This window comes from Periplaneta americana, chromosome 4 (genome assembly GCF_040183065.1).
Source record: "Periplaneta americana isolate PAMFEO1 chromosome 4, P.americana_PAMFEO1_priV1, whole genome shotgun sequence".
NCBI lineage: Eukaryota > Metazoa > Arthropoda > Insecta > Blattodea > Blattidae > Periplaneta > Periplaneta americana.
Genome location: NC_091120.1, coordinates 198,475,113 through 198,604,771, shown reverse-complemented (window position 1 = coordinate 198,604,771; position 129,659 = coordinate 198,475,113). Strand labels below are relative to the sequence as shown.

Genomic DNA, 129,659 nt, shown 5'->3' with positions numbered 1-129,659 from the left:
TAATAATAATAACAGGCCTAATAGCAATAATAATACTAATAGTAGTAATACAATAGAGCAGTACAAAGCATACAATGAATACAATATTTTTAAGTATACACAGTAAGGAAAATTATGTTTATATATAGCTCAACTTATCACATTAGAGATATACCATTATCGGAAAATATGAGAACAAAAATATAAAATAAGTTAAATATCACTAGAACATAAAAAAAAAATGTGAATACGTGGAAACATGCAATACAACACTTGTCATAATAGTAAGTTAGTTTGGCAACTCGTCATAAGATAATTTTCTAACTTGGATTTGTAAGATTTCAATGTTCGGCAGCTCTTGACTTCAGGCGGCAGAGAGTTCCAGTGACGAGAGGTAGCAACAGTGAAAGATGAGGAATACAGAGATGATGTGTGAAGTGGAATTTCTAGCGTGTTATCGCGTTGTGATCGAGTATTAATATTATGATAGCGAGAGAGAGTATGAAAACGAGCGAATAAATAATAGGGGGATGAAGTGTGCATAATTCGATATAGGAGAGAAAGTGAGTGCAGATTTCTCCTCTCATGTAACCTAAGCCATGATAACTTCTCGAAAGAAGGTGAGATATGATCATAGTATCGAACATTACAAATGAAGCGGACGCACGCGTTATGAACACGCTGTAGTTTCTGGGCGGAATCAATCCTGAGATCACTGAACAAAACGTCGCAATAATCGAAGTGAGGTAGAATGAGTGTCTGTACCAGCGTCTGTTTTAATTTAGATGGATAATTATTATTATTGCTATTATTATAAATATTATTATGATCATTATTATTATGATCATTATTATTATGATCATTATTATTATTATTATTATTATTATTATTATTAGTATTAGTATTAATTGTAGCATCAAGCATCCTCTAAAGTTTGCTATTTCTATTTCTGCACACACACACACACACACACACACACACACACACACACACATTCAAACGCACTGTATGAGGTTGTCTAAGAAAATATGATATATTGCCTGTTAATTCCATTTGTGTCAGTGATGGCCAACTTCTTAACCTTCGGGGGCCACAGCTAAATATTATGAGATTTTGAGGGCCTCATATATTGCGCATGAAACATCTACACTCTTATAGTTTACTACATACATTAATTATTACAGTATGTATGAGTACACAATAATTAATCAACATCAACATCATCATCATCAACATCATCATCATCATCATCATCCGTCACGAATTAGGGCTGTGTAGACTTGTTTGGGCCCCGTCTAGCAGTCTTCTAAAGGGTCTTCCTAACCGTCAATGTCCTCTGGGTTGATATTGCATCATCATTTTGGGGATTCTTGAATTGTCCATTCGTTTTACATGGTGTAGCCAATTTAGTTTGTATCTGTTTATTTTTTCTTCTATTGGCTCTACTTCTAATTGTTCCAATATTTCTTCATTCCTTTTCCGATCTAAAAGAGTATATCCTGCTGTCCGTCTGAGAAATTTCATTTCCGTTGCTTTGATTCTGCTCATATCTCTTTTCCTTAATGTCCAAACTTCACTTCCGTATAAATGGGAGGGTAATGCTAGAGTATTATATATTTTTATTCTTGTGGATTTTTGTATTAATTTAGCTTTAATTAATAATGAAATAAAATAGTACCAGCAGTGAACTAATATTTTTAAATACTGTGTCAAGTTACACTGTCGTAGTATTACACACATAGTCTTTAATGATAAAAAAGTTTTTGAGTTGAAAAGTCAAATATGTTATTGTTGACACAATAGTCGTCATTTTACACACATGAAACTAGTGGGAACAATGTGGTCGTTCATAAAAATTCACAAGTTCACATTAAAATCAGCTTCTAGTGATGTTGATGATATCCGCAGGAAATCTAGAAGATGGCCGTCAGTAAGTCTATTTCGTTGTGCAGATTTTATTGCTTTCGTTAATGAAAATGAGCATTCACATATGTCTATAAATGTGCTCCCAAACATAGAAGCAATTCTTCGTGAAAAGTCAATCAGTTCCGTGTATTTTTCACTTGGCACCAGATTCCAGAACTCCATTCCCATTTCACTTTTTGTCTGGAGGAAGGGGTCATCTTGAAGACCGCACAGTTCTAGCTGGACCTTCTCTTCTTATTCTGCAATGTCGCACTTCATTGGGTTGTTGAACAGAGTAAGTTGCAGCCCCATGTTGTCAAAATCAATAAATCTACTGAAAAATTACTCTAGAAGGATGTCAAACATTGAAATACAGAACGTGAAGTCCGCTGTTGCATTTTCGTCCAAGAAGGGAAGTGAACCAACTTCTGCTGCCATCTTTTGGCGGGCCACACAAACTGGAGTGGCAAGCCACATGCGGCCCGCGGGCCGCCAGTTGGCTTTCACTGGTTTAAATTGTTGAGATGCAATTTCGTTTCATTTGTCAAATGTTTGCATCAGTCTGCTGATAAAACAGCAAACAATGCAATCCACTTCAAAATGTTATCGATGTCTTATCTTTTTTTTTTAAGTATGTGACATAGACAAGATAATTAGCTTGTTTTTTGTCAAAAAGAAAAGACCAAGTTACTATTCCTATCAGATTTCATTAATTGATTAATTCCATTCATTCATTCATTCATTCATTCACTCACTTATATATATATATATATATATATATATATATATATAATTACTTATTTATTCATTTGCTCATTTATTTACTTATTTATTCATTCGTTTTACTTATTCATTTACTTAATTATTCATTAATATATTCCATCACGTATTCATTAATTTATGTATAACTAGCCGTACCCGTGCGCTCCGCTGCACCCGTTAGAAATAAATATAAAGTAATTACATAATTAAAATAGGACGTTTGATCCAGGGAACATTCGTGTTTGATAGAAGGATAAATCATTTAATACTTACTTAATTTAAATTGTATTTAAATAATTAAAATGCGTACATTTTGGTCCAGAGAGCAATCATTTGGTGCAATGACAATTCCTTTAACATGTTTCTTAATTGTTATTACATGCAATCATAGTTTAATGAAGATTGACATATCATTTAGTTTTAATGTGTATACTTTATATTACTTGCTATATGTTTCAGAAGTTACTGTAATAACATTGTAGAATTATGTCCATCTAGAGAAACTACAATTTCCAATGATGAAATAATAATTAAACAAATTAATTAGCTTCCGATATTACTTCATACAAACACAGAAACATTCTCTGTAGGCTGTGTTTAATAGCTTTCGATTGTTGTTGTCCAAGGCCCCTTATAGATGAAGTCATTTCTTTTTATTTCAGTACAGCGCCTTAGATGGTGTTGTTATTGTAATTTTAAAACTCATTTATCTCATTAAATATCAGTCCTATCAAAATTTTGTATAGAATAAAACTTATCGGAAATTATTTTTAAAGAAACGTTTGTTATGTAACATTTTTCACGAAAATTAATAATAAGGGAGATATTTCGATTTATTTAATTCAAGCTCCCTTATAAATAAAGTATTTTGAATGCCATATAGCCTAAAATCTAAGTTACAACGAACTTAATTTATATTCCAATTTTCATATAAATCGGTTCAGCCATTATTGCGTGAAAAGGTAACAAACATCCAGACAGATAGATAGACATACTAACAAAAATTTCAAAAAAGCGATTTTCGGTTTCAGGATGGTTAATTATACATGTTAACACCAATTATTTTTGGAAAATGGAAAATTACCCGAAAAATTTTGGCTACAGATTTATTATTAGTATAAATGATTTATTTATTCATTTGTTCATTTTTATTTACTTATTTATTTATTAATTTTACTTATTAATCTATCTATTTACCTATCTATTTGCGGATGTCATTTGTCTATTAAGCAGAAGCAACAAAGCTATCCAAGAAGTATACACAGAACTTAAAGTAGCAACAGAAGATAATAGGCCTTCAAATTAATAATCAGAAAACACAAGTTATGATACAGGCAGGTGTTAAACCAATGACAGAACAGCAACGTAACAGTATTAAAGATTTAGGTTTTAACATTGTGAAAAGTTTTAAGTATCTTGGATCATGTATCACAGTTAACAATGATCAACATATATAAGTACAAAGGAGATTGAAACTAGTCAGTAAAACCTACTCCTCACTACACAAAATTATGAAGAGCAATAATATACACCCGGCAACTAAAATAAGGTTGTATAAGGTTTTAATAAGAACCATTTTAACCTGTGATAGTGAGACGTGGAGCCTCACTAAAAGATCAGAAACAGCCTTAAGTAACTTTGAAAAGAAAGTACTTAGGAAAATATACGGACCGATAAAGGTTAATGGCCAGTGGAGGATATGGTATAATAAGGAATTGTACGACAAATATAATGAATCTGGCCTTGTTACTTTTATTAAATTATAGAAACTAGAATGGGCTGGTCATATACAAAGGCTCTCAATAGATTGAGTACCAAAAAAGTGCTTACAGCAAGTTTTATGGGGAATAGGCGAATTGGAAGGCTAAAGAAAAGATGGGAGGATGGTATTAAGGAAGATGCTGCAAACCTCCTTAGGTGTTGCAACTGGAGGCTTGCCGCACAAAATAGAAATGACTGAAGGCAGAAAATCAGGGAGGCCAAAGCTCGAATTTGAACCAATTAGCCATTGGATGGATGGATTTATCTATTTATTTATTTACTCGTTAATTAATTTATGAACATGTGAGGCAAGGCACAACTAAAATGTTCATGGCTTAAAATGTACATAATTTAAATTACATAAAGAAGAAAAACGAAACATACTTACTTACAAATGGCTTTTAAGGAACCCGAAGGTTCACTGCGACCCTCACATAAGCCCGCCATCGCTCCCTAACCTGTGCAAGATTAATCCAGTCTCTATCATCATACCCCACCTCCCTCAAATCCATTTTAATATTATCCTCCCATCTACGTCTCGGCCTCCCTAAAGGTATTTTTCCCTCCGGTCTCCCAACTAACACTCTATATGCATTTCTGGATTCGCCCATACGTGCTACATGCCCTGCCCATCTCAAACGTCTGGATTTAATGTTCCTAATTATGTCAGGTGAAGAATACAATGCGTGCAGTTCTACGTTGTATAACTTTCTCCTGTAACTTCATCCCGCTTAGCCCCAAATATTTTCCTAAGCACCTTATTCTCAAACACCCTTAACCTATGTTCCTCTCTCAGAGTGAGCATCCAAGTTTCACAACCATACAGAACAACCGGTAATATAATTGTTTTATAAATTCTAACTTTCAGATTTTTGGACAGCAGACTGGATGACAAAAGCTTCTCAACCGAATAATAATAAGCATTTCCCATATTTATTCTGCGTTTAATTTCCTCCCGAGTGTCATTTATATTTGTTACTGTTGCTCCAAGATATTTGAATTTTTCCACTTCTTCGAAGGATAAATCTCCAATTTTTATATTTCCATTTCGTACAATATTCTGGTCACGAGACATAGTTAATTAAAAACAGAAACAACATACAAAAGAGAGAAAGGAAGAAAGAAAATGAAAATATGGTATTGAAAGTAGCTTGAAATTAATTAACAATAATATTTTGCCAAATCTTGATAACATATCATTCATTCTAGAGTATATTTAGAAAATGTCATATTGAAAATATCAATATTCGAATGAGGATGTAATTTATTGTATAATTGCAATTTTTGAAAAAATGCAGAATTTTTGTGTGATTCAGTATCTGCGGTCAGTATAAAAGTAAACTTAGAAATTTTGTATTTAGCTTGAATGCAAATATTGTTACTTAATAAAACAAATTAATAGGTACAGTCTCAAATAACCGCTACATTCTCTAATTTAGATCGAACAAGCGAATTATACAAAATTATTATAGATTTGACATTAAATTTACATGAATTTCTCATAACAAAACCTAAACTTTTGTAGGCCAAATAATAATTAATATGACTATGAAATGTAAAATTGTTAGTAAATAATGTATCTAAATCTTTATATTCATGTACTGCTCGTAAAATACAGGGTGTCCACCATAAACATCTAATATTTTGAACAGATATAGTTAAAATAAAAATAATATACAAATAATACCATGCATAGAAATTACTGTAAAACTCACAAAGTTTTTAGTTCAGTAACGAAAAATGCCTCTATGATGTAATTTAAAGCGATATAAACAACAAGGGTCAAAGAAAACAATTCACTTGTTCTCTTCATGCTAACAAATGAACAGATATAAACAAGTACTCTAGAAAATAGAACATATTTTCTTCATGCTAACAAATAAAGTAATATAACCAACACGTATGTACTTTAAAAAACAATTATTCACATATTTTTATGCTAGTCTGATGTAAACACCAAGGACCCTAGAAAACAATTCCCAGTCCACACCTGTAGAGTAACGGTTAGCGCGTCTGACCACGAAACCAGGTGGACCGGGTTTGAATCTCGGTCGGGGCAAGTTAAGTGGTTGAGGTTTTTCCGAGGTTTTCCCTCAACCCAATATGAGCAATAACTTTCGGTGCTCGATCCCGGACTCATTTCACCGGCATTATCACTTTCATTTCATTCAGACGCTAAATATCCTGAGATGTTGATACAGCGTCGTAAAATAATTAAATAAAAAACAATTCCCATGTTATGCTTATGCTAACAAATAAAGTAATATAAACAATAAGTATGCATTTTAGGAAACAATTATTCTGATATAAACATCAAGGACCCTAGAAACAATTCACATGTTCTGATCATGCTAAGGAATAAACTGAAGTAAATAACAAACATTCTAGAAAACAATTGACATATTTTGTTTATGCTAACAAATAAACTTATTTAAAGAACAGAAAACCATAAAAGCAATTCGCATGTTCTGCTTATGCTAACAAATAAACTAATATAAACAACATGTATGTACTCTAAAAAACAATTCACATATTTTGTTTATGTTAATAAATAGACTGACATAAACATCAAGGATCCTAGAACACAATTCAGATGGTCTGGGAATGCTAACAAAATAACTGATATAAACAACAAGGACTGTAGAAAACAATTCACATGTTCTATTCATGCTAACAAATAAACTGGTATGAACAATAAGAATCGTAGAAAACAGCCTATTCATGTCCTCTGTTTATGCTGACAATTCCATCAATATCAATTCCACTCCATCAAACATCTCTCTACTCTGCTTCCTTCACAATACACACAGCCCGTTCCTGGAATTCCTTGTCACAGGAAATCAGGAGCAGTCGGAGTTTAAAATCTTTTAAGTACACTCTACTTAGAAATGTTTTTAATGAACAGAACTAGATTCTTGCGGAAGTTTCTAAATATTCTTAAATGACCAAGTTGTTATTTTTTCTCCTCTCTCTCTTCTTTTTTTTTCTCTTTTTTATTATCTTGATATATTAGCCTACTTAATCATTTGTATTTGCATGCCATTTAGTACGACTTTGCTAATCAACATTTTATGTCTTATAACCCACATGTATTCCCTATTAGTATATTAACTGTATAGTATATCTGAATTGAATTAATCATCGAATTTATCTCGAGCATTTTAGGTCTTATAAATTGTGTATGTGTGTGTGTGTGTGTATTCCCCTTATGTTATGGAACTGATTTTGATTATGTGTAATTTTCTACTTTATTTTATATATTATGTAACCGATATTGACTATTTGTAATTTTATATTATGTAACTGATCTTGTCTATTGTAATTTTCTACTATATTTTATGTAATTTCTAAGGTATTTTCTTTTGTGTTGTTTTATAATCTAATTTTGTATTTCATGTATTTTATTGAATCCTGGTTGAGTGGAAGAGAAGGCCTCATGGCTTTAACTCTGCCAGGCAAAATAAACCTACTACTACAACCTACTACTACAAATAAAATTACAATTTAAATTATAGTAATTTACAAAATACGTAATATTGCAAATGTTTTTCTTTTTTTAATTTATTTTCTGTATTTGTTAATTTTTTCCTTTGCAGTGACACTTATTATTATTGCGACTTCATTTCTTTAGTCTTTTCGATGAAGCCATAACCAAGTTCAACTCCACTTGCAACACCGCCATTTTGGAACCAACGAAAGATGTTTAACACATTGTGTTTCATTGTCTGCTGGATTCCGGACCGAATTTATGTAGAAAGGATGTTTTTAAACTTGTACGGGGTTATAAAAAATGCGTCGATCATGAAGGTGGGGAAGTACAGAAGGTAAGACCTTTGTTACTTTGCTTATAAGATACTGTATAATCCTTTACATGTTCTTGAAAATATGATCCTTGAACGATGATGGCATGCATGAAGTTGACTAATGTGTACTAAGTATTGATAAGATAATATGCAGGTAAGAGGACAGATGAAGCAATAATTCAATTTATAATCTGTAACGATATATGAAAATGCGATAATGTGTTCAGAAAGAATAAGAACGGACCAGGTGATTGTTAATTTCTTAGAGAAGGCGGTGGAATGTAAATAACATTACAAATAAGAATTCTGTTGTTGATTATGTGAGTTGAAATTTGTGCTTTTTTCTGTGCTTGTTTGTACTTTTTGACATTCTCTTCAATATAAGAACCAGGTGAGTGTAACATTGTACTATGTTATTAATTTAAGCGTGTTATATCTCGCAGTAATTCATTCAGTATTGAAGAAATACTGCGAACATTAAGAAAATTATATTAACTTATATTTGCCTTCAACAATTAACTTTCCTTTTTTCTTTAATGTATCACATCACATTATTATACATGTTTATTGTATTCAGGACCCTTGTGGTCACTCAAAATTCTTTGAGCTGATGTCTATAATTTAGAAATTTATTATTTTCATTTTCATATAAAATAAGGAATAGTTTCTAAACTAAAAAAACAGTATAATTTTATTATAGAATAACTGACGCAAAATCACTCTCGACTCCGTACAAATTGTAATCAGCTGCTTGTAAAGTTTCTGTATGGACAGCAAAAGCATCATTAGCCACGTTCGTCATATAGTGACTTAATTTCGCGCAAAACGAACAAATGTCGAGTGCGAAAATTTGCTATTCGTTGTCTGTTCGGAGCAAATACGAATCACCAGCGGATGAACAAAGAATATTCTCGATCACAGATTATCCGCAAAAATATCGAAGATTTAGTTATTTTAAGTGCCGCTAGTTGCTATTTTAGGCACTTAAAAAGAATGTTAAATAAAAGAAATTTGGGCGGACGTCATTATTCGGGAAAGCGAGTTACTTAATGATTGACGCCGAATTGAATCGGCATAGTTCGGAAACTTCTGTCAAATATCAGCAAGAGGCTTCGAAATATTACTATGAAACTTTATTTCTTGTTTTTGGTGCCAAAGGACAGATTCCTCTAAATAGACTAAAATACCGCCAAATTAAGTTTCAAGACCCTAACTAATACTACCTAGGTTAAAAATAATTTATGTAAAACAGGGGGGGGAAGTGCAAGAAATACACAGAATTTCGAGAAGCAATACCTATTCATGAAATATAGTATTTTTCTTACTACCAATGACGCTTCGATATCTGGCAACAAAGGATTCATACACAAGTTTGATGTAGTCCTACTTAAAGTGTCGAAGCAGCTGATTTCAAAGATTGTATCAATTGTTTTTCTTGAAATAAATAATTTTAATTGTTCCGCATAAATACCAAATGTTTGTATGCAGGCCATTCTTTATGTTATACCCTACTTAATAAATTCGCATTCCTCTTTTCTTCGTCGATTTCTGTCTTTCCCTCAGAAAAATGACTGTCAATAATGAATAAATTTTCTGTTTCATTTCATTGCCTTGCAATAAACAACAAATTTGTATTCATTGAAAAACAATAAATAAATAAAAATAACTTGCTACATTTATTATATTATATTGCTACATACTAGAATACAAAATTAATACACAAAATGATCATAGCATGCACACATCTAAAGAAAATCGTGTTCCGGTGCAGTTCTATGAATAACTACAGTATTTTGAAGTAAAATACAATACAATAAAAAATTCCACATAAGCACAAAGAAAACTTAGAAACCGTCACGAAAACATGCACTCGACTGAATAGCCATGGCTTGTGTGTATACAAGACGACCTTGTCCTTGTGTCATGCTGTCAGTGCCATTGATGTGTGCAGGTCTAATTCCGACTGGATCAATCGGTATACAGGGTGTTTAAAAAATACGGGGCATAATTTCAGGTATGTATTTCCCACATGTAGACAATCAAATAGTTCATTACAACATGTGTCCGGAAATGCTTCATTTCCGAGTTATGGCCTTCACAACATTAAAATTCACCGGAACGTTTTTCTTTCCGCAGGTTCCGAGTTAGGTTCTGTCAGTGGTTCTTGCAGCAGTGTGGTGAAAATCCGAAATTTCCTGCCTTAGTATTATTTACAGATGAAGCACAGTTCTCACGAGATGGCATAACAAATTTCCACAATCAGCATGTATGGGCGTATGAAAACCCACGTGCAACTGTTCCATCTCATCACCAGGTGCGGTTCTCCCTCAACATGTGGGCCGGCATCATTGGTGATCGATTAGTTGGACCCCATGTACTTGTAAACAGACTTACGGGGCAGGCGTACACAAACTTCCTGGAAAACACCATACCTCATGTTTTAGAAGACACTCCACTGATCAATCGTCAACACATTCACTTCTTGCATGATGGCGCTCCTGCACACTTCAGTCGTACGGCTCGCCGGTACTTGGATCGAAGGTTTCCTGATCGATGGATAGGTAGAGGTGGCCCAATTGCTTGGCCTCCACGCTCACCTGATCTGAACCCTCTCGATTTGTACTTGTGGGGCTATTTAAAATCATTGGTTTATTCGTCTGCGGTGCCTGATTTGGAATCCCTTCGGAATCGAATTGTGGCATGTTCTGAGGACATAGGCAATACTCCTGGAGTTTGGGATCGTGTTCGCAGGTCAATGAGACATCGATGTGAGGTCTGTATTCAAGCGGGAGGTGGACATTTTGAACATCTTCTGTAATGACAACGACCTGCTGAAAGAAAAACGTTCCGGTGAATTTCAATGTTGTGAAGGCCATAACTCGGAAATGAAGCATTTCCGGACACATGTTGTAATGAACTATTTTGATTGTCTACATGTGGGAAATACATGCCTGAAATTATACCCCGTATTTTTTAAACACCCCGTATTCAGCAGAATAATAATCTTTATTATTTTTATTTATTGATATTTATGTGCTGGACAATAGCAATAATAATATAATAAAAATAATGATAATATAATGTAACGATAATAATAATAATAATAATAATAATAATCAGGGAAAGGATTTATATGTAAATACATATTTACTTATAAAGCTAATATAATTTATATTTTGCATTATCTCTATGTTTCACAATGTGTAGGGTTGAAAAATCCTACTTTTATTTTCCATATTTTTCCATATTTTAGAGTTTAGTACATATTTTCGTTAATTTCCATATATTTTCCATATTTCATATAAAACAGTCCATATTATATTAGGTTTAACAATAAAACAAAACAAAATTCCATTAACTTTTAAAAATACATTTCAACAATAGAGATTTAAACACATGTTCAGTAATCCCTTTAACATCAGAGTTATTTGAAAATTAGCAGTCCTATCAACAATGGGAAAGTAAGTTACAAAACTGTATTAATTTAATTTAAAATTTTTAACAGACTTCAGTTGTGCAGCTCAACAGTTAAATGCCAGTCAGAGTACACATAGGTTCAGTTTTGTAAATCATACTATAAAGACGGTAAATATGCCAAAAGTACGTCATTCAGTCAATTTAAAATCAAAACTAACAAGTTACATTTCAGAATTTAAAGAAGATGGTTTATCAACTGACAATAAAATATTATTTTGTAATTTGTGTCAGTGTGCAGTATCATCTACACAAAAGTTCCTGGTGCAACAACACATTACAACTAGTAAACATCAGGCCAACAAACAACTAAATTCCAAGCAGAGACAATTGTTTTTAACACAACCAACAACATCGAATGTAAGATCTGAGTTTAACATCGACCTGTGCCGTTCTCTCATCTCTGCTGATATTCCTCTCTACAAACTAAAGAATAAGGTCTTCAGGGAATTCCTTGAAAAATATACTCAACATACAATCCCGGATGAGTCAACACTTAGGAAGACGTATGCTCCATCCATCTACGATGAGACAATACAGAAGATAAGAGATGAAATTAAAGATAGTTCAATTTGGGTTTCCATTGATGAGACTCCCGACAAAGAAGGTAGACTTGTTGGTAATGTAGTTATCGGTTTGTTAAGTGAACAATATTCTGAACGAATTCTTTTACATTGTGCTGTTCTAGAAAAGTGCAATAACAAAACTATAGTTAAACTGTTCAACGAAGCTATGGGTATCCTGTGGCCAAAGGGTATTATGTACGATAATGTGTTATTCTTTATTAGCGATGCTGCCCCTTATATGGTCAAAGCTGGACAAGCATTATCTGTTGTATATCCTAAATTGACTCATTTTACTTGTGTGGCGCATGCATTTCATCGTGTGGCAGAAGTGGTCAGAGACAATTTCCCTAAAGTAGATTTGTTGATTTCATCAGTGAAAAAAGTATTTCTCAAAGCTCCCAGTAGAGTTAACGTGTTGAAAGAAATGTACCCTGAAATTCCATTGCCACCAAAGCCAATTTTAACTAGATGGGGTACATGGCTAGAAGCAGTTGAATATTATGCCGAACATATAGACTCTATTAACAATGTTCTCCTTGCATTGGACTCTGAAGATGCAGTCTCAATTGATACTGCGAAAACAGTTACCTGTGACATAAGTGTGAAGAATGACTTAGCTCACATTCAGCATACATTTTCATGCATCATAAAAACGCTCAAAAGTCTCCAAAATAGGCACCTTTCACTATCTGAAAGTTTTGAAATTATAAATAGTACTGTGGAACAACTGAATCGTGGTAGAGGTAAAGTTGCAGATGCAGTAAGAGCTAAGGTGGACACTGTACTTTCAAAAAACCCTGGATATGAAGAACTACAAAAGGTTGTTGCTGTGATGAGTGGTGAATCAACAGTGAAGATTAACTTGGACTTATCCCCAGCAGACATTGTGAAATTGAATTATGTACCAGTTACTTCTTGTGACGTCGAACGCTCTTTTAGTCAGTATAAATCTATCCTCAGAGACAATAGAAGAAGATTCACTTTTCAGCACTTGAAAGAAATGTTTGTAACCTATTGTTATGGTAACAGACAATAAAAATTGTGTTTTGTTGAAACTACATTGGAAGATAAGGTACGTCCATTATATTTTTTGTTTAGTTTGATTAAAATGTACCAATATTTAACGTACATAGTCATTTTTTTATAATTTTAAGTCCATATTTAATTCCATATTTTGGTAAAAATCCATATTTAATTCCATATTTTGGTAAAAATAACTACATATATATTTACATATTTCATATATTTTTAGTCCATATAAATCCGTTCCCTGATAATAATTATCATTATTATTACTACTATATAAAATGAAAATGATAATATACTGGAAATGATAATAATAACATTAATAATAATAATAATAATAATAATAATAATAATAATGTACTTCTGTACACTCATTCAACTCAATGTGTTAACAACAATGGTCAGAGTTGCCAACTTGCTGAGTTACTATCTATAGAAAGATAAATTTTAAAGTCTGCTGATACTGATTGAGTACTTCACTGACATATTCAGCCGTGCCAAGAAATGTCAAGGAGAGAGCTTGCAGAAGGATAACGCCACAACAACAAAGAATAAGAAGGTCTAAGATACTGATAACTATTACGAGATAATATTTTTTTACAATACTCCTAAATAATTCTGCTATACATTTTTTATATTACTCATATTTTGTAATAATTGTATCAAGTAACTTACGCATTATAAATTGTCATGCAGATTAGAATACTGCTTTAACGTATCCTGCTGTACTTTTTTATTATTGCATAAAATTTGTTTCATTACTGCATTCAGGACTACTGGTTTTATTACTGCACAGATTGTGTATAGCTGCATACTGAAAAAAACCTAGTGCATTTATTTCTTTCCTGCGCGCGAAATAAGCGTCTTTAATTATTATTGTCAGTTGCACTTAAAACTTCAAAAGCTGACAATGAGCGTAACGACGTTGATTTTATTAAACCTCCTATACTGATTCTTGATGATGTCACCATATTCACCAACTTTTTCTACCGAATTACTTCATATTCTTATGTAAGTCCATTGATTATTAATTAATTTTCTCTTGATCCTCAAAAATTATGTTGTGTACGGTCACATAGGAGGTTTCCTAAAATCAACGACTACTATGTAGTAGTAAGTTATGTTAACGGTACGAAGTTCAAGCGGAATATAGCAATATGACAACACTGTAGTGACAGCGCATAAAGTTATTATTATTATTACTACTACTACGACTATTACTACTACTATTACTACTACTACGACTATTACTACTACGACTATTACTACTACGACTATTACTACGACTATTACTACTACTACGACTATTACTACTACGACTATTACTACTACTACGACTATTACTACGACTATTACTACTACTACGACTATTACTACTACGACTATTACTACTACGACTATTACTACTACTACGACTATTACTACTACGACTATTACTACTACGACTATTACTACTACTACGACTATTACTACTACTACTATTACTACGACTATTACTACGACTATTACTACGACTATTACTACTACTACGACTATTACTACTACGACTATTACTACTACTACTATTACTACTACTACGACTATTACTACTACGACTATTACTACTACGACTATTACTACTACGACTATTACTACTACTAAGACTATTACTACTACTATTACTACTACTACGACTATTACTACTACTACGACTATTACTACTACGACTATTACTACTACTACTACTACGACTATTACTACTACTACGACTATTACTACTACGACTATTACTACTACTATTACTACTACTACGACTATTAATACTACGACTATTACTACTACGGCTATTACTACTACGACTATTACTACTACTACGACTATTACTACTACGACTATTACTACTACGACTATTACTACTACTATTACTACTACTACGACTATTACTACTACGACTATTACTACTACGACTATTACTACTACTACGACTATTACTACTACTACGACTATTACTACTACTACGACTATTACTACTACGACTATTACTACTACTACGACTATTACTACTACGACTATTACTACTACTATTACTACTACTACGACTATTACTACTACGACTATTACTACTACGACTATTACTACTACTACGACTATTACTACTACGACTATTACTACTACGACTATTACTACTACGACTATTACTACTACGACTATTACTACTACTACGACTATTACTACTACTACGACTATTACTACTACTACGACTATTACTACTACTACGACTATTACTACTACTACGACTATTACTACTACGACTATTACTACTACTATTACTACTACTACGACTATTACTACTACTATTACTACTACTACGACTATTACTACTACTACGACTATTACTACTACTACGACTATTACTACTACGACTATTACTACTACGACTATTACTACTACTATTACTACTACTACGACTATTACTACGACTATTACTACTACTACGACTATTACTACGACTATTACTACTACTACGACTATTACTACTACTACGACTATTACTACTACGACTATTACTACTACTATTACTACTACTACTACGACTATTACTACTACGACTATTACTACGACTATTACTATTACGACTACTACTACGACTATTACTACTTCGACTATTACTACTACTACGACTATTACTACGACTATTACTACTACTACGACTATTACTACTACTACGACTATTACTACTACTACTACTACTACTACTACTACTAATACTACTACTACTATATGAGTGAGCTTTTCAAGAACATCCGGAAACAAAAATAAACAAAATAGCAATCCAGCTCATCATTTATTAAATTATTTCTTTAATTTTCTTTACTTTTTAGAAAATACATCTTTTTTAGCTCCCTCCTCCATATTGAAGTCCTAGCTGCTCCCTTGATTCTGGCAATATTGTAATTACTTTTTGCAGTCTGTACATGACGGGATTGTGAATCCAGAACTGTTATTCTTGCACTTGAAGAGTGGCTACATTTATTTGGAGACAATAAACGCTCAAAACAATCGCCATTGCAGTTCGGAAGCACCTCACCAGTTATTGTAAAAGATCACCAGTTACGTAACATTAGTACAGCTGTTCACAATGTTACTCAAGAGAATTGGGCCTAGTGTTACACACTTTGTTAAACTTTTATGAAATTTAAGGTAAGATTAAACACTGTGATAACATTTAATTACACTCTAAATTCTGTAGTTTAATCATGAGGTAGAAGAGAATGGACCATAACTCTTGGACAAACTCCCCTCAAATCTTGAAAACACGTCTCATATTTATAGCATCGATTTTTTATGTTATGAGCTATACTTTCTCTTTTCTAGGCAACTTCATTCGGAAAGATGAGCCACGAAAGAAGAAATGTAGCAGCTTTTATGAGTGGAGAGTTATTCGAAGTGAAGATGGCAGCCCTGTTGTTCCTTCGAACAATCAACAGGCGAGAAAACTTTTCTCTCGGTTCTAATTTGATGGCAGCAGGTTGCTTCGATGACATAGTTTTGAAGCTTGAAAACAAGACAATTTTCTTACAGATGAAACATAAAAAGAATACTTCTATCTGTGTCTCACAACTCACTCTACTGAATGGACATTTTAGTTTGTTGAAATACTACAAATGCTTCTGTGATATGAAAAACAATTGGGCTAAAAATAAAGACTTGCAATATTGCGGTAACTTTAAAAATTTTATTTTTGTAATGTATACAAATGCAGAATTCAATTCAAAAAGGGATGGTTTTCTCAACAACAATGATGACTGGCAAGGGCTTATAGATACTGAAGGAAGCGTACACTGTTTCAGTGAACAACAACACCCAGATATCTATGACTATTTTTCAAGTTTACCACAATACAAAAAACATCTAAATGATGTAGTTAATGGAAGTACCACAGGTACCAGAGAGACTACTCTTCCCATTGTACAAACACTATGGAACAAAGATGCAAAAAATGTGCCCAAAAATGAGGATCTCAAGAAGATACTGTCAAAACTTGAGACACTTGATTTATCTGATTACAAGGACTTCTTATCACGACTATGGATCTTCACGGGGCAAAAGAGGGAGAGTGAACTTGATCCCCTAATAAAAGATGAACTTAAAATCGCGTGTGGTACAGATTCTTCATATATCCGATGTATTGCAGACGTGCAGATGTGGTGGAAAAATTCCAACCATTATCTCACAAGCGAAACCAGATTCTGGCAAAAAATAGTAAAGAAATGTGTTGATGACATTTCGCGTCAAAAGGTGAAGGAGTTTTCAGAGTTGAACGTCAAATTTAGTGAAGAAAAAGTAAATTATCTGAAAAAGAGTTTGCCACCTAACTGTAAAATAATACACATTGATAATGAAAAGTGTAACATTTTCAGTTCTCTCAAGGCAAGTCAAAGTTTTGAAACAAAATTGTTGGTTAATGGAAATACATTACATTCATGTATATCACAAGTTTTAGCTCTTTGGGAACAGTCTACAGATTGCGTGCTCATTATCGATGGTGGAACAGACAGTGACACAGTTGTCAAAGATCTTGTTGGCTTCCTCAAAGAGCGACCAGAGAAGTCGGTAATTCTTATCACTAACTCTGAAGATACTATGGTGAGAAAACTCAAAGATCTCACTACATTGGAAACATATATTGACACATTCTCCTTGAGTCAGTTAGATCAAGAATCATTTGACAGAATACTGGACTGCAATGTTACCTTCCAAGGTCATTCGGTGATTTTGAAGGATTTGGCTGACAAGGGTGCTATGGAACGTTTGGTGAATGCTGATATTTTGCGAAAATTGCTTTCAGGCTTAGAAATAGGAGAGAAACTCCCTGAAGAGGATGAACATTATGTTTCGCGCAGATTATCACGAAAAGAGTACGTTAACACAGAAGGAAATCACAGTGGAGAAGGGAAAATCTACAGCGACATAAAGCAAATAATGGAGCTTTCTGATAAAGTCATCGTAATTTCTGGAGGTCCTGGATTGGGCAAGTCAACTGAACTCACTCATTTGGCGTCGAAATTGAAAGTTGCCGATCCAACTTCATGGATTGTGAGAATCAATCTCAATGATCAAAGTAAAGCACTGTCTACTAATAAATCTAATTTGGCTTTAGAGCTGCTGGAGACAGGAGGCAAAATCAACACTGAATTCGAAAAAAGTCTGTTTGAACACAGAGTGAAAAATGAAGGCAAAGTGTTGGTCATGCTGGACGGCTATAATGAAATATGTCCAAATTATGGAGACAAAGTGATAGCAATCGTAAACGAACTCAGTGATACAAAAGTAGAGAAGATTTTTGTAACATCCCGTCAAAACAAGCAACGAAAATTGGAAAAAGATTTGTCTACTATTGCATTTGAATTGTTGCCATTTTCAGAAGAAGATCAAAAGGAATTCCTGTGGAAATACTGGACAGACGAAAGTGGTGGCAGATACAAGCTGCATGTCTTCGTTGATAAATTGTTGCAAGTTACGTGTAACTCTCTGAGTAATTATTACAAGGAATTCACTGCAATTCCTTTACAGATAAAGATTTTGGCAGAAGTTTTCAATGCTGAAGTGGAAAAATTCTGTCATACGGGTCATATTAATCTTCCTGACAAATTGGATCTGTTACAGCTGTACGAAATGTTTAGTGAAAAGATGTGGGAGGTGTATTGCGTCAAGAACAGAAAACTTATTGTAGATAGAGATTTGTCAAAAGATATATTTGAACAAAATCATATGTACTGCGCTGTATACAAGTTGCTAGATAAATACCAAATTATGTCACTAGAGAACTCAAAGTTCGTTATTGAAGCAGCTGAAAGACTTTTAGAGAAACTAAAATCAGGTGCGGAAGGGACAGACATTGTATTGGACGTTATAAATGGCAACCCTATATTCTCGCATATAACCTTTGCGAGCTATTATGCCGCACTGTGGTTTTCAAAGAATTTGCAAACGGAAAAAAAATTCATATGCGGACATATATTAACACCAAGTTTCAAGATGATGAGGCAATTTTTCAACGCAATTTTAGCTCGAAGTTTTCCATTGCATCGTGCAGTGCTGAATGGAAATAAGACTTCATTAGAGTCTCTGTTGGCTGGGTCATGCGATGTTAACGCAAAGGACGATGGTGGCCGGACTGCTTTGCATCTGTCAGTCATGACACATCTTGATATTTGCAATGACACTGGTTATGAATATTGTCGTTGTGATCCATGGAATCTCAGTGGCAATTATATTTATATTACTGATACTGTGGAGCATCAGATAACTTCAATTCTAGCAGAGCATACTTCGGATTTGAACAGTGAGGATGAAATACTTTTGTTGAGTCCCATCCGCTTAGCTGATCAAATTAAAGCTTGGTCGTGCGTTGACTTGCTCCTAGGCAAAGGCGTCGCATGCACTGATCTTGTATCTGCAGAAGAGAGCAACATGTGGCATATCTTGAATTGCTGTTCTCGAGGGAACTTGTTGCATCTGGTCAAGTTTATATATTCGTCAAGAAATAATGTACAGCGTGCAGTTCTCGCATTTCCATCACCATACAATGAAATGAATATCTTAATTACCGCGTTGCACCAAGCTGCAGAACATGGACATTTAGAATTGGTTAAATTTTTCTTGGATAATGGTGCAGATATTAATGTACAGACTGAAGTATTCCAACCTTTGAGATTTACAGCTTATAAGAGAAGATTAGTGTTAACAGGAGGTAATATCGAAGAAACTTGTGTAATTCATAACATATTACAGGAATCGAGTGACAAGGTCCATAAGATGCAATTAATGTGTTTAATGTATTTAGCAGTACCATTTCTTTTTAACAGTGACATTTTGCACATGGTAACTCCACTCATGTATGCTGCAAGAAGAGGGCATTTGGACGTCGTTAAATATTTAGTGGACCAAGGTGCAGACACCAGTCTGTGTGACTCCGACAATCAAAATGCTTTTATGTACGCAGTCAGAGGGGGACACTTGGAAGTCGTTAGATTTTTGTGGAACAATACCGGTATTAATAAATCCAACATAAATGAACACTCCTTTCCTTTACATATGTCTGTATCACTAGGCAATCTTGATGTGGTGAAATTCCTCTTGGAAACGAGGGCGTTTGATGTTGATGAATGGGCCTGGTGTAATAAACTACAAATGAGTGAATTCAGCACTCCACTGTTATTTGCTATTAAAGCAGGGCATACAAAGATGGTGGAATTGTTGTGCAAGCACGGTGCAAACAGAAATATTAAGGATTCGACTGAAAAGAAAACTGCATTGGAAATTGAAATATCCGGAAAAGATGTACATACTGAAGAAATCCTCAGATTCACAAACTCTGAATAAATTTTACTATTTAATACTTTACGTATTTCCAGCAGTCTTCCTTCTATCACGGATCCAGGAATAGAACGGGTACCATACTCCGTAACGATGTGTATAGCTGGAAGCTATTTTAGACGGGGTGGAGAAGCTCATTCTTCCAAGTGTCGCATCTTGTCGTGAATAATGTTCGTCTAATGGAAGATTATGTGTTTGTGTGTGTTGACTATCAAATTACCACAAGACAACACTGTAAAAACATAGTAATTAATATTGAAAGTGGTCATGAGTTAGATGTTGAAAAAACGAACGGTAACATGAATTAAATAAACTTCTTGTGTCATAAGTAGAGACCGGAATCTTGGTCCCTACTCTTTGAATTCACGTGAGTACTGAGTTTGTGCAATAAGCCAATTACTTAAAGAAGAATAGTGGCGGGTGGTGCAGTACGATGAAAATAGACGACGCCACATCAAGGAAAACAATCATATACATAAACACTACTGTAACACAGGTACTGCTCTTAATTAAATTTAACCCTGTTTTACAATAATCTTTATGGTAAAATTTAAGTTAAAATACCGGTACTACTGTAACACAGGAACTGCTCTTAATTAAATTTAACCTTGTTTTACAATAATCTTTGTTGTAAAATTTAAGTTAAAATACTGGTACTACTGTAACACAGGTACTGCTCTTATTAAATTTAACCCTGTTTTACAATAATCTTTGTTGTAAAATTTAAGTTAAAATACCGGTACTACTGTAACACAGGTACTGCTCTTAATTAAATTTAACCCTGTTTTACAATAATCTTTGTTGTAAAATTTAAGTTAAAATACTGGTTTTACTATAACACAGGTACTGCTCTTAATTAAATTTAAGCCTGTATTACAATAATCTTTGTTGTAAAATTTAAGTTAAAATACCGGTACTACTGTAACACAGGTACTGCTCTTAATTAAATTTAACCCTGTTTTACAATAATCTTTGTTGTAAAATTTAAGTTAAAATGCCGGTACTACTGTAACACAGGTACTGCTCTTAATTAAATTTAACCCTGTTTTACACTAATCTTTGTTGTAAAATTTAAGTTAAAATACCGGTACTACTGTAACACAGGTACTGCTCTTAATTAAATTTAACCCTGTTTTACAATAATCTTTGTTGTAAAATTTAAGTTAAAATGCCGGTACTACTGTAACACAGGTACTGCTCTTAATTAAATTTAACCCTGTTTTACACTAATCTTTGTTGTAAAATTTAAGTTAAAATACCGGTACTACTGTAACACAGGTACTGCTCTTAATTAAATTTAACCCTGTTTTACAATAATCTTTGTTGTAAAATTTAAGTTAAAATACCGGTACTACTGCAACACAGGTACTGCTCTAAATTAAATTTTAAAGTCTATATTACAATAATATTTGTTGTAAATTTTAAATTATAATACTGGTACTACTGCAGCAAAGGTACCGTTTTAAATTAAATTTTAAGCCAATATTAGAATAATCTTTGTTGTAAAATTTAAGTTAATACATCGTTACTGCTGTAACACAGGTAACTTACTGCTCTTAATGAAATGTTTAAGCTTATATTAGAATAATCTTTGTTGTAAAATTTAAGTTAATATATCGTTACTACTGTAACACAGGTGCTGCTCTTAAATAAATTTTTAAGCCAATATTAGAATAATCTTTGTTGTAAAATTTAAGTTAAAATACCGTTACTACTGTAACACAGGTACTGCTCTTAATTATACTTAAGCCTATATTAGAATAATATTTGCTCTATAATGTAATTTATAATACCGGTACTACTATAACACAAGTACTGCCCTTGTGTATACACGTGTGTAATTTTTTACAATACATTTTTTTTAAGTGTTTGTCTTCGATGTTGTTGAAAGGAATGTTGGCCTGCACCGCATTTCATAGAGATCTCTGCAAAATTCTTCCACTGGCAGTGAATTACTACTTGAAGGTAGATTGTCAGACTAGCTTCTTTCTATAAATTTTTAATGATTCGTATAGTTTTTTTTTAATTATAGTGATGTTGTAAACACAGTCTTTTAGAACAGATTATGTCAGTCTTACATAAGTTACAATCAATAATGTCGCCACTTAAACACATACACTGTTTTCCGAATTTATCTACCCTCTTGTGTACTTCCGTACTTGTTTGAATCAGCTTTAAACTAGTAGTGCACTATGTAATAAACATTGCTAAACTGAAGCATTCTGTAATTGTTTAAGAGTAAGAAACCTAGTGTAGAGTGACCTTGTATTACGCATTATTTGTTGTGTTTTTTTTATTTTAGTTGGTTATTTAACGACGCTGTATCAACTACTAGGTTATTTAGCGTCGATGAGATTGGTGATAGCGAGATGGTATTTGGCTAGATGAGGCCGAGGATTCGCCATAGATTACCTGGCATTCACCTTATGGTTAGGGAAAACCTTGGAAAAAACCCAACCAGGTAATCAGCCCAAGCGGGGATCGAACCCGCGCCCGAGCGCAACTTGAGGCCGGCAGGCAAGCGCCTTAACCGACTGAGCCACGCCGGTGGCTTTTATTTTGGTTGTGAGCAGAGTCTGTACTGAAGGAACGTGACGTATTGTATGCCCCGTGCACACTTATACTCATTTCAATGTTGTGGGAATAAGAAAACGGGCTTTAGTCATAAGGCAGACAAGAGTCGGCAAAAATCCTTACAAGATTACAATTGAGGTAGATATGTTGACTTTAATTAATATTCTTACACAATGTAGTCTATATTACACTTTTTGTTAAGAATATAATTGAATCGGTCATTGCATAAGGTGCATGAATCAACATTTTGTGCTAAAACGTGTTTTCATTGAAATAGCTGAAAGTTAGATCTACCATTCTCAAGAACAAGGGCATGAGTCAAGAGCTTGTATACAGAGTTTCACGGCTTGTAAATTTGCAGTTCTTGCAGAAAAGGCATGAGTGACTCATGCCCTATCTGCAGTGAACGGATGTTCAAGGAAACTTTAATATTGTAATTTTTGTACAACAGTGTGACTTTTATTTCTACCTTTAACCACACACTCGTCAACAATGTGTTTTCCATTCAACACAGCAACACAGTAGTCGTTATTGCACTCCACACAGCGACAATGACAGTACACGTGTATTATTGAGAAGAACAACAATGTACTCCTAATTTCAACTAATGTTCACAAAGCACTCACTCAAGTCCAGATACAGTTCACTACACTTCGAACCCAAGCCTCCGGATACAGTTCACTACACTTCGAACCCAAGCCTCCGGATACAGTTCACTACACTTCGAACCCAAGCCTCCGGATACAGTTCACTACACTTCGAACCCAAGCCTCCGGATACAGTTCACTACACTTCGAACCCAAGCCTCCGGATACAGTTCACTACACTTCGAACCCAAGCCTCCGGATACGTCGCACTCGCCTGGATACTGCCACAGTTACAGGCTCACTCAAGTTCACTGCACATCGAACTCAGATCCACCTCGCTGCTGTCCAAGACTTGAAGGCTGACTGAAGACTAACTAACTCTCTCGCAACTGACTGACTTTCGTTGGCAATTCACGGTGTTATTTATTTACCACGAACGTCTAGAATGTTCTGCGTCGCGAAGCTTCTGGGCCTCCACAACAATCTGTTTCCAGATGCTTTCCCTGCTCTCTCCGCTTCGCGCCATCCCGTAGTCTTCTTTCCCCTCGCCCCTTACCGCGCTATAGCGCCTACCGGAGCTCGAGTTTCATTTTCCCGCGCCTTCCCTCTCGCTGGATGCGCGCGCACACTCCCGAGGCGACTAGAATGTTCCCGACGGGTGCCACAATATTGATCAGAATAGCTGTTGTTCCCGCCTTCATTTTGTGCCGGACAAAATAAAAATTAATATAATCTTTAGATTTTGCTTTGCCCTAAGTGCTACAAAGATATTTATGAATATAATTATATCATTACTTTCCTATTCGTGGTCATATTGTTTTACCTAATGACGGCGATTTTGGTGTTATTAAGAAAGTAATCAGACGCCATAACAGAGTCTATACACCAGAGGAGTACATAAGAGCAAGTAAAAGTGTCTCTGTTGAAACTGTTAATGAATCATCTATACTAAATTTCAAAAGATGGTGGCCTCAGTTTTTCAGAAAACATGTATCAGAAAGCAGCATGGGGAAAATCCCTAAAGAATAGGAGATTAATTTCGCACTCTCTAGATTTATGGCTTTCAAAATGACTGGAATAATGCTGGTATGGTGGTGACGGAAGTGTTCATTTATGGTATTAGTAAAAAAAAAAGTTCCAGCTGCTACATCCTTACAGGAAGTAGCCAACTTTGTCAACAGAGCTTTGTTACCTGGAGAAGAAGTACCAATCATCGTCAAGAAGCGAGAGGATTTAGCTAAAGTTAAACAATATATTGTTGCAGAATATCTTGTGTTTTATGAACAACTTAACTGTAACTGTAACTGATGCGATGTAGATAATGATCAGGAGAATTAGAACATTGTAAACATTACTGACGAATAATGCAAGGTTCATTTCCTTCTAAACACCTGTTGACTATTTTGATATTGTTTTGAGTGTAATGTGAAAGAAGTAATCTAAAATAACAGTGTTACAAGTTTATCTAACACAATGAAACATTATTAAATAAATTATTTCATATAGATCACCCTAATACTCTAAATAAATAAATAAAAAAGTATTTATTGCAGAAAAGTCATGAGTCACCCACATTAATATGGTTTTTTCTCAGCAAGTAGGAAGAATTAATTAAAATCGAACTATGCAAATTATTCCGAACTGAATACATCTGTTGAAATTATTTTCTGCTAGTATGAATTTTACATAGTCTTAAAAATAGTTGTTTTACTCTCCCTGAAAAGTTTTCTTTTTATGACTCATGTCCTTTCTACATTGGCCGATTCATTTACATACGATGTTTCGAATTTCTATTACATTTTGTGTCAAAGGTACACATGAAACAAACATAATAACGAGCATATTGGACAATGTTGTAATATGTTTTAGTATCAAGTATTCTTAGAAGCAGTATGTGTTCGATATAGTCTAAGTGATATGAAAATCAAGATCAGAGTGATAAAAGTGTCAATTCTGAATGAACTAGAGAAGTGTAATAGGAAGTTAAGTAAAACGATAGAGATAATTGAAAATAGGTGAGGAGTCTGGCGGAGGAGGCTAGCTAGGATAGCGAAGTATAATATGTAGAACATTAGTGAGATCTGAAAAATGAAATGCACACAACAAACAACTTATTGGACAATGGGGTAGTACGTTTTAGTAACAAGTATTATCAGAAACAGTATGTGTTCGATATAAGTGTACTGAAAATCAAGAACAGAGTCGTAAAAGTGGTAATTTAGGATGATCTAAATCAAGTTGTTAAGTTTTTTAAAGATGGAAATAATTGATCATAATTAATTGATGAACTAGTGGACTTACTCATGTTAAATATGTAATATTCGTCCGGCTTACAGCTGTTTCAGTGCTTCACGCACCATCATCAGAGCCTACTAGATCGCGGCGTCATCTCGAACTTCTCTGCCTGTTAGGAGGGTGTGTTTTATTGTTGGAATGTGTTGCATTATGGAGTCGAATAGTGTGTGTGTACTGAAATTGATCTGTGTGTTGAGGATTTGATCTGGGTGTGTTTTAGTGTGTTTGTATATTTCGTATTGTTCTAGTGTGTTGAGTTTTTGGTTCTTGGGTTGTGTGTGTAGGATTTCCATGTCCGTATTTATGTTATTGTATGTATGGTTGGCATTGGTTATGTGATCGGCGTATGTAGATGTGTTGTGTCCTCTGGTTATTGCTTTAATGTGTTCTTTGTAGCGAGTTTGGAATGATCTGCCTGTCTGTCCCATGTAGAACTTGTCGCAACTAGTTCATCAATTAATTATATTCAAGTGTTAAAAGTGGTGTACGCAAGATTAAAAAATGGATAATTGATCCATTTAAAGAGCGTCTATATAAGGTATATCTGTAATGAACGTAATTGTGGCACCGGATACAAAAATTGTGAGATCCACATTACATGGATGTAAATGTTGGCGATCAAATACAATACAATACAATATTAAATTTAGTCAACAAAAATGTATTAGTGCGAATTTTGAATGTGTGGCTTGTTCCCGAGGGTACTGCAAACATGTCCTTGCGATTGTACAATGCAATAGGCTAATTATTCAGTAATAGAAATAGGCCAAAAGAATGGGAGAAGCCAAAATGAAGAGGTGGATTCCAAACTGGCCTAAGTCAAAATGACAAGTTTTGAGAAAAATGTCAAAAACCGGTAAAACAAATTTGAGGCTCCTAGCACCTGCTTATATTATTTCAAACGGATCTAAGGGTCGAATTCATAGTCGTCACTTATAAAATGAGGAAACACTTAAGTAATGAGCATTTCCTTAGCACTTATTTCAGATTGTATTGCAGAGACGCTACTCATTCATATACCCTGAGCATGCCCTTGACATCGAAAGAAATATGGCTACATGGCTAGACGTGAGCGCTTTCCTACATTCAATTGTTTTCCAGCGCCTTCAGATTGTTAAATCGGCATTATTGTCATACACAAATACAGAAGTAAACATTATAGAGCTAAAAATTATACAAGATGTCCAGAAAGCATTTTACAGAAAAGAAAGAAGTGAGCTAAGATAACTAGTTATGAAATATGGAGATATCGTCGAAAGTAAAAAAATTTGATAATTGTTCTCTCCAAAAGAAGAAACTGACATGGAACAAAATTGCAGTTGAGTTTAATGCAAACTCCGGAAATATTCCTGTAAGTAAATCATTTAAATTTATTTTTCAGTTATTTTTATGCTAAACAAATTGGAAATGATATAATTACGCAAATTTTAACAGCTTATTCCTTGGGTAGAATACAAACAAAAATGCAAATAACACTTTGTTGAGACGTGAATACTTTTCGAAAAAAAAAAATGCCACTTAAATCTACCTGAAATGCTGCTGTATCATAAAACCTGAAAGCAACCAGTACTTTCAGCAGTGGCAAAATCGGTAAGCCTCATGGTTGTATTGTGAATTGAAATGAGAGACACCAGAATATTGACAACGGTGTTCTTGTCGAAACGGTATCTCCTCTTAAATTGTTGATCATTATACATCTCTAAAGGGTTTTCCATATCTCTGATATATCTTTTGCTTGCCAAAACTCATTTTCATTTTAATTACAGAACTCAATAAATTCAATTAAATCATAATCATCATCTATTGTATACCGAATCAGCTGATTACAATGCATATGAGGAAACACTTGAGTAAGCTGACAAGCTACCTTATTTGAATCAGTGTCACTTCAGTGGGATTTATGAATTGGAAATTATTACAAGCAACTGCTTAAGTGTTCCCTTACGATAAGTGTTGACTATGAATTCGGCCCTAAGTCAAAGGAGAGTCTGTTAAATAAACTTACACAGCAGGGCGTATCGAAAAGAAAATTTCCGAAATTCAAAACGTAAGGGTGCACAAAAGTTGTATTATATTCTCTGCTATAAGCAGTAAAAACACTAGGTCTCTTACATTTTTCACCGAGCAGCAGATCTAAAGGAGCTATCATCAACTGGCCTGCATACTAGTTCGGAGCGCCGCGCCGAGACGCTGGCTGAGGAGGTAGTAGTGTGCAGTGTGTCGAGCCAAGCCAACGCATCCATCACAGAAGCCAACTTCCTGACCATAATTTACAATGTCTTCTTCGATTGTTCTACACGAGCATTGACCAGTTAGTGAGGGAAAAACGAATTCAAAAATCCAGGAAAACCAATGCTAATGATCAGCGAAAATAATTTTTATCATTTGTTATTTACATTGTAATAAAATAATTTAGGTCTACTTTAGCCTTGTAACAGAAACGATAATATATTTCATATGTTATACATAATAACAAATAATTGGGTTTGTGATATATAGTGTCAGATAAAAAATGGATAATTAATTTTATTTTATTGACGACACTTAAACAAAGGAATAGGATGACAGGATTAAATATTACTAATGGATTCGATTTGTTTAATATTTTGTAACAGTGATAATGCATTATACGTCTGTAAGTTCTCAATTACTTTAATATGAAAAAAAAAAATATTTACTTTCAAAACCGTTACAATACATAACGGAAAAATACAACTTGTTTCTTGTCTTAAACTGAAAAGTGATTTACTTATTACACAGTTCCTCTTAAAATAAATTAAGTACATGCTTCTTCCGTCTTTATTTTCATTATAATTATTAGAGACTGATTAAAAGGGTTGAACAAGTGAACGGACGCCACTGCCATCACCCGATTCCTCCCCCCCCCCTCCTGCTGCACAGTTGATGTCCAAGGGATAGAACTGAGCAGCGAGCCAACTGTGCCTGCACCATAGTGCACTGAGATGACGACTCCTGGTCTGAAGATTAACATATAAAGTAAATTTTTATTAATTTTTTATTTTCATAATTCTTCGGTGTATGGTCAATGTGGCTTAAGTCACTTCTTTATTACAATTTTTAGTTTCTGATAAGCAGGGTGCGAATTAACGGGGAGATTGGGGGATTTTCTCCCTGTTGGAAAGTTATCTCCCTCCCATAAATTCATATTAACATCCCTACCAGGGATAAATTCTATCCCCCTCACAAAATATAATTGTTTTAATACGAGTATACTTTATAAAGTATAAAGTAAGCGACGAAAATAATATTGATGTACTATTGTCACCGACAAGCTGACAACAATCAATAACTTAGGAATTACAGATCTTATCTTAAGCCTGCTCATGGATATAATTAACTCATTCAAGTCAACTATTTTTCAAAGTGTGATCCAGTCGTGATACAGAGGTGAGTTTATTCATTACTTTATTATTCTTACTTCCAACGTTTACATTTCATCACAGTAATGTCAACAACAGTAATAATAATAATAATAATAATAATAATAATAATAACAATAACAATAATAATAACAATAACAATAATAATAACAATAATAATAATAACAATAAAAATAACAATAATAACAATAATAATAATAATAATTGCAATAATAATAATAAGAATAATAATAACAATAATAATAACAATAAGTTTGAGATGGGCAGGGCATGTAGCACGTATGGGCGAATCCAGAAATGCATATAGAGTGTTAGTTGGGAGACTGGAGGGAAAAAGACCTTTAGGGAGGCCGAGACGTAGATGGGAGGATAATATTAAAATGGATTTGAGGGAGGTGGTGTATGATGATAGAGACTGGATTAATCTTGCGCAGGATAGGGACCGCTGGCGGGCTTATGTGAGGGCGGCAATGAACCTTCGGGTTTCTTAAAAGCCATTTGTAAGTAAGTAAAAGTAATAATAACAATAATAATAATAGCAATAATAATAATAATAATAATAATAATAATAATAGTAACAATAATAATAATAACAATAATAATAATAATAATAACAATAACAATAACAATAATAATAATAACAATAATAATAATAACAATAACAATAATAACAATAATAATAACAATAATAATAATAATAACAATAATAATAATAGTAACAATAATAGTAACAATAATAATAACAATAACAATAATAACAATAATAATAATAATAATAATAATAACAATAATAATAATAGTAACAATAATAATAATAGTAACAATAATAATAATAACAATAATAATAACAATAATAATAACAATAATAATAATAGTAACAATAATAATAACAATAATAATAACAATAACAATAATAATAACAATAACAACAATAATAATAATAATAATAACAATAATAATAATAGTAACAATAATAATAATAGTAACAATAATAATAATAATAACAATAATAATAACAATAATAATAATAGTAACAATAATAATAACAATAATAATAACAATAATAATAACAATAACAATAACAATAATAATAACAATAATAATAACAATAATAACAACAATAATAATAATAGTAACAATAATAATAACAATAATAATAATAACAATAATAATAATAGTAACAATAATAATAATAACAATAATAATAACAATAACAATAATAACAATAATAATAACAATAATAATAATAATTTTATGTATGATATTCTCTATCCCCCCCTCATCCATCAGAAATCTTAATTCGCATCCTGCTGATAAGCTATTAAAAGGAAAAACTTCAGTTTTCATTTGGTATCATGGACTTGTGTCTGGGTGGAATACAAGTCACACAATACAGTAAAATGACCAATTTGCTATAGTCTTAGGTTCTAACATTTTGTCAGTATTGAGAGTTTATGTAGACATATGCCTTTAGTATCGTCATCATCATACACAGGGTGGATCAATAGATCCGTTCCGATCACACAGTTTCACGTCCGTCATCTTGCCATCTCCTCCTTGGACGACCCACATCTGCCTTCGTCATGCTTTCATCTTCCATCCGAAGTATGTGGTCATGCCAATTTCCTTTTTTCTCTTGTATCTTTTCATTCAAGTTAAAAATCCATAATTCATCTCTAATGAAAGTATTCCTTACTTCATCCCGTCGTCGCCCTCGCTAGCGTAGTCGGTATAGCTCTGGCCTTCTATGCTCGAAGTTGCGAATTCGATCCCGGCCGAGGTCGATGTCATTTAAGTGTGTTTAAATGCGACAGTCTCATGTCAGTAGATTTACTGGCATGTAAAAGAACTCCTGCGGGACAAAAATTTCCGGCACACCGGCGACGCTGATATAATCTCTGCAGTTGCGAGCGTCGTTAAACCATAATTTTTTTTCATCCCGTCGGGTGTAACCAGCTACAGTCCTCAGAAATCTCATTTCTGCAGACTCTATATATCTCTTATGAGATCTTCTCAGTATCCAGTTTTCTGAACCATACATCAATACAGGCACTGCCATAACTTTATAAAATTTCAACATGTTATCATTTCTGGCTTTTCCTGACAAAGTGCGTTTGATTGTTCCACACATATATTGAAATTTTCCCAGTTTATTTCTTGCGTCCTCGTCTTCTTCGTATGTAATATCACACCCCAAATAATTGAAGTTTTAAACATCAACAACGTTAGAGGACGTAGAACAACATTGAGTTAGTTGCAATTATTGTTCCAAGGTCTTGTTTCAGTGTTTTAAAGATAGACATTATCGAATGGTGCAATGTTGCGAAGAGGAATTTTACAATGACGAAGACAAACAAGGGCATTAGGATTTAAATTTAAACATATTTATAGTTAAACGTGGAAATGTTTCATTGAACAAGCGCACAAAGAATGTAAGGCATTTCATTATACAAAGGAAGACGTTTTTCAAACTATTATTCACTTTAGTTGACCGAAGCTCAATTTCAGGTTCATATTTGAAGACCTGAATTGACAAATATCATAAGTCTAAAATTTACCGAATTTTACTTTTTAATTTACATACTGTATCATATTGTATTTTGCTTAGGCTACCATCCTGTAAAAAAGATTATCCCAAGTCTGAATTTAAGCCTGTGTTTTTAATCAAATAAATATTTATTTCAATACTTTCATAATGGAAATCTATATAGTTTTTTGCTCTCTTGAAAAATGTACTTCAATGGACTTCTGATGTTTGTCAGTTCAAGTCTTCATTTATAGAAATATGTGCAACGTAAAGCTAATGAATAATTTTTTGAACATCCTAGTGACATTTTGAGACAGGAGTTGAAGTCATTAGAAAATATTTCGCATAATGATTATGTAAATACTCTGAAATTCATATGCAGATAATGCCGAAAACTCGTTCCCATTATTTCCCAAAACTTAGCTGTAAACCAGCTGAAAAATTTTAGTATTTTAACAAGCAAACATTATCTTAGGAGACGGTACTTTTTGGGTGTCTCGTAAGTTTTTTCAGCAGCTGTACACCATTCACGTACTTCATATGGAACAGTACATGAAATTAGTATTTTGCTTATTGCCATCTAAAACCGAAAATTGTTATGAAATGAAGCCGATCACGATCAAGACAATGTGTTCATTCTTGGGATTTGACTGTGCACACAAATTAGTGAAACTGGACTTTGAAATAACTGTGCATATAATAATAATAATAATAATAATAATAATAATAATAATAATAATAATAATGATTTATTTTAGCTGGCAGAGTTAAGGCCGTAAGGCCTTCTCTTCCACTCAACCAGCAAAAAGTGTATATACATATGCATGAACTTACAAAGAATCCAACAATTTGATTTAGATGAGAGTTACATGTATACAAAAGTTATTTACAAATTAAACAACAAAATACTATGAACTATTAATTAAACACTGAAATAAACTGTGTAGCAGAATTAAACTAAAATACCGGTACATAAAATGTTAATATATTTCAAATAATATTAGATAATAGAAAGAGATTATTACGAGACAATTAAAATACAGCACAATCAGGATGATGTCTAAAGAAAAAAGTAACAATGTAGTCAGTGATAGTTTAAATCAGTATGATTGGAGTGAAATGCTAATAAGTGAAATGCGCATATCTCAGTTAAAAAGTATTTTGTAATGCAGTGACAAAAGGTTGTCGATTTTATGTTATTTTTCCCACGGCCCCATGAAAGTCGATGTTGAATATATCGGAAATAAAAACAATTGACTGTAGAATAGGCCATTTTAATATTATACATGCATGTTGATCGTATGTATTTTTAATTTTTCTTGTTTTCAATAATTTAACATCCATTTGTCCAATTTTAATGTATCCTATGTTTTTCTCTACATACATACACACACACACACACGCGCGCGCACGCACGCACGCTACACACACACACACACACACACACACACGTCCCTGAAACATCACAAAACACATGGCTCTTCTGGACTCTCAAAGTTTGGATTAGTATGAAACTACTGTCTCCATAATATTCTCAGGGTGCCAAAATTCCGTTTTCCTCTTGGCTTTTAAATTATACCAGATGATCCTCTCCAACTTTCTGGTTTCAACCATCTCTCAGAAGAAAAAAGGAAAATGCGAGGGCATTTTAGTCTCCTTTAGAATTTCACGAACACAGTAGTAGATTTCGGTAGCACGAACAACATCCAAGTGCAACCGGCGTAGCTCAGGAACTTGTCTGCCGATCCGGAGTTGCGCTCGGGCGAGAGTTCGATTCCCGTTTGGGCTGATTATCTGATTGGGTTTCTTACGAGGTTTTCGCCAACCGTAATGAGAATGTCAGGTAATCTATGGCGAATCCTCTGCCTCATGTTGCCAAATACTATCTTGCTATCACCAATCCCATCCACCCTAAATAACCTAGTAGTTTATACAGCGTCGTTAAATAACCAACTGAAAACAATATTCAAACGATACTTAATTTCAGCCCAGGTTCTCTGTAGTATATCTTATCTGATGGGATAGTCGCTACTGCTTCCACAATACATTCACGTCAGACGCCTTAGTGGAATACAGTGTCCTTAATATAGCCCCAAATAAAAAAATATGTACAGTATGTAGATAACGGTGTAATGTCAGCAAAACGAGGAGACCATGCTATTGCACCGCCGCGTTCAACCCAACTGTTCGGGAAAGTGATGTCCAGTGTTGTACGCACAATGATGCTTCAGTGAGGCGGTGCTCCATCTTGTTAGGAGGTTATGCTGGGTTGTTTTTGTGCAATTTGTGGAAATGCGTATTCTTCTAGCATGTTGGATACCTTGATGCTGTGACAGTAGACTCAATGAAAAAGGATCAATTTGTCATATCCTGCATAAGACCACACCATACGTTTAGTTTAGAGTTGTCTCGAATATGCTCCATGACTGTAAGGAGGTTTTGAGAGTCCCATATTCGGAATTGTGCCTGTTAACTTTCCCAGATAAATGAAAAGCTACCTCGTCAGAAGACATAAAATTATTAAAACAATCTTGATATTCTTTAATATGCTCTAGGATCTGAATAAATAGCAAATTCTTGTCACTAAGGTTTATCGGTTGGCTTCATTTCTTGAACAGTTTGTGTCTTATAAAGGGTAATTCTTATGTTGCATATTTTTCGCATCGGCAGAGAAAAATGCCATCCGCATCAGTGAAAAAAATTGAGTTGAACTTCCCAATAAAAATTACAGAAATATTCCTGCGCAGGAACATTTCGTTCATTGTATATAGAAGAAACAAAGGATAATTGCGAAATGAGTTCGATATTACAAGAGCCATAGACAGAAATAAATAAAACAGATTAAAATGCGTCAACATGAACGAAATAATTGCTGCCTTTACTTGTTGTTAAGCTTAAAAGGAATTATATTTTTCCTTTTCGTTAATATTATTTATACACGCTTTAACATCTGTGATCATATCGCATGTGTAGGATTTTTTGGTTTGCCAGTAGGTCATTTTTATTATTGTTGAATTCCTGTTTCTATTGTTGTGTGTTATATATGGCTAACAAATATTGTTGTTAATGCAGTTTAAAAAAATGATAGGAGGTTCATCGAATCCCTAAAGCCTAATTACAGTACTGCAACTTTTATGCTGTTTTTTTATACTGTAAGTGATTTTAATTGTGGACATGGATGGGGTTATAAGGATATTATTTAGGTTTTGAAGTAAAAGTTTGATTACTTACTTACTTACTTACTTACTTACTTACTTACTTACTTACTGGCTTTTAAGGTACCCGGAGGTTCATTGCCGCCCTCACATAAGCCCGCCATTGGTCCCTATCCTGAGCAAGATTCATCCAGTCTCTACCATCATATCCAACCTCCCTCAAATCCATTTTAATATTATCTTCCCATCTACGTCTCGGTCTCCCCAAAGGACTTTTTCCCTCCGGCCTCCCAACTAACACTCTATATGCATTTCTGGATTCGCCCATACGTGCTACATGCCCTGCCCATCTCAAACGTCTGGATTTTATGTTCCTAATTATGTCAGGTGAAGTATACAATGCGTGCAGCTCTGCGTTGTGTAACTTTCTCCATTCTCCTGTAATTTCATCCCTCTTAGCCCCAAATATTTTCCTAAGAATCTTATTCTCAAACAACCTTAATCTCTGTTCCTGTCTCAAAGTGAGAGTCCAAGTTTCACAACCATACAGAACAACCGGTAATATAACTGTTTTATAAATTATAACTTTCATTTTTTTTTTAAGTTTGATATTTCTTTAAATTCTTCTATCTCACTATATCACATAATACATAGAAAGCAGCTGAAATTCCAAACCCGCTTAATTGTTGTCCCTTCCCCTGGGATAGATCTCAAAGAAGCACCTCTTTTACAACAAAATTAAATCTGACCGGGAACGAAACTCGATCGTTTATTGTTGAGGAAAACTTAACTAATTCTCTTCACTTCGTCAGATACTGTCTTGAAAAGATAAGACATCGATAACATTGTAAAGGTGTATGATAGGACATAATGGATAGCATTGTTTGCTGTTTATCAACAGGCTGATGCAAACAATTTATGTGCTTTTGATGAATGAAAGGAAATTGCCTCTCAACCAGTTAATCTGTAGGACATAGCATACAGTATAATTTATATTGTCTTAGAAAACATCATATAGTACGTGTGAGTGAATGCTGAAATAGACGTGATAAACTTTAGGGAATGTGATGCTACAAGAAAATTGACCAAAAATGAATTAATTTCCAACGTGAACTTCATTATCACGCAAGATTTTTACAATAATCCAAGATACATTTTTATTTTGTCATTATGGGAATATTTAAATAAAAAGCATAACAAAAATATTAATGATAGAATTATTCATTAAAAATTATTTAATAAGGATAAAGAGATAAAAATTGAATCTGTAGTTACTTTAAAGCCAACACGAATTAAAAATAATTAAAATTAGGAATTACTGTGATGCCACAAAAATGTACAGTGAAATCCCGCCAATTCGGACTTCACTAATTCGGAATTCGCTATAGTTCGGACCGCTTTTAGTTTCACACTTACATATTAATATCCCAGACAATGAAGGTAGAAGTGGATGCAGACATTAAAAAATGTGGTAATAACTTCAAATTATCCAACATGAGATTCGTTTAGATATACATTGATTCAATTTGTGGATTGTAATCGAACTATTATAAATTTTTCTGCAGTAATGCGTAAAGTTGCATTTTACCCAAGTTATCAGTGCCTAAAGTGTGCCTTTGAAACACTGGTGCATAGGACTCTAAAAACAATTCACATAGTCTGTTCATGCTAACAAATAAACTGATGTAAAGATCAAGGACTCTAAAAAACAATTCACATAGTCTGTTCATGCTAACAAATAAACTGATGTAAAGAACAAGGACTCTAAAAAACAATTCACATAGTCTGTTCATGCTAACAAATAAACTGATGTAAAGATCAAGGACTCTAAAAAACAATTCACATAGTCTGTTCATGCTAACAAATAAACTGATGTAAAGATCAAGGACTCTAAAAAACAATTCACATAGTCTGTTCATGCTAACAAATAAACTGATGTAAAGATCAAGGACCCTAGAAACAATTCACATGTTCTGTTCATGCTAACAAATAAACTGATGTAAAGATGAAGGACTCTAGAAACAATTCACATGTTCTGTTCATGCTAACAAATAAACTGATGTAAAGATCAAGGACCCTAGAAACAATTCACATGTTCTGTTCATGCTAACAAATAAACTGTTGTAAAGATCAAGGACCCTAGAAACAATTCACATGTTCTGTTCATGCTAGTAAATAAACTGTTGTAAACATCAAGGACCCTAGAAATAATTCACATGTTCTGTTCATGCTAACAAATAAACTGATGTAAAGATCAAGGACTCTAGAAACAATTCACATGTTCTGTTCATGCTAACAAATAAACTGTTGTGAACATCAAGGACCCTAGAAACAATTCACATGTTCTGTTCATGCTAACAAATAAACTGTTGTAAACATCAAGGACCCTAGAAACAATTCACATGTTCTGTTCATGCTAACAAATAAACTGATGTAAAGATCAAGGACTCTAGAAACAATTCACATGTTTTGTTCATGCTAGTAAATAAACTGTTGTAAACATCAAGGACCCTAGAAACAATTCACATGTTCTGTTCATACTAACAAATAAACTGATGTAAAGATCAAGGACTCTAGAAACAATTCACATGTTCTGTTCATGCTAACAAATAAACTGTTGTAAACATCAAGGACCCTAGAAACAATTCACATGTTCTGTTCATGCTAACAAATAAACTGTTGTAAACATCAAGGACCCTAGAAACAATTCACATGTTCTGTTCATGCTAACAAATAAACTGATGTAAAGATCAAGGACCCTAGAAACAATTCACATGTTCTGTTCATGCTAGTAAATAAACTGTTGTAAACATCAAGGACCCTAGAAACAATTCACATGTTCTGTTCATGCTAACAAATAAACTGATGTAAAGATCAAGGACTCTAGAAACAATTCACATGTTCTGTTCATGCTAACAAATAAACTGTTGTAAACATCAAGGACCCTAGAAACAATTCACATGTTCTGTTCATGCTAACAAATAAACTGTTGTAAAAATCAGGACCCTAGAAACAATTCACATGTTCTGTTCATGCTAACAAATAAACTGATGTAAAGATCAAGGACTCTGGAAACAATTCACATGTTCTGTTCATGCTAGTAAATAAACTGTTGTAAACATCAAGGACCCTAGAAACAATTCACATGTTCTGTTCATGCTAACAAATAAACTGACATAAACAACAAGTACTGTAGAAAACAAATATATTTTGTTTATAATTACAAATAAACCGATATAAACAACAAGAATCCAAATACTATGTTCGTGAACAAATAAGCACTCTAGAAAACAATCCACATATTTCGTTCGTGAACAAAATAAGCACTCTAGAAAGCAATCACATGTTCTCTTCATGCTAACAAATAAACTGATATGAACAATAAGGATCCTAGAAAACAATTAGCCTATTCATGTCCTCACTTTATGCTGACAAATAGCCTATAAGTACAATTTAAATTATAGTACCGTAAATTAAAAAATACTTAATATTGTCAATGTTTTTTTTTAATTTTATTTACTATATTTGTTTATTTCTTCTGTTGGCAACACTCATTTATTGCGACTTCATTTCTTTAGCCCCTTCGATGACGCCATAACCAAGTTCAACTCCAGTTGCAACACCGCCATTTTGGAACCAACGAAAGATTCATTGTCTGCTGGATTTCGGACAATTTCTGTAGAAAGGACGTTTTTTAACTTGTACTTGAATTTGATTATGGCTTCAGCGAAGGGGCTAAAGAAATGAAGTCGCAATAAATGAGTTTTGCCAACAGATAAATGCATCGATCATGAAGATGGGGAAGTACAGAAGTTAAGACCTTTGTTCCTTTGCTTATAAATTACTGCATATTCCTTTACAAGATCTTGAAAATAATATGATCCTTGTACGATGATGCCATGCATGTTAGTCGACCAAAGTTGTGTACTAAGTATTGATAAGATAATATGCAGGTAAGAGGACAGATAAAGCAATAATTCAATTTATAATCTGTAATGATATATGAAAATGCGATAGTGTGTTCAGAAAGAATTAGAGCGGATCAGGCGATTGTTAATTTCTTAGAGAATGTGGTGGAATGTAAATAATATTTCAAACAAAAATTCTGTTGTTGATTTTTTTTAGTTGAAATTTGAGCTTTTTTCTGTGTTTGTTTGTACTATTTGATATTTTCTTCAATATACAGGAAGGTGAGTGTAACACTGTACTATCTTATTAATTTAAGAGTGATATATCTTTCGGGAATTCATCCAGTATTGAAGAAATGCAGCGAATATTAAGAAAAGTATTAATATTTTCATATACAATAAAAAGAAATGTAGAATCTAAAAAACCAGTACCTATAAATATAGTATAGAATAATTTTCACAAAATTACTCTCGACTCCATACAAATTGTAATCAGCTGCTTGTAAAGTTGAACAGGAAAATCGTGTGAACGTGAAGGATTCGCCATGTTCGCCATATTGTGAGGTAATTTCACGCATAACAAACGAATGTAGAGTGCAAAAATTTGCTATTCGTTGTCTGATCGGAGCAAATGCGAATCACCAGCGGATGAACAAAGAACATTAGCGATCGCAGATTATCCGTAGTAATATCGGACGAAGATTTAATTGTTGCAAGTGCCACATTCTAGGGAATTAAAAAGGAAGTTAAATAAAAGGAAATGGGACAGACGCCATTATTCGAGACAGCGACTTGCTTACCTAATGATTGACGCCAAATTGAATCGGCACAGTTTGGAAACTTCTGTCAAATATCAGCAACAGATTTCGAAATGTTATTGTGAAAAATATGGAAGAAATTGCAAGAAATACACAATTTCGAGAAGAAATACCTAATTGTGAAATACAGTATTTTTCTTACTAGCAATCACGTTTCGATTTCTGTCAACAAAGGATTCGTACACAAGTTTGATGTAGGCTAGCTGGCTAGCTCTACGTACTCGAAGTGTCGAAACAGCTGATTTCAAAGATGGTATCAATTGTTTTTTTCTTGGAGTGAATAATTTCACTTATTGCGCAGAAATACCTGATGTTTGTATGCAGACCATTGCCTATTTGTATAACCTACTTGATAAATTCGCATTCCCGCTTTCTTCGTCGATTTCTGTCTTTCCCTCGGAAAAGATAGGAATCAGTTATCTTTCTCGTTTCATTACCTTACAATTAACAACAAAGTTATATTCATTGGAAAACAATAAATAAGTAACTAAGTAAATAAATAGGTAAATAAATAAGTAAATGAATAACAAAGTAAATAAATAACAAAGTAAATAAATAACTAAGTGAATAAATAACTAAGTGAAAAAATAACTAAGTGAAAAAATAACTAAGTGAATAACTAAGTGAATAAATAACTAAGTAAATAAATAACTAAGTGAATAAATAAGTGAATAAATAACTAAGTAAATAAATAAGTGAATGAATAACTAAGTGCATAAATAACTAAGTAAATAAATAAGTGAATAAATAACTAAGTAAATAAATAACTAAGTGAATAAATAACTAAGTAAATAAATAAATAAATTAATTAATGTGTATACTTCCACTCGGTAATGAGTTTTGGAATAATATTCTGGGGAAATTCTACAGAGTGTAACAGTATATTCCTATTACAAAAAAGAGTAATTAGAATAATAGTAGGTGCCAAATCTGGGAATCGTGTAGGACTATTTTTAAAAAAATTACAAATAATGCCCATAGTTTGTCAGTATATTTTTCATTAATAATTTTACTCGTGTGTAATCGTGAAAATTTTGTAACTAATTCAACAGTTCATAGCATAAATAGGCGTCAAAAATGACTTTCATACTCCATCGGCAAGTCTATTGTGCTATCAAAAAGAAGTGCGTTATATGACAGTAAAAATTTTTAATAGCCTCCCTATCTATATAAAAAATGAAACTCAAAACATAAGATTATTTAGGGCCAAATTAAAGAAATACCCAATTTCTCACGCCTTCTATTCTGTAGGTGAATTCATGACATTCAACAACACTTCATGAAATTGATAGTAAAACTTTGTGTTGTACTAGTAGACTATACTGTAAACCTCTTCTGTATATATTTCAATTGGACTGTGATTATAAATTAAGACTTTATAGTAATATTAAGTTTTTTGACTTGTTCCATATTCTAGCTGTAAGTAATGTATGAATATCATGGAATGTTAATAAATACAATACAGTATAATATAATTAATAACAACTGAAGAACATGGGTTGCAATGATTAATTTACAACAAACAATACTAATAAATTTAAATATTACAGAAAATAATAATAAAATAATAATAATAATAATAATAATAATAATAATAATAATAATAATAATAATAATGCACTCCTGTACACTCATTCAGCTGTGAACGTGTTAACAACAATGGTCAGATTTGCCAATTTGGTGAGTTACTATCTATAGAGAGATTAATTTTTAAAGTCTGCTGATACTGATTGAGTACTTCACTGGCATATTCAACCGTGCCGAGAAATGTCGAGAAGTTAGCCCGCAGTAAGATAATACCGCAGAAACAAAGAATAAGAAGTTCTAAGATACTGATGACCAGGGAACGGATTTATATGGACTAAAAATATATGAAATATGTAAATATATATGTAGTTATTTTTACCAAAATATGGAATTAAATATGGATTTTTACCAAAATATGGAATTAAATATGGACTTAAAATTATAAAAAAATGACTATGTACGTTAAATATTGGTACATTTTAATCAAACTAAACAAAAAATATAATGGACGTACCTTATCTTCCAATGTAGTTTCAACAAAACACAATTTTTATTGTCTGTTACCATAACAATAGGTTACAAACATTTCTTTCAAGTGCTGAAAAGTGAATCTTCTTCTATTGTCTCTGAGGATAGATTTATACTGACTAAAAGAGCGTTCGACGTCACAAGAAGTAACTGGTACATAATTCAATTTCACAATGTCTGCTGGGGATAAGTCCAAGTTAATCTTCACTGTTGATTCACCACTCATCACAGCAACAACCTTTTGTAGTTCTTCATATCCAGGGTTTTTTGAAAGTACAGTGTCCACCTTAGCTCTTACTGCATCTGCAACTTTACCTCTACCACGATTCAGTTGTTCCACAGTACTATTTATAATTTCAAAACTTTCAGATAGTGAAAGGTGCCTATTTTGGAGACTTTTGAGCGTTTTTATGATGCATGAAAATGTATGCTGAATGTGAGCTAAGTCATTCTTCACACTTATGTCACAGGTAACTGTTTTCGCAGTATCAATTGAGACTGCATCTTCAGAGTCCAATGCAAGGAGAACATTGTTAATAGAGTCTATATGTTCGGCATAATATTCAACTGCTTCTAGCCATGTACCCCATCTAGTTAAAATTAGCTTTGGTGGCAATGGAATTTCAGGGTACATTTCTTTCAACACGTTAACTCTACTGGGAGCTTTGAGAAATACTTTTTTCACTGATGAAATCAACAAATCTACTTTAGGGAAATTGTCTCTGACCACTTCTGCCACACGATGAAATGCATGCGCCACACAAGTAAAATGAGTCAATTTAGGATATACAACAGATAATGCTTGTCCAGCTTTGACCATATAAGGGGCAGCATCGCTAATAAAGAATAACACATTATCGTACATAATACCCTTTGGCCACAGGATACCCATAGCTTCGTTGAACAGTTTAACTATAGTTTTGTTATTGCACTTTTCTAGAACATCACAATGTAAAAGAATTCGTTCAGAATATTGTTCACTTAACAAACCGATAACTACATTACCAACAAGTCTACCTTCTTTGTCGGGAGTCTCATCAATGGAAACCCAAATTGAACTATCTTTAATTTCATCTCTTATCTTCTGTATTGTCTCATCGTAGATGGATGGAGCATACGTCTTCCTAAGTGTTGACTCATCCGGGATTGTATGTTGAGTATATTTTTCAAGGAATTCCCTGAAGACCTTATTCTTTAGTTTGTAGAGAGGAATATCAGCAGAGATGAGAGAACGGCACAGGTCGATGTTAAACTCAGATCTTACATTCGATGTTGTTGGTTGTGTTAAAAACAATTGTCTCTGCTTGGAATTTAGTTGTTTGTTGGCCTGATGTTTACTAGTTGTAATGTGTTGTTGCACCAGGAACTTTTGTGTAGATGATACTGCACACTGACACAAATTACAAAATAATATTTTATTGTCAGTTGATAAACCATCTTCTTTAAATTCTGAAATGTAACTTGTTAGTTTTGATTTTAAATTGACTGAATGACGTACTTTTGGCATATTTACCGTCTTTATAGTATGATTTACAAAACTGAACCTATGTGTACTCTGACTGGCATTTAACTGTTGAGCTGCACAACTGAAGTCTGTTAAAAATTTTAAATTAAATTAATACAGTTTTGTAACTTACTTTCCCATTGTTGATAGGACTGCTAATTTTCAAATAACTCTGATGTTAAAGGGATTACTGAACATGTGTTTAAATCTCTATTGTTGAAATGTATTTTTAAAAGTTAATGGAATTTTGTTTTGTTTTATTGTTAAACCTAATATAATATGGACTGTTTTATATGAAATATGGAAAATATATGGAAATTAACGAAAATATGTACTAAACTCTAAAATATGGAAAAATATGGAAAATAAAAGTAGGATTTTTCAACCCTACACATTGTGAAACATAAAGATAATGCAAAATATAAATTATATTAGCTTTATAAGTAAATATGTATTTACATATAAATCCTTTCCCTGCTGATGACTCTTACAAGATAACATTTTTTACATTACTCCTACATAATTCTGCTGTAATTTTTTTTTGTATTAGGCCTACTTATACTTTGTAACTGTATCAAGTACGTAACTTATACAATGTAAATTGTCATGCGCCATATTGGAATACTGCTCTGACGTATTCTGCTGTACTTATTTATTACTGCACAAGTTGTGTCTGACTGCACACCACAGTCACACACATCCTTGATTCTGATTGCAACGCTAAAATTCAGTTTTGTGATTATTGGTTTTTTCAGTCTGTACAAGACGAGATTGTGGACCCAGAACTGATATTTCTTACTAATGAAGAGTGACTACATCTATCCGAAGATGTACAATAAATGCCCGAAACAGTCGTCATTGCAGTTCGGAAGCACCTCACCAGTTACTGTACAAGATCACCAGTTACGTAACATTAGTACAGCTGTTCACAATGTTACTGAAGAAAAACTGGGCTCAGTGTTACACACTTTATTAAAGCTTTTATGAAATTTAAGGTGAGATTGAACACTGTGATAACATTTAATTACACTCTACATTCTGTAGTTTAATCATGAGGTAGAAGAGAAGTCTCTGTGTACAAGGTAAACCGTAAGTAATGCCGTTAATTTCAGGTGGTTATTCTTTGAGATATTTCGAACAAAAAAGTTTAATACAATTTTGCTCGTTTTTGCTTCCTTCTCGAGATAATTGTTTAATATAAAATATTTCATAGCGTGTTTTGGGGAAGCCATTGATTTAATTCCCAGTATGCTTAGTCAATTTAAAAGAACAGTGTATTATAATAGATTTTATTAAACGAATTTTAGTTTTGTTCTTTAAATGTGCAGAAATTTGATCCGAACAAATGTAACATTTTTAAATTTATTTTCAGGACGGAAAGTTTCATTTATTCGAATCAAATGTCTGCAAATTTAAAGGACAAGATTTTTTTTTCAATCATTTAACAACAGTAATCTCACTAGAGGTTTTGATTTATCTAGAGAAAATCAAAACTCGAGTGGGATTTAATTGACTATCACACGATTAGAAGAAAGTATATAAAGATTATAAGTAACAAAATACTCCAATACAATAAAATATTAATTGACTTACGAAAATAAACCTGTCTTCAAATGTATTATTGCACCATTACGTTAGATGGCAGTTGGGCCAACTATGGAATCTTCATTGAACTCTGTAGACGGTTACTAGTCAAGAAGGGTTTGTTGATTCAGTTTCGTTTTTATTAAGACATTTGCATTCCACTTTAATCATCCGGATCCCAGTAATCAACGTCACTTGACAGATGATTTTCAATAAATCTCAGTATTAAACAATCTCTGACACGTGACTATCCATAATATCATATAGCAGAAGCTATAACATAACCTAAATAATATACACAAGTGTTAGAAAAGTTTTAATTAACGACGATGACATAAAAAATAAACATGAATAATTTTAAAAGGAATAATTATTGAATGTACAATTTTCAAATTTGAATGTGGTTGGTGGTTCAATTGATGTTATATTGGACGTGTGCGTAATAGAAGTGGAACTCGTTGATTTAGGCCTACATGGTGTATTCAACGTATTCAGGATTTCCGAATGGTGCTCTTCATTTATTTGTAAATAGGATTTCAGAAGATGCATAGGTATGATCAGTGATTTTTATTATTTCTTGTTCTTGAATGCCAATGCGAGTCATATTTGAAACTGCTGTGCATCGACTGGAGTGGTTTGTAATTTTATATATACATTTTTGAGTCCAGACCAGCGCAGTTTCAAATGTTGGCAAACAAAGAAACAAATGCTAGGGACGCGATAAAATTAAACAGATGCTAGGGACGCGATAAAATTAAACAAATGCTAGGGACGCGATAAAATTGTGCGATAAGCAGCCATGATTGGTTGAAATACATCCTTTCGTACCGTTTTATTGGTCAAAAGTAGTATGACGTAGTAAGAGTGTAATAGTCATCACAATGCACTGCTCTCTTAAACTAACTGAGCATATTGGGAATTAAATCAATGGCTTTCTCAAAACATGCTATGGAATGTTTAATATAAAGCATTATTTATCTCGAGAAGGAAGAAAAAACGAGCAATATGGTATTAAACTTTTTTGTTCGAAATGTCTCAAAGAATAGCAACCTAAAATTAATGGCATTACTAACTGTTCATCCTGTATATATATGCTACCTACTTGGAAATAGAAGTGATTCGTCTTACAGAGGCCTTATTTAGGAGAGCAAGAAGGCAATTCCCTTCCCCCCGTCCCGGGAGTATAAGATTAAACAATTAATAATTGAGTAGTGCTAAAGAAAAAATGGGCACTATACTTTAAATTATTTAAATATTCCACTTTTGTTTTATAAACTTACTTATGATACTTACTCCACGGCGCTTCAACTCTTGGCCTCCACGACAATTTTGGACAATGCCATCCTGTTATCAACTTGTATAAACGCCTAAGGAACATTTTCTCCAAATTAAATTAAACTTGGTATAAATTAATCATGATCGGGACGAAATTGAAAAACAAACTGCTGAGCCATTTATACCCGAACCCACGCTTTCAGAAGTCGAAATTGCGATAGAAAATCTGAAAAAGTACAAGTCTCCAGGTATCAATCAAATTCCAGCAGAATTAATACAAGAGGGTGGAAGTGCATTATATAGCGAAATTTATAAGCTTGTACTTGCTATTTGGGAAAAGGAAATTGTACCAGAACAATGGAAGGAGTCCATAATTGTACCTATTTCTAAGAAGGGGGACAAAACCAACTGTGGTAACTTTCGAGGAATATCACTTTTGTTGACGTCGTACAAAATTTTGTCCAATATTCTTTTGAGAAGATTAACTCCGTACGTAGATAAAATTATTGGGGATCATCAGTGCGGTTTTAGGCGTAATAGATCAACTATTGATCAGATTTTTTGTATGCGACAGATAATGGAGAAAAAATGGGAGTATAAGGATACAGTACATCAGTTATTCATAGATTTCAAAAAGGCATATGACTCGGTTAAGAGGGAAGTATTATATGATATTCTTATTGAATATGGTATTCCCAAGAAACTAGTTCGATTAATTAAAATGTGTCTCAGTGAAACATACAGCAGAGTCCGTATAGGTCAGTTTCTATCTGATGCTTTTCCAATTCACTGCGGGCTAAAGCAGGGAGATGCACTATCACCTTTACTTTTTAACTTCGCTTTAGAATATGCCATTAGGAAAGTTCAGGATAACAGGCAGGGTTTGGAATTGAACGGGTTACATCAGCTTCTTGTCTATGCGGATGACGTGAATATGTTAGGAGAAAATACACAAACGATTAGGGAAAACACGGAAATTTTACTTGAAGCAAGTAAAGCGATCGGTTTGGAAGTAAATCCCGAAAAGACAAAGTATATGATTATGTCTCGTGACCAGAATATTGTACGAAATGGAAATATAAAAATTGGAGATTTATCCTTCGAAGGGGTGGAAAAATTCAAATATCTGGGAGCAACAGTAACAAATATAAATGACACTCGGGAGGAAATTAAATGCAGAATAAATATGGGAAATGCGTGTTATTATTCGGTTGAGAAGCTTTTATCATCTAGTCCGCTGTCAAAAAATCTGAAAGTTAGAATTTATAAAACAGTTACATTACCGGTTGTTCTTTATGGTTGTGAAACTTGGACTCTCACTCTCAGAGAGGAACATAGGTTAAGGGTGTTTGAGAATAAGGTGCTTAGGAAAATATTTGGGGCTAAGCAGGATGAAGTTACATGAGAATGGAGAAAGTTACACAACGCAGAACTGCACGCATTGTATTCCGCCCATCATAATTAGGAACATTAAATTCAGACGTTTGAGATGGGCAGGGCATGTAGCACGTATGGGCGAATCCAGAAATGCATATAGAGTGTTAGTTGGGAGACCGGAGGGAAAAAGACCTTTAGGGAGGCCGAGACGTAGATGGGAGGATCATATTAAAATGGATTTGAGGGAGGTGGGATATGATGATAGAGACTGGATTAATCTTGCACAGGATAGGGACCGATGGCGGGCTTATGTGAGGGCGGCAATGAACCTTCGGGTTCCTTAAAAGCCATTTGTAAGTAAGTTAGTATAAATTAATCCCGTTCAACTTTAGTTTTCAGTTTAAACGTGCACCCCTTTTCTCTACAAATTTCTGGCATTCGTTTAGTTAAAATGACAACTGACCCGTTTATACTAATGTTGGCTCTCTCTGCTGAAGGCTCCACTTGTGTTGGCTACACTGAAGGAATACCTCAACAATAAGCTCGATCGGAAGTATCGGAACTGGCCAATCAAACCCGAGTAATCCTATGGCACGTCATTTAGTTTCAACATGCCAGATTTAATTTAATAAAGTGAATAAAGAAGAAATGTGACGGTGTATTACTTTAATAGATAAATTAATGAATAAATGATTTGTACCCATGTGAATTGTTGTGTAGCATCATTCAATCCGCTATTTCCTTAAATTCCTTGGAAAGCATCCTCGATTCCATTTTTCTCTGATAGGCTAGATCGTATAATAATAACACACTCTAGTATATACAGTCACGAAGCTTGAGTTGTTGAGGGTACTAGGAACAATAGACTGTGCCGGTACTATTTCGCATTGTCTGTGATGAGGCGATAGTAGTGATCCTAGTGGTTAGCAACTATATATGGATGCATATTCCCTACGTATTGAGCTTCGTGACTGTATATACTAGACTGTGATAATAGAGTGACCAGACGTCCTGTTTTGTTCGAACATGTCTTCTTTTTTAGGCCTTTGTCTGGGGTCCGGGCGGATTTAAAAAAAATCAAGAAATGTCCTCCTTTTCGTAACTTGTATGTCTAATATTTTGAAATTATCTAATTTGACGCCTTTTTCAAGTAATTTTCCTGTAGGTGGCAGCAGCATTGACAGAATATACTCTTTGCAAACGATCATAACTCTCTTTGCATACAAAGTATTACTAAATTCTCATTTTGTGCGGTATTTTTATGTATTTTGAAAATAATTATAGTTCCTTTGGCTTTCATATGTAGCTAACTGTAAAATCATTTTATACGCCTATTATTAAGGGGAGAAGATGGTATTTTTTGGCGAAAAATAAGTAAATTAAAAAAAAAAAAAAGAAAGAAGAAAAATTCTTTAAAATACTCTGTGATATGTGTGGAATGCATAGCATAACATTTTGTGGGTATTTGTGCCCTTATCGGTTGTTGAGTCGCCATTTTTGAACTTCCTGCGTTATGGATTTTTAAATCACTCGCCCACTTTTATTGTTGTTTCCGGTAAATTAAATTTTTAAAAACATTTTTTTTCTTTAAAATACCCTTTGATATGTGTGGAATCCATCGCATAACATTTTGTGGGTATTTGTGCCCTTATCGGATGTTGAGACGTCATTTTTAAACTTCCTGCGCTATAGATTTTTAAATCACACGCCCGCTTTTATCGGTTTCCAGTAACTTAATTTTTTTGTGCTACATTACCAGACAAAAATGGATATAACTTCTGAACTATTAAAGATACATGCATGAAATTTCGAACACACATTCTTTAGCCTATTAGGAAACTTTTCTCTGTAACAGAATTTTGTTAATTGATTTCATTTTAAAAATACGTCCATTTGTTTGCAAGAAAGGAAATCAGAAAATTGTTATTAAATTTTAATTGTTTATTTTACAAACATAGGTATTAATATCAAAATTGTGTTACAAACAGTTTGTAGAACATACTTTTGCAAATACTTTGCAAAAAACTGTTTGAATCTATCTTTAAAAACGGGTTAGATATATCGGTTTTAGTACAATCCTGCATTGGGTATATTTTTTTCAAATTTGGGCCCCCAAATAATTTTTTTTTTTTTTTTCAAAATATTTTTATTTGGTTAAGTTTCCACAGGTATGAGCTCTCTACATACAAAAAATTAATATTTTACACCAAATAGGAAAAACGATTTAAAAAATACCATCCTCTGCCCTTAAGTTTCATCATAAGTATACTGTAATAAAATATATACATGAGAAAACAGGAAGGCAGTACGCCACGCAATATATTCTATTAGGATTGCCCTAAAAAATCTTTCTCCCTTGCCAAGCAGAAACTGAAATGACATCACTGAACGTACCGGTAGGCAATATTCTGTAGACAATTGAAGGGTACAGGGGAAAAACAATGAATGTCACATGTCTGTTAGGAGTGAGATAATGATTTAATTCAATATGTTACTGCAGAATGTATTGTTGTTCCTATTGAAAATGGAGGAAAGTATGCAGTGGCGGCTCCTGCATATTTCTTAAGAGGAGGAAAGAAGTTAACAGCACGAAATGACACCTTCTTGAATGAAACATGCTACAAATTAACCTACATGCATACATATAAGACCAGGTAGTGTTGAGGTTGGCCTTCCCTTCTGTATAGCAATAATCTGTTCTTATAAACTGAGTTTCCTAAATTGTCCAAAATATATTATGTTTTCACTTCCATTCATTGTTGAATAATTGCGCAAATTAACAATTACAAGGAAATTCACAAACTCGTAGCATTTTTCGAGCACACTACAGCGTCACACGTGTTGAAAGAGACTAGCTATTAACTCGTAACCGGAACCGTTTTACGGAAATGTGAATGGTAAATAATCTGAGGAAAGCGAGAACACTACACCCACCCACGTGGTCTGTGTTGCCACATGTACATTTTACAAGTTCAGTATCACATACTTTTGAAGAATGTCAGTTCTTGTATCATACTATCATTATTGTTCAAAGCTGCCGGTGGCCGATTAATTTTTTATGTTAAAAATGATGTAGTTTGGAGTATCTACTTTCAGTTTCAAATATATTTGTACAAAACTGACAATTTGGCTGTTGCCCTGTCTAGTAAACAATGAATAGAATTGAATTTCAGGGGCCAACTACGTAGAACTACTTCCTCTTTGTTTTACATAAACCCGACTTTAACTTTCAAATATCCACGAAAGTTTCAAACCATGAATAGTAGCCTATATAAAGTGCAATGAATAATATTTTTTATTTATAATTAAAAAAACGTTTACATGGTGTCTTTCATAGCGTTGCGTTAAAACTGTTTTTGTTGTGTCTCCTGCAAGATGTGTTAAGGTTGACGCTCACTGGCACGAACCGACCGGAACGGAAATCTACAGCAGTCCGTCTTCCGCGGAAGCTCTGACGCTCACTGCTCGGAATATTCCGGTACAGTCGACAGGTAGTCTGTTTTAAACATGGAGTGGGATAGTAGTTCCGAAGATTATTTTATTTTACTGAGTCTTTAGCTGATGAGGAAGGAAAAAAGAAAATATGGGTCCATAACTAGAGCCCGGATTTTATGTAATGTGAAAATGAGAACTATGTAGACTACATAAATATGAAGCTAAAAAAGTATGTAGATAAATATGTAATAAATAAAAAAGTTGGTAATTTAAAATCTAAGCTTTATTAGATGTATTTGTGCACACTAATAAAAAATTACAGGTGCACATGTGATTGAACCTCATTGTTTGGAGGCGCAATTAATAATTGAACATTTTTACATATTTTCTACGGTTATTGATCGTCTCGTCAACGGCAACCCATACGTAGGAATCATCAAGTCCATCTCTAATCGTTTCCATTGTGTCAGTGTAGCAGGAGTTCAAATATTTTTTCCGGAGTGTTGATTCATGAGAAATATTGAAGTTGCAGTATTTGCGTAGGAATGCTTGGAACTTTGGAACTCCAAGTTTATACCACTGTATATGTTTGCAGCAACCATTGCCATGTACAAATTTTTATTAAATTCACTTGTAGAAGACGAATGTTTCAGCACCACTTGTGTAAGAAGAACTTTTTCTTTTCGACGGAGCACGTTTTTTATTTCTCACATGAAGTTCAATTTTTAAATGCTATTCTAATTGTGACTTCATGGAGCACCCAATGCGTTTGTCACACACTTTGGACTGCACGATTTTACCATTTTAGTAAAGGAATCTTCAACTGAAATCCAGTCTTTTAACTTGGATGCGAATGGCAGTAGGCTTGCTATTATATTACCTGATGTCAAAATAAGTTTCTTAAAAAAAAAAACAGAAAAAACTATTGTTTTCTTTTAGAGCAACTGATTCATTCTTTCCTTCACTACTACCATTCGCATTGGTATTTGTACCTACTTTACCGTTACTTCTCAAGGGATACAAACTATTAGCATTGCAAAGAGATGTCCATTTTTTGACAGAATACGTTATTATTTTCAATTATCAAATTATATTTATGCACTAGAGACGAAGGGATAAGCTTTATAAACAATTTTAAAAATAACTTAATCATTACGTAGAGAGAAAATTAGTGAAAAAATGTATATATTCTTTCAAAATATGCAATAGCCTTCAAAATATTTTAAAATATATAATATATGCCAAAATATTTATTATGCACCAAAATATGTAAAAACATTTAAAACTTCGAAATAATGATCCCTTTCGTTAATCTTCGATGCTACTTACCCATTAGAATTCTACGAAATGTTTATTTGGCCATTATTCAGTCTACCATTCAATATGGTATAATTGTTTGGGGTGGAAGTACAAACATTAATCTTAGTTCGTTAAATTTACTACAAAAACGAATAATTAAAATTTGTTTGAAGAAACGTTTCGATTATCCAACTAAATTAATTTATTCTGAATTTAATGTATTTAATATTGAACAAATTTATAAGCATACGCTGTTAAAATTTTATCATAAAAATCGTAATAAGTTTGTATTACAGACACATAATTATGACACAAGACGAAATATTAATTCAACATTAATAGAACCTAAATGTCTCACATCTGCTGGTCTAAAGCACAGCATTAATTTTGGCCCTCGGTTGTACAATGCTTTAACTAAATTACACCCAGAACTTCTAACATGTAACCCACTAACATATAACAAGAAAATTAGAAACGTGTTAATATCTTCAATTTGATTAAATAAATTTATAGCCTATGTGTATGAATTAATCAACCTATATTATATTTGTATTCTATAATTTTGAAATATATATATATATATATATATATATATATATATATATATACATACACACATATTGTCCTACTTTTCACGTGCGATATTATTCTTCTCTAGTGTTAATATTATATTATATAATTCCATTGCCGCTATAATTTAAATTTTAGTTCCTATTTTATTTTACTTATTTATTTTTATTATTTTTTCTGTATTTCTCTTATATTAATATTGTATTATATAATTTCTGTAACTGTAATTTTAATTTTATTTCCTATTTTATTTTATATTCTCTTACAGGCCTATTAATATTATATCTTAACTGCGATCGAACACGAGCGCTGCTCATTCGGTCTCAAATTTTGTTAATACTACTGTATCTCCTTTTTATATTGATGGTATTATTTTATTTCTATTTGTCTTGTTTGTTTGTAATTATATTCTTTATTATGTATATTTAAATTTAAATTTAATACGATTCGCGAACTTTTAGCTTTCCTTATAGCTACATATGTAGGAACGGAATAGGTAATTACATACAATCCGGGCTCTAGTCATAACAATATAAAAAAGTGTTTTGATTAATTTAACCATCTTTGCCCACATTTGTGTAAAGATCGAGTAATGGTTTTTTTAGTACTTTCGTATGAGCGAAGAAAAATGTTTAAAATTTCATCTGTTATTAGCATCTCAAATAACGAAGGGAAACATCACATTTCGAAGGCCAATCAGCACAGAAGCGCGATTAGCACTGTTAAAATTAACTTTTCATCACCCATTTTAAGAATAATCTGTCTGGACAACGCACCAGCACATGTTGAGTGGGAAAGTACTGAGAACAGCCAACACACTTTTCTCCGAAGACCAGCGAAGACATACGAATGCAGCCGATCGTCATCGGAAATTCCGCTAGGGTCGTGTCGCGAGAACCCTGTCCGTCAGGACCGGCAGCCGGTTGCTTCCGTTCGGACAAGTGAGCGTTTACCGTTTAAAATACATGCATACGTCTCTCGCAGAATATTTCCGGTTCGTTCCGTTCCGGTCGGTTCGTGCCAGTGAGCGTCAACCTTTAGTCTGGTTGAATGCAGAATCGTTAGACAGCAGCGGTAGCGAGCTTGCTGCACGACCAGTCGGTTTCTATTTCCCGCCCATAACTGATTCAGAGGAGGATCTCCTCCCTCTCCGTTCATTTACTTGCTTTAAAACTCTGCTTTTTTCTTTGGCCGCTAGTGCGCTGTTGTCTATGTGTGTTAACTGCAGTAGAGTAGGAATGGAGTGCCTTTCCTCTACACAGACAATCTCGCATTTTTCTCTCAGTTTTCTACAGCACATGAGCGCGCGTCGTTTAAAACTCGATCAACCGAGTTTTTCTTATAGCTGTGAACTTAAAAATTATCGAATCTTTCTCGAATTTCAAGGCATATATTTTATTTGGTATTTACTTTCAAAAGACGAAAATGTGAGGAGGATGTTCCTCCCTTCCCTCCCCCGAGGAACCGCCCCTGAAAGTATGACTGAATCCGTAGTCAGTGCTTTTTTTTTCTGACGGAACACACCAAAACGTTAGACGTCAGAGACCCAACATTGAGTGCACACTTTCTGTGTGACTAAATTTGTAGTTTTCTATTAACGAACAGTAACGTGTATTACATAGATCTGGCTTTGAGGTATAGCTCTCTGTAAAGCTGACTTGAAGTATTTCAAGAGAAAAATTGTTCCCGGACTAGACATTGAACCCGGGACTTTTGGCTGAGTGCGCCAATGCTCTACCGGACTGAGCTACCTAGGAACTCTACCAGACCTATGATTAATTATATTTTAACATAATTTTTATTTAACACGATTTATGCCTTGAATTCCCAGTGCATTGGGCAGTAATCATAGCCCTGTTCTGCTCCAATAAATTTTACACAGAGTTTCACCACCTTTTCCTCTAGAAAAAAATTACTGTTCATAGCGATAATTGTCCTTTTACAAGTTTTGATAAGAACAACACTAAAGTTTGTAATAATCTATTGAATTAGAAAATGACATCACCTTAACAGGATTGTGACATTCATCATTTTTCTCGTGTACCGTGCATACATTTCTCTGATACAGACAATATTTGGAGACATGAAGTCTGCATTGTTTCATTACCAGTTTATCGTTACTATCATGAGTAAACCTCGTAACTCCACTCTTTTTTCTTTCGATTTTTAGAATGTCAACTATATTGAAACACACTAACTGATCGACATGAAGTCTGCATTGTTTCATTATCAGTTTGTTATGTATAAAAAATAATCATGACACATCTCGTTATTGAAGAAAATGTCTGTAAATGCTTTTACAATGAACTGTGTTTGCAGATAGTTTGGTTTAGTCTCCCTTTTTGAAAGGTGGATGAAAATATCAGAAGAAATGGAGCCCTCCAATGGAGAGAAAGCAGAGGATAGCAAACATACATCAGCTATGGTAAGTGTACACGCAACAATTCTCTTTCGGATATATTGTTAAAATTTTTTTTTCTGGAAATACATATGCGATGAATAGATTTGGAATTGTGATTATCCACACCAAATGATATTCATAAATCTTGCTTCACATCAATAATAAATAACAACAACAAACAGTCTTGACACATTGTTCACTACATGAATCACAGTTTACTTACGAACTACCCAAAATGATTAATCTGAAACAGTCATTGAAAAAATTAGCTTAAAATTTTGTATAATTAATTAACTAGCGGACTTACTTGTGTTAATTATGTAAGATTTGTGCGGCTTACAGCTGTTTCAGTGCTTCACGCACCATCCTCAGAGCCTACTAGATCATGGCGTCATCTCGAACTTCTCTGCCTGTTATGTGGGTGTGTTTGATTGTTGAAAGGTGTTGAAGAGTGGAGTCAAATAGTGTGTGTGTACTGAAATTGATCTGTGTGTTGAGGATTTGATCAGGGTGTGTTTTAGTGTGTTTGTATATTTCGTATTGTTCTAGTGTGTTGAGTTTTTGGTTCTTGGGTTGTGTGTGTAGGATTTCCATGTCCGCATTTATGTTATTGTATGTATGGTCAGCATTGGTTATGTGACCGGCATATGTAGATGTATTGTGTCCTCTGGTTATTGCTTTAATGTGTTCTTTGTAGCGTGTTTGGAATGATCTGCCTGTCTGTCCTATCTACATACGCCTACAATACATCTACATATGCCGATCACATAACCAATGCTAACCATACATACAATAACATAACATGGAAATCCTACACATACAACCCAAGAACCAAAAACTCAACACACTAGAACAATACGAAATATACAAACACACTAAAACACACCCCGATCAAATTCTCAACACACAGATCAATTTCAAGTATATATATACACACACACACACACACACACACACACAAAACACACACACACACACACTCTCTCTCTCTCTCTCCACCTCCCCCTCCCCCATCAACCCTCCCCCCTCTCCCTCTCCCTCTCTCTCTCAACAATCAAACACACCCACATAACAGGCAGAGAATTTCGAGATGACGCCGTGATCTAGTAGGCTCTGAGGATGGTGCGTGAAGCACTGAAACAGCTGTAGCCGCACAAATCTTACATAATTAACACGAGTAAGTCCGCTAGTTAATCAATTAATTATATTCAAGTGTTAAAAGTAGTGTACGCAAGATTCAAAATGGATTAAAATTTTGAACTTGTGCAGTCATTTTACGTTCTCATTAAAAGTATTATAGTTTCGGGTATTCCATATGTCTCGGTGCAGCGATTTCTCCTAGAGTAGTGGACGGATTTTGATTTTTTCATAATCAGCATTTATAAGCCAGCTTATCCGGGAATGATTCACACAAAATGCACTTGTTTCAAGTGTAATCTTCATCTTACGATGTTTGGTGACGTATACACGTCCGTTGATGTGACATATTAATGAATTTAAATGCTATTATAGTCACAATCATGCCATGGTATGAAAGAAACACACTATGGACAGTACTCTATAACAGAGTCGCCAGTATGAAAGGATAATTCCAAGCCTTTGGCGTGAGACGAACTCGATAGCTCAGTGGTAGAGCGCCTGACCGGAGAACAGGAAGTCGCAGGTTCGATTACCGCTCGAGGTTGTGAAATTTTTCTTTCATACCATGGCATGATTGTGACTATAATAGTATTTAAATTCACTTGTTTCAAGATTGAGTTAACACTTTGATATGATTATTATTACGTGTTAATGAGAAATTAAGATGGTAGGCCTACACATCATTTCGCCGCCTGAATGCAAGAACTAGGTAACTTGATTTTTCATATTTTGTGATATTGCCTATTTATTTATTTATTTATTTATTTATTTATTTATTTATTTATTTGTTTGTTTGTTTCTTTGTTTGTTTCTTTGTTTGTTTGTTTGTTTGTTTCTTTGTTTGTTTCTTTGTTTGTTTGTTTCTTTGTTTGTTTGTTTCTTTGTTTGTTTGTTTCTTTGTTTGTTTGTTTCTTTGTTTGTTTGTTTCTTTGTTTTTGTTTATTTGTTTGTTTGTTTGTTTGTTTATTTGTTTGTTTGTTTATTTGTTTGTTTGTTTATTTGTTTGTTTGTTTGTTTTTTGTTTGTTTGTTTATTTGTTTGTTTGTTTGTTTATTTATTTGTTTGTTTATTTGTTTGTTTGTTTATTTGTTTGTTTATTTATTTGTTTGTTTGTTTGTTTATTTGTTTATTTATTTGTTTATTTATTTATTTACTTATTTATTTATTTACTTATTTATTTATTTATTTACTTATTTACTTATTTATTTACTTATTTACTTATTTATTTACTTATTTACTTATTTATTTATTTACTTATTTATTTACTTATTTACTTACTTATTTACTTATTTATTTACTTATTTATTTATTTAGTTACTTATTTATTTATCTATCTATCTATCTATCTATCTATCTATCTATCTATCTATCTATCTATCTATCTATCTATCTATCTATCTATCTATCTATCTATCTATCTATCTATCTATGTATTTATCTATTTATTTATTTATCTATCTATTTATTTATCTATCTATCTGTCTATCTATCTATTTATCTATCTATCTATTTATCTATCTATCCATTTATCTATCTATCTATTTATCTATCTATCTATTTATCTATTTATTTATTTATTTCACTGAGGAATATGTCTCGTTTTCTTTTACGTATTTGTTATATTGGGAAATAGATATCGCTGGTATTGTTCCATCAGTTACCTAGTTCTTGCATTACATTATGTGCGATTTTTGCTATGCTATAAGAGAGATAACTAAAAAACGCAAATTTCGAGTTACCTAGTTCTTGCATTCACGTGACGATTTGATATATTAAACTCTAAAAGTTTCAAGTTGTAAGTTTCGGAAAACGTATTATTTCTGTTGCCATAATGGACATTGTTAAAAAGTGGCAATTCCACAGTATAAATAGTTTGGTTTCTGCAGCTTGCGAAAACAAATTCAGTAACAGTGGCACAGAGGTCGTTTCAAAGAATTTCCGAATTGACAAAAATTTACCTACTTATTTTATAGAAAATATCGTCAATAACCGTACAACACCTTATTCGCTGACTCTTCTATTTCGAGTTTGCCACAATTCTACTCCAAATTACCTACGTTCTCGATTTAACTACTTACCCTCTAATCACAATCTAAACACCAGGTCACAGGAGAGTCAAATCATAGCAATTCCTCCCCATAGAACATCCCACTATTCATCCTCTTTTACTGTCTCAGCCCTCCATGAATAGAATTCTCTACCTCAGAAGATTAGGGGTTGCCAGACAACTACTTTCAAGAACAGGCTAAACGATTTCTTACGGACACAGTTAAATTGAAGTTATAATTAGAATCATGATCGAATTTATAATTTAATTATATTTAGGTACTAGCTGTACCCGTGCGCTCCGCTGTTCTTGTTAGAAATAAATATAAAGCAATTACATAATTAAAGTAGGACATTTGGACCAGGGAACATTCGTGTTTGATAGAAGGATAAATCGTTTAATATGTCACTTAATTTAAATTGTATTTAAATAATTAAAATGCGATCATTTTGGTCCAGAGACCACTCATTTAGTGCAATGATAATTCCTTTAACATATTTCTTAATTGTTATTACATGCAAATGATTAAAATATGATCATTTGGTTCAGAGAACATCCGCTTTTGGTGCAATTTGGTCCCATTAAAATTTTGCTTGGAATGAAACGTATTGGAAATCATTTTTAAAGAAACTTTTGTCATGCAACATTTTTCACAAAAATTAATAATAAGGAAGATATTTCGATTTATTTAATTCAAGCCCCCTTATAACAAGTATTTTGAATGCCATATAGCCTAAAATCTAAGTTACAACGAACTTAATTTATATTTCAATTGTCATATAAATCGGTTCAGCCATTATCGCGTGAAAAGGTAACAAACATCTAGACAGACAGACAGATATACAAAAATTTCAAAAAAGCGATTTTCGGTTTCAGGATGGTTAATTATACATGTTAACACCAATTATTTTTGGAAAATCGAAAATTACCAGAAAAATTTGGTTACAGATTTATTATTAGTATACATGACTGTTATTATTATTATTATTATTATTATTATTATTATTATTATTATTTTATTGGTGTGTGTGTTGAAGATAAAAGGAACTGTTATTGTATTGATATTGATATTTGATAAATATAAGATTGGACCAAAAATCTTGGACAAAGTGCACTTAAATCAAGAGAACACGTCTCATATGTATCGATTTTTTTCATGCTACGTACTATGTTCTCTTTTCTAGGCTACTTCATCCAAAGAGGTGAACTACGAAAGAAGAAATGAAGGAGCTGATATGAGTGGACAGTTATTTGAAGTGAAAATGATAGCCCTGTTGTTCCTTCGAACAATCAACAGCAGACAAAACTTTTCTGTCGGTTCTAATTTGAAAGCAGCAGGTTGTTTCGATGACATAATTTTGAGACTTAAAAACAAGACAATTTTCTTACAGCTGAAACATAAAAAGAATGCTGCTATCTATGATTCACAACTCACCCTTCTGAACGGAGATTTCGGGTTGCTGAAATACTACAAATGCTTCTGTGATATGAAAAAGAATTGGGCTGAAAAAAATAAAGACTTGAAATATTGTGGCGACTTTAAAAATTATCTTTTTGTAATATATACAAATGCTGTATTTAAGTCGAAAAAGAGTGATTATCTCAACAACAATGATGACTGGCAAGGGCTTATAGATACTGGAGGAAGTGTACACTGTTTCAGTGAACAACAATTCCCAGATATCCATGAATATTTTTCAAGTTTATCACGCTACAAGAAACTTCTAAAGGATGTAGTTAATGGAAGTACCACATGTACCGAAGAGACTATTCTTTCCATTGTAAAAAAAATATGGAACAAAGATGCAAAAAATGTGCCCAAAAATGAGGATCTCAATAAGATACTGTCAGAACTTGAGAAACTTGATTTATCTGATTACAAGGACTTCTTATCACGCCTATGGATCTTCACGGGGCAAAAGAGGGAGAGTGAACTTGATCCCCTAATAAAAGAGGAAATTAAAACCGCGTGTGGTACAGATTCTTCATATATCCGATGCATTGCAGACGTGCAGGCTTGGTGGAAAAGTGCCAAACGTTATCTCAGAAAGGAAAGCAAATTCTGGCAGGAAATAGTAAAGGATTGTGTTGCTGACGTTTCGAATCAAAAGGCAAAGGAATTTTCAGAGTTGAACGTCAGATTTAGTGGAGAAGAAATAAATTCTCTGAAAAAGAGTTTGCCATCCAACTGCAGAATAATACACATTGATAATGAAAAGTGTAACATTTTCAGTTGCGTGAAGGCAAGTCAGAGTTTTGAAAAGAATTTCTTGGTTAGTGGAGATACATTACATTCATGTATATCACAAGTTTTAACTCTTTGGGAACAATCCACAGATTACGTGCTCATTATCGATGGTGGAACAGACAGTGACACAGTTGTCAAAGATCTTGTTGGTTTCCTCAACGAGCAATCACAGAAGTCAGTAATTCTTATCACTAACTCTGAAGATACTATGGTAGGAAAACTCAAAGAGCTCACTACATTGGAAACATATATTGACACATTCTCCTTGAGTCAGTTAGATCAAGAATCATTTGACAGAATACTGGACTGCAATGTTACCTTCCAAGGTCATTCGGTGTATTTGAAGGATTTGGCTGACAAGAGTGCTATCGAAAAATTCGTGACTGCTGATATTTTGCGAAAATTGCTTTTAGGCTTAGAAATAGGAGAGAAACTCCCTGAAGAGGATGAATATTTCATTTCACGCAAATTATCACGAAAACATCCCGTTAACACAGCAGGAAATCACAGTGCAGAAGGAAAAATCTACAGCGACATAAAGCAAATAATGGCCCTTTCTGATAAAGTGATCCTAATTTCTGGGGATCCTGGAATGGGTAAATCAACTCAACTCACTCATTTTGCATCGAAATGGAAATTTGCCACTCCAACTACATGGATTGCGAGAATCAATCTCAATGATGAAAGTAATGTACTGTCTACTAATAAGTCTAGTTTGGCTTTAGATCTGCTGGAGACAGGAAGCAAAATCGACACTGAATTCGAAAGGCGTTTGTTTGAACACAGAGTGAAAAATGAAGGGAAAGTGGTGGTCATGCTGGACGGCTATGATGAAGTATGCCCAAATTATGGAGACAAAGTGATAGCAATCGTAAACGAACTCAATGATACAAAAGTAGAGAAGATTTTTGTAACATCCCGTCCAGTAATGCAAAACAAGTTGGAAAAAGATTTGCCTACTGTTGCATTTGAATTGATGCCATTTACAGAAAAAGATCAAAAGAACTTTATGTTGAAATTCTGGAAAGATAAGAGTGGTGGAAAACACAAACTGGATACTTTCATCGAGCAACTGTTGCAAGTTACATCTGATTCTGTCAGTAATTATCACAAGGAATTCACTGCAATTCCTTTACAGATAAAGATTTTGGCAGAAGTTTTCAAGGCTGAAGGGGAAAAATTCTGTGATGATGGCGATCTTAATCTTCCTGACAAATTGGATCTGTTACAGCTGTACGAAAAGATGATTGAAAAGAAGTGGGAATTGTATTGTCTCAAGAACAGTGTGGACATTTCAAAACCTAGTGTAGAGAGGAATTTCGTTATGCAAAAAAAAGAGTTGGAAGAAAATCATATGTACTGCGCTGTATACTCATTACTAGATGAGAACCAAATGAAGTCACTAAAGAACTCGGTATCCGTGACTGAGAAAGCTAAAAAATTTTTAGAGAAACTGAAGTCAGGTCATGAAAGAACAGACATTGTGTTCGATGTTATAAATGACAAACCTACATTCTTGCACAGAACCTTTGCAGAGTATTTTGCAGCAATGTGGTTTTCACAGAATTTCCAAGATGAAAAAGAATTCATAAGAAAACATATCTTAAGACCAACTTTCAAGGTTATCAGACAGTTCTTTAATCAAATGTTAGCCCGAGATTTTCCATTGCACCGTGCAGTTTTGAATGGAAATAAGAGATCAGTAGAGGCTCTAGTGACTGGGTCATGTGATGTTAACACAAGGGATATTGGTGGCCGGACTGCTTTGCATCTGGCAGTCATGGCACATCTTGATATTCATAATGACATTGGTTATGAATATTATCGTTTTGATCCATGGCATCTCAGTGGCAATTATGTTTATGTTACTGATACTGTGGAGCATCAGATAACTTCAATTCTAGCACAGCGTACCAGTACTTTAGAGTTAAATAGTAAGGATGAAGTACTTTCCTGGAGTCCCATCCGCTTAGCTGATCAAATTGGAGCTTGGTCGTGCATTGACTTACTCCTAGGGAAAGGAATAAGATGCTCTGATCTTATATCTGTAAAACTGAGCAACATGTGGCATATCTTGAATTGCTGTTCTCGAGAGAGCCTGTTACATCTGGTCAAGTTTGTAGACTCGCCAAAAGTTGATGTAGGGCGTTCAGATCTCGCATTTCCATCATCAAGGGAGGAAATAAACATCTTAATTACCACGCTACACCAAGCTGCAGAACATGGACGTTTAGAATTGGTTAAATTTCTCCTGGATCATGGTGCAGATATTAATGAACAGACTAAACTGATAGAATATTCTGAAATATGCCGTCTTAATAAACAATCAGAACGACATGAAGTGGATGCTAGTCGAAAATCACAAAAAGAACTGTCATCACATCCAGAGAATGTTGGAAATTCTCAAACAGTGTCTTCAGATCAGAAAATTTCACAGATGCCTGACAAGAAGCTTGGTTTATCCAAAGCAAGTTCTGGAACTTTGTTATCTAATCAGAAAACGTCACACGTGCATGGAAAGAATGCTGAGTTATTGAAAGCTACTTCTGAACCTACGTCATTAGATCAGAAATCGTCACCTTTTGTTGAGATGAATAATAATTCATTGGACGCCACTTCAAGTAAAAACATACCAGCTAAACAGAACCCAGTGAAAAATGTGAATACTGAGAAATTAACAGACGATGAAAGATCAGTGTTAGTAGGAGAAAATATTCGAGGAACATATTTAAATCAGGGCATGTCAATGGGATCGATTGAAGATTTTGACAATAAGATGATATGGAAAATCTCGTTGTGGAGTGCTTCACGATTTGGAGAATTGCACAAGGTAACTCCACTCATGTATGCAGCAAGAAGAGGGCATTTTGACGTCGTTAAATATTTAGTGAATCAAGGTGCAGACACCAGTCTGTGTGACTCCCACAATCAAGATGCTTTCATGTATGCAGTCAGAGGGGGACATTTGGAAGTCATTAAATTCTTGTGGAACAGTACCGATATTAAACAATCCAACAGAATTGAACACTTTTATCCTTTACATATGTCCGTATCACTAGGCAATCTTGAAGTGCTGGAATTCCTCTTGAATACACAAGCGTTTGATGTTAATGAATACTCTTGGTGTGATAAAGTGAGACTGAGTGATTTCGGCACTCCACTGTTGTTTGCTGTTAAGGCAGAAAATGCAGAGATTGTGGAATTGTTGTGCAAGCATGGTGCGGATACAAATGCAGTGGACACGTATGGAAAAACACCATTGAAAATTGCAGAAAGGATGGAGAGACTGAAGAATGTATTAAAGAGCCATGGTGCGAAACTGAACTCTTAATTTGGTGATTTCTAATTATACCCCTCTTCCAGTCTTGAAGATGGCCACAGGACTTCTTCAGAGTCAGGATTGTTAAAGTAAAGTTTTCTATGTTATAGTAGCCTAAAATTCTCACTGAAGTTCTCTCCACGGCTGTGGAGTAACAGTCAGCACATCTGACCGTGAATCGAATGGGTCCGGGTTCAAATCCTGGTTGAGACAAGTTACCTGGTTGAGATTTTTTCTGGGGGTTTTCCCTGAATCAACTGAAGCAGAATTGCTGGGTAACTTTCGGCTTTGGACCTCAGACTCATTTCGCCATCATTAATTCACATTATCATCATTATCTTCGTTATAGTATGCTGTATTTGTAGCCATTCGGCTACCCAATCATTCACAGAATAGGAGTGGTAGACACAATAAGCATCAGACTGCAGTGTAAGCTTTCGGGTTCCTCCTCCGTACAAGAGAGAGAAAGAGAGAAAAAAAAGTTTTTTTCTCGCTTGCTCTAGGCTCTAGGCGATGCAGTAACTACAAGTACAGTACATTTCCACTGTCCTCGCTTTCCTCACTCCCTCTAAAAATTGATTTGAAAAAATATTAGCTGGAATTTTATCCATTTATAAATTTTTGTTGTTTGTAAGAGCATATTATGGTCTTTTAAATATAATGTTTCTGTCGGATATTATGATAAACTTCAACTTAATATTTACTATTTGAGAGAAACTTACTTACTTACTTACTGACTTTTAAGGAACCCGGAGGTTCAATGCCGCCCTCACATAAGCCCGCCATTGGTCCCTATCCTGAGCAAGATCAACCCATTCTCTATCATCATATCCCACCTCCCTCAAATCCATTTTAATATTATCTTCCCATCTACATCTCGACCTCCCTAAAGGTCTTTTTCCCTCCGGCCTCTCAATTAACACTTTATATACATTTCTGGATTCGCCCATGTGCGCTACATGCCCTGCCCATCTCAAACGTCTGGATTTAATGTTCCTAATTATGTCAGGTGAAGAATACAATGCCTGCAGTTCTGTGTTGTGTAACTTTCTCCATTCTCCTGTAACTTCATCCCTCTTAGCCCCAAATATTTTCCTAAGAACCTTATTCTCAAAAAACCCTCAATCTCTATTCCTCTCTCAAAGTGAGAGTCCAAGTGTCACAACCATAAAGAACAACCGGTAATATAACTTTTTTATAAATTCTAATTTTCAGATTTTTTGACAGCAGACTGGATGATAAAAGCTTCTCAACCGAAAAATGACAGGCATTTCCCATATTTATTCTGCGTTTAATTTCCTTCCTAGTGTCATTTACATTTGTTACTGTTGCTCCAAGATATTTGAATTTTTCCACCTCTTCGAAGGATAAATCTCCAACTTTTATAGTTCCATTTCGTACAATATTCTGATCACGAGACATAATCATATACTTAGTCTCTTCGGGAACTTAAGAGGGGTAAAATTTTAGAAATGTTTACATCAGTACAATTATAAAACATGGCAAAATTAATAACCTAAAAAAAAAAAAAAAAAAAAAAAAAAATCCTAAACAAGGTAAAATTTTCAAAAACATTTATATTTTATTATATCAGTTTATGTATAAAATTTGCCAAAACCAATAAGCGAACAAATTGTTTAATAAGAGGAAAATTTTAAGGAAGATTTATAATTATATCAGTGCTACTGTAGGAATTTGCAAAATCAATACCAGTAACCTAAAAAATTTATTTATCAAAGAGAAAATTGTCAGAAAAATCTATGATTATATCAGTATTATAAAACTTGGTTATCTCACACAAGGAAGCAACGAAAGAAATCACAACTGACCACGACAGGAAGATGAAGTCCTAGCAAAAATGTGAACATTGTGTAACTTTTGGTTAATGTTTTATATAACATAGTAAGAAATATTGTGATATGTGAATTCTGCACATAGAGACTAACTTCCAAATACTGGTAGTGATGGATTGTGATATAATTATATGGGTGCTGTACATAGAGTTGCCAAGCTATAATGGAGTGTGATAAATGAATGTGATGGATTGTGATATCAGTATTTGGTTGCTGCACGTAGAGGTTTCCAAACTGTGATGGATTGTGTTATTTGATTGCTGCGCATAGAGAATAGATGCAAAACTGTGATGGATTGTGAATGTTGGTTCTGCACATAGAGTCTAGATTTCAAACAGTGATGGATTGTGATATTTGATTGCTGCACATAGAGACCAGTTGCCAAACTGTGAGACTAGTTGCCAATCTATAATGGATTGTAATATGTGAGTTCTGCATATAGAAAGTAATTTCAAAAGAGTACTGGATTGTGATATGTAGGTGCTGCACATAGAGAGTAGTTTTCAAAGAATAATGGATTGTGAGTAACACATGTAGTTCTGCACATAGAGACTAGTTTCCAGCGATGGATTGTGATACTTGAGTGCTGCACAGTGCCGTCTTATTGCATGGGCACGGTGGACAGTTGCCCGGGGGCCCATGCTAATCTATGTACAGACTAGAATTTAACCCTAATTTACCAACCACCTGCCTCAACATTCAAATCTCCTGGTAACTCGTGAGAAAGAGAAAAATTACGACTTGTAGCGGAGAGTTGTCATGGCTGACATCCTGAAGAATATGGACTTCAAACCAGTTATAAAGGGATTCTCTGCAAATAAATTTCGCAAATGTTTGTGTTCAACACTTAATCAATAAGATGATTTATAGTAATTTCATAATGTACACCTGTGTTATCCCTGTCATTACGATTTACCAACAAAGTACTATTTTTATCTCCATTTTGAATCTTGCGTACACCACTTTTAACACTTGAATATAATTAATAGATGAACTAGTGGACTTACTCGTGTTAAATATGAAATATCTGTCCGGCATACAGCTGTTTCAGTGCTTCACGCACCATCATCAGAGCCTACTAGATCGCGGCGTCATCTCGAACTTCTCTGCCTGTTAGGAGGGTGTGTTTTATTGTTGGAAGGTGTTGAATTGTGGAGTCGAATAGTGTGTGTGTACTGAAATTGATCTGTGTGTTGAGGATTTGATCGGGGTGTGTTTTAGTGTGTTTGTATATTTCATATTGTTCCAGTGTGTTGAGTTTTTGGTTCTTGGGTTGTGTGTGTAGGATTTCCATGTCCATATACGGATACACATCAAATATAATAGACAATATCATAAGGACGACAAAACAAAAACTTAACAAACACAAAAATACACAAAACACAACACAAACACAAGACATATATCACACTAACATATGAAAACAAAAGCACACATAAGGTCGCATCTTCATTCAGGAAACAGAAATACAACATAACATACAGAACAGAAAACACACTACAAAGACATCTCAACACACAAAAAACACAAACAAATAAATACAACCACACAGGTGTACACAAACTCAAATGTAATAGTTGCGACAAGTTCTACATAGGACAGACAGGCAGATCATTCCAAACACGCTACAAAGAACACATTAAAGCTATAACCAGAGGACACAATACATCTACATACGCCGATCACATAACCAATACTAACCATACATACAATAACATAAATACGGACATGGAAATCCTACACACACAACCCAAGAACCAAAAACTCAACACACTGGAACAATATGAAATATACAAACACACTAAAACACACCCCGATCAAATCCTCAACACACAGATCAATTTCAGTACACACACACACTATTCGACTCTACAATTCAACACCTTCCAACAATAAAACACACCCTCCTAACAGGCAGAGAAGTTCGAGATGACGCCGCGATCTAGTAGGCTCTGATGATGGTGCGTGAAGCACTGAAACAGCTGTAAGCCGGACAGATATTTCATATTTAACACGAGTAAGTCCACTAGTTCATCAATTAAATATTTTTATGTTCTTCAAGTTCAAGGTTCATGTTATATTGTCCAAACCTTTGCAATGATTAATCTTTACTGTACATCATGTTATTTTTAATGTAAAAGCACTAATTTTCTAGGAGATAGGCCTACTAATGAACATAAGTTTATATTATGTATAATTTACATTTTTATTCCTGTGAGTGTTTGTGTAGGCAGGGCCTGTAATGCTGTTGAGATGGCCCTGGTGCTGCACATAGTCTAGGTTTTGTTTTAATTTTTTTGGCTGTATGCTAGTAAGTATATTTTATTCATGAATACCGGTATATTATTCTGTTCATTCTTGATTCACACACTTTTAGCATTTATGTATCATTAATAATAATGCCATAACTTTTCGAATTAATAAATTTTTATACTGCATTGTGTTAACTAATAGAAATATAGTAAGATACCAGTACTTTAATCTTCGTGACTAGTTTCGGCGTGGTTTTTCACCATTGTCAAACATTCTAGTGAGGTTTTGCTTTGCTCGTTGTTCCACTTTCCACATGAGGAACCATGTCGAAACAAGTCAAAGGTAAAGTACCTTACCTTTTTAAGTTTCTATTAGTTAACACAGTGTTGTTAATTTAACAAGTATTGACGTCTTCATCAGTATTATTTTGATTATTTTTAGGTAGTGATCTTATTTTTTTTATTCCAAACTGTCATTTATTTCTTTTTATTTGTATGCATTCATTGAGACTAGGTGCCAAACTGTAATGGATTGTGATACAGGTATGTGTATCCTGCCCATAGAGATAATCTCCACACTGATGGATTGTGATATAATTATGTGGGTGCTGCATATAGAGACTAGTTTGTAAACTGCGATGGATTGTGATATACTTATATGAGACATGAGACGCTAGTTGCCAAACTATAATGGATATGGGTGCTTCACATAGAGACTAGTTTGCAAACTGTGATGGATTGTGATATACTTATATGAGACATGAGACGCTAGTTGCCAAACTATAATGGATATGGGTGCTTCACATAGAGACTAGTTTGCAAACTGCGATGGATTGTGATATACTTATATGAGACATGAGACGCTAGTTGCCAAACTATAATGGATATGGGTGCTTCACATAGAGACTAGTTTGCAAACTGTGATGGATTGTGATATACTTATATGAGACATGAGACGCTAGTTGCCAAACTATAATGGATATGGGTGCTTCACATAGAGACTAGTTTGCAAACTGCGATGGATTGTGATATACTTATATGAGACATGAGACGCTAGTTGCCAAACTATAATGGATATGGGTGCTTCACATAGAGACTAGTTTGCAAACTGCGATGGATTGTGATATACTTATATGAGACATGAGACGCTAGTTGCCAAACTATAATGGATATGGGTGCTTCACATAGAGACTAGTTTGCAAACTGCGATGGATTGTGATATACTTATATGAGACATGAGACGCTAGTTGCCAAACTATAATGGATATGGGTGCTTCACATAGAGACTAGTTTGCAAACTGCGATGGATTGTGATATACTTATATGAGACATGAGACGCTAGTTGCCAAACTATAATGGATATGGGTGCTTCACATAGAGACTAGTTTGCAAACTGCGATGGATTGTGATATACTTATATGAGACATGAGACGCTAGTTGCCAAACTATAATGGATATGGGTGCTTCACATAGAGACTAGTTTGCAAACTGCGATGGATTGTGATATACTTATATGAGACATGAGACGCTAGTTGCCAAACTATAATGGATATGGGTGCTTCACATAGAGACTAGTTTGCAAACTGCGATGGATTGTGATATACTTATATGAGACATGAGACGCTAGTTGCCAAACTATAATGGATATGGGTGCTTCACATAGAGACTAGTTTGCAAACTGCGATGGATTGTGATATACTTATATGAGACATGAGACGCTAGTTGCCAAACTATAATGAATATCCATTTTGAATCTTGCGTACACTACTTTTGACACTTGAATATAAGTAATTGATTAACTAGCGGACTTACTCGTGTTAATTATGTAAGTCTGTGTGGCTTACAGCTGTTTCGGTCCTTCATCACACCATCCTCAGACAGTGATGTATGGGTGCTGCACTTAGACTAGATTCTGAACTCTGATGGATTGTGATGCTGAGTGCTCGGATTTTGAGTCAGAGACATTTGTTAATTTATTTTTATAAGTACTATTTTAGCCCCATTTCAAAAACATATAATGCAGTTTAAACTTAAAACTTTAAACAAGTGTTAACACGAACATAAGAAACACTGTGTAATATAGATTCTTTGTTCTGGTATTATTAATTTGTTATTTCTTTTAATGTCCTATTTCCTTTAGTTTAGGTGAATATTTAGATAGTTTCTTAAGTTTTAGATCCACATTTAGGTCGTGTCCAGAATTTCACAATTTTATTAAGATTTGAATATAAAAATTGGAATATGTATGATAAGAACTTTCTTGTGTTAAATTTGTAATCAAGATGTATAAAAATTGGCTTTAATGCTGGAATTTCCAATGAAGCCAAATCCAGAAAAATCTCAACCGTTAATCAATAGGAATTTTAGAGGTATAAACAAATCCTAATAGTAATACTGAGAGTTTCATGTTGTTACCTGCCAGGGCTGGGCAAAATACTGACATCCAAGTATTTCAAATACAAATACAAAATACTCCAAAAAATTGTATTTGAAATACAAATACAAAATACTTTTAAAAAATTAAGCAAAATACATTTGTATTTCAAATACTCAAAATACATTTCTATTTCAAATACTCGATACAATATGTAGGTCTAAAGAAATAAGAATATTGCTGAAAATCTAAAATATTGTATTAACATTAAAAGTATTTTTATCTTGAAGTTTTATATAAACACTGTAACTGAACATTCTTCTTTTCCCAGTCAGCAATGAAATTATGCTGTATATGAATAATTACTGCTCCCTTTGAAAAAAAAAAAACAGTTTCTCAAGAAGTTTATCAGATAAGGATCCCCTTGCTGGTGAATGAATAAATCCTGTAAAACAGAACAGTCTTTCTACAGGCGCAGAGGAACACAAACTTGTATTGTACTTTATAAAGCGTGTTTCACTGTTGGGTAATTCTCTAGAGTGCACAGGGTTGTTCCTTTGCCATTGAAGAATTGTATGAGCTCATACACCACAGTAAGTAAGTTCTTTTCTTTTTGCTTTTCAAAGTCTGTTGTACTTGATTAACTTGCATAAGTTAGGTCAGATGCAACAGTGTTCATGAGTAGGATAGTTATATACAATAGAAATAATTTAATACAGTTATATGAACACTTCTTAATGAATAAATAAAATTAATAAAATCGGTTAAAAACCAGACATGTTTCGGAGGAATGCTCCTCCATCTTCAGTGGTAGTACCACGACGCTGGTATGGATGTTCGACCGCGTAACGTAGCTTAAGGAAGACTGCTCGGCTGATTTCACGCACATATTCTCTTATCATTTGGTGAGGCAGTGTCAGGTAGCCATCTCATCTTAAATGATGGGTGGAAGCAAGCTGCCAAAATAGCTCAATTCGCTTCTGGGGTCAGATCAAACATCGCTTTAAATCTTGATGAAAGCAAACTTATTAGGATTGGAGTTACTTGGAATACATGGCGTAGATTGCTAAATAACAGAATATTTAATCTGTTTTGAGGGGAAATTAATGTGGACAAAAGTTGACCGTAATAGCAGGTCTTCTCATTTTGCATTAAATCAAGGGTTACGACTATGGGTTTTAGAACTGCACAATATTCTTCAAGGTAATGAAACATCTTTGAAGGTTGGCAATCCCAGTTTTTCACATATACTGTTTATATTATGTTTGAATTGCAATATTTGAGAGATTGAGTCATAAAGAGAATTCCACTGAGTTGGGCAAGGAAACTTTAATGAATATTTCAAGACATCTGATATAATTTCTGAGAATTTGGGTCTCCTAGACGCATTCCATAATGCTGAACATTTAGCAAGTGTTGGGTGAGGATCCTTGATGCTGTTGGAGATTTCTTTATAGCATTAAGGAAATCAGTTGTGGCAAGAAAACTAAGTGTATGGCTAGCATATCTGAAATGGGCAGGCAAATAAGACAAAAGTTCATTCTTCAAATCCAAATCCAAAACTTGAAGAACAAGAAGAAGAAAAAAGTATTTTAAGTACAGTATTTGAAATACAAAATACATCAATTTTATGTATTTAAATACAAAATACTTTCGAAAATCCTTACAAATTACAAAATACAAAATACAAAATACAAATGTATTTCAAATACTGCCCAGCCCTGTTACCTGCAGTAATAAAATCGTTTGAAATTTAATTATTTCCTGCCACCATAAACCCAATTCTGTATTTATAAGAAGTTAGACCATGTACAGACACTAGTAATGTTAACGTCTAACATAATGTGTACTGGTAATATAAGAGAAATTTGGACGTTACTGGAACTATTATGTGTAGGTCCTAATGTTTGCTAATGGTTCGGACTGATCCTTCAACTGTCAGTTTTTCTCTCGAATACGAAGGCACTCGCCTTTGGCTCACATAGCGAACAAATGTAAGACAGAAACTTATTTGTAAACAATCTCTCAGAATATAAAAATACGCTGTCTCCATGAATACGGTATGTCAGAGATATATTTGGTGATTATCAAAGATTTAAGGAGACACAGAGATGAAAATATGTTGTCAATTTTATTGAAAAAATTCTATTTTTCGTTTTTAACATTAAGAAATTGTATATGGTTCACGGAACTGCTCAACAAATTTCCATGCAAATAGGTCTCTTCAATCAGCTTTTTTGGCTGCCATTTCTAAAAGAACTGTTGAACGCTCTGGGTGGCCCTTTAAACTTTATAACTCAATTTTGTCCATTTGCATTTTTCTTATGTACATATTGCTTTACTCGAAATGCCACTTCTCTTAATGTTTGTATTATGTGCATGATTTTTTTGTAGGTCTCCATAAAGATGTGCTTAACAAAGTTTGCTTAAACCTCAAGGTTTTTGGAGGAAATGTATTTTTTTTTCTGCTAGACATCACAATTTTTATCGATTTCTATATTTGACTATCTAAAATTTCTGTCTCGATTCTTGAAGAATCGTATGAAAAATATAAATAGCAAGTTATAGAGTTTGGGTGGAGCGAATTTCAGACAAACATTTTGAAATTTGTAGCAGTGCCGCCAGTGTTTTTTCAAAATACAATTCAAAGTTACAAGAAGTTTAGTATTTCATGCATTTTTGGACCAAATGAGATGAAACTTTTTACAGAGGTTATTTATATGCAGCGTGCATACAAATTTTCAAAGAATTAGCCAGCTCAAATGGTTAAGAAAATTCAAATTTCACGTAAGTGTACCCTTAATAGGAAATATTCAAGTAATATTCTCATCACTTTTTTTTTTTTTACTTGTAATGTCTTAGAACTTGAGTATTATATTGAACTGAAACTTCAGATTTTATTGGCATACCTATTCACTAATAATTTTGGTTCAATAAGTGTTATTAAATAATCAAAATCTTTAAGTGATATTTGCATAAAGCTTTTGTATTGCCCACTTATTTGCTGGCGTTTAAAATCCAACATTAGTAAAACTCCTCCTGTTGGATGTGTATTAGTGTTTTGTGTTCATTTTCATCCTTTGAATCTATTTACTTTGATATTGAACACGTTACTTATTATGAAATCTTAGACTAATTAAGACTACAAACATGATTTTCCACCAATTACGACCATTTTGTTGTTTATGCTCATGCTCTGTGAGTACATCCATCAACACAAAAGTAGAAGAAGTAATCGTTATAATAAAAATCCTTTATACATCTTGATTACACAACTTTTAACACTGTATCACTTCGGAATATGTACGATAAGAACTTTCTTATGTTAAATTTTAACGTACCTTGTTAACATGTTTCGTTAACACATACACTCTTTGACTCTACACTACGAACGCACCCTCACAGGAAACAAGAGGCGCGAAGACCAACAACGACCAGTTCTGAAGATGACCCAAAATAGGTCGAAACATGTTAACAAGGTATGTTAAAATTTAACACAAAGTTCTTATCATACATATTCCGAAAAAAATCCTTTGTTTGCTCAGACTGAGTAGACCCAATAATATGGGGTAGCATTCGCTGTGGGCTCATATAACATCTGTTACAACTGGCATTCAGTTGCTAAAACATTTTCAATGACAATTGTTCATTTTGCACTAAATTGAAAGAGCAATTATTTCATCTCATTTAATTAACTGCACATAAAGAAATCATGCTTAAAACGGAACCTTCCTAAGAAAGTCACTTAAGAAAACTTGCATCAGAGTTTGGAGAATATATTCTGCAAAGTACCATAAGTCACACTTTCAATCATTTATAATAGCGCACAGCCTAGCTGTTAAATTATGATGAATCAGATGATATACCTAATAAGAATAGTCCTTTTGGTTCTATTTTGTTTTCATTGTAGTTTCCCTAGTCTACATGAACAATATAACAATGGCGTTTAATGTTGCAGAAAAATCATTTTGCATTCTGCAATTCGATAGATGTTGTTCAATGCAAACGGTTAATGCTACAATTTAAATGAGGATTCTAAAGATTACCTGCACCATCAGTGTGAAGTTCTTGACTATCTCAATCGCTCACTTCCATAAAGTTGGACAGAACGTGTGAGAAACATCGACACCTCATGAAATGACCTCCATGATTCCCCGATTTAACCCCATGCGATTTTTTCTAATTGGGTTATGTAAAGGATCAAGTATATGTGCTATCTCTACCACGAGATTAGAAGAAACTCTGATCGACAATTGAAGATGCCTCAGCCACAGTGATAAATGACATCTTATCCAGAGTCTGGCGGGAGTTTGATTGTGGCAACACATCAAGTCACTCTAATGAAACGAAACCTCGATACCTTATGCATCATACAAACCATCAAACATTGCCTAAGATAATATGTAAGAGAATATTTGAATAAAAGAATTAGGCTTAAGTGCACAATACTGGAACGGGCTATGGTGATTGGGTAGAAGACGCCAGCTGTTCACTTTTGAACTACTATTACACCTCGTAGCCCTCTGATACTTTTATCTATGTTTCGTTATACATTATGTTTGTTTTTGACGGTTCAAGAATAATATAGTAGAGTCATGGTGAAGGTATCTTGGGAGGGGGGGACAGCTGGGGCTTGCCTCCCGCTATAAGCTCCCGGCTGTATCGTAAATGCAATGAATATCGTCTTTGCAGGTAGAGAAAGCATTGACACACAAATATATAATACTTGTCATTTTAGTACTCACCTAATATCTAATTCGCCGCATCTTCATTCGTACCTTTGAATTGTCAATGTGATATTTTGAAGTAATACTAGACTGTAGCATAATACTGTTAATATCAGGTGTCTCACTTTTGTTTGAACCAATAGTGGCCGATGCAATGAATTTTGTTTGTGGCAGAACGAATAGAAATAATATTACATTTCTACACGTTCTGGTTACGGTACCTTATTTGAATGTAGCGGGCTGTTTTATTCGTCTTTCCTTTGTTGAGATTGTAATAACGTTGGCTATCCTGTAAACAAATGAAGTATTAAAAACTTCTTCCGTGATACAAACATAGTAATATGGTGTTTGTATTGAACCTTTATCTGTTGTAACGCTTTATAATTTATCGTGTATTCTGTGGTTTGTATATTTCTTTCATTATTTCTTTTATACAATAAATTTAACTTTTTTTAAGAGTACTTACCGGGTGTAGGCCTACATGTAGGTTAGGATTTACCGAGGGCTGAATTTTGTAAAAGGCAAAGTTTATGTAATAAAATATTTGTATTTTAGAGTTATGTTGAACATTTAACCACGAGCAAATTGAAGAATCACTGTAGTGAAAATAAGAGGTCCACTAAACGTAGTTAAAACAAGGAAAAGGTGGTAAATGTATAATTATGCAGAAAAGCTACACCAAATAAGGCACAATTTTCTTTGGGCGCACTTCCGTTCAGGGGCAGTGACATTTCCTCTAACGTTGGAGCCCAATTTAGGTGTGTGTCTCCTAATCGAAAATTAGGGCTAGAAAATATTGAAAATAGGACACATGTTTATATGACATTTTTTTAGATTAATACACACACACCTAAATTGAGCTCTAACCTTAGAGAAATGCCACTGCCCCTGTACGGAAGCGCCCGTTCCTTGAAGAGTGATTTTTCAATAGACATTGAAGTTGAGACGATCCTGAGCCGTGGTATTTCTGCAGTAGTATTTTATTCCAGTCTGTCATGTTCATCAATTTTGTTTTCATATTTTAATCATGCTAACCAACAATAAAAGTAGCCTAAATATTGAAAATCAGACGAATCATTAGCCATTGTCAACTGTTACCTAACACTGAAGTACCCGTAAGCTTTCACAACTGTGACATAAATATGTAATAAAACAGTGAACACAGTCGAACTATAATAATTTTACCCGCTATAAGAAATACAATACTGAAGAAGAACCCACATGTGAAGATGACATGCCACCAACGAAATGTCAATCTGCCTACATAAAATTCACTATTATAAAAATTAACCAAGCTAATGTTCCTGGGGGATTTTCTACTTATAATATTGCCGATTCTAAACATGCTATTATTGGCGCAGACGTGTTGATCATGCATGAAGTACACCTCACACCCGCTTCGGGTTTTGAGGAATGTTTCTGACTTCCTACAGCCCTTACAGTATTGTGCAATACCCTCCCCTACCCCTTCACTGCATCGAACCGTCCACATTGTAGTGAATGCCATGAGCTTCCTCAGACAGCAGAAGCAGGGGGGCGAAAGTAACGACAGATTGGTAAAGAATGTCACTACTTAGCCGAATCTACCTCTCAGACAAATCTTTCAGTGGCTATAAACTGGCAGAGACTGAAACTATGTAGTCATACTGACCATTACAGAAGTACAAAATATATAGTGTAGGAACTTCGTCTCTTCCTACATGAAGAAATCACCACTGAATATGAAATATGTAGCTACTTTCTGCCGAATCCGTTATATATTGCCACTGTATTTATTCAATACCAAACATGACAAAAACGATCGTGCTCTTTATGGATGGCCATAAATTCCATGATACTAAATATGTAAGTAAACTGTGCAAAGAAAAGGTTTGTGGATAAAGCACCAGCACGTAAAGCTGAAAACCAGGGTTCGAGTCCCGGTGCAAGAGAGAATTTTTCTCCATTCTTCCGATTCTTTACCATATGTAAACGCAGAATTACTGTACTGAAACTCCATATGTACTTCGGTTCATCATAGTAATATGATAAAGCATAAGTAATAATTTTGTTGCTGTTGTTTTCTAATGCCAGGCGTTTGACAATAAAGTCATTTGACCTCTTGCACTCCAATATTTTTCAAAGATATTATCATGGCCAGCCACTGAAGCACAGATTTTGAGGTGTTCCGAATCCATTTCTTGGTTTGAGTTGCACAATAGGCAGTTAGGGGACTGATATATTCCAATTCTATGTAGGTGTTTGGCCAAACAATCATGGCCTGTTGCCAATCTAAATGCAGCTACAGACGATTTTCGTGGTAAATCGGGAATTAACTGTGGATTATGATGCAGAGAGTTCCATTTTTTCCCTTGAGATTGTGTTATCAAATTTTGTTTGTAGAAGTCTCCTATGTAGATTTAATAAATCTTTTCACAGAGTAATATGTAGATTTAGTAACAGGTCTGTAAGTAGCAGTGCTGCCCTTCTTTGCTAAAGCATCTGCATTCTCGTTTCCCAGGATTCCACAATGGGATGGTATCCATTGGAATACAATTCTTTTATTGAGTGATATTAATTGAGAGAGCATTTTAGTTATTTCTGCTGTTGGAGGTGAAGGTGTGTGTTTAGAGACTATTGATAGAATAGCTGCTTTGGAGTCTGACAATATAACTGCATTCTTAAATTTATTGATGTGAAATAGAAGATTCCTGAGACTTTCACTTATTGCAATGATTTCTCCATCAAAACTTGTTGTTCCATATCCAAGAGATCTATAAAGTGAGAAGAGACAGCACGTAACACCTGCACCGGCACCTTGTTCTCTGGAGATCAAGGATCCGTCGGTGTATAAATGAAGCCAGTTATACACCGTAATCATTTTGTGATTCAAGATGGTGTCATATTCCATCGAACCCTGGCCATTTGGTCACTCGTAATGAGTGCACCTCTGTACCTGTGGTTGGACAATGCTTCTACTGTCACACATACTGTGACACGGTACACAAGGGTAGACCAACAAAGGGGAACATAGTAGGTGGAACTTAAATTGAGAGGGATTCAATTCGGTATCAGAACTTGAATCCGCTGTGGCTTGGTTGATAAAGACGAAAGGTGGAAAGCCAGGTGTGAGTCCCGGTGCTGGAGAGAATTTTTCTTCATTCTATCGATTCTTCACCATGTGCAAAGAAAGATATCTATATATATAATTTGAACTGGTAATGGAAATTACGGGAAAACGGCTGAACGGATTTTAATAAATGACTCCTCATTTTGAAGCTTGGAACCCAAAGTTTTTCGGAAAAGTAGTAGTTTTCAGTGAAATTTCAATTTTCCTATATAATTTTCCTATTTTCCAAAATCCGTCTGTTGTCAGTTTTGAGAACTAATTTTATTGAATCACAGCCGACTTGATTGAATTTCAGAACAAAACACACACTACAATAAACAATAGGCTATTATGCGAAGGCCATGATCTGCAGGATTGCTGACATATTTAGAGCTCAATTCAATTTGTTATTAAAAACTGATTCTGCAGCGTAGGCCTATAATTTTCTGAGTACAGCTGTGTATTGGATATTCAAATCTACAAAACTTGAGGTGGTTTGATGACATTATTACCATTAGAAATTAAATGTTATTATAGTTAATATCATGATGCATCTATTTTTCATTAATTGTACATAATATTGATGCTATATTGATGACATGAAAGTGAAATATTTTGTGGTTATGTAAGTAAATGTAGAGAATATCTTAATTTAGATCTTCATTTCTATAATTTACTGAGTGGCTGCTATATATAACTACAAAACTTAAGTAAGGTAATAATATTGTTATTAACAATCAAATATTTTTATACTTATTAACCCAGTCGGGTTGGGTCTTTTTCATATACTTAATGGTGGTGTAGTGTAGATATTGATATGTGTCATTGTCTTCAGTATTGGCTCGAGAGAGCGCAAAAATTACAGTTCCTAAGGAAAGATCAAAAGGTATTACTTACTGATAAAATAAGAGGCCTAGAAAATGTTGTAGTCTCCAGATCATTTCAGCAAGATCTCTTAGTAGGATAAAATGATTTTACGCTCTACATTTCAAGTTCTACATGGAGCAGCTATACGAAAATGCTATTGTTCGAAAGCTTAGCAAACCTGACATTTTTTTAACTTTCGCCTACAATCCACAATGGCCTGAAATAGCTACTGCTATCGTCCTGGCATTGATACTTGCGTTTTCGCGTTGAAACTCAAAACTGAAGTTGGATAGGTTCAAGAAAAAGTATTTGGCCTAAAAAAATCCATTCAGAGGGAGTATGTTTCATTATTATGGAAGGAAATAACTATCAAAAAGACAAGTATTCTCATTGAAAATAAATCTGAAAAATTTTTATTTGAACGTCTAATGAACTTAGTTTGCAGCAGCATTTGCTGCACAAACCACTAGTGTTATTTTAATTGCACTGCCATATGCAACTGCTATTTTTCAGACCCTTGTTGTTGCAGTCTTCAATCCATTCAAGAAATCATGGTTGAAAGTGACCAGGAAGTGGAGAATAGAAAATACTGGAGAGGATGTCAACAGGGAAAGTTTCTTCTATGTTCCACTTCCACCGTGGTGACCCTGGTTCAATCCTCAGCAGGATCATGAAGAAATTTGTGGTGGACAGCAGAGCAGATGGGAGAGGTTTTCCTCAGAGTTCTCCCATTTTCCCTCATCATTATTACCATCATTGCACCATACTGCACAATAACTCTCACTCTGTGAGGTCGCAAGCCAGGCCTCCAGAACAAATAAAAATTGGCTGGAAGTTGTACACATTTCCGTTTAATAAAGACTATTATTATAAATGAAACTCTGATAAATTATAATTTTCACAAAAATATTCAGTTGGAATTTCATGTGACTCAATTTTATCCCTTTACTTTAGAAGACGTAGACTATTCCAAGGAAGGAAGATGAAGAACCTCATGAAGAAGGACAAGGCAGTGGAGCTCTGGATTCATAATTCTGTGGACCTGGGTTCGATCTTGAGCATATCCCTGATTTATGACTTATGTTTGACAAGCCCATGGTCTAGGTAACACAGGGTTTTTTCCAGGGTCTCCAGGTCCCATATGGCATCCCAAGAAATCTTCATCATCTCCTGTCATTGCGGGTGTAACGTGGACCAGCCTCCTATTGTGCACTCTGGGTAACGACTCTGTCGGTAAATTGGTCTACACAACTGGTTTCATATGGGTAAATGACAGACAGTTCAGGTATATGTACACCTTTACATACAAAAAATTTTGTTTTGCATAATTTTGCTCTGTAAAATTTTTATACAATTGAGAATGGTACCAGAAAGAGGATGAAGTGAACAGATCCCTTGAAATTATGTCTAAATTGTTTATAAAAATTATTTTGTTTATAATTTTGACATACAACTTGAAACATGATAGCTCATGCAGTTTTTAAGATAGAGCCACAGTTTTTTCACTGTTTTATAGCTAAAACTACTCTTTAGTGCCTGACATAGAGCTATTTTTTATTTTCATTTACATTAATTAAATATTACCATTTATGTAAGTTATACTAATATTTTATGTTGCATATGTCATTTAAGAAATCCATAGATAATTATTAACTATATTAATGTTATTTTACTCATTGTCAGGCACTAGGGGACATTTCAAGCTTCAAAATGACACCAATATCTTCTTGTTATCACCATATTTGGCTGAGATATGTTTAAAAGAATTAAATATTCTAAAATTACTATTTGCAGGAAATGAGCCACAAACTTCCAGAGCCTAGAAGACTCCATCATCATATGCCATCCCTTAAGCAGCTTCATGTTCGTCCAGTTTCAGCTTCTTTCTGCCTCTCAAATACTTCCTCCTTGTTTTAACTTCAGGTGTTGAATTTGTTTTTTGGCATTTTGTCATTTTCCATTGATCCAACAAATCCTGCGATGGTGTTTGTCCCTGGGTTTATGCCCATCCTCCTCAGAATTTTAATTTATACTTTTGGACTCTTATTAAAATGACGTACAACATCACTGACACACAAATTTACAGTTTTCTGACTAACAGTAAAAGATTACAAATTACTTCATTATGTAAAAACGTGTTTTCAATCTAATGATCATGCACTGATATCTATGCATCTATTTCGGGACTAGAAAGAAGTTTATTTTACAAGCAATGCTGGACAATGGGATTGACTGCTACGAGGATCACTCCAAAAGTATCCACAATATTTATTTAAAAATTACACTTTTATCCTACAGCTTTGCTATTTTCATAGAATGTAGATACACCCTTCAGGAACAATACGTCACTTTTCCACAATCCCCGCACCTTTCAACTGCCTTACGCCACCTTGGAATGAGGGCCTGTATACCTGCACGATAAAAGTCTGGACCAACACATTTGAGCCTACCTTTAGTAGTGTGCACGAGGGAGTCATCATCTTCAAACCTCGTTCCTTCAGTTTACCAAAGAGATGGTAATCGCATGGTGCCAGATCAGGACTGTAAAGTGTATGTTTCAGTGTTGTCCATCCAAGTACAGGAGCCATCTCGAAGAAGTGCCATCATGGCGCCACTCACGGGAATGACTTAAATTAAATCTGAATACAAGGGGGAAGGATGTATCTATGACCTCCATAAATTGCAAAAGTATACTTACTTATTTACTTACTTACTTACTGGCTTTTAAGGAACTCGGAGGTTCATTGCCGCCCTCACATAAGCCCGCCATTGTTCCCTATCCTGAGCAAAATTAATCCATTCTCTATCATCATATCCCACCTCCCTCAAATCCATTTTAATATTATCTTCCCATCTACGTCTCGGCTTCCCTAAAGGTCTTTTTCCCCTCCGGCCTCCCAACTAACTCTCTATATGTATTTCTGCATTCGCCCATACGTGCTATATGCCCTGCCCATCTCAAACGTCTGGATTTAATGTTCCTAATTATGTCAGGTGAAGAATACAATGCGTGCAGTTCTGTGTTGTGTAACTTTCTCCATTCTCCTGTAACTTCATCCCTCTTAGCCCCAAATATTTTCCTAAGCACCTTATTCTCAAACACCCTTAAGCTCTGTTCCTCTCTCAAAGTGAGAGTCCAAGTTTCACAACCATACAGAACAACCGGTAATATAACTGTTTTATAAATTCTAACTTTCAGAAAATTGCAAAAGTTTAGAATAAAAAATAAATTAAAAAAAATGTGCATTACTTTTGGAGTGATCTTCATAGAAGTGACCATGGCTGATGACGCAGAATTTTGGAAAATGGGACTTATCTGAAAAACAATGAGGCATAAATCGAAAATCCTTATATCATATTAAAGGGGAGAAAATTCTCTATTAAATTAGTTATATTTTGAAAATTCTAATTTTTCATCATTTTTTGCATTTTGTGGGTGTACATATATCTAAATTACTCGCGATTAGAAAAAAAAATATGTACAGGGTGGAAGTGAAATAACCTTGCAGCTTGAAAGGGATGATAGGTTATATGTAAATGAAAACTTCTATTACGTTTTGTGTTTAAATGCATGGTTAATTAAAAGATTAAGTTTGAAGTTTGAGCAGTCCAACAACATCGTCACTAATACACTGTACTCATGATACAGATGTCAGAGGTCAACAAACTCGGTGAGTCTCCATACGTAAGCTGCATTCTGCAGTGGCTTGAATTTATGGATTTTTTAAAATTAAATTTACATGCAAGCCGTTCACACTATTGAAATTCGCTAGAGGGATAAATTATTCTTTATTACATTTCCTATCGATATGGGCAAGTCCACACCTGTGGAGGTGGCCCGGGTTCGATTCCCAGTCGGGGCAAGTTACCTGGTTGAGATGTTGATAAAGCATCGTAAAACAACCTACTAAAAAAAAAAAAAAAAAAAAAAAATATGGGTAAAAATCACAACCCTACTCGCAATAGTTACCCAGTAAGAGAAAAAACATTTTTTTCTGAAAAAAACTATGAACTTTCCACCAATATGATATTATAGTTTTTATGTTACATATAACATGAGCTATTCGCTCTGGAAATCTGCAAGACTATTTCACTTCCACCCTTTGTAAGTTTTTTGATTGTGTGTACTTCATTATAGTCTTGTTGGTTTATGAATGTATTGATTACACAACTGACTCTGTTTGTGACTGTAACAGAAACAGCTAGTGTTCAGTACACTTACCATAGGCCTATTGCATAAGACAGCAGACCTAGATAGCGCATGTAGTGCACATTGATCATTGCAGAATATAGTTTGAAGATTTACTGTTTCATTCAAATCCTGTGAAAAAGTTAACATAAAATGAACAAACATTTGCAGGATATATTTTGAAGATGTACCGTTTCATTCAGTTACTGTGAAAAAGTTAACAGTAAGAAAATGAACAAAAATTGCAGGATATATTTTGAAGATGTACTGTTTCATTCAAGTCCTGTGAAAAAGTTAACAGTAAGAAAATGAACAAACATTGCAGGATATATTTTGAAAATGTACTGTTTCATTCAAGTCCTATGAAAAAGTTAACAGTAAGAACATTGCAGGATATATTTTGAAGATGTACCGTTTCATTCAATTACTGTGAAAAAGTTAACAGTAAGAAAATGAACAAAAATTGCAGGATATATTTTGAAGATGTACTGTTTCATTCAAGTCCTGTGAAAAAGTTAACAGTAAGATAATTAACAAACATTGCAGGATATATTTTGAAGATATACTTTTCATTCAAGTCCTGTGAAAAAGTTAACAGTAAGAAAATGAACAAACATTGCAGGATATATTTTGAAGATGTACTGTTTCATTCAATTACTGTGAAAAAGTTAACAGTAAGATAATTAACAAACATTGCAGGATATATTTTGAAGATGTACTGTTTCATTCAAGTCCTGTGAAAAAGTTAACAGTAAGATAATTAACAAACATTGCAGGATATATTTTGAAGATGTACTGTTTCATTCAATTACTGTGAAAAAGTTAACAGTAAGATAATTAACAAACATTGCAGGATATATTTTGAAGATGTACTGTTTCATCCAATTACTGTGACAAAGTTAACAGTAAGATAATTAACAAACATTGCAGGATATATTTTGAAGATGTACTGTTTCATTCAAGTCCTGTGAAAAAGTTAACAGTAAGAAAATTACAGGATATATTTTGAAGATGTACTGTTTCATTCAAGTTCTTTGAAAAAGATAACAATAAGGAAATTAAAAGTCCAGAGGCAGGATTTCAATGAAGAAAAGGAGATGAAGAAAGCAGAAATTGAGGGAGTGACAGGACCAAAAAGTAAGAATTTCAAAGACATTGATTAGATCGAATCTAAAAAAAAATAGGAAAAAGCTTACACGTAAATTACACTATATTACTGAGCATGAATATGCTTCATGCAATGACTCTGCATATTTGCCTACCATCTACTGACCTACCCACCTAGGAAAATGTGTAACTAAATTTGGAGTTGTGACAAACCTTGTGTTCATTTTTACTTTACTCTTGGTACTGCTTTATGTCATAAATTCCACCAACAAAATTATCTGATATTGTAATTAATTTTCTGTTTGTGTAAGAAGTTTGTGTCACCTGCAGAGTTTATTTCCTCTCGTTTCCAACTTGATTCCAGTTTTTGAGGTCTGGATTTATTTTCTTGATTCTTCAGTGTGCTAAATGGAGTTGAACTTCATGATCAACTTTCGAATTGGTTTTTGTTTTACATATATGATTTTATTTCCATTATTGTTTGATTGTCTATGTATATTTCTTTATTGGTTCTGATGATAGTTTTTGGTACCCATAATATCAAAATAAGAAAGAAATGTAAAGATTATATTTTATTAATGCAATAAACTTATCTGTTTGACATATTTATATATTTGTTAACAATTGTATACAAATACCTTAGAAATTATGCAGAATAAACCAGTTACATATTTGTTCTGTCTTGATCTTTCTGAATTGCACTCCACTATTAATTGTAAGTATCTGAATGCATGATACATCACCAGGATTAATTAAACAGTAAGAAAACTGATGAATAGTTTCAATAATCTGTAACATGAAAGAATGAGTGGATTAGTGAATGAATGATTGGTTGACATCCAAGAAAACGTAAAGACAACATTCAATTGGTCAACCCTGCTTTTTCTTCCGTTTGGACTGTATTTAATTATTAATTTTGGTAATCTTTATCTGGACATTCTATTTACATACCAACCCAACTTGTTTTGTATGTTGCTAATTTTGTTTAAATGGGACTACTTGAAGTTCTTGCAAAATTTCGTTATTTACTTCAATTGTTTCCTACCATTCTTTGCATAAATTTTATTTTGGCAGACTTTAGTTTGGATTTATCCTTGGCAGTGGCGATTTCTCTTAAGGAGCACAGGAGCAGTGCACCACCTCTTCAAATAACACACGTTTTATAAGTTATATCAATGAGCTGCAGTAGACTATGTGAGCGACATAATTCTTTATTATAATACTATGTAAAAATAACACTGCATGTGTACTGGTCTTGTTGACGCCTGGGACTTATGTTTACCGCTCGACACTTGCGGCACACTGCTCCATTCGAGCATGCGCAGTAGTACTGTTTCACTGGCAGGCTTTGGAGCATGGTAGGTAGGTTTACAGTGAGCGTAGGAGGGGTTAGGAGCACTTTCAGATGTGTTCTCAAGCTCGTTCCATCATAAATGCTACAATGAATAGTGTGCAAAATCTGTTAAATGTTTAATTTTCTATAAGACCTTTACACGAAAAGATCAAAATAAAGAAGATGGGTAGACCTACACATGAATTAAAATTATAAGTGACGAAGAACAGTAATAGAGAAGTGACTAGAAAATTCAACTTTCGGACTTACGAAAAATGCAATATGCGGCTGCGATATAAAAGACGCTGTATTTTGTTTTCTTTGCCTGTCGTTCGACGGCGAACATTTATTGACAAAAATAAGTACGTTTTATGAATTTTATTTATTTTTCTGTTTGAATTTAGGACTTTGCGTAGTAACTACATAATTTTGATTATCGTTCTGCAGATATGATTGATTTGAAGCGCATGAATGAAGAAATTAAAAAACACGATTCTTCAGCTGCACACATCAACAATAATGTTAAATTAGCAGTGTTGGGTCAAACAAACATATAGACGCAATTAGATTCAATTGGATTGTTGAACTTCACAATGATAAAGCTACCAAGCACAGATATGTGCGTGCGGTTTTGTGGAGCTTTGAGTTGGCTTTAAGAGATCACGAAGACTGAAACTCATCTTTAAACGCTAGTATTTTTCTTGGCCTCATCAATTTCAGTTCTGAATTAGACCCACTCTTAAGGAACAATTGGAAAGAGGAACAGTGTTTAAGAGCACGTCAAACACTATACAGAACGAAATCCTTCAAGCAATTTTGATGTATGCCATGATGAGATTTCAAAGAAATAAAGAAAGCTGCTGACTTTTTAACAGTTAAGGCTGATGAGACGACACACGTATCGAATGCTTGTGAACGTGTGAACTGTGTTATAAAACGCAATATAACGAAAACAATATTATTTACGGTGTACTGCAATAGAAATTGAACACTTTACTTTGCTATTGTTGGACTACCTAGGAAACTGATTAACTGCAATTTCTTGACTAACAAAATTATGTAAATCTATAACTACGTAGCGTATGTTAATAGTTACTTAATAGTAGATGTAATAATAATAATAATAATAATAATAATCATAATCATAATCACAATAAATATTTGTGCACCACCAGGATTATTTATCACCACACGCCACTGATCCTTGGTCCTAAAACTTTCCAGAATCTAAAAACATCATATGTTTTTCTATCATATTTTCTTTATATAATATGAAATGGAAATTAAATTTTACAAGTACAGTTCTGAACTTACTTTAACGTAACAATATTTCATTATTTCTCTGTTAGGAATAACCTACATTCGAACTTTTAACGAATATCCTTGTTAATGATTTCTTGTTTAATCAAGAAAAGACTATTGATATAACTTTTAGCCTAAATCATCTAATAGATAAGGACAACAGACAAAACTATACAAAATTTCTGGGACTTTTTGTAGACTCCAGTTTAACATAGGATAACCATATCGAATATATACGCATAAAGTTATGAAGAGTTTTATATTTGTAAAATAAACTAATGATATGCATTTCTCAAAATGATTTAAGATGTGCCTATTTGCATTATTTCAATCAATAATCCGATATGCCTTAATTTTCTGGGGAAATGGTACCAAAATTGGAAGTACCGATATCTTGATTTTGAAAAAAGAAGCCATTGGGATTTTATGTAAATCAAACTATTTTTAATGTTGTCGACCACTTTTCAGACAATCGCAGATATTAACAAATGACAATTACTCATTAGTGGCCAAGATACATGATGATGAAATTAGAAATATTGAAAAAATTAATATTCCATACTGTAGATTACATATGACTAACGCAGACTTTTCTGTTATGGGGATGAAATTATATAATAAGCTTCCCAGTCAATATTGTAAGTTACCAATCAATAGCTTTAAAACTAGATTTTATAATTGGTTATTAAATAATCCTTTTTACTTTGTTGGTGAGTTTTTTTTAACACAAATTTGCATGAAATGGTTTTTCAATAAATACATTTAATTGCATTCAGTTACAGTTAATACATTAAAGGTGAAGTATTTTCATTAATTTTTATAGTTTTTAAAAATATTTCGTCTTTTCATTTTTAATTAAATTTTACTTTTTCAATTATATTTGTGTTTTTCAAATGTATTATGTTTTGCAATGTATCTGTGACGAAGCCTATTACTGTATGTCTAATGGCCTAATGTAGTGAATTGAATTTAATATGTACATAACACCAAAAATAACATTGAACATGGTGGTTATGTCTAAAAATGGGAAAAAGAGAGGAAGAAAGGTTCAAAAAATGCAACATTTCTCTCCTCTTTACAAAAAGTAATGGATTTATTTAAATAATTGTGTGGGCTTCAAGAAAATGTTACTTTCCTTCCTTTGTGGTACCCAAGGAACTCTCATTTTGAAAGGTTAAACACAATAGAATATGTATGAATAAATGAAGACATTTAATAATGGATTGCATTTCAGAAAACATCAGTATTGAAATGGAAGTCAACATCATACAAGGAACATATTGTGACAAATCTTTATAAAATTGTATTTATCAGTATTATTCTCAGAAATAATATGGAATCTATGTTTAATTCATTTATTAAGTTAACCTGGTTTAAAATTCAAAATGTTTTATGTCAGATTCTACAATTCAGAACGGAACACTATGCTGTATAACTCAGATACATATCAAATGATTCTACGTAATATCCAGATTCAGTATCATAAACACAGAGATTTGCAATTACTTTCATAGTCTAAATCTATTAATTAGATGTAATTATTCCATTATAAAGTTTTATTAAATTTTAAATACGATATCCAGCTATACCACACACACTAAAAGTAGTTTCTTTGTTTTATAAATTTGCTTAAGATGAGAAAAGAAAGATTTATAAGTGTTTATCTTATATGTCTCTTAGTAAATTATTTTTACCAGTAGGTACACATCTTTTGTTGAGTTTTTATTGGAAGTCATAGAAGGGTGGGTGTTGAAGAATATGCTTTGTGTGTTTATTGCCATTTCTTCAGCTTTTAAATTATTTTATTGGCACATATACAATCTATTGATCTATCTCCTAAACTGAAATCTTCAGGAATTTGTACGTGAACGAATAGAAAATACATAGGGTAAAGTATAAAATAATGTCATTAATTTCAGGGGGTTATTTTTTTAGATATTTCAAGTAAAAATATTTCGGAATATGTATGATAAGAACTTTCTGTGTTAAATTTTAACGTACCTTGTTAACATGTTTCGACCTATTTTCGGTCATCTTTGGAACTGGTCGTTGTTGGTCTTGGCGCCTCTTGTTTCCTGTGAGGGTGCGTTCGTAGTGTAGAGTCAAAGAGTGTATGTGTTTTGAAATTGAGTTGTGTGTTGAGAATATCGTTGGGGTGTGTTTTCGTGTGTCTGTATATTTCATATTGTTCTAGTGTGTTGAGTTTCTGGCTTTTTGGTTGGATGTGCAGTATTTCCATGTCTGTGTTGATGTCTCTGTAGGTGTGGTTGGCATTTGTGATGTGTTCTGCATATGTGGAGGTGTTTTGTAATTTTGTTATGGCTGTGAGATATCAACACAGACATGGAAATATTGCACATCCAACCAAAAAGCCAGAAACTCAACACACTAGAACAATATGAAATATACAGACACACGAAAACACACCCCAACGATATTCTCAACACACAACTCAATTTCAAAACACATACACTCTTTGACTTTACACTACGAACACACCCACACAGGAAACAAGAAGCGCCAAGACCAACAACGACTAGTTCCGAAGATGACCGAGAATAGGTCGAAACATGTTAACAAGATACGTTAAAATTTAACACAAGAAAATTCTTATCATACATATTCCGAAGTGATACAGTGTTAAAAGTTGTGTAATTAAGATGTATAAAAATATTTCATACAATTTTGCTCGTTTTTGGTTGCTTTTCGAGATAAAAATAATTTTATATGAAACATTTCACAGCGTGTTTTGGGAAAGACGTTGATTTAATTCCCAATATGCTCAGTCAATTTAAGAGAGCAATGTGTTGTGATAATAAATGATTGAAAGAATTTTAGTTTTGTTCTTTAAATGTGCAGAAATTTGATCCGAACAAATGTAACATTTTATAATTCCTTTGCAGAACTAAAAAAACTCTTAAGTGCTGCAGATACATGCTTCAGGATTCAAGAAAAATGTGTACCTACTGTGACAACTTATGAGATTTTCTTTAAGGGAGGAGATGGGTGAAATTTCTAACTTCTGTAGTTTTTTAGCTAGTTGGTTCATTTTTGGCATACATATTCCACATATGATATATACATTTTACAAATTTTCATGCATGTCACCCAGATATTTTCTGAGTTATGCCCTTTTCCTAAAAAAAAAATTGCTGCATATTTTCAAAATTTTCCTCGTACAAATTTTAAGTATATCTAGAAAAAAAATTACAGTATCTTTGATGTGCCTAGAAAAGCACTAAGCATCCATATTTTGGAAATATATCCTCAGAATAGAGAAGAAAATTATTATTTTGTCAAAAGTTATTTTTTTAATTTAGAAAGTAATTAACCTATAAAAATCTGATATTACAATTTGTTAACCATACTTTACAGAACATGCAATAAAAATTTCATGTTTATTTATTTTAGTAGGTTATTTTATGACGCTTTATCAACAGCTTAGATTATTTAGCGTCTGAATGAGATGAAGGTGATAATCCCAGTGAAATGAGTCTGGAATCAATTTCATGTTCCTAGTATCAAAATTGTAAGAGCCTTTACACTTCGAACCTGACGAAATGTGATGAAAAGAAAGTGTGACAAAACAGCTTTTAAAATTTGCATGGAATAGAAGTTTAAGAGTGCATGCAGTCATTTATATATTGCGTCATTCATATGCTTTCGAGTGCTGCAATGTATTGAAACTTGCTCAACACATAAATAAGATTTTGCTGATTCATTTTTTACAAGAAAATGAAAATGACCAAAATTTCACCAATCGCCCCCCCTTAAATCAAGCTTGGTTTAAACTAAAATCTGAAGTAAAACAATTTGTATATTTCTTCTATAATATAAAAACATCCATTAAATGATGGTGAGTGGAATAGAGGGAGGAGATTCAAATATATTTCAAGGGAGAAAAATAAGGTGTGGGCATATGGTCAAGAAAAAAATTACCATGACAGCACTGAAACAGTGAATATTCGTACTCTGCATAGTCATTATGGTGACATCTGTCAGCAAGAGTTGTAAACAGAGTAATGGTGGGCTTGGACATGAAAAAATAGATATTTAACATGCAATAAATGTGGTGCATGGAACTAAGACTTAATTTCATCTGACAGAAGCTGAATCTAGAATTTTTTTCAACCCAAGAGTCATTCGCTCTTAGCTGGGATTGAACCTGTGTATTTTGATCACATATAAATTTAATTTTCGGTAAAAAACTTAACTGTTCATTGTACTAAATTAATATAATGCAAACATGTCATTTAAATATTTAATTAACATTTTCGCCTTTTACAGCAACATCAGATAAACATAAAATATAGATATATATATAAGCATTATCTATTACATATTGATACAGTACAATTGTAGGCAATTATGACATATGGTGATTAACATTAGAACAAATGATATTATGAAGTTAATAAATTAAAACATTAAAATTTGAAATGTAATACAAAATCATAAGTTTAATTCATGTTATTGAAGTCAAATTCTGTGCAATTGCAAATAAGTTGACCTATAGGATTATTGAAACTAAGTTAAATTTTGAAATAGATAAAACATTTTAAAAAATCAATGTATACACAAAATGCTAACACATTTTTATGTATTGAACAATGGGATTTGTTTATTGCACTCATTTGTTTTGGTTAATGTGATAACAGATTTTGTTTATAATGTATCAAAAGTAAATTTACTTCTTATTGAATTTTTAAAGCACTATCATTAACTTTAAAATGGTTTTGACTTTACCTCCCCATATTTATACACCAGTTAAGCAATTGTTACGTAACACGTTTGTTATGTGAAATTACGCATAATAAACAGACATTTTAAAACAGAGTCAATGATAGTGATTTAAAAATTCAATAAGAAGTAAATTTACTTTTGACACATCATAAACAAAACCTATGTGTACCTATGTTAAACATATGCGGTATACTGTATGTCCATGGTAATTGCAAATATTACCTAGAAATAATTTGACGTCTGGTGCAAACTGGCTGAATATCATCTGTTACCATGTTAACCGAAACAAATGAGTGTGATAAATGAACAAATCCCGTTGTTCGATACATACAAATGTGTTACCATTTTGTGTATATGTTAATGTTTAAAAATGTATCTATTTGAAAATGTAACTTACTTTTGAATAACCCTATATATTAAAAATAGTTGTGAGTAAATTATTAATATCTTGAATAAACTTATGCTACAAGTATTGTATTACACGTGTTATGCTTATCAACTCATTATGATTTGTAGATGTTGTGAAACAGCTGTTGTAGCTATATGATGTGTTCATGGCTGTCAGATTGAGTTTGGTTCATGTAGATAATGTAAACTATGCTGTGTATAACTTGTAAGTGTATATATAGTACGACGTATTCATAGACACGGGTTGAAAGTTGTTTACATGTAGGTAATGCAAAGTACGTCGTTGAAGAGTTATGTGTGCTTGATATGTTGCTGATATGCATAACATGACATGTAATGCAATACTTGTGACATAAATTCCATTCATGATCTTAATAATTTACTCAACCATTTTTCATATAGAACAACTTATTTGCAACTGTACAGGATTTGGACTTAAATTATATGAATGAAACTCATGATTTTACATTATATTCCACATTTTAGTTTTTAAATTTATTAAATTCATAATATCATATGTTATAATATTGATCACCTTATGTCACATATAAGTCGAAATCAATACACCTATGAAATATCTGCCTCGACATGGGGAACTATTAATAATGGAATTCCTCAAGGATCAATATTAGGTCCCCTACTTTTTCTAGTGTTCATAAATGATTTTATCTCCCTAATAAAAGATGTAGGTCATCCCATATTATTTGCAGATGACACAAGTATAGTAATTACAGCCAATAACTCCAACACTTTTCAGTCTTCAACAGAGACAATTCTCCTCAAAATATGTGATTGTTGTCAGCCAATCAATTAGTATTAAATTGTAACAAAACTAACATAATCCAATTTATATCCTGCCAAAATTCAACCTCGCAAATTTCAAACCCAATAATTAACAACACGTCCCTAATAGAAACAACAATCACGAAATTTTCTTGGCTTACAAATCGATAATGTGTTAAATTGGAAAAATCATATTAAAGAAATTACGCCCAAACTAAATTCAGCATGTTTTGCTATTAGATCTATGCAAGAGATAGTAAATATCAATACCTTAAAAACAATACACTTTGCATACTTCCACTCGGTAATGAGGTTTGGAATAATATTCTGGGAAAATTCTATAGGTAGTAATATATATATTCCTACAACAAAAATAGTAATTAGAATAATAGTAGGTGCCAAATATAGGGAATCGTGTAGGACCATTTAAAAAAACTACTAATAATGCCCATGACTTATCAGTATGTTTTTTCATTAATAAACTTCCTCTTACAAGTAATACAACAGTTCATAGCATAAATATGTGTAAAAAGATTACTCCGTCGGCAAGTCTATCATGCTATCAAAATGGAGTGCAAAAATTTTTTAATAGTCTCCCTATGGATATACTACTAGGTTCAAAAAGTTCCCGGAATTTTACTACCATTTTTCGTATTAATATATAACAAGGGATATTATACATTTGTTTTGTTGGTAACATTCATGATATCATTTCCTTAAAGTTTGTTGATAATGGCAATTATTGGTTTTGAGTTGTAGGCAATTGTTTATCTTAGTGTTTCGTTTGTTCGTCGCATTTTGTAATTATGTCCACAGAGCAAAGTACAAACATCAAGTTCTGTGTTTTGCTGGGGACATGATCAGTATGGCTGATGAAGATGGTGATTTCTTAAACAAAATGAAACTGGTGCTACTTGTACGACCCAGTCCCTAAACGACAGTCATCTGGGTGGAAATCGAAAACATCTCCTCGGAAGCAAAAATTTCCTAGGCACACTTCCAAAGGCAAAGTTATTTTAAATGTTATGTTTTATTTAACGACGCTCGCAACTGCAGAGGTTATATCAGCATCGCCGGATGTGCCGGAATTTTGTCCTGCAGGAGTTCTTTTTCATGCCAGTAAATCTACTAACATGAGCCTGTCGCATTTAAGCTCACTTAAAGCAAAGTTATGTTGGAAGTTTTCTTCGACTCTCAGGGTCTCATGCACCATGAGTTCATTCCAGAAGGTCGTACTGTAACGAAAGAATTGTACGTAGAAACCCTCCGTCGCCTCTGGGACGCAGTGAGAAGGAAACGTCCAGAAAAGTGGGTAGAAAACAACTGGTTCCTTATGCATGACAATGCACCTGCTCATCGCGCAATTATTGTAAAGAATTTTCTTGCCAGGCACAACATAACTGCTTTGGATCACCCACCATACTCTCCTGATCTCTCACCACCTGATTACTTTCTGTTTCCCCGTCTGAAAAGTCATCTGAAAGGACGGAGATTCATTGCTGAAGAGGTTATCGCAAACGCGACGAGAGCACTAAGACGGGTTTCACAAAATGGCTTCCAGGCCTGCTTCCAGGAACTCTACACGCGTTGGCAAAAGTATGTTGTTGCGGAAGGCAACTATTTTGAAGGGAATGCTGTAGAATAGTGTTTAAGGTACGTTGTTTCTATGATGCTAGCAAATTCCGGGAACTTTTTGAACCTAGTATGTAAAAAATCAGACTCAAAACATAAGACTGTTTAGGGTCAAATTAAAGAAGTACCTAATTTCTCACGTCTTCTGTTATGTAGGTGAATTTATAGCATTCAACAATGATTCATGATTATTTCTGACTCGTATTAAGTATTGATACTAAACCTTTGTGTTCTACTAGTAGACTATATTGTACAACTCTTCTGTATATATTACATCTAGACTGTGAATTAAGACTTTATAGTACTATTAAGAATTTTTTTTGACATGTTGCATATTCTAGCTGTGAAGTGATGTACGAATACCATGGAATCTAAATACAATACAATACAATTTTATCAATATGTAATAGATATTGCTTATATTGTTATATTTTATTTGTTACTCTGATGATGCCGTAAAAGCGAAAACATTAGGTACAGTAATTAAATAGTTTAATAACATGATTGTATTATTATATATTGATTTTAGTGGCAAAGAACAGATAAGTTTTAGACTGAAACTTAAATTTATAGAACTTACCGTATTTTCAAATATGAATTGTAAAATAACTGTATATTTTGTTTACAGAGTCAGGTATTGCAACCATTGAATCAATGAGGATTTAGTAAATGTGATTTTTACTGGACATTACTCATAGTGTATGAGGAATAGCTGTTTTTTTTAGAGAACATTTAAGTTGATAAGTTGACATTAACATTTTAGAAACACAATTATAAAATACAAATTTCACAAACAGATCAAATATATTAATAGATTACCAGCATAGATACGAAATTCACATCAATGTTTATTTTTAAGATATTATTAATATTTTAAATACTGTTAGTTGGATTTGCATACTCACATATCGCACTGCACTTACATTCATACTTTTTATGAAATACAAAAATACTACAAGTAAATATACAGCTTAAATATCTGCACAGATTTGTAAATATTGGATACACAGGCACAGATCTGGGATATCACTACTAGAGTCTGCACAGTGTGAGGTGGCTCTTTGACGACTTCAAAATCCAGACAAAATGTTAATTATTACCATTCTAATGGCCAGTTTGTCCAAGTAATGTTTAATTTTGTTTAACGAATGTTAAATTAACTGTCTGTTTATTTTTAACGCTTTGTTAATCTATTTTCCATTTGTTCAACATAATTTTGTTTAAGGTAACCAACACTTAACTGTAACGTCTGTTAGCACTATTTTAACTACTCAACAACAGTTGGTAATGATTCTACACATGTAAGACAATTTTTGATTGGCTAGAATTAATCTTTAAATTCTATATTATAGAGTGATTCATGAAACTTGCATAAAATGACAACCTGTTATAGTAGGCCATGCTTCATAAACAAACAGTTGACAAATGAATGTTGTAGGTGACGTGCTGAATAATAATTACAAAGTAAGGTTATATTTCCTCATTGCTATTATGGATACGAAATACGAAAGAAATAAAATAACACTGATGTATTTAAACAGTCCAAAGTATTTTTTTAAATGTTATATTACCAGTCATATGCTAAACATTCCCTACAGAGACACACAAAATATTAATTTCGCAACGTCTGTTCGAACAGCTGTGGAGACATCGGCCATATTTAACGAGTTAACTGCCCGGAATCCTACATTTAAAATTAACAAACTGTTAACAATCTGTTAAACCAAACTGGTGTTGAAAACATACAATTTTATTAATTAACAAACTGTTTAGAGTTTAACAGTTGTTAAATTTTCTAACAATACTTGGAAAAACCGGCCATAAACGTAATTTACCTTCCATACAAATTGACCATTTTAATCTTAAAAATGTAAGGACTTACCATACATTGTTATAAAATTGTATATTCTCCTTTTTAATACCGTTCTGTATTAGTAATGATTTTGCCATCTATCTAATACCTGGAAATTTATTAAATACTTCCACAATAATTCTGTACTATGGCGCGCACTAGGCAATCTGTAATATAATTTAACTTCTTGTACTTCATAAAATATTTTGTACCAGAAACTATAAAAAATTCAAAGTTATAATTATAATTTTCTCTTTTAGCTTTATTTCTTTCATTTATACGACTCATATCTAACATTTTCTTGGTCTTCATAAGGGAATTTTTTTGCTTTAGCTCCAACTTTGAACTCTTTCATCAAAAGATTCAATTCTGTTCCCGTTAGTTTATTAATGTCTAAGTCTTTGCAGCATACTTTAATAATAGCAGCTGCTTTTTATTTATAAAATTATAGTAAGGTTTCTTTACTAATCTCATTTCGCAGATATCTTATCTCAGTTTCACAAAAATATCGAAACTATATTTTATTGAATATTTAAATCCTTATAATATAATTTTAGTACAAAATCTACGTAGTTTGTGGTAAAACAATTGAATGTTATGAAGATTTTTTAAATTCGTTGTTAACTTTTAGCATCTCTTAGTGTGTTTTGGTTGAGCTCATAGATGGCATTAGTTGTCAACAATGTGACATTGAAATGTGAGTTCAGGTTTCTGCCCAGTTACAGTCCTGATATACAGTATTGTATTTATTTGAAGATTGGTTAATTAATAACCTGGTACACTCGTAATCATATAAATTTCTAGACTCTAGACATCCAGGGAACTTTGCTTCTTCCAAGGAAAATTCACTGAGCCGAACCCGGGGACACCAGATTTCGAAGCCAGCACATTGTACATCAGACCATGGAGGCAGACAAATAAAGAAGAGAGAATTGTAATGCCGATTTTATCATGAAGTCATGAAGTAGGCCTATTCTTTAGGACACCAGTTACCAAAATGGAAGGTCGTGTAAATAACTGAGAGATATCGCGAAAATAAACCAAAAAAATCTCATTAAGTGAAGGAGATTTGGAAAATATATTTGCATATTCCAATTTCTCGTATTGTAGGTAATGGTACATTCGACATTTGGTGGTATCCACTGGTTTTGAATAAAGTTATAGGGTGCTATTCATAGATATTTCGCAGCATGCACTACGAGCGTACTAAGCTAGCCCCGGCTATCCACTGGTTACTTATACAGAATTCATATCATATCCTATCGCTAACACTGGTTTATGAATACGAAAGACGCTGATCATCCACCGAAAGCCCGCGCTGAAAATGTCTATGAATACGGCCCATAGTTTTTTCAATTTTACAAGGATTTGTATTTTTCGAATAGGGTTAAGTACCTGTACAGTAGTGAGGAGGTAGGGTTGCAAAAAAATTCTCGTCCAAAAGTGGGTTGCGCCTTGAAAAAGTTTAGGGACCACTGTTTTAGAGTAATCGAAAAATTTTCTTATTGAGATAAAGTTTGGCGGAATTATGCTCACTTTCAAATGGCTTATACAGAAAGAATCAACCTACAGTTGGGACACCAACCTATATCTATTTCGAAATCCAGCATTCACAAATCTCGTAAAAATGTTCATGGATAAACTAAATATAGCTGATAAATATCCGAACTTGAACAATTTCATGGTACACTAAATAGCACCTTCAAGCAAAAGATTTGCACAATTTAAGCTAATATACTTATCTATTATTTGCAATACGTTTATGATATTAAAATAAAAATGTTTTCAAAATCAATTTCAAGTAGGTTGCCAAGTTTTTCACACTTATTCCTTAATAAATTGTTCAATTCAACATGAGGTCATCAGCATGGAGCGAATTTAATTCTCAAAGCATAGATAAATGATGTAGGCCATGTCTGTTGTTGATATTGGTTTGTTCTTTTGTTTATTATTATTTTGTTTGCTTATTTTAACATAGAAGTAAGAACAATTTCTTTACAGTGCAATAGCAGATGTTACAAATATAACTCCAATTATTTCCTTGCGTTGCAAAGCAGCCATCTCACAGTGAACAAGCTCTGTGATGACTTTTGAAACGGTTTGCGACCAACCGTTGCATAATACCAACATTCGCGCAATACATCAACAAACGGTTGCTATAACAACGTTGGACACCGCAGATTTGGCTCCTCGTTTCAAACGTCATCACTTCTACAATAGCCTTTTAGAATTGACCGCAAATATCAAGATAACTTATTATCATTGTACAGGGTGTCTTCCTGCACTGATATTTAATTATTATGATCTTACATTAATGATGGAAGTATAAAATATTAATCCATATTGTAAAGACATTACATTCATAACGAAGAAACTTTGAGCTTAATGGAACATTGTAACGATTTTTGCTTCCATTTAGACACAATGTTTAAGTTCATTTTGCAAGTTGGGGATGATGCTTCAAACGTTACTTTAGAGAAAATTTACAAACCGTTCAATATATATATTATGTAACATTCGTAGCTCTTTATTATACAAGGCCGGGAAGAACGAATATTTCAACAGAAGAATTGGATTTGATTTGTTTAAGGCTGGGGAACTAGCACTATATTGTTTTTGGTTTTCCCTCAACCAATTGAAGCAGAATTGCTGGGTAAATGTCAGACTTGGACCTCGGATTCATTTCACCACTATTAATTTGCATATCATCATCCATACCATAGCCTGAGTTAGGTTCACGGTGTGACGTGCTGTACTTGTACAAGAGCGTGGCCGTTTGGCTACCTAATCATTCTCAGAATAGGAGTGGTAAACACAATAAGCCTCAGGCTTCAGTGTTAGCCTTTGGGTTCCTCTTCCGTAACGTATTTGAAACAACCGTCTTACCCTTTCCTCCCCCTATTATACATATATTTGAGATTTCCACAAATAAATGTTGTTGCCTTACTTTAGAATGTAAATATCTTGAAGCCCAAAACTTACAGTAAATATCATAGATTATTTGTATTCACTGACTTCAAAATCCGTCTGCAAAAACTGCCTCTTCCAAGATGGAGGCAATATTTCACAATAAGTAATATCATACGTTTTGAAGATATCGGAATTCTAGCTGATGGAATTTCTCACAATATTCGAGAATTAAAAAAACCATCAAATGCTTGCATAAATCCTTTATTAAAAGAAAACACTAAATCTTAGTACGTAAAATAATGGATATAGAAGAAAATCAAGGTATATCATCTTAATCAGTATTAATCACACTTAAAAAGACACCGCCAATATGGTTAACGGCAGTTGTTATATTTTGTGTGTTAAATAAGCGCTCCTATCGGCGGATACAGAAATATGTAGAGGCTCCCTGTATTTTCGTTTATGTCTAGGTGTGATTATAACGTAAGCATTGGTTGTCATTGTTATATTGTTCGTTCTCGGCTCTGTATAATAGACTTAGCTACGATAACAATAATAGTCATTCAAATCCATTAACGACTCTGACGTTGCATTCTTCGTTGAATTTTTAACAGTCCAATATAAATATGCTTCTCTCTTTTCAGCCATAATTATTTAAGTGCACATTAAAATAATAATGATAATAATAGTAATTTTAAGTGAAGATAATATTCATTAAGTTATGTTAAATACTTTTGCTGCCTTCAATAATGTACATGTGACGTACCAGAAGAGAGACGAATTTTTGGTTATAAAATAATGAAATTTAATGAGCTACCTAAAAAAACATAGATTTTTTAGAGGAGAAATAGGAATTACTGAAGGAAATTTATAAACCAAATACGTATAAGCATACACTGTAGTTAAAAGAAAGATTTAATTTAGCAGGCATTGCTATGGAAGGAGTGTTAATTACGCTTTCAGAAGACACTAATTGGTCGAAGCACCCTTCTCCCTTCTGACGTCCCCCCTTTTACTCATTTTCCTTAATTGGAGAACTAATTCTCTGCCTTTACTATTCCATATATTGTAACTGTCATTGACTATACTGAATTCAAAATTAGGTATGGATAAAGAAAACAGTTTCTAAGAAAGATCATGCCATATATTTCAAACCTATCTTGATTACTCGACAAATGGCGAAACAGCTATTTCACGACTTCAGTCCTAAAGCTTCCGAGATAATTATTAATGACGCTGTATCAATTACTGAGTTATTTAGCGTCGATGGAATTTATGATAGCGAGATGGTATTCGACGATATGAGGCCGAGGACTCGCCATAGATTACCTTCCGGTTAGAAAAAAATATCCTTGGAAAAAAACCCAGTCACGTAATCTGCCCAAGCGGGAATCGAACCGGGCTCCGACAATCCATGGCATGCTCTTCCACAGTTCTCACTGAATAATTTTTTGTGTGCCTTCTACGGTACAACATTTTGTTGTAGTAGTGTCCATTTTGAGTTGTTTTCATAGGGATTAGCAGCTAATACCTAAGAAGGCAAATATCGTCGGTAAAATTACATTTCAAACGAAAAACCAGGGGCGATTTCTCCGGGCATGCTATACTTGCTGCGCAAGCCCAATATTTTCGTAGGATGTGTATTTCTAAAAATGGCATTACGTACATTAAAATTTAATTTGATTTTTGGAATACTGTATAGGCGTTTTACCATCCGCAGGTTGCATACCGCAAGTATCGCAACGCTTGCTCGTTTCTCGGAGCTACAGCAAAGACGTAGCAATAGAATATGATGCGCGCGCAAGTGCCTTCCTCCTTAGTCCGTCCTAGGCGCACATGCTTCTGTTGTGTTGTTTGAAGCTCTGGTCCGAGAGCTACACCAACGACTATTTAACGTTACACAGACCAGTATTGACAGCGGGAATGTGCTGTGATTTGCGAGTGCAATGTAATTGTATGAGCGGAATGCATGTGTTAGCTGCTGCATGTATTATTAATTCTTAAACATTAATTTGAAGTATTGCAATGAGTTCGGAATTGTGTGTAATTGAAACCTTATTATTAAATCCATTTTCCCGAAGGACTATTCAAGAGAAGACAGACATTATAGAGAATATGTGCGCTCGTTCAGTGCAGCTCAATACAACAATGTGCATTGGTTGGCAGGGTCGAAAAAACTAAATAAACTGTTTTGTTGGCCGTGTTTGTTATATTATATCGACCTTCTACATCTGATAAGCGAATATGATCCATGACTCATAATGATTTCATAATTTAGAATAAATTATTTATGTGGGTTTGATTATTTTTATTAATTATGAATTATTATATCGGAATTAAGTAATTACATACTGATACAATTTAGGTACATAATGAGATCAAAAGAGATAGTTACATAAAATTTACCTCATAAAATACAAATAAATATAGTGGAATACATATTAATGTTGTTAGAATCAAATACGAATCACATAAAAACAGAAGCCGATAATTCAATAAAAAAATGTGAACAGTAAAAATAAAAATAAACACATTAGTATACATATTAGTATTAGATTACAATGAAGTAGAACTTACATAATTAAACCAGAAACCGAAAATCGAATAAAATGTACACAAAAAATAGATTGATAATAAAAAAACAACACAGTGGGATACATATTGGCGTTAAGTGATAAATAAACACGATTTAGATAATAAAAATAAGAAGAAAAAAATAAATACAGTGGAACACATTCCATTAAATATTTGCAACGCGTTAGGTCTAGCAACTCATAAGATATTTTTCTAATTTACATTTAAAGGAAATTAAAGTTCCGCAGCCCTTGACTTCAGGCGGCAGTGAATTCCAGTGACGAGAAGTAGCAACAGTGAAATATGAAGAATAAAGAGATGATGTGTGCAGTGGTATTTCTAGCGTGTTATATTGTGACCGAGTATTTAAGTTATGATACCGAGAAAGACTGTGGAATCGGACAGATAAGTAAGAGGGAGTAGAGGTGTGCAAAATTCGGTATAAGAGAGAAAGGGAATGTAATTTTCTCCTCTCATTTAACCTGAGCCACAATAATAGCCGCTCCGCTCATTACAATTGTGCATAGCGTAAGGATCTCGATTCTGATTGGCTCTGATATTAATGACGTAAAGGTAGAGTTAACGAATTACGTATGGGTGGAGTACGAAAACTCTTTTAACTTCAATCTGTAACGATATCATGAAAATCTGTGATTCCGTGAGTGTGTCTTCCCCGTGTGAGGGATGGGACGATAAATCACGGTTAATCTATTCATGGAAAACCCGGAGCCTTATCAGCTGTGGTCAGTCTTTCGTGACGGGGCATACGAAGCGGAAACAAGGATTTAGCGTGCCTCCGCGGCCAGCTTTCCCACAAACACGCGAGCGAGTGCGAGTCTCATTAATTCAGAACAATCACGAAGACGGCGTGGGTTCCTGAATTGGGACTCCGTCTGCATCCCAACTTGAAGGCAGGAGGACACACGCCTCCAACAATCTTATTAGTTGTTTGTTTCTTTTATAGCATGACGCACGAATAAGCTTTTTCAATTCCGAAGATCGGCGTACAAATGACTTTTGTGCGAGATCGTGCGTATTTGCTTGGCTTCCGCACAAAACCAATCCGCGGTAAGTCTAAAATTCCACATTCAGTATTCCCAACCTAACACACATAACAATTTCCCTCTTCTTACCGCTTAAGTGACATATTGATTTTACTGCTTTAGGCTTTTAATATATTATTTTTAGAGACGTTCAATATAGTAATAATTATACAGTGGAAACTTATCACTGCAATTTCACCTAAATTACACTGTTAATGATTTTTTTTTAATATTTGCAAAAATTAAGTAAACTCTACAACTCCACTAAAGTTACTGCATTCGTGATGGAAGTAACATTAAGGAAGCCGTGAAAAAATCAACAAGACCGGAAAAATTAAACTTGCCGATGTTATTACTGCAATATGTTATATAAATAATATTGTTAAAATATTGAAATGAAAAATAAATCATTACATAACCTTACCGTTTGTTTTAAGTTCGCATTTATAGACTGGGCGGGGGGAAAAAAAGACAGACGTACATCACGGCCTGCTGGAGTATAGTAAACACAGAAAACATTTTAAAGCAACAATGTTGAAGATAGATATATATATATATTTTTTGCAAATATGCCGTCATTGAACAGAAACCAAGATGGAGATTTCATTGCAACTAATTAGAAATTCCTCTTTCAGGTATGTAATAAACGATCTTCGCACAAAATAATGTACGATACACGAGCGGTATGTTTTCTTTCAAATCTCGGAAATTAAAAAAGCTCAACTACGTTTCGCTTTTTCAAACTTTTCCTCGAACATGAAAACTTCAACATACCGCTCTTGTAACGTATATTACTATATGCTCGACCATGCCGAAATGTAGTAATTATACAACTGGTAGCAGCCCTTTAATGGGCCTCATTAAAGTACACCTATTCATTAAAGTTCAGGTGTTCCACCAATCAGAAAACACCATTGTAGCAATATGAAAGCGCAAGTATCGATTATTCTCGGATATGCAATCGAAAGACAACTAGCGAAACGTCACGGAGGCTGGAAATCCAATACTTTCGCAGAAGGTTATGTTCTGTTACTATAATAATTAGCGTTAATTGTAAATAATATTCAAATAAATTCAATTTGTCATCTCGTTTTTCAATGTCTAAATCAATTTGAAGTTTATATCAAGATTAATGTTTATTTTACTCTCTAGATTATATCAAGGTCAATGACATTTCTTTCTCGGAAAAAATCAATACTTTCGCGTCTGCGCACATCTCACAATTTACGAGATATTGCACAAGGTCAGTTCCGCTCCCCGGTCAGATAATAACATGAATACTTATGAATAATTTCAAGTTAGAAATATGGTCATCATTTTACTAGTTATCTCAAATCTCAAATTAATTATAATTGATTGAATTAAATTAGCTCATAAATTAAGTTACTATCACCTAAATTTAAATAAATATGTAGTCTACTAGTCGTTAAAACTTAACTGAAGAATATTGCTGGAGAACCTTTTAATTGTAGTGTAAATATTCGGAATTTAAATATGTATTGTATTGATTAAGGCTGGGTTGAGTGGAAGAGAAGGCCTTATGGCCTTAACTCTGGCAGCGAAAATAAAACATTATTATTATTATTATTATTATTATTATTATTATTATTATTATTATTATTATTAAAAAGTCGTATGAAAATTATGAACCCGCTTGCGCTCGTTTCATAAACATACTCGCGTCTTAATTACTACCATTATAGGCTGGTTGCATAATGTACTATAGAAAAACCAGTCATCTCATTTCAGCTTCTAAACGCGTCAAAGATGCGGGAACATCCAACATTTTAAAGTTGCTTACCGGCTCAATTTTCGGGCAATATAAGGAAAGCGAAATGTACGAATGTTACTTTAGGCCTTCTGTATGTTTGGTCACTTATAAAGAGCTGTACCACATGGACAATAAGAAAAGTTGGTCATCAGCAGGGTAAAAAATTGCAATTTTTTATTTGCTTTCTTTTCTGGACAATTTTATATATAGATATATCAGAAGAAAAGTAAAGAAGGTAAACGTGCGAATTCTAAATGAGGCAGTGGAACAAGTGAACAGCTTCAAATACTTGGGGTGTATACTACAAGCAGTAACATGAGCTGCTGCCAGGAAGTCAAAAGGAGGAGGATAGCAATGGCAAAGGAAGCTTTTAATAGAAAAAGGAGCATCTTCTACGGACTTTGGAAAAAAGAACTAAAGAAAAGACTATTGAAGTGCTTTGTGTGGAGTGTGGTATTGTATGAGTCAGAAACATGAACATTACGACGAAGTGAAGAGAGACGATTACAAGCACTTGAAATGTGGATATGGAGAAGAATGGAGCCTGTGAAATGGAGGACAAAATAAGAAAAGAAGCCGTGCTAGGAAGAGTGGATGAAGAAAGAATGATACTGAAGCTGATCAGGAAGAGAAAAAGACTGGGTCACTAACTGAGAAGAAACTGCCTACTCAAGGATGCACTGAAAGGAATGGTGAACGGGGAAACAGTTCGGGGCAGAAGAAGATATCAGATGATAAAACAACATTAAGATACATGGATCGTATGTTGAGACTAAGAGGAAGGCGGAAAAAGGAGAGTTTGGAGAATGCTGTGTTTGCAGTGAAGGACTTGCCCTTGAGCAGAACAGTATGAAGAAAAAAAATATATATATATATTTTATTAATACATCCACCTGTCATAACATATAGGTCCGGGAAAAGAATAAAAAAAAATGCATATGCGGAGAAAAAAATATATAGAGATAGAGGTAGAGGGAGAGGGGGGAGGCATATATTCCAAGAATATCTGTATTCAATAAATGTACTGTAATGGAGGATGATTTTTTGGAATTCTGCTGTTATTCATCCTATTGACATGGTTTATCCATTTTTCTCTCTGTGTTCCTATATATTCTAATAATAATAATAATAATAATAATAATAATAATAATAATAATAATAATAATAATAATAATAATAATAATAATAATAATACCTACCGACAACCTTCATGTTCCTAACACATTATTTTCGCCGAGAGGTATTAATTTTAATTTCTAAGCAACTGAAAATGTGAGTTGTTCTTTCTCTTGATATGCTGTAAACCTATACCATTGCTTTGAACAGCGTGGAAGTTTTAAATCGTATGTGAATATTCAAAATACTGAAATGAATTTGTATTGGTTGGAAATATAAGATTTCTGTTTCGAATATTTTATTCTGGATTTGAGACGATTTGTTGGGCTTCCAATCGTGTGTCTGTACGCGAGTCTAGGCCAAGCAACTGCACCTGTTTCAGTCCATTATGCAGGTGTAGTATAGTCCAGCAACTGGAACTGTTGAGTCCGTTATGCCTGCTAATCCAAATGGAACTGTTGGGTCCTTTATGTCTGCTAATCCAAACAAATGGAACTTTTAGGTCCGTTATGCCTGGCTAATGCAAACAAATGGAACTTTTGGGTTCGTTATGCCTAGCTAATCCAAACAAATGGAACTTTTGGGCCCGTTATGCCTGGCTAATGCAAACAAATGGAACTTTTGGGTTCGTTATGCCTGGCTAATCCAAACAAATGGAACTTTTAGGTCCGTTATACCTGGCTAATCCAAAAAAAAATGAAGCTTTTAGGTCCGTTATGCCTGGCTAATGCAAACAAATGGAACTTTTACGTCCGTTATGCCTGGCTAATCCAAACAAATGGAACTTTTAGGTTCGTTATGCCTGGCTAATGCAAACAAATGGAGCTTTTGGGTTCGTTATGCCTGGCTAATCCAAACAAATGGAACTTTTGGGTCTGTTATGCCTGGCTAATCCAAACAAATGGAACTTTTGGGTCCGTTATGCCTGGCTAATCGAAACAAATGGAACTTTTGGGTCCGTTATGCCTGGCTAATCCAAACAAATGGAACTTTTGGGTCTATTATGCCTGGCTAATCCAAACAAATGGAACTTTTGGGTCTATTATGCCTGGCTAATCGAAACAAATGGAATTTTTGGGTCTGTTATGCCTGGCTAATCGAAACAAATGGAACTTTTGGGTCTGTTATGCCTGGCTAATGGAAACAAATGGAACTTTTGGGTCTGTTATGCCTGGCTAATCGAAACAAATGAAACTTTTGGGTCTGTTATGCCTGGCTAATCGAAACAAATGGAACTTTTGGGTCTGTTATGCCTGGCTAATCGAAACAAATGGAACTTTTGGGTCTGTTATGCCTGGCTAATCGAAACAAATGGAACTTTTGGGTCTGTTATGCCTGGCTAATGGAAACAAATGGAACTTTTGGGTCTCTTATGCCTGGCTAATCGAAACAAATGGAACTTTTGGGTCTGTTATGCCTGGCTAATCCAAACAAATGGAACTTTTGGGTCTGTTATGCCTGGCTAATCCAAACAAATGGAACTTTTAGGTCCGTTATGCCTGGCTAATGCAAACGAATGGAACTTTTGGGTTCGTTATGCCTGGCTAATCCAAACAAATGAACCTTTTGGGTCCGTTATGCCTGGCTAATCCAAACAAATGAAACTTTTAGATCCGTTATGCCTGGCTAATCCAAACAAATGGAACTTTTGGGTCTCTTATGCCTGGCTAATCCAAACAAATGGAACTTTTGTGTCCGTTATGCCTGGCTAATCCAAACAAATGGAACTTTTAGGTCCGTTATGCCTGGCTAATCCAAACAAATGGAACTTTTGGGTCTGTTATGCCTGGCTAATCCAAACAAATGGAACTTTGGGGTCTTTATGCCTGGCTAATTCAAACCAATGGAACTTTTGGATCCGTTATGCCTGGCTAATCCAAACAAATGGAATAAGTCCGTTATGCTTGGCTAATGCAAATGAATGGAACTTTTGGGTTCGTTATGCCTGGCTAATCCAAACAAATGGAACTTTTAGGTCCGTTATGCCTGGCTAATGCAAACGAATGGAACTTTTGGGTTCGTTATGCCTGGCTAATCCAAACAAATGAACCTTTTGGGTCCGTTATGCCTGGCTAATCCAAACAAATGAAACTTTTAGGTCCGTTATGCCTGGCTAATCCAAACAAATGGAACTTTTGGGTCTGTTATGCCTGGCTAATCCAAAAAAATGGAACTTTTGGGTCCGTTATGCTTGGCTAATCCAAACAAATGGAACTTTTGGGTCTGTTATGGCTGGCTAATTCAAACAAATGGAACTTTTAGGTCCGTTATGCCTGCCTCCTGCAAAAGGAATAGATCTGTTGAGTTCGTTATGCCTTCCTGGTCCAAAGTAAATGACACCGTTGGATCCAGTATTTCCTCCTAGTCCAAATGATAACCGACGATAACTGAAATAAGTAAAATAAGAATAGGAACTAAATAATGGAAGGAAATATGAAATGAAAACAAAATAACATGTATTTGGTTTGTGTTTTATTAATGTATGTAATAATTTTTAAAACTATGCTACAGCTTAGTATAATACAAAAAATAAGATAACAAATGAAAATAACATGCACTCTAGTCTCTCATTCATATTATTTTAGATATAAACATTAAATAGTTTTGCATGATTGTGTTTACGATGCTTTAATTAATATCTGTTTATATTAAATTGTATAATAATGTTTATTTTATACTTATATTTTGTTTCAATCTTCAATATAAATTATTTCTTGGAGAAACAATGTGTTCGTTGTTTTATGCTAAAACTATAAATCTTTGCTCAGCTACGCTTTGAGTAATAATGTTAACGTTTTAGCAACTAATATTGTTCTCTGCGTTAAATATTATTTTCTTACAGGGCATTTAAACTCTTAAGATACTTATCTAACCTTGGGAAAAAAATTTTCAATTTTTATCCGATTTTTAAAAACTCTTTTTTTTTTTTTTCGTTAGCCATGGTTACAAGGAGATATAATTTAACATATTGTTGTATCAAAATTAATATTAACAAAAAAGAATGTGTACAAAGACTATACTTGCAATGGTTAAAATTTATGTTAAATAATGATTTTATTGAAGTATATCGTAATGTTTATGTAGAGGTGATAAAATTATCATCACAGTGGGTTTAACAGAATTATATTTTCCAAAATTTAAATTGTGTAATATTATCTACGCTTGGCTATGAGTGGAGTCCCGTGGCAATTGTTTTATTTTTAAGGAAAGACAGTTTACTGTTCATTCCTATAAAATATATTGCTAAAAACTGAATAGTGATAGATTGGATAAGCCCAGTAAGAAACGACTTCAACTTTTAAGGACTAACGGCACGTGAAAATAATATCAGGGGTAAGATTACTTAGCCAGCTCAGTCGACTAAGGTCGGAGTTGAGCTCGGGTGCGAATTCGATTCCCGCTTGGGCTGATTATCTTGTTGGATTTTTATCGAGGTTTTCTCTAACCGTAAGGCAAATGTCAGATAATCTATGGCGAATCCTCGGCCTCATCTCGTCAAATACCATCTCGCTATCACCTATTTCCATCGATGCTAAATAACCTCGTATTTGATACAACGTCGCTAAATAACCAAAGTAAAAAAATACAAATATTATTTAGAAATACATGACTGAAATGAAGAAAGGAAAATCTGACGTCACTTGGCAGCAGGTAATATAGGCGCTATGGGAATGAGAAATCTGGAAGGACAATGGACTGACAGCAGACTAATTTGCTCGTAGCAAATCTGGGGAAGTAATATAGGTTAAAAATTTATAATAATGTAGGTCCTTGATATGGCCATGCTAAGGTTTGAGAATTTTTCTACCCGCCATTTTGAAAAAAAAATGTAAACCACTTTTTTCTTACTCGTTCTCAGTCTAATGGACTTTCTTAAAACAATTTCCTTTGCCCATAAAAATAGCTTTAATTGTCCAAAAAGTCCCAAATTCCAAAAGTCTACCTACTGGCCATATCAGGAACACGTGCACATGATATGGACACCCTTGTTCCATGTTCTACAAATCGTGATTGTTTTCAGTTTGATAGCGCAGTTGTGCTAAAATTAAATAATTTTGGTGTAAAATGAATAAACATGACACTTAATAATCTTTTTTATAATTCAAAAGTGTAGTCAAAACAGGTTTTTCCATAAAAAATTAAGTTGTTTTTCTTAGAATACAAAATTTTTGCGTAATCCCAGCGATAAGGCATGTAAATTTGTCAGGTGAAAAAATAAAAGTGAAATGAACTTGATATGGCCATGGTGCATTTAATATGGCCGTATCAGGAGCAGGTAAGCTTTCACGAAAATCATTTGATTATGAACAACTCGTAAAAGATACGCCATCAACTACAACACCAATCAACAGAACATTAAAAACTGAATGGAGTACGATGGTTTTCATGAACAAGTCTTTGAAAAATATGCATAAAACAAAGGAGACTTGCCAGAGAAAAATAAGAAGAGATCACATGAAAACTGCAAAACAGGCAACTGACGCCATATTGCTCAACCTGACTGAATGGAAAACGATCAAGTGACATACCAGGATGCCCTTTTACTGGATGCTGCTGCAATTTAGCAGATTTTTTGGTTAACTGACTCACAATAGCGGGGTGGCCATATCAGGAACATGGCCATAACAGGAGCACCCACCTTAGATAGTGTCTTCGGAAAAAAAAAAAATATATATATATATATATATATAAAATTTAATTCATACAAAGCTATTTGGTTGCCAGTCATCCATCCTACAGCCCAGACCTTGCACCGTCTGAGTTTCACCTCTTCAGGCCAATGAAAAAATTCGTAGGAAGCCAACTCTTTGGTTCGGATGAAGAAGTGAAATCAGTCGTGCGCAGGTGGTTATACGCCCAGAAAATGGAGTTTTATGAATGAGGTGTACTGAATTTGGTGTCACGATGGGGGAAATGTGTCGAGAGACTTGGTTCCTGTGTTGAAAAATAGGTAAAACCTGTAGCTTTTTCCTTCATTATTTCGTTTTGCTTACCTATTAAATACATTTCCACAAAAAGTTGTTGTGCATTACTTTTCGATCCTCTCTCGTAGTAAGAAGTCGTTACTATGACAACAAAAGCCTGCTGTTCAAGAAAATTCAGAAGGTCAAGATTTCTGTCTTCACATGTCTTGAATCTTATTGTATACACGGACTATTAAGGGGATGGCAGCAGAGACATCTGTCTTGAGCTAGGAGCGGCCAATAAATTTTTCCTGTAGCTCTCTCGTTCGTGGTTCTAAATTAAAATTATTTTTAAAGAAAAGTAGGCATAGCTACCAAATTTTCGTTGTATAAAACGCATTTTACCCATCAATATTATGCCCCTAAAATCACCTTCGCCTTCTCATACCGAATACCCCCAAATAAAAACTGTCAATATAAAATAAGGCAATATTAAATAAATAACACTTCACCTGAATATTACCCTTAAATTCCTATTGCGTCTTATACAACAACAAACACTGTTGACAATTTTTTATGAAATATAACAATTTACCAATCCCTCCATTTATATTTGTGAGCTTTTATGTATTCAGTAAATTAAAATAACTAATGAATATATCACTTAGAAATATAATTTGGCTTAAAAATCTTTTAGCACCTCATTTCTCTGTTGTGTTCTTCTGTCTTTGCTTCTGTGTTTCACAAACACATATTTTAGGCATGAATATGAATAAACACATAAAATATTCTTAATCTAATATTTATACACAACCACTTCAGTTACTGTTTCAAAATATTACTTACTCGTATATCACTTTCTCAATGTTATCACAAGTTAATACATTCACAACAGGAAGTTGAAAGATTATAATAGGCCGGCCAAGTTCTGATTACCGACGGGAGGAGTCCGAACTACTGAACTCGTTGCATGTTTCCTGTTTGTAGCGATAGCAGCGACCTCATCTCTCCGTCGGTAATAAGAAGTTGGTGGGCCTATACCAGCCTTAGGAACTAGGGAGACAGATGAACATCTCTCATCCGAATTTATCTTTACATAGTTGTCTCTCTTTTCAAAAAGATAAGGTTACTACCACAAAAATGGTTTCTATTTCATAGGAAATGCAGTACATTCTCTTACAAAAATGTTTGTTGAATCTTCAGTAAGTTACTTCAATAGCGCGCGATATCCGTAGACATAATTTTCTCAAAATACAAACTGCCATCTAGCGGACTACCGAACAAACAATACTGGAACACAAGTTGCCATCTAGCGGATCGCAGAATAATTTAAGTTTATTTTATCAGTGAACCGCTAGACTACTATGGATAATTAATTAATACAAACTTTCAAGAAAAATGAATACGAAATTTAATTAGTATTTGGCAAGAATTGGCAAGTGTTAAAAAGCCATTATATTTTTTTATTATTACATTATAAACAATATTCTGAAATACTGAATTTTATATCTGATTGGGCTGTTGATATAAACAGTAATAATATAAAAAAATCTTTCGTATTCATTTCCAATGAATACAATATTGCAAAGAGCTGATCACTGATTAGCACAACTTCACTCTAATTGTAGCATTTTCTTTGGAACTTCTTCACAAGTAGGTGACCTTGTTAGTGATGGTGGAGGTGATCGTGCTCGTGGTGATGATGGTGATCTTCCTCATGATCGATGTGATCGGTCAGGTTCCCAAATTGTGCGTCGATAGCTTCTCCGTGATCGTGGGCATGGTGTCCATGGTGATGGTGTTCATGTCCAGCTGAAAGCACATAGAAAAGAACTTGTTAATTACAGTTTCTCCATTTTTTCAAACATCCTTGGAGGGGGGACAGTTTATGAAAAAATGGTATAAAATTTGAAATGTTCAGTATTATTTAAAACAAATTGATAAGGGAAACTTGGTTTCAGGATTAACTTATGAAATTATATTCAGTCAGAAAAATTTCTGTTATAAGACTTCCATTGTTGATCAAGACGCATATTAATCAAAAGTTAAATATTTAGTTTACAAATACATTAATCTTATAATATTCTTACATTACTGAAATGCTTTTAATGTTGAATTGTAGTGTTATTGTTCTGTGTTCGTTTAGTTAATTTTTGCGTTTCAGTTTGAGTATAACTTATAGCCTGTGCAAAATAAATGTCGAGTCGAATTCGCTATCGATTTGAAATATCACAGTCTATAGTCCCGTCGCTCTAATTTCCGGCACCCAATCACGTTGCAGGTCGGCTACATTTAAACTTGTGCGTCTTGTGATTCGGTGGTGAAGATGTTAAGCATTTCCTAAGGCTGGATAAATACTTAATATGTAATCGCCCGCCATTTTGGCTCTTTCGTTGGCGTTCGCAGAAATCACACGAGGACGTTATTTGCCGCTCAATTATTTGCTGAATTACAGTGCGTTTGATTTATTATCATAGGAGCTACGATATGATAATGTTTAACGGTGTGGCAAATAGATCCCTCGTCTGGTAGCTCGGCAACGAAAGAACAAAAATGGCGAACGATACTACCTACCTAGACTTTATAGAGCCTTCACTTCCTAAGACGTAAGCAAAGAAGAGGAGTCACGCCGGGAATAACAGCGTCGCGACTGTAGTATATACAGTCACGAAGCTCAATAGTAGTAAATATGCATCATAGATAGTTGCTAACCACTAGGATCGCTACTATCGCCTCATTACAGACAATGCGAAATAGTACGTACCTGCACAGTCTATTGTTCCTAGTATCCTCACAACTCAAGCTTCGTGACTGTATATACTAGACTGTGATATTATAGTGTGACGAGGACTTTGCTTAGGAAACAATAGAAAAAAAATAGGGATACACAGAAAGCTTGCATATATTGCTCTGTTATGACTACATCATTCGGCTTGTTCGTGTATGTCTTCAATAAAAATAAAATAATAATAATAATAATAATAATAATAATAATAATAATAATAATAATAATAATATTTTATATTTATATATACAATAAAATTGATACTTTTTTTTTGTTAACACAATATGAAAAGTTAATGGCAGTATATATCGATTGTAACAATGACAGCATCCATGGATAATAAGGAAGGCTGTGGAATACCATATAAACTGCAGTTTTTACTATTTTCATGTAGTATGCTTATTGTAAAATAAAAGTATATGAATAATTTAAAATCAATTCATGTTAAATAATAACGTGAACATGTTATAAAAGTCGTATTTACATGTTTTTTAAAAAAAAAAAAACTAATCTCACAAAAATAGCTTTCTACCACGCCATGTTTGCTAAAGTCCTCGGAAAACGATATAATTTCGTATCGGCATTTTTTTTGCAGCCCAGTGTACCATATTTTTTTTTGTTACGCTAGCAATTTTTCATAGTTGGTCTGTGCTGCTCATTAATTGAATCGTTGATTGAAAAAAGGAACACAGTCCAATATTTTGTTAAAATGAAATTATATATTATTATACAACCTTTCACGGAAACATCGGCACATCATGTGGTAGAACAATGAACGATATTCAAATGAAATGTAGGGAGAAAAGAAAGACCATCTTATTTGCTGCAATCGTTATTAAGGCAGGGTTAACTCACTGAAAAGGTGTGTTATAATTATCATAGCACAGTCCAGAAGAAATCTTAATGCTTTCTAAGCCAATAACTTTAAGTACAAAGATTTTATTAATTTTGTAAAATGGTTGAGGTTTTTCAGGGTTTTTCCTCAACCGTAAGGCAAATGCAAGGAAATTCGGGCCACAAATCCCTGAAAATCACCGGCCTCATTCATCACCGAAATCATATTCACAACAAATCAGTCGCCATCTAGTTCACAACAATAGAACCAGTCTCAACAATAGTACACAGGCCTTCGGATTTCACCCAAAGATTAACTCGCGATATGACCAAAGATGTTAAACGAGTATAAATAACAGCGAGGAGAAAAATCAGTTGCTATTGACAGTAAAAACAATAGGCCTAATGCTTATGTGCCATAATTGTCAAGACTATACACTAGATAAATTGCTACAATGAATTACTATGAAATAAAATACAAAATAATAATTTAAACGAAGTTAGAATGTAATCGAATCACATTCGGGATAATTTTTCAGAAATAATTCGTTCTAGTCCCGCATTGTTTCCTGGAATTCTCGAAAAGCGGTACCGTATTAAAATTTTACTGGGATTTCTGATGTACGCCCGTGTACTACACCGCACATACGTTTCAAATAGTCTTATGTAAATACATTGTTAAGGAAAGTACATACTGACAATATTACACGAAGTCCACTTTGATTTTTAAGGACCGTGAAAATATCTTCGTGTAGTACGTGATTGTCAAGAGAAAAGATATTCCGTACTTTTAAGAGGAGAGGATGGTATTTTTTGGTGAAAAATGAGTAAATTAAAAAAAAATCCTTAAAATACTTTTGTGATATGTGTGGAATGCATAGCATAACATTTTGTGGGTATTTGTGCCCTTATCGGATGTTGAATCGCCATTTTTATACTTCCTGCGTTATGGATTTTTAAATCACTCGCCCAATTTTTATTGTTGTTTCCGGTAAATTAAATGATTTTTTTTTTGTTTAAAATACTCTTTGATATGTGTCGAATGCATTGAATAACATTTTGTGGGTATTTGTGCCCTTATCGGATGTTGAGATGTCATTTTTAAACTTCCTGCGCTATGGATTTTTAAATCACACGCCCACTTTGATCGGTTTCCAGTAACTTCATTTTTTTTTTGCTACATTGCCAGACAAAAATGGATATAATTTCTGAACTATTAAAGATACATGCATGAAATTTAGAACACACATTCTTTAGACTATTAGGAAACGTTTCTATGTAACAGAATTTTGTTAATTGATTTCATTTTAAAAATACGTCCGTTTGTTTGCAAGAAAGGAAATCAGAAAATTGTTATTAAATTTTAATTGTTTATTTTACAAACGTAGGGACTAATATCAAAATTATGTTACAAACAGTTTGTAGAACATGCTTTTGCAAATACATTGCAAAACAAAGTTTGAATCTATCTTTAAAAACGGTTTACATATATCGGTTTTAGTACAACCCTGCATTGGGTATATATATATATATATATATATATATATATATATATATATATATATATATATATATATATTTTTTTTTTTTCAAATTTGGGCCCCCAAATATATATATATATATATATTTTTTTTCAAATATTTATATTTGGTTGAGTTGCTACAGCTATGAGCTCTCTACATACAAAAAATTAATATTTTACACCAAATAGGAAAAAAGTTAAAAAAAAAATACCATCATCTCCCCTTAAAAGAAAGAAGTTTAGAGGAAACGTTTCTTTGTTCCCATAAATTTCACAGGGATCGAATCTGTATCATTTCACCGAAAAGCCTTGACCTGTTTGATTGCGTCATACGAAATTACCAATATAATTTCTCGTGTTATTGTATTTTAACGTCCCAGCTTGCTGTAGCCCGTAGGTAGAACGAAGCTTTGAAATGCAGACTGTGACAAGCATGTCAAACTGAATTCACAGAATTGACTAATAAACCCAGCGAAAAAAAAGCGGAAAGAATCTACAACAGGAAAAAAAAATGAACTGTATCCCATAGCTACGCAACGGGCATTGTTTTGTGCCTAATTGAACAAACGGGCGACCCTTTGCGTTCCGTAGAGGTCATGTTATCTGACGGTGCTTCTGGCAGTTTCAAAATAAAGCAAGTTTCTGAAAGCAGTATCATTCTCTCTGCCTATATAGACCAGCGAATAGGGATTATAAAGAATGGACACTGAGCGAATTTGCGTGTATTTTGTTTCTCTGTGTGCCAGCGGTTAATTCCACTTTCAAGCGCTAGAGGTTAGTGTAATCGAGCATAGGCTAAGATAATAATTGAGATTCCCCCCCCCCCCCTCCAGAAATGTATATTTATTTAAGTACCAGGTCGCAAAATGGACCCATACCTTTTACAAGATGTATGTAATCTAGTACATGATTCAGTATAAAAATACAATTTACATTCAAACACTTTCACCAAGAGTGAAGTAATAATTGTGAATAGAGTTGAGACACAGGATTCAAACATCGCCTACCTTATTGCATAATCCAGTAACGCTTTGCTTCAAATAAATTCAAGTTAACAGCTTTTCCTTATTTCTCAGTGACGAACTAGTTGTAATAATAATTTTTTATATTTCAAATATAATAAATTATATTATAAAATAATATAATACATTATAAAATTAAGTTTAATATTTGTATATAATATAATATAGGTATATGGTTTTACTTCTCGTGAGAGTTTTGTTTTTCCATTTTCAGTGCTATCAAATCATTACATATTTTAATTATTGTTGGGATCAACGTCTCAACTCTCATTATAAAGTTAATGACGGAATTATTATTTTATGGATCCAATTTATTTTATTTGAGTACATAATGTACCTAGATGTATTAATTATATGTGCTATATTTCCGCTGTGTCGACTGTGTGATGTCAGCGCCAACTCTAGGGAGAAAGCAGAATCTCACGCTTTAGCTGGCTTGAAGGTCATTGAAATAAGTCTGACTACATCAAAGGTACCGACGCGGAGTGTCCATTCTTTATAATTCCTATTCGCTGTATAGACTTCACATTCGCTTGTGAAGACTTGGAACGGGCGATGTGAGCGAGGAATTCAGTTAGCATTAAGCAGACAAACTACCTCAGAATTTTTAAAATAATATAATATAATATAATATAATATAATATAATATAATATAATATAATATAATATAATATAATATAATATAACATAATATAACATAACATAACATAACATAATATAACATAACATAACAACATAAAAATATAATATAATGAACAGATGCATTATAGGGGCCAATCCTATCGATATGTATTGTTGTTATAATCGATATAAAATATGTTGCCAATCTTTGAATTAACAGTGAATTTTATATTGTTGACTTGTAGTCTACTTCAAAATGGAAATAATAGTAAAATGTATTTTACCTGGACCAAAAATATAAAACAAACTGATTAAAATCACACCTAGTAACAAACTATTTAAATTATTTTTATTCATTTTTTTAATTTGGTAGCAGTTAATGCTTATCGAATATCGAATACTAAAAACGATAATCGAACCATTACTTCCGCTGACCTTTTTTTTGCGTATAATGTATGATGGGTGGCCCCTAAAAAAGAATTTGTTCATATAATATAATATAATATAATATAATATAATATAATATAATATAATATAATATAATATAATATAATATAATATAATATAATATAATATAATATAATAATGTAGTGTAGAGTAGTGTAGTGTAGTGTAGTAATATAATATAATATAATATAATATAATTTAATATAATATAATATAATGTCGTAGACTTACAAGGAAAACCAGCTAACTGCACTTAAAAATAGTTTTTATGACATCTACAGTAAGTACAGAATTTTTTGCTCTGTAATCTGAGAGAACCCGCTTTATTATTATAAAGCATAGGTAATTAATTACATTAATACTAGTGGCCTGAAGCAACAATAGCTGCTTATACATTGGATGACTATATAAAAAATAAGTAAATATACAAAACTAAAAAATAAAGCAATAAGGTACACAATACCTTTGTACGATGCCATTGAAGGCAGCAATTCGATGCAAACTCAATTATTTTTTTTTAAATCTAACTTTACATACTGCATATGCGAACAATTGAGTCAAACACAACACTGATTGAAAAACATAACTTGACACAATTAGAATGAGACTTATATTGCAATAATATAATTAATATTTCTTTCTAAACAATTTTTGTAGGTTATTTTACGACGCTTTATCAACAGCTTAGGTTATTTAGCGTCTGAATGAGATGAAGGTGATAATGCCGATGAAATGAGTCCGGGGTCCAGCACCGAAAGTTACCCAGCATTTGTTCGTATTGGGTTGAGGGAAAACCCCGGAAAAAAACCTCAACCAGGTAACTTGCCCTGACCGGGATTCGAACCCGGGCCACCTGGTTTCGCGGCCAGACGCGCTGACCGTCACTCCACAGGTGTGGACTCAACTCTCAAAAGGATCCCGTTTAGTCCTCTTCCAGGCAGTATTAGAAATGTGTCGCTTGATTGTAAATACCCTATGGCTGAAGCACTCGCATCCTATAATCCTGCTACCCGCGGTACACCGCAATCATATACAGCGGGCAGGTCTGCATGCCAACAGATTCTGCACACCAAAGACATTGTTGAGCTGCCAATGTGCCATTCATGCTGTACAGATAGCTAGATAATTAATTAGCTTCCTGTATGCCGTGCATGAGTGTCTTAAAGATACTCTGTCATGATCCCGTAATCTTTTCATAATACACAAAGTCACTCCCATGTCTTTCTGCCGTGCATACATTTTCATATGTGCCTCTGGAATTCGTTACCTAATGACGTCAGGGACTGCCGGACTTCATCACAATTCAAAATTAAATTGGAAAATTTTGTCTTAGTTAATGTTTTTTAGGTATTGCTAGAAGTATTGATTTGTGTTTTTTTTCTTTTTCTTTTTTAATCTAGATTAAAATTGCAAGTTTCTTGTTTATGTTAGTTAATTAGGATAGAATTAATTATGATAGTTAATCACTCATTTAAAGTTTGTGTGACAGGAACCTGTGTATATTTTTGTGTGGCTTTACTTTGTTTATAGTGTTTTTTTTCTCTCTCTCTTTATTTCTTGTGTAGCTTTACTTCGTATATAGTGTATCTTTTTCTGTCTATTTCTATTATTGTATTTGTATTCCTGGTGTTGTGGAAGAGAAGGCCTGATGGCCTTAACCACACCAGAATAAATAAATAAATAAATAAATAAATAAATAAATAAATAAATAAATAAATAAATAAATAATTTCTTCTTAGTGCGTAATAATCACAATCATTTCCAGCATAAATGAAGGTCAATATCTTCTGCGGATCTCTAAAAAAAAGGACCAAGGAAGTGCTTTGTGTGGAGTGTGGCATTATATGGAGCAGAAACGTGGACAATACTACGAAGTGAAGAGAAACTACTGGAAACAATTGAAATGTGGATATGGGGAAGAATGGAGCGTATAAATGGACAGACAGAATAAGAAATGAAGCTGTGCTAGAAAGAGTGGGAGAAGAAAGAATAATGTTGAAACTGATTAGAAAGAGAAAAAAGAAATTGGCGGGGTCTATTGGCTAAGAAGAAACTGCCTACTGAAGGATGCACTGGAAGGAAGAGGATATCATCTAAAAGTCAAAATTAAGATATATGGATCGTATGCTGTAACTAATGGTAAAATAGGAAAGATTGGAGAATGATGGATTTACAGTAAAGAACTTGCCTTTGGGCTGGAAATTATGAATGAATGAATCTTACAGAAGATGAAGAACGTAGATTTGACACGCCATTCTTTCTTCCTTTGCATGCCCAATACGTATATAAAGCATAGTGCATAACAATAGGGATCATACGGTAACATTTCTGACTACAAATACTGACGACCCGGGTTCGATTTCCATTAAGAAATTTATGATTGACATTCGGACGGGCGTGTATCTTCTTTTGTCGCTTGTCTAGCTTAGAATAGTGATTATCAACCGGAGGCCACGGCCCTCTGGTGGTCCGATGATCAGATACAAGGGGCGGTGAACAAAATAATAATAATAAAAATAATAATAATAATAATAATAATAATAATAATAATAATAATGATAATAATAGTAATAATAATACATTTTATTTTACCTAGCAGAGTTAAGGCTTGAGGCCTTTTCTTCCACTCAGCCAGGTCTTCAATTTATAATACAGATACATAGGTTATAATGATAATGATAATAGTAATAATAATAATAATAGTAATAATAATAATAATAATGATAATAATAGCAATAATAATACATTTTATTTTACCTAGCAGAGTTAAGGCTTGAGGCCTTTTCTTCCACTCAGCCAGGTCTTCAATTTATAATACAGATACATAGGTTATAATGATAATGATAATAGTAATAATAATAATAATAGTAATAATAATAATAATAATAATAATAGTAATAATAATACATTTTATTTTACCTAGCAGAGTTAAGGCTTGAGGCCTTTTCTTCCACTCAGCCGGGTCTTCAATTTATAATACAGATACGTAGGTTATAATGATAATGATAATAGTAATAATAATAATAATAATAATGATAATAATAGTAATAATAATACATTTTATTTTACCTAGCAGAGTTAAGGCTTGAGGCCTTTTCTTCCACTCAGCCAGGTCTTCAATTTATAATACAGATACATAGGTTATAATGATAATGATAATAGTAATAATAATAATAATAATAATAGTAATAATAATAGTAATAATAATAATAATGATAATATAATAATAATATAATAATAATAATGATAATATAATAATAATAATAATAATAATAATATAATAATAATAATAATGGTTACATAATAAGAGACTTTATTGAACTTCATCTAAATTTACTAGTTCTAATAAAGTGTAAAGATAATTATTCAGAACTATCATTTTAAAGTAAAATTATTCAGCTATTTATACATACGAGTAATCAACAACCCCGGGCCATAAGCTTGAAACGGTGGAACCAAAAAGGTGTACTAGTATGGCCGTCAAATTACCCATAGTTCATCTCTTTTTCCGGCGTGTTTATCAGCTGTTTTGTTCATATTATTACGATTACAAATTGTTTCGTGCTGTTGTGTATATTTCAAAAGTGTAGTCAAGTTCAGAAGGTGTTTTTTTTTATAAATAAGCTGATATTCTGCTCGGCTAAACTGTAGAATATATCAGTTGATATGTCTCCCTATGCTTTAACATGTAAAGGTGTGCCAACATCCTTCTTGATAAAACAAAGAATGTGGAAATGAAGTGTTCAGTCCGTGTCACAACCATAACACTTTAATAAATATACAGTGAAATATACATTGATATAATAATAAGCTAGTAGTCCTGTTACCTCCACATCCATTCTAAACCGTTTACGTATGACCGAAACCGATAGTAGCAATTTAATATTTGGCAATTGGCGGTATTTCGCGGTGGATTATGGGGCGTAAAAGGTGTAGTTTGACGTCATATCCGTCGCACCGATTTCAAGCATGTTTGCCTGGATTACTCCCTCCTTTCTTTTTATCCTCTCAGGTAATCAATAATGATTTTTTGCATATTAAGGGAAAATAAATTCAGTAAACTGGTCGAAATATGGGAAATTCCTGCTATTATTCAGTTGAGAAGCTTGTATCACCCAGTTTTCTTTCAAAAAAACTGAAAGTTAGAATTTATAACATTTATATTACCGGTTATTCTGTGTGGTTGTGAAATATGAAGTCTCGCTTTGAGAGAGGAACAGATGTTAGGAGTTTTCGAGAATAAGATTCTTAGGAAAATATTTGGAGATAAGAGGGATGAAGTTGGAGAAAAATGGAGAAAGTTACACAACGCAGAACTACACGCATTTTTTTCCTCTCCTAACATAATAAGGAACATTAAATCCAGGCGTTTGAGATAGGCAGGCACGTAGCACGTACAATATAGGTGCATCCAGAAATGTATATAAAGTGTTAGTTGGAAGACCTGAGGGAAAAAGACCTTTGGGGAGGCCGAAACGTAGATGGGAGGATAATATTAAATTTATTTGAGGGAGGTGGAATATGGTGGAAGGGACTGGATTAATCTTGTTCAAGACAGGAACCGATGGCGGGCTTATGTGAGGGCGGCAATGAACCTCCGGGTTCTTAAAAAAAAAGTTTGTAAATAAATCTGAAAACAAAGCCACGGCATCTGTTCGAAGTATGGTGAAATATGGTCATATTTCCAAATGTTGCATTTAAATTCAATGCATAGAATATCATGGATATTTTGTAGCTTTATGGCTAATTTCAAGTTAGCCTACATCATTTAATAGAACATTACAATAATCAAATAAACATTGCTAAGGGCCACCGGCGTAGCTCAGTCGGCTAAGGCGCTTGCCTGCCGATCCGAAGTTGCGTTCGGGCGCGGGTTCGATTTTATTTTATTGGGTTATTTTACGACGCTGTATCAACATCTGAGGTTATTTAGCGTCTGAATGAAATGAAGGTGATAATGCCGGTGAAATGAGTCCAGGGTCCAGCACCGAAAGTTACCCAGCATTTGCTCGTATTGGGTTGAGGGAAAACCCCGGAAAAATCTAAACCAGGTAACTTGTCCCGACCGGGATTCGAACCCGGGCCACCTGGTTTCCCGGTCAGACTCGCTGACCGTTACTCCACAGGTGTGGACCGCGGGTTCGATTCCAGCGTGGGTTGATTACTGGTTGAGTTTTTTTCTGAAGTTTTCCCCAACCGTATGGCAAATGTCAGGTAATCTATGGCGAATCCTCGGTCTCATCTCGCCAAATATAATCTCGCTATCACCTATTCCATCGACTTTAAATAACCTCGTAGTTGATACAGCGTCGTTAAATAACCAAGTAAAAAAAGAACATTACCAAGATCTGGATATTCGTATCTTATTTGAGACACTGCCAATACTTTGAAACAGAACTGACTATAATGGAAGATAACGTAGCCTATTTATTTAATTGCATATTTACTTGGATTATCGTATAATGTGTGGAATCACATTACTCTTCTCTTCTAACTAAATAAAAGTTTTGGCTTTATGGCGGTCCGCACACGTTTATTTGTTCAGTGGCTGAAACTTCAAGTTCCTAGTGGCACGACCTGCCGTCTGTCAAAGTAATTTCTTCTCCAAGAACTATAAGAAGAAATAAATAAAACTTTACTCAGCTTGGGTTAACATTTTATACCTTTTATAGGGAAGAAAAGCGCCTTGTGCCCGTCTTTCTTTGCTACCCAAGTTCGTTAAAATAATGCACTCTCCCCATTGGCTATAATCTTTACGTAGAGAAACTAAGCATCTGTTGGGAGAAGGGGTGGGGATTAGTGCGTGTGGTGAGTGAAATGGGTGATGTGTGTTATGTGTCCAATCTGGTAATTTCCGTGTAATATTGGCATCAAGCATCATTGGTGAGTAATAATAATGGATCTAATGATTTTATTATCGATGTTTAGCAGGAATACTGAGAATAGAAGCTGATGATATTAGATTGTATTATATTGTATTGTATTTATTAACATTCCATGGTATTCATACAGCTAGAATATGGAACAAGTCAAAAACTTAATACTATTATAAAGTCTTAATTTATAGTCACAGTCTAGATGAAATATATACAGACGAGGTTTACAATATAGTCTACTAGTACAACACAAAGTTTTAGTATCAATTTCATGAAGCGTTATTGAATGTCATGAATTCACCTATAGAATAGAAGGCGTAAGAAATTAGGTACTTCTTTAATTTGGCCCTAAATAATCTTATGTTTTGAGTTTAATTTTTTATATCGATAGGGAGACTATTAAAAATTTTACTGTCATATAACACACTCATTTTTGATAGCACGATAGACTTGCCGATGGAATATGAAAGTCATTTTTTTTTCGTGTATTTATGCTATGAACTGTTGAATTAGTTACAAAGTTTTGACGATTACATACGAGGAAGATTATTAATGAAAAAAATATACCGACAAGCTAGGGACATTATTTGTAGTTTTTTGAAAATAGTCCTACACCAGTGATGTCAAAGCAAGCGCATTTTTCTGACCTTGACGTCGTGCGCGGGCAGCAAGCGCCAAGTATGGAAAGAGGAAGGGTTGTATGAATAAGCAGCCTGTTGAATTAAGAAAAATAGTGGTGTACAAACTTCAAACGGACCGTGAAATTTTATGTCGTTATTTTTATATGGTGTCTTTCTGTTTGATATTCTCTATATTGTCTGTAAAACAAAAGTACTAATGTCAATTTCTTAATATTGCAGTTGTGTTTTAAATCTTAATAACATAATAGAGAGTTAAGAAGGAATATTCACATAAATTCCACAGTAGTACAACTATAGGCTACTGTATTAAATGGATTAAACACATCATTCATAAAGAAAGTGATATCTCTAAAAAAGAGACTGAGTATGACATAATAAGTTGGAATTGATATTGATAGTACCTTTAGCCTTATAAAAGTAATCAATAAACTAATCAAAACAATTATTACAGTACAAAGCAAAGTTACCTAGATGCTGTATATGTTTTAAGTGTAACTAATATTCCATAACAAAACTCTTTTCGCATTATGCTTTTAAGGTTATATTGGTGAGCAACTTCCTATCATCAGAATATTAAATTATTTTCTCGAAATATGCTGAAGTATAGAGCTGACATTTTTACAACACATAGACACGTATCTTTTGCTTATGATGTAACAGTAGTTGCTTTGTTAATTCATTTCCTTACAAACAATTTCCATACAAATATTTTCAAAATTTTCAATACACTATCTTCAGTAATACGTATTTACGATTAATAAGATTTACGAAAACATTCGTAAGGCTACTAAATAAATAGGCCTATATCTGAAAATTTCACTTTTCTATTAAAAAGTTAAGAAAACATTTCTTTTGAATGAAAAAAAATCAAACTTGTGAAAAATGAGCATTAAAATTAAAACTTTCATTCTTATAATGCACTTAGACTTCTCAGGCAAATCTAAAAATTACCATAGATACAGTTTTAATAAGTTCTCTTCCCTTTATCTATTGAATCAGTGCTGGCCATCCCTGAATATAGCTCGACCAAGCGGCATATACTACTTCTTTCGTCTGTCTCTTTCCTTTCCAAAGCGCTCAGGCTCTCCTGAGCTCTAAAGCGCGCGCTTGCTCCTATGGACATCAATTGACATGACTGTCCTACACGATTCCATAGATTTGGCACCAACTACTATTCTAATTACCTTTTCTGTAATAGGAATATACTGTTACTACCTGTGGAGTTTGTCCAGTATATTATTCCAACACTCATTACCGAGTGGAAGTATGCGAAGTATATTGTTTTTAAGGTATTGATATTTACTATCTCTTGCATAGATCTAATAGCAAAATATGCTGAATTTAATTTGGGGGTAATTTCTTTAATATGATTTTTCCAATTTAACACGTTATCGATTTTTAAGCCAAGAAATTTGGTTGTTGTTTATAACAGGGAGCCACAGAAAAGAGTAATTAGCTTGAGCCACAGTCATAATGTCCAAATAAAAGCAAATACCTTACTATAAAAATACCGGACAGCTTGCAGTTTTACGTGCGAACGACGCTGGTGCTGCTACCTACCTGCCGGGATGGAGATATTCACGAAACAAGCTGTAATCAACTGCAATGTATACTGTTGCTGGGCTAGTTAATTTGTTAATAGTTTTATGAATTAGTACTAGTGTTAAAATGTCAGGGTGTATGTGTGCTGTTTATAATTGTGACAATTGCAGCATTACAAATTGCTCCAAATCGTACTTTCGATTTCCGACAGTTCATAAAACGTGAGTCAACAACATTCTTTAGTAGGCCTAATTCCTTCGTCTTTGTGTAGATATAAAAATACAAATTAGCTTTTTTATTTAGTCCTAATAAATAAATAGAAGTTAAAATGTATTGGATTTTAAGGTTTTATCAAATTAAGTTTTATTGTTGTCCACATGCCTTTACTAATTATTACAAGCATCAGATTACTTCAATTTTATCTTTGCAGTTGCCAGCAATGCGTATATAAAACATTACTGTAAATTCATTCCTAATATCAGATTGATTTTGTGTCGGTAAACCAAAGAAAAAATATGTAACAATTAATTACGGAAAGTAATATGAAGTATGCAATATTTATCATAATATACAGCTTTGATATAAGATAATAATTTTACATTAAATACTATTCAACATTTCTTAAGTGTTTCATATATAATTCCACATTAGTAGTAACTCACGTTTTAAACAGTAGTCCGAATCTCGCTATGTCAATATTTCATATGTGGACGTAATTCCATCCCTCTGCGCTAGATGTCAGGTCTGCGATTTTTCGCACTCACGCCAATGCTGCTAGTATACAGCTGTCCGGTATTATTATAGTAAGGTATTTGATAAAAGTGCAAACTACCGATGTTGAGACGATTGTTTTTCCTCAGGATAAGAATGATGCATTTGTTTTTGACGCTCACTTCACAGTCGTTACGTATTCTTCCAGTGTGGCTATCACAGACTTGTTTTCTATCGTGTAGCACAGGAGAGCTAGACACTCCTCTGATTGGTCGCTTTTGCTCTGCGGTTGAACAGCTCCTACAAGCTCTTTTTTATCAATAGATTCCTTGTGGTCAGTGTAGTTGGCATGGAAACGGAAATGTATAAAACTGTGTGAATTCCAAGTTGTAAAACGAGTCGTCTTGGGTGGCGTAGTCTGTATAGTACTGGCCTTCTGTGCCCGAGTTGCGGGTTCGATCCCGACCCAGGTCGATGACATTTAAGAGTGCTTAAATGCGACAGGCTCATGTCAGTAGATTTTTAATTTTATTTTATTGGGTTATTTTACGACGCTGTATCAACATCTAAGTTATTTAGCGTCTGAATGATATGAAGGTGATAATGCCGGTGAAATGAGTCCGGGGTCCAGCACCGAAAGTTACCCAGCATTTGCTCGTATTGGGTTGAGGGAAAACCCCGGAAAAAACCTCAACCAGGTAACTTGCCCCGACCGGGCTTCGAACCCGGGCCACCTGGTTTCGCAGCCAGACGCGCTGACGTCAGTAGATTTACTGGCACGTAAAAGAACTCCTGCGGGACAAAGTCCGGCACACCGGCGACGCTGATATAATCTTGGCAGTTACTAGTGTTGTTAAATAGAACATAATTTAATTTTTTGTAAAACGAAATTTTTATACCAATAATTGTATGCAGATGACGCTGCAAGAAATGACATGGTTGTTAGTTGACGATTAAGGCCTGCCTGGTGTATTATAATGGGTATTATTGGTTGTGTTAGATTTATTTATTTATTTAACATGGTAGAGATAAAGTCATCAAGCCTTCTCTTCCCCTCTACCATTCATTGTTTTTACGTAAATACTCGTATAATCAATAGTTTTACTCGCTGTCAAGTTACTTTAATAAAATATTATATATAAGTAATACTCCACTTATTGATTTTGATGAAATCAAGTCACTGCGGGCACGGGTTCGAATCTTGATTGGGACAAGTTACTTGGTGAGGTTTTTCCAGGGTTTTCCCTCAACCCATTAAGAATAAATGCTGGGTAAGTTTTGGCACTGGACTCATTTCGCCAGAATTGTCACCTTCATCTCTCTCAGACGCTAGATAACCATAGCAGTTTATAAACGTGTTCTAAATAACCAATTATAAAAAGGATAGCCTGCAGAAAAATTTGCCTCCAAGGGAAAAATAATTCCCCCTACCTAGAACATATTGGTGAGAACTTAGCTCAAATATAAATTTATGCCATGCCTAGAAATATATATATATATATATATATATATATATATATATATATATATATATTGGAATCTGCAACAAATAATTATTATACAATTCATTCAGTAAATTTTAATTTCTAGCCTAACATTTAAATCAAACTACTTAACATTTGTACTGGATTTTAAAATTAATTTGGTATTAACTGCTACAAATCACTATATTGAATTTATTATGCGTCCAAAAAACGAGCCACATTTTTAACAAACAGGCAATAGTAACGTTGAAATAATTACTGTGCTGTATCTGAATAAATTTAACTTTGAGAAGAGATAATCATGTTTAGGAAATAGTGTTGCTACTCCAGACCAATATACTGTAGTTTTGTTACGAGTAATTCGGCCACAGAAGACAGTGGTATTATGTTAGTCATACAGAGAATGAAATTCTTGATCGTAAAAAAATGCTGCTTGAAAACATCATATAGGTAGCAAAATTTGATTTGTTATATTCAATTATTTCAACGTTGCAATTGCTTGTTTGCTAAAATGTGTATATGATAACGTTATGCAATTTGTGTTCTTTTGTTTTGTGTGTTTTTGGAAAATATAATTTCAATTAATGCTCCGCCATAAATGTTGTAACTAAAACCTTGTGCATCCCTCGTGTTTATCGTACGGCTCAACCTCCCCCACACGTTACCTGCATTTTGTTTACGTTTCCACTGTGCCTAAACGAGACGCTCTACTGTAAGTAAATTAAATTGCAATGTTAATAAATGTAGACCTATGCATAAAAAAATAAAATTAAGATAAAAATAAAAACAAAAATAAACCATCTTAAACGAAGAATTTTTCTCTAATTTTAATAATGATAATAATAATAATAATAATAATAATAGTAATAATACTTACTGGCTTTTAAGGAACCCGAAGGTTCATTGCCGCCCTCACATAAGCCCGCCATTGGTCCCTATCCTGACCAAGATCAATCCAGTCTCTATCATATCCCACCTCCCTCAGATCCATTTTAATAAATAATAATAATAATAATAATAATAATAATAATAATAATAATAATAATAATAATACTGCTTACAATCATCACGATTTACTGTTTCGCGAGTTGGTATAGCGCTGGCCTTCTATGCCCAAGGTTGCGGGTTCGATCCCGGGCCAGGTCGATGGCATTTAAGTGTGCTTAAATGCGACAGACTCATGTCAGTAGAT

At 33.7% G+C, this 129,659-nt stretch overlaps 3 protein-coding genes across 4 annotated transcripts in view; 2 read left to right on the top strand and 1 right to left on the bottom strand.

Annotated features, from left to right (window-relative positions):
- Nucleotides 1–8,414: 8,414 nt before the first annotated feature.
- LOC138698569 (uncharacterized) lies at nucleotides 8,415–22,505 on the top strand. The gene is made up of 3 exons (XM_069824585.1): nucleotides 8,415–8,601; nucleotides 16,224–16,456; nucleotides 16,631–22,505. The coding sequence occupies exons 2-3, from the start codon at nucleotides 16,445–16,447 to the stop codon at nucleotides 20,639–20,641; spliced, it is 4,023 nt and encodes a 1,340-aa protein (XP_069680686.1). The 5' UTR covers nucleotides 8,415–8,601; nucleotides 16,224–16,444; the 3' UTR covers nucleotides 20,642–22,505.
- A 16,507-nt stretch (nucleotides 22,506–39,012) lies between these two features.
- Nucleotides 39,013–80,194, top strand: LOC138698566 (uncharacterized). 2 transcript variants are annotated; one of them, XM_069824579.1, is made up of 5 exons: nucleotides 39,013–39,364; nucleotides 44,215–44,454; nucleotides 55,319–55,424; nucleotides 59,772–75,762; nucleotides 79,845–80,194. In XM_069824579.1, exons 3-4 carry the CDS (start codon nucleotides 55,353–55,355, stop codon nucleotides 64,164–64,166), a joined length of 4,467 nt encoding a protein of 1,488 aa, XP_069680680.1. In that variant the 5' UTR covers nucleotides 39,013–39,364; nucleotides 44,215–44,454; nucleotides 55,319–55,352; the 3' UTR covers nucleotides 64,167–75,762; nucleotides 79,845–80,194. The 2 variants fall into 2 exon arrangements, with proteins under 2 accessions (XP_069680680.1, XP_069680679.1); XM_069824578.1 differs by having other exon boundaries at nucleotides 79,829–80,194.
- Nucleotides 80,195–108,535: 28,341 nt separating this feature from the next.
- The window catches only part of LOC138698564 (zinc transporter ZIP3-like), a 529,444-nt gene continuing 508,320 nt past the window's right edge, over nucleotides 108,536–129,659 (bottom strand). Inside the window, exon 2 of the mRNA XM_069824575.1 lies at nucleotides 108,536–112,794. Coding sequence (XP_069680676.1) covers nucleotides 112,649–112,794 — 146 coding nt within the window. The 3' untranslated portion in view covers nucleotides 108,536–112,648. The remainder of the gene's footprint in view (nucleotides 112,795–129,659) is intronic.

Bases quoted from the DNA above. Each gene is read 5' to 3' on its own strand.
- LOC138698566 (XM_069824579.1), top strand. From the start codon at position 55,353: ATGAAAATATCAGAAGAAATGGAGCCCTCCAATGGAGAGAAAGCAGAG. The intron at 55,425-59,771 runs GTAAGTGTACAC...TCTCTTTTCTAG, and splicing joins GCAAACATACATCAGCTATG to GCTACTTCATCCAAAGAGGT.